Below are 122707 nucleotides of genomic sequence, written 5' to 3' on the forward strand. Positions count from 1 at the left end.
AAGCAAGTTCTATTAAATGTTCACATTTGTATAGGTGGAGGCTCCCCTCACACAGTGCCCTTCCTCCTCTGATGAGGAACCAGGAAACCCTAAATGAGGGAGAGCTGTGGAAATGGCAGCTCCCCTGGGCTGAGGAAAGCTGGGAGTTTGGAGAAACTGTGAGGTTTGTGCTTTCATAAGGCTGAGGTCATGAGATGGCCTCACAAAGGCCACCAAAGACAGACCTGCAGTAGGTAATAGATGATGTTAAAATGGTTTGTACTGTGGTGCTGCTTGGAGGAATAATTCCCAACTTGGCTGACAAACACATGGATCTTTCTCATTGCCCACACCCTGCAGAGTGCCCAGCCAAGCCCGAGGGCAGGGCTGTGTCTCTTGGGCAGTCAGCTGGGCTGTGCAGATGCTGCTGCCTTTCTGCCTGATCAGTCCCACTGTGAAGATCTCACCAATTCTCTACAACAGCCTGAACATATTGTAATCAACTTCTTATTCCTTGCTTTTTGGGAGGTTTTCAATGTCACCATTATATACCTCAACATATGTCTCAATTTTCTCTAAATAAGGCAGGAGTAATGGGATTTTTTCTTTCCTTCCTTCATAATGAAGATCAACTTGTCAAAGTCTAAGTTTCTGGGGTCTACTACATTCATACAGATGCTAGAAAACAGAGACAGGTCCATTTTATGTGATGGGGTTAATGGGGGTTTTATTTTGCCTTTCAGCTGTCAATGATGCCATTGACTGTAGCTGCATTAAGAACCCTTTGAAAATCTCCCTGGTCTCCATGATTTCATGTTTTGTCCATTCTTTTGCCACCATCTCAGAAGCTGAGTGGTAGCTAAAGAAAGAAGATGAAGAGCTGTGTTTCATGAGAGATCCAAGCTTAGAACCTCAGGGAAGTTACAAAGACAGGGTAGAATTGCTAGAAAGCTTCACCTCACCTGCCCAACAGTAACTACTAACAAGCTTCTATACAAATGTCAGCAACTCCCTCAGCAGCAGCTGCTCAGTCTACTTTTTCAGGCCCTAGAACAGACACCAGCAGCAGCAAATTTGCTGCCAATAATGTTTCAAATATTTTTGTTGTTCATGTAGTTATAATATCACTCATTGTGGCAATATTGTTGCTAATGAAATAAAAAGCTGCATGACTCAGAAACCTCCTCTGCAAGGACGTGAAATAAGTGTAAAAATATGCAATTTCTGCATGTGACAGACAGTTTTCCTTTCCAACAAAAGTTGCAAACTGCACATCCTTTTAGTACATATAACAAGACTCCTGAGAGCCATCTTGCTAATGTGAAGGGAACAGCTCAGAGAATTACATTTGTTCATATTTTATTTGCTCTATTTCACAATGTTCAGGAGTTGTTATTGTCTAGTTCTGTAGAATTACACATTTTAAGATGAAGCTATAGCACAGCCTTTAGCTGTGCAAGTCCTAATTTAATCTGCTTTTTTATACTTTTGCTGGGTATTTGCTTGAAGTCCAGCTGGTGGGGGATTCAAAAACAACTCATAAGGTGCTGCTCACCAGACCCACTGGCAGGGGCACAGTCTCACCCCCTTGTCCCAGCACCTGCCTCTTCCTATAGAGATCAATTTGTAGCAGCTCCTAAAGTCCACCCTGGACAGTGATTGCTGACAAAATGTAACCATCACATAGAAATTTGAACATCTGCAGAACTGGGCTATTAGACATCCCACTGATAAATAATGCTGCTGGCTGTCAGGGTACAGATAGCCTTAAAATAAAGGTTACCCACAACAGAATGATTGGAGTCTGAACACAGAAGCATGTGTTCATTTGTTTTGAGATGTATTTGAAAATACAATTCAGTATGGGCTAAATTAATGATCACAGGCAGAAATCAGATGGTTGGTAGAGGAAAAAGAATCCACATGCCATGTGCCTATTTCTGCTGTGATGTGATGGGAATTAGTTTAAATATATCTCTTACATCTGTTGATTTTTTGTTCTACTTTTGAGTAATAATCCAATCTGCATCAGTATTTAAAAAATAATTTAGCTCCATACTGCAGCAAAATTTATTATAAAACCATAAATAAACCAAAATGTAGATTGCCCAAGTCCCAGGACTGCAACAACATAAATGAATAGGGATGGATAACTCATTTTAACACACACATGAAATATTATTTAAGCTGGCAACCTGCTGGGTTTCTTCATTATATCCTAAGGAACCTTTAAGGTTATGTAACAGCTGTAAATATAGCACTGAATCAATTAATGGTTAAAAGAGGCTTGACAGAAGCACTGTCTTTCTTAATTATTCAGCTATCAGACTCAGAGAGGCTTTGTTGATCCAGCAGCAGCAGACTTCTGCCCTCCAGTGTAATTCTGACTTGTGCTGAGCATCCAGGGAAACCGAAGCACTGCTCAGAAAAAGAGGGAACTTATCTCCTTTTCCATGATAAACATAATTTGATACTTTCTGTCATACCTGACTGCCTTTTTTTAAATAAACACTGAGCTAAGTGCTGTGTCAGAGCCCAGTTGCCCAAAGAGACCTTGGGTCTGCAGCTTTGTCCCTATTTAGGGTCACTCTGAAGCACCTGGTACTGTGTGATCACACACACAGGTGCTTTCCTGAGCTGGCAGTAGCTAATTATGTCCATACACAAGTGATCTTCTGGCCTTTCTGGCCAGATCAGCTTTGGAAATGTTCCCTTTCATTCTATTCTAGTAGAACTGTGTTTCTGCAGTGCTAAAACACCTCACAGGCTCAGGCTAATTTCAGAGTGGTTTTAGTTAAACTCTTTGTGCCCTAATGCAGGACAGGGGGTTCCACTCTCTTCCTCTGTGCATCTCACATATTATTAGAGCTACACCAAAAATTAAAAGCTTGGCAAAGAGTCTGCATGACAAATACAGGACCTTACCAAGCCATGGTTCTGTGACCTGACTGTCAGGGATTTGCAGTTTGTGAGATGAAGTGTTGGATTTGATGTTTATCCCCCCAAAATACTGAAAGACACTATCCAAGAGGACTGCCTTCCCCTGCATGTCCTCCTGCCTGAGGTACTCAAGGTGCAGATCCTTCCTCCTATGGAAGCAGTCAGAGGACACTGCTGTCCCTTGAGGACTGGTTGGCATCAGAATCCTCTCTCCAGGTGTGTCCCCAACAGTCCAAACATTTTGCCTTTAAACAGCAAATTATGCTCTCTTTTGTACAGATAGTCAAAATTGGTGGAGTAATCATAACAAGGATCATTTAAGTGGAATGAGGTTGGAGCACAAAAGAAGCACCTTAAAGGGAACTGGACCACAGACTATATCATTGGGTTTCTGAGCTGTAGTACATATTTTAAAACTAATGTAAAATTCTGGCTGCTCTCAGTAGTTTGGGACTTAATTTGTAAAATCAAAATGGATGCAAAATGTTTTTTTTCAAAAATCGAAGTGCTGTATCAGTTCAGGTCATAATAAAGCCAAGATTTGTACGAGGAAGAAAGGAAGGGAGAAACAAGAGAAACATTCAGAACACAGGGCAGTAGTGAGAATCAGGAATGCTTAAGAACAATGTTTAGGTTGTCATGTCCCTGAGGACTGCTAGGGAATGGGTCTCATGCAATTGAGTGGAAATGCCATCTTACCTGAAATAGTCTTATCAAAATATTTGTTCTAAAAAAAAATCCATTTTTTGGGAAAGAAGTAGAGCAGAAAAAGATTTTTAATGTAAATCTTTATAAACAGCTGTACTGTAATAGCTGGCTGAGTCCAAATATAAAAGTACAGTTGCAGATTGTATGAACATGGGTGAATATCTTTTTACCTTCCCAATAATAGACTAGACTTTCCAATAAATAGGCCCATAAGTTTTACTTCTAAAACTACTGAAAATTTTATATGAGTTTAATACTAGAGGGATTTCTGTTTATATTAACATTTCAGGAATCCAATTTATTTTCCCAATAGATATTTGATATTCTTGTCTTGGCTATTTTAAAGGAAATATTTTCCTCCAATGTTTAAGAGTGTACATCAGGGGAAGAGCTGCTTCTTTTGAGGCTAGAAAGGAGCTTTTATCTGGTTTATATAAATTTAGGACAAAACCAGGAAGCAATCCAACTTACTGCAATCTCAACTGCATACTGTTTAAATTGTCAGATTCAAAGAAAAATAAATGACATTCTGACTGATGGATTTATCTTCTCTATAGATGTGAATAATTTAAACAGAATTATCAAAATGCAGTTACATTTTATGGATTTCACGCAATAGTCAAAATTTCATACTGTGGAAGTACCTTATTTGATGGGAGATGGATGTCTAGCTCATTAGTTAGGAACAGGGCTGGAATACTTGGACCGTTGGCAAAATTGCATTGTCACTTCTCTGTGTATCAAAAATGGTTTTAACCATGTTATTCTCTCAGTGATGGCATCTCTGCTTCCCACTGCTTGCTGAAAGCAGAAACAATCTGCCTAAAATATTCTCCTCTGTCAAAGTTTTAATTTTGTTTTTATGTAAATAATGCATATGTGGAGGCACTAGTGCTGCTGTCATTAACTGGGAATAAACCTGGAGCTTTCAGCTCTGCAAGCACAGACCCACACAATGTGAGCAGAAGGAGCAGTTCTGTCACATTCTATTAAATAACAGGCGGCTGCAGCCACTGTACTCACCACGGGGAGGGCCAATCTGCATGCATTAAACACTGGTTATAGGATTAAATGTGGAGGTGCCAGCAGAGGCTGTGGGCCCCTCATTTGATCACTTTTAAAGGGTAGGAATCAGGCATGGCATGAAGAGAGGATGCTCGTGGCTCTGCCTGCAAGCACGTCTGCCTCACTGTGGCTGTGCTACAGTCATTAACTACCACGGCTCTGTAATTCCAAACAAACCACACTGGAAGCAGCAACTGCAAATGAAATAATTAAAGTCTGCTTTGCTTTGCTGAATGTTAATAGGCTAATTGTCCCACAGACACTTAATGGAAGCCTGTACCTTTTCTGTGTGTGAAGTAGTGAAAGCGTACTTAAATGCTGCAAATGTGCCTCAAATGATCCAGCCAGAGACACTACGTGCTGCAGAGGTAAAAAAGAAAAAAAGTTCCTTTTTCTCAAGTCTCAAAGTGATGAAATCTCGATTGCAGGGGAAGGCTGTCTTGAAATGCCTGAGAAATAACCCATTGCATTGATATTCTGTCAGAGTCTTTCACTGCTGAAGACAGAGAAGTAAAACAAATAAATCCTGTCACTAAGGAGAGAGCTGAACTCAATACAGTGCACAATGTTTGCAAGGTCAACTCCCTGCTCTCTACAGGCAGGCCTGTTTATAACTTCTGTGCTCAAAACCAAAGCCAACTGCTGATCCCCACGTGCTGACAGCAGTTACTCTCACACTGAAGCCAAAATAATAAATCTCACCAAGCATTCTTCAAAAGGAGACCTGCATCCTTCAGGGTTAACTGCATAGAGGAGGAAGGCAATGTCAGAATGGAGTCAAACTTTAAAACACACTCTAGAAAAACTTTGAAGATTGCTTGGGCTCTGGGAGGGGAAGAGTCCAGAAGTCACACTGATTTTTCCATCACTCTTCTCTTTCCACACAATATTTATTTGTCTGGTTGCAATTCACATTTTCTGTAAGTTTCACCTCTATTATTCTGTGCCTGAACTTGAGGAATCTCTTTTCTGTAATTTTTTAACATCTCTCTTCCTCTTTCAAGCTACATTAAGGAAGCACAATTGAAGTGATGTGCTGCTGAGGATGAGTGGATTCCCTATCATCTTCTACACAGCTGTCAGACCCACAGAGCATGTTCACTCAGTGAACACACAGATTAAAACAAGTGTGCAGCTCTTTTTAGCTGATCATACACACACTCATTGCCTTCCTCATAATCATGAAAGAGGCTGAATGAAGTTCCTCCCTCCTCATATGTGTTCATTCCATGGGAAGAGGGCACAACAATGAATTTTAGGGCCCCCAATGACTCAAAAAGGCAGCCAGTCCTTCTGCTAGGACACCAATAAGCAGGTTCTAGCTATCAACCTCAAGTCCTGAACACTCCTATGAACATTTTCAAATCAAGGAGAGAATAAATGATTGAGGCAGAGAGCAGATGTTTAAAACATGGCTGCTCATAGCATGGAAGAGAGAAAGGAATTTTCCTCTGTTGATATCAATAAGCAAACCTTTCACAGGCACAGAAGGCTCACAATATCAATAAGGCTGAGCTGCTTCATTCTCTTATTTGAGGGAAAGTAAAAGCTGTTTTGAAATGCTACCCCTGCCTTGAGGTGGTACCCACGGGTCTGCTGAGGAGCAGTCACAACCAGGCAACTGCAACACCTTCACTGGGAAGGACAAAATGGGTGAAACCATCCACCTGTGCTGCACAGGAGAACTCAGTGTATGCCTCACCACTCTTCCTGTCTCATTAAATTAAATCAAATCAAATCAAATCACCTCTGAGGTTTAGATGGTAGAATTGTGCAAAACAGGATCTGTCTGGGCTTTCAATTCTGCATGATGTGTGGGTAAGAGGAATGTGCCTTTGCAGCTCAGTTTCATTGATGTGTGAGCTAGTATTCATGTCAGGTTTTCTTTAAAGGATACTTGAATGGCTCTATTTTTAGATTTTACTGTGATGTTATTTCATCAGCTACTGCATGCATAATGCATTATCAGCAACAAAAATTTTAATCATAGCATAAATCAGCCAAAAGATGCTACAAGAAATCAAAGTCCAAATTGCTTTGCTTGGGGACTTGAGTAAATGGATTTTGATTTTTAATTTCTAAATTCAGAGAGGCTCTGGGGGACATGCTCCCCAGATGTGCAGCTAAATGGTGAATATCTGTTGCAAGGCTATTCAGGTGCAGTCCCAAAACCTGAAACATCATATTTCAATCTGAAAAAACTTTTACTGATTTTCCTTAAGAGAAATTGAGACCATGATTTGGGTCTCTCATCTAAATAATTCAGTTAAATTTCTGACTGATGTCTGAAACCACCTGCTGATCATTCACAAATTCCAAACAGAGGAAGAAGAATCTGCAAAGTAATTTCAGTGTAGTCCCCCAAGACCCAGCAAGTAAACCTTTCACAGGCACAGAAGGCTCACAATGTTCCAGTTTAATTTCTAACAGAAAAGAAAGAGTAATTATCTGGGGCTGTGGCCTGTTATTAATGTGTTAAGGAAATAGAATTCAAATCAGACACCTCACAGAAGAGCAGAGAGACCTGTTTTTCAGCTGGGAAAGCTTTTTACTCATTGCTGCTGGTTATGTTGTGGACAATCAATTTAATCTGCCTCAACAGCTTTAAAAAGTGGGTTAAATATGTTATTTGTGGGGTCAGATTTGCAGGGCAGGGCATATTCCTTTTCCTTGCAGATAACATGGATGTGAGAGCCCCAGCCATTTCACCTGGGAGAGATCCAGCTGTTTGTCCAAGCAGGTGTCTGCTCCTGTTTGACACGCTCAGGGAAGCAGAGGCAGGACCAGCTCAGGGTGTGCTCTGTACAGGGACAGCCTGGGCTTGAAAGGATTCAAGGATTAGGGCACCTCTTGCTTCCCAAATAGCTGTCCTGGGTGAGATGGCTGAGCCAGACCTAGGGAGCAGGGCAGCAGCTGGATGTCTGCATCCCAATGGGACAAACCTCAAAGTATCATTTAATTAGAGGGCCATACCTGTGACAGCAGGAATATTTTGTCCTGACCTCTGTGACTCTTCTTCACAGTGTTTTATCTTTTGCAGGGAAAATCTTTCTCCTCCACACCTCTGCAATCTGGAAGAGCCTTTTGTAATTCTCTGTTTCATGGTTCCATCACATTTATCTTCAAGTTATCTCTTTCCTTTGATTAGGCCTTTTATTTCTCTTTCCCCTGGGTTATCCACCTCTGTTTCCATAGTACATAATTGAACTGCTGAATATTCATTATTAGTCCCTGGAGTCACATAAAGATCTCTAGAGGAGGATAAAACCCTCCTTGGTTGTGTTTTGGTTAGATGAGATACAAAATACTAAATGTAACTTAGTATGCAATATCTCCCCTTAGTTTAGAAGGAATTGGAGAGGGAATATTTATCCTTTCATAAGGGAAAGGAGGGAAGGGAAAGGGGTTGGGCACTGAGAGGGAAGGAGGGAGGAGGAAGAAAGCAGCCAGGCAGTCAGCAAGGGGAAAGATTACAGTCCAGCCACTGTGATGTGATTCCCCTCTGTCCTGAACAATTCCTCTGTCTCTGTCACAATTCCCCCCTGTCCTGAAATCATTGTGTTTACTGAGGGTATTTTATCACTTCTTGGTAACAGCGGCAGAACAAACAGACTTTGAAAGCAGCAGGAATAAAAAATTCAAGCAGCTAACTTTTTATTCAGTCAAGCAAACCTGCCAGATAGAAGCTCCCTTTGCAAGCAGAGGTCCAACAGTGCCAGCAGGGCTTCAGATGTCCCAGCTATTAATGGGAGAGAAGATCATAGGAGAGCTTTGATACATTGCTTCACCAGGTACAGGCATGGCTTCATTCCCTGGGGATCCCAGCCCCACTGGAGCATGGAATGCAGCCAGGGAAGGCTGTGTGCAGCCTGCCACCCTGCCTGCTTTGCCTGCTCCAGCAGCCTGATTTCCCCTGCTGATTTCCCCTGCCTAGGGAGGGACAGTGGCATCCCCAGGGGGCAGTTCAGGGCATCTGGAGGTGCCATCCTCAGCACAGACTGGTTGGTTCAGCCTTGATGAATGACCCATCTGATATTGCAGCTTATAAACTGAACAAACAGATCAGGGAAACATGGCAGTTTGGAAAAACAAATCAATAACTTTTTCTTCTTAATAAAATGATTTGCATGACAGAAGTATTTGAACAGTTTTGGATTTTTTAGGCAAATGCTATGTTTGGCTGTAACTAAGTACACCTAATATCCTCATTTAGCACAATTTCAGTTTGACCTTTTTATACTTTGCAGCAAGAGAAACATTCTCCAATGACTGTGGTCAGGACACTAATCTAGATCTATGTCCAGGGATACAATGAGTATTTAAAAGCATGAGCAGGAGAGATGAAAGGCTCTAGCCTTTCTAGGAAGGTAGAAGGACATACTCCTGCACGGGATACAGCTGGACCAAGGTCTCCTCAAGCACCAGGTGAAAATTAACCTGATGTTCCTCTCCACTCTGCCCTGCTGTTGCAGTTACACCACTGCAACCTTCTGATATCTTTGTCCAGGCTATCTGCCTCAGCACAGGCATTTATCCATGGAGGACCTGTGCAGCCAAGCAGTGTATTCCACATGCTACATTCTGTTAAATTCACCAAGAGGGTTTGCTAGCAGCTTCTTACATTTGTACACACGAGTTCCCTTGGTGAGCCTTTGTGCTGACAAGGGCAGACATGCAGCATTTACATCCTGAGAGGTAATGATGGGATGTATCCCCATGATCATTCCTTTCCACATACCCAAAGCAACCCCCAGCACTTCAAAGCTGCCTGTAATGTTGCAAAAAAATAGAAGTCCAGGACACATTGTCAGTTTAAAAACAAAAACCAGATTTGTGTTATAGAAGGCATATAAATTGCAAAGCAGTATACCTTAGGGGTGATGATCTGTCTAAATGACACTTCCTTTGCTGCTTCAGGGAGTTTTCAAAAACAATGTATTCTAATGAGTCACTGTAATGACTTGAAACCAAGTCAGAAAGAGAAACTTTCTGTAAAAGACTACTTTTAATTTGGAACATGAGGTATTATACAGAAAGTATCAAATATCTGTTACTCATGTAATGATTCTTTACAAGCCTAGTACAGAGCTTTTCCTTGGTAACTGCTGTGTTATGGAAAATCTAAACCCTGGCACATGATAATCTTATCTTATATTTTGAATTGAAAAGGGAAATAACTTTCACTCAGATTCTTTACTGTGTATGTTTATAATCCTTCTTTCAAAACCAAATTAAATCTAATAAATATCCAAAACAAATTTCCTAGAGGTTGACAGTTCCCATGGGCTGCTGCTTTTTGGTTTAAACACTTTTCCTTCATTTTGTCATTGATTTTGCTTTGGCTGGTCTCAATATGAAGCTCACATGTTAAGGAGGCAAACAGTAAAAGGAAAAAAACCCACAAGTCCTGAAACTTAGAAAATGGAATTACTCACAGCCATCAAATCTCTGCATGAGTTATAATTAGCTGCATTTTTCACCCACATGAAAATTAGTAAAGTCTATGTTTGACTACTACCCATAAGCAGTTATACCAGAATGTATTGAGGCAATGTAATGTATAGTAAGTGCTGACAAATTGCTAAAAATTTTTTAGAAATTAATCAGGAAAGACACAAGTTCCTCCAAATACTTTGGACAGAAAAGGAGGGTTCTGTCACATTGTCTGCTCACACAGATGGACCAGATAAGTATTTATTTGTTCATGATAAACACTCAAACACGCAGTGCTCAGTGCTGGTGTTTCCAAAGGCAGCACTGTGGAACTGGATCAGACCTTCTGGAGGGAAGGAAAGAGGAAAAAGAGCAACCTGCAACCCTGACAGAATATACAAACTTTCTGAACCATAAAATATGGTTCTTTGATTCTGCCATGGAGAAGGTAAGGAGGATATGGAAAATTTTAGCAAAGGCAAAGCTTTTGCAAAGAAACTCAAGCTCCAGTGAGTTCTCATCATTAAAAGCAATAATTAATTTATTAGTTAAATGTAAAAGTTCAAGTCACAACATGCCAGTCATTTTCCAGTTTGAATAATTCCAGCCTGCACAGTCGAAACCCCTTGCCTGCTTAAGTGGACATCATCTGTGGGCCACCCATTCCTTGGCCCTCTTTAGCACACTTGCTTTCCAGGTTTCCTCTCATTTCCATCTCTTTGTTTTGAATTTCTTTGCCCATGCATAGGTTAGCTTGAGTATTTTTCCATACTGAGTTTCATTTTGTTCTTTTCAGCTTGGCTCTGAACGAGTTAGATGATGCTCATGCTGCAAAGCATTGCCAATCATGTCGTACCATCTGTTTCAAAAATTAGAGAAGAAGCTGAATCCCTTAATGGGATGAAATAACTGTACTTTGCTCTGGGAGTTTTCTTCATGGGTTCTGTTTTTTGTTCACTTGTTGATAGTTCTGTCCTTTATGGCCCTGTAATTTAAATACCATTATGTTTTCTGCCATTAAGCCTCCCTGAAAGCTTAATTTTGCCTAAGACTGCTGATGCTCTATAAAATCCAATTTATTTTGCACTTTGAAGCAGAAAAGTCTTCACAGATATTTCTAAAATCTCAAGCAGTAATGAAGAACAGCATGTTTTATGAGACAATAACTAGATGCTTCTTCTACTGATTTTTAAGGCCTTATCTGCATAGATTTCTATATCATCACCTAAAACAGTAAAAGGCAATAATTTTATAATTTCTCTTTAGAAATGGTTGTGATTTTTGCTTGAACTGAACCTTACTTGTTTCCTTTGTTGAATCCTATTACTTCTGCCTTAGATGTGGAGGATTTCAGAAGGGCCAGTGAGAATGTGCTCCTCTACCCCTATGGCAAACAAAGGAAAACCAGCCTGGAAAAGCTCCAAGAGAAAGGTACAGCTACAGGAGTGAGGAAGCATTGTTTCTCCTCTGTGCACATCTGAGCATGAGCTTGTTACACCCCAGTCACACTCCATCCTCCTGCTCCTCTCAGCAAACTGGCACTGAAGGTTGTCTGCAACAAGTGGACATGATGAGGATTTTTTTTTTTTTGCTAGGTCAGTGAGCATGTAAAATCCAATTAAAAGCTATACTTTCTCCTAATACAGTCCTATGTATGTATGAAAGCATTGGGTTTTTTTTTTCCAAAATTATTTCCTTAATTTCAGTGTTTTCTACTGACTGATCAGACCTGGTTCCTCCAGAGGGTGGCATTTTCCTCATTTGAGGAACAAGGAACAGAGCAGAGCTGGCAGAATCTCATTACATGAGCATTTCAGCAAGAGGGCCACCAGGAAATTTTCAGGTCCATAAATAAGCAGGAGAATGACTGAGGAAGATTCCAGCAGTGGCAGGGGATTCAAGAGGAGCTGAACACTTCAACACTTGTTTGAAGCTCACATAGCAGCTGTTGACAGATTTCTCTGTTTCTACTGCAAGCTGCTACTGATGGGCAGAATCACAGGTCTTGTTGTCCTTTTTCTCTGCTAACCAGATTTATCTTCAGAACTTCAAGCTTTCTTCCTTCAATTGAAATTTTTCTCCTGCTGGACTTGCTAGAGCTGTTCCAGAAAAAGGCAGTTGTAAGTGTTGAAGGCATGAACCACAGCACAAATCATAAGTAGAAATAAGTGAGTAGTAAGGGTCTCTGCTCTGTCTCAAGTACATAAATCACCTGCAGTTACCAGCCCTGCACAACACCCAAGTGAGTAGTGCCTCAGCCCATCACCTTTGGACAGATGTGAATTTCTCTCTTTCCTGGAGCTGGGCAGTGGAGGAAAAGTCACTAAACAGTTCATATTTCCCTCCTATCTCTTTGCTTCATATAAACAAAACACAGATTATAAAGTCATGGGAATTAATCTATTTTACAGGAGTCAAACAAATTTAGAGGAGTTAGAATGGCAAGCTTTTGTGACATCATATTCCTTTGTAAAGCACTGTTAGTGTTTCAAATAATAAGGTGCAATAAACAGGATTAGAAAATAATAAGTGTCTATTAGGAAGGATTAGACAACAGCTTCAGCTTGAGAAATGGTTTTTAAGATTGGATTATTTTTAATAAAATGCACATCCTTCCTCCATCTGATTTCACCTCCTAAGCCCTGAAGTCTTCCCTCTCATAGGCAAACTTCTTGTTTCTATGGGATTTTTGATTGCATAAGGACTGCACATATTCACAAGATTTGAGTTATTTTTAATTTTTTATAATCTCTGAGATTAATTATTTATAAACACTTTTTAGAAACTTTCAAGTTTGGTGCTACTAATTTAATGCATCTTTTCTTCCCAAATCCTTTTGATAGTGCATTATTATGCAGCTCAGCTCAATCAATGATGAAGCTTCATTTTTTCATTCTAATTAGTCATCATATTTTTAATAGCCTACAAAATAAAAATGGCAAGTGATTTATTTTTCTGAGCCCACAACCAAAGGCTTGGTAGATAAACTCTAAACCACTCTTTTCCTCTAAAGTGTAAATCAGTCTGTGGCACTTTAGTTTGTTACCTGCACAAGACTGGATTGTGATGGATAACATGCAATCAATTTTGAATTCCTACAGTGTCATGTTTTGTTAGCAGAATAAAATTATTATTATATCATTATAGAGCACCATTCATGCCACCTAAAAGCACCTATTTACCTCTTCCCACAGCAGGCTCTGTACTAAGAGAAAATATTCTTTTATTCTGTTCAATAAGTGAAAGTCAGCATGGAGTTCAGTGCTCTAAAACCTCTTTGTCACTAAGACTTTCTCAGAAAAGTAATGTTATTATGAGGATCTACTCAGCTAGGAGGTTGAGTAGTTAAGCATCCAATCATCAAAGTTCTGAGCTCATGTTTCTTTGTGAAAGAAATGAGCAATGTAGACAATCAATTTTCTTCTGAGTCTGAATATTTCAGATTATTTCTAGATACTGCCTCATCTTTGAGGGTTTGTTTTTTGGTTTTGTTTTTTAAATTTTGTTAAAGACCACTAACTAATTTGAAAGTGAGAGAATAAATTCCCTAAAATACTGATTTATACCAGTCAGTCTGCAATGATATCTGTTAACCTTTGTTATTAAAACAGAACCAGTTCTTGACAATATTACACAAAAATAGACAAAAGTTTAAAGAGATTCTCACATAGTCTCTAAAAAATTCTAAATTTTTCTAGGCTTTTTTGATTGTTTATATCTGTAGTTTGAATTCCATGGATCCATGTTGATTTTTTTTACTGTTTATATGCTAACAGGCTTTAAGTGTTTTCTAAGAACAACTCCTCTTTATTGAGAAAGTTTTTTTCCTTTAATGTTTGTTAAATAAAAGTCCAGCCCAAAACATTGATCTATCTTTATACTAAAATAGTGACTTTCAAGGAAGAAAATAATTTAAAATTACTGTGAGTTAACATCAGGATGGCTGAGTTATATGAAAAATACAGTTCCACACAAGCCTGCTACCCATATCACTTTTTTGATGTTAAGAGATCCAATTTAAGATGTTCCTTTCCCTGCTACTCTACCCCCTTGACAAAGCAGCTAAATGTGCATTCTTACCTCTCAATAGAGAAAATGGCTCAGTTTCCCAGTCCTAGTTTCATTTAAGGTATGGTACTGTTTTGGCTGGATAAAGGATACAGCTGGTACAGGGTTGAGCTTTGGATTTGTGCTGGAAATGGCATTGATAACACAGGGATGTTTTAGTTACTGCTGAGCAGGGCTTACACAGAGCCAAGGCCATTTCTCCTCCTCACAGAAACAAGCCCAGAAGGAGCTGTGAGGGGACACAGCCAGGACAGGTGACCCCAGCTGGCCACAGGTATACCCAGGCCATTTGCTGCTGTTCTCAGCATATAAAGATGGGGAAGAAGGAAAGGGAGACATTCAGAGTGATGGTGTTTGTCTTCTCAAGTCACTGTTATGCACAAGGGACCCCTACTTTCCCAGGGATAGCTGACCCCTGCCTGCCCATGGGAAGCAGTGAATTAATTCCTTGGTTCACTTTGCTTGCGTACTCAGCTTTTGCTTTACCTATTAAACTTGTCTTTATCTCATGAGTCTTCTCACTTCCACCTTTCCCATTCTGTCCACCATCCAGCTGGGGGAGAGAGCAGGTGGCTGTGTGGGGCTTAGTTGCTGGCCAGGGTTAAACCATGGCAGAGGTTTTTTGGCATACACCTTGGCATATCTGGAGTACTCTTGGGATGCCAACATGCAAAGGTTTCTGGCAGGCACTTTGACCAAGTGGACAGTTCTATCTAATCTGAGGGATGTAAGTGATAACACTCTACAGGAGATGTGTGAGCACATTGATCCTGTAGCCTTCAAGGAAGGCAGAATAATTTTACTTTTACAGATTCATAAAAGCAAAATACTGTGCTACTTGTCTCAGTCTGTTGTTACATTTTTCAAGGGGGTGGGAAGGAGGAAGGAGGGAGATTGCAAGGATCACATTGCAGAAAGCAATCCCAACGAGAGGTGGTGCTGCATGTTCATTTTAGAGTGAAGTTCTGTCTTCTGCTAAGTGTTGGTTAGAAGAGAGGGTAGGAGGCAAATGCTATCTCCCTACAACGTGGTGGTTACAATCAAACCACTTCTTTGCAAGAGCAGTACAGTATTTATTTTCCCTATTGTGGCCAACAGAATTTATTCCCACTCTCACTGAGATCTGTGCAGCATGAAGTGTGCATCAGCTGATTTTCTCTTGCACTTCACATCAGTTACAAATTCAAAATGACCTCTGAACCCTTCTTTTCAACTGAGCTGTTCCACAGCTTTAGCAGCATGTTTTTGCTGTCAGAGATGCAAATTTGAACCTTTTTTAATGAAATTATGCTCCTTAAGCAAAGTGGCATATTTAATTATTATAGGCAGCTCTTCAACTACAAAACTTGAAGATAGAAGGTTAGATTTTAGGCATTTAAGTCTCTTTATTACACAAGAAAAATGGAGGTTATATGTAGAAGATAGCAGATCCCATAAGGAATTGTGGGCTGCTCCCTCACACTAACAACCAGGGAAGCCTTGCTGGAGACATGAAGGTTGTGGGCAGCCTTGGCTGAAGTGACTATGAGATCATGGAGTTCAGTTCCAGGTGAGGAAAAAGCAGGGCAGCAAATAAGATTGCAACCATGGGCTTCGGGAGAGCTAACCTGCTGCTCAGGGTGGATCCAAGGGGAAGCTCAAGGTGGGTTCCTTCAGAGAGTGGATCATGAGTGAGGCTGAAGACCTCATAGCAAACCAAAAAAGCTGCTAGAACTTGATGAATTCCTTAAGGAACCTATCCTGAATAGCCATGATCTCAGATCCATTTGGACATGAACCTCCCAGTGACTGACCCAATGCTTCTCACAGCTCTGATGGCCTAGATACAGGCCAAATATGAAAAGGTAAAAACTGGAAAACTGTGAAAAGATGTTTTAGGATACTAAAGTGTTTGTGATGCCCAATGGGATGCTGAAGAGCAACCAGCAGCTGGTGGATATCACTGAGAAAGTGAAACCAGAAATAAATCCAGAGGGAATTGGCTAATGTGGTTGCCAAGTCACTCTTCATGATATTTGAAAATTCATGGCAGTCAGGTGAAGTCCTGGGTTACTGGAGAAAGGGAAATATTGTCCTCATCTTTAAAAATACAAAGGAGGTCCTTGGGAACTACTGACCAGTCAGCCTCACCTCTCTGCCTGAACAGATCCTCCTGGAGACCATGCTAATTTCTATGGAAAACAAGGAGGTGGTTTGGGACAGCCAGCACATTTTCAAGGCCATGTCCTGCCTGACCAACCCAGTAGCCTTCTATGATGGAGTGACTACATCAGTGGAAAGGAAAGACAGATGTCATTTATCTGGATTTCTGTAAAGGCTTTGACACAACAGACCCCAACAACTTCCCCCTCTTTAAATTGGAGAGAGATAGATTTGATGAGTGGACAGATTGAGCAGCCCTGCCAAGAAGGACTTGGGGCTGCTGGTGCATGAGAGACTGGACATGACCCAGCCATGTGCACTGGGAGTCCAGGAATCCAAATGTGTCCTGGGCTACATCCAGAGCACCATGGGCAGCAGGTGAGGGAGGGGGTTCAGCCCTTCTGCTCTGCTGTGCTCTGGTGAGACCCCACCTGCAACCCCAGCACAGGGAGGACTTCAGCCTGTTGGAGGAGTCCAGAGATCATCAGAGAGCTGGAGCATCTCTCTAATGAGGAAAGGCTGAGAGAATTGGGGTTTTTCAGTCTGGAAAAGAGAAGGCTTAGGGATGATCTAATTGTGGCCTTCCAATACCCAAAGGGCGCCTACCAGAAAGATGTAGAGAGACTGTCTACAAGAGCATGTAGAGAAAGGACAAGGGAGAACGGGTTCAAACTGAAAGAAAGGAGGTTTAGATTCGATATTAGGAAGAAATTCTTTACTGTAAGGATGGTGAGACACCAGAACAGGTTGCCCAGAGAAGTTGCCCAGAGAAGTTTGATCCCTGGAAGAATTCATAGCCAGGCTGGACACTGGATTGAGCAACCTGGTCTAGTGCAAGGTGTCCCTTGCCCATGGCAGTGGAGCTGGAAGCAGATGATCTTCAAGGTTCTCTTCCAACCCAAACCATTCTGTGATTCTATAATTTTACTTATGTGGCAAAGCCCTGACTACAGGATTTTAAAATAAAGTTCCACATAACAAGCTGTCTCTGATTGCCATGAATAAATCTTGAAATAAGACATAGGTGTAAAAATAAGTCTCAGATATCTGAGGGAAATAAGAATAATCTAATTCTTGCTGTTATTGCTTAAATCTGATGATAGTTAAGCCAGCCTCATGTTTAGCAGAAGCAGGAAGATAAGCACAGCAGATGAATACATTTTCAGTGCTTGGATCACTGACAATATGTGTACCATAACAGCCAAGATGGCAGGTAGGAGGATGGCCAGTTTGCAATATTATCAGAATATCTTGCTGTGGTACAAGTTCTTTGTATGGTGGAAGAGAATACTCCTTATACATGATGTTGCAATTACTGGTCCTGCCCCAAATATGGGGAACCTAAGAACTGATGCCCCTAAGAATATAGAAGGGAAGGGGCAGAGTCCTGAGTCCCTCTTCATGGAGAACATGTTTATTTATAACAAGAGTACTTTATGGAAACTATATTTTTCAGCTAGCCAACAAATTTAAGGGAAGAGTAAATTTGGAGCAAAATGTTCTGATATAAAGTTTATTTCCTGCAAATACACTTATTAATCTGTTGCAGTGTGTTTTGTTAAGTTATTAGGTTGGTTTATTCCAATCCCCTTCTGTCTGAAAATGGTTCTGCCCCAGTTCTCCCTTCCCGCCTTTGGAGCTGTCTGTCTTCCTGGCTCCACCCCAGCCAACAATGTATCCCCTAAACTCCGCCCTGGTTTCCCTGGAAACCCCTGTATTTTTCTTCTGATCCCTCCCTGGTACCCCGCCAATCACTCTCACTCCCCACCCTTACTGCTAGAATGTTCCAGCAGGGGAGTTCAATGGTTGGCTGAGGAACCGGGGCCCCTCCCCAGAATGTTTCCCGTTGGAGTTACCCACGTGTCAATCCCTTGGACCCCACTCCCCACTGCACCCCCATTGGCCCAATGCCTTACCCCTTAAAACCTGTTGTCAGCCACCCCCCCCCCCCCCCCCCCCCGTCTTCTCCTGTCGGTCCCTCCGGATTCATTAAAGCCTGGATTAAGCCACAGTTGGAGTCCGCCGTCTTCTTTCCGCTGGTTGCAGCCTTTACTAGACTCCGTCCTGCACAAGGTGTGCCTACAGCCGCAAGCTGGGCACTGCCTTAGGCGCTATCCCGAAGCCAGCTCTCGGGAGAAGTGCCCCCTCGTGCTGCTAGCAGTGCTGGAGCTAGCCGGACGCTGACAATTCAGAGTCACTGCTGCATTAATCTAAACTAAAGAATGTATAAAAATGTTTCTGCAATCTGAGTGTGTAAAATACATCATAGAGTAATGCAGGAACTAGGCATCAGCGTCTCAGCATGTCCCTGGAGATCCTGAAATTAATAGCTATATTTATAAGTAAATTATATTCTGAATCTTAGCAATGGCAAGGGACGTTGTGTACGAACTGAAGCATGTTGCTATTCTAGAGAGATACTGACTCACTAAAGGAGGAACAGAACTGGGTCAGCCCTAGCAAGGGCTGGATCTATGCCTGGAAGAGGAGTACTATTATCCCTTAAATATTTCTGAAATTTCAGTTCTTCCTTGTGGGCAAAAAACTGGGGATTTATTCTGTAAAATGCAAATATTCGAAGCCTGGCAACTCTTTCCTGCTTTTGATCTCCCAGTTCTGAATGTACCTCACAGCTTGTGGGCACAGTGTCCTGTTGCCTGTCTGTCCCCTTCCCTTACTCCCATCAAACAGCAGTCCCTGAAGGGTGCCAGAAATAGTGTGGAGAATGGTCTTAAGCCTCCCTGGTGTCTGAGATCTGCTGATGGGGCCAAAACCAGGCTTTTGCAGAATGGCACCGATGTTCCCTTCATCCTTTATGAAGGATGGAGTTCCCTTCATCCTTAAACATTTATGTTTCTCTCACCCCAGCTTCATCTTTCTTGGATTCTCTCCAGAGACAGAAGTTATCAGAATAATCTGAAGTGCTCTAACGCTCAGAGTAACACTGAAGGGTGAGTCAGTGTTTTAAAATTGAGGAATTGTGTACCTTTTATCATCTATATGCTCCATTCACTTCTGCAGGTGTAACAATGCATCCATAACTATTTATTTTATAAACATAGAAGTATATAATACAGGATTTGTTAGCATGTCCCATAGTATGTTGAATTAGCCTGAAATTTAAGGAGACTTCACACATTAGGGGAAAAGCTGTAATGGGTAGCCTTTTTGAGCTACTTCTCATTTTGAATTCAAAGTCACAGTAGAGCAGCTTGGTGACATCAGTTACTGCCCTCAATTATTTTCCTCACCATACTCATCACCACAGGAAATCTACCACCCCATCATCTAAACAGCATGAGTGTTCAGCTAAGATTTTCCTGTCTTGTAGCAGTTTCCTAATCTGTTGGGTGTTGTTCCTCAGCAAGGCATGAGATGGGAATGTAAGTAGGTCACCTTTCCAGACAGTCATCACAGCTGGAGACAGAGCTGGGAGGAAATGCTGGGCCTGAGATAACATTCAGGGAGCATCACAGAGAAATTATTCCTATTCCTCAAGTTCTCCAACCAAACTTTGGCTCACCTCCTGTCCCCTATCTTGCCCCTGCCATAGCTTCACCCAGCTACAGTTTAGTTAATGATATCATGGAAATCTATCCTCAGAATTAAAGAAAGGACCTGCTGATCAAGCTCTGCTGATCAAAATTGTTATCTGTCAAGAATTTCAAATACATAGAGACTTGTGGGAAAATACTCTTCAGGTTGGACAGGTAATCACATAAATAAATTTTTAATGAATGCTGTGGGAGAATAAAAGCAACCTCAAATGACAGCCCCAACCATTCCCATCTGCTTTGAACAGCCATTATAAACCTCCCTAACACAAGCCTAAGAGACTGAAGATGAAGAGTTGCTGGAGTTCTTAAACTTCTTAGTCTTTTTTGAGAAGAAAAGAGAAGGTTGATATCAAGGATAAATGCCAAAGCACTGTTGGGTTTTTTTCAATTTCAGTTTGCTTCAAATTCAGGATACTGCCTCCAATGGCAGGGTGCAAGAACAAGATGAACTTTAAGGTCCAATCTAACCCAAACCATTCTGTGATTCTATGATTCTTTTGACTTTTAAGTAAAGTTGCTTCTTGTCAATACAGAGCTCCTGGAAAAAAATAAAACAACTGCTCCTTCATTTATTTTTATTCCTCCTTTCACTTTATGAAGTTTTGCTCCATGAGACAGAGCAAAGTGATAGTGTGCTGTCAGCCCAGTGGAAAGGTGTAATTTTATGGACCACTTCTCTGGGGAATGGGACTGATGAGGTAGGAAATACTACGTGTCTTACAGAACATATCTTCTATAGCACTATAGCTGGGAGGGAAGAGGGGTTTATGCAAAACTGTTCCTTTAAAAAAGGTCAAATAGGGAGATAAAGCCTTCCCATCAAAAAGGCTTTGATTATGTGACAGCAACGCTTCCCATCTACCCTTTGAAAGAGTACAAGAGTACAGGGAATATTGAATACCTTCTCAGCCAATAATAAGTAGAGGCAAGATTAAAGTGACTGAGTAATTGCATCAGAAGTTTGCAATTAAAGACCAATATCTGTCTAAAAATAGTAGGGTAAGATGTTAATCTTTTGCGTTTTATACAATACCGGGGAAAAAAAAGGTACAGTTTGCTTTTAATATTGACATTAACATTTTTGTTGTTGATATGAAAAAAAATGTTTCACTCAGCTTTCACTTAAGAATCAAGTGCACTAATTGTAAATTAAAGCCTCTTCTCTTTTTAAAATACAAAAAGAGCAACACTGCAGCTGTAGGATGATGCCTGAGAGCACAGCCCATTTGTGTGGGACCAGAACATGTTTAGAATCTCTGACAGAAGTCAGATCAAACATTCAAATGAATTCTTTGGACACTATCCAAAATGAGCTCCTGCATTTGGAGATAATAGAATTGCCAGTATAAATCATATTGAAGATGGATTTGACTGCAAATGCTGTTAATGCATCTGATGGGTGACACACATCAACTATGAGCAACTATGACAAGCAAACACTTTATCCTATGCCTGTAGAGGCTAAACCTGGTTAGATTTATTTGCAAGTGTATTTGTAGTTGCAAGAAATTGGAAGGTGGTCAGGAAATTACTGCAGTGGCTCAGAATCACACCAGGGCACAGTATTTTTTGGTTGTTACTGGGTTACTCTTCAATATACATGTTGATAGTGGTGGTTTATTTTAAATAACTGACTTCTAATAATTATTTCCATGTTACAAGCAAAGCAGATTTTAAGTTAGTTCTAAGTGAGAAACACTTCCTATAAGCAATGTTCTTCTTTTACACTGCAATATAGATAACAAGATCTACTAAACATAACATGAAAGACCAGATGAGTGTAAGGCAGAACTTCCATTTTATCAAGCTTTATTCCTTGTGACATCAAATTTTCTGTTTTCAAAAACCATAAGGATATAGTACTGTCACCTAAGATTAGTCGTACTACTGCAACACATGATGGAATTATTTTCCAACTGCAGAGTGAATGGCATCACAGAAAAGGGAAGGAGGGAAGGAATGAGGGAGGGAAAGAGGCAAATCTGACAGATCTGTCTTCAGAACTATTTTGTAGTCCTGAAGATTTGATTAATGTCAGTAGAAGGCTAACAAGTGAAAAATCAGATGCATCTCACTTGATTGTATTGTGCACAATCACCAAGCAAGTGATTGTGTGGTAAATTAGAATCCCACTCCTGTGTCTTGGACACAGAAGCATTTGAAACATTTTTTGTAACATTACAAAAAATTTTAACAAGGTCCTGAAAAGGAACCTTTAGCTCCAGATGACCTACACTTGTCTTCACAAATATTTGCCACATAATACTCCTGGTGTTAAAGTATATTTTGTCTTTGAACCACACATTTTAGTGATGCATACAAACCACTGTATGCCAGAGTAAAAATACAACATGCAGTGAAAGTTACACACCATTTTTGTCAGCTGATTCCATGCACTCATCTGAACAACAAAACAATGTTAGTGGGAGGAAAGAGATGACTGCTATTAGAGTAACCAATTATACTTCCATAAATTAAAAGAAGTCTACTGGATATTGCTATAGTTACAACAGAATATACTGCTTCTAGGAGTCCTTTAAGATAAAAGTAGATATTTCTTTGCTTCATTTTGTTCTTCTGAAGATTCAAAACATTACCTAGGAATTAAAGTCTATATTAAAAAAAATAAATTCATGTGACAGAAAAGGAATGGTGCTTCCAATGGTCACACCTATTTTCTTTCCTCTCCATATATCAGCAGGTTGTGAACAATACCCTGTAAAGGAAGCAAAGAGCTATTCACCTTTTTCTGGTCTCCATACAGAAACACAAGTAGAACTTCTAGACAAAAAATTCAGATAAAGAGCATGATGCGACTGCCTTTTAGTCCTTGACCCATTTACAGTTTAAATGACTATTATACTGCCCAAGGCACCTGACAAATATTTAGAAGACAAAGTAGTAGGGAAGAGATTCTTGCAGAGTCTATATTTGTAAAATCTGGCCAGCTTCTTTGGATAAAAGGCATTATCATAGAATCATAGACTGGATTGGGTTGGAAGGGACCTTGAAGGTCATCCTGTTCCAACCCTTGCCATGGGAAGGGACACCTTCCACCAGACCAGATTCCTTGAAGCACTCTCCATCCTGGCCTGGGACACTTCCAGGGATGGGCCATTTCCCTGGACTACCAGTTCCAGTGCCTCTTCACTCTGACAGTGAAAAACTTTTTCCTCATATCTAGTCTAAACCTATTCTCTTTCAATTCGAACCCATTTCCCCTCTTCCTGTCATTACATGCTCTTGTAAACAGTCTTCCTTCATCCTTTGTTTATGTTCCATTCATGCACAGGTGTATTAAATTTATATATTCAGGTATATTAAATATACTACTCAAAATTTAGGCGCAAGTACTGCAAATACTGTGCAGCATTTTTCATGGTTTTTTGTGGTTCACGAATGAAACAAAGAAAGAAAATTTTCACAAAGTTCACAGACAAAATGAACAGTTTCTTCTTGGCAAATTCAGTAATTAGAATTCAGTAAAATTCAGAAACAGAAATAAGCAGACCTAAGGTTTGTGCTTAGTCCTGTTTACATCTGGGCTGCAGAGACTTGTGAATGTAACCACTGCTCTGCTAAAGTCAAAGGAATATCTGTCACCAGGATCATGGTTTATTCATATTTACAGTCTTAGGTTAAGGACAGAATATCTCCAACAGTACAATCTAAAGGACTAAAAAAATTAACTCTTATTGTTACTGCAAGTGTTGAGAACTAGGACTGAGGATCAGGCACAGCAATTTCTTTCATTAATGGCACTTTTCTTGGAGAAAGGAGTCACATTATTATTTTGACTGAACTAGAATTTATTTTGCTGCTTTTATTTTCTTCAATACTATGAGATCTTCAACTTAGAAGGTTAAAAATACATACAAGCTCTCTTGCTTCAGAAACTTTGAAGTGAAAACCAGTTCAAGATCGCAAAATAAAGTTTTTATTCCTCAGAAACAACAAATTGTTGCTATTCCTGAAATGAAAGTCATATCTTCTGCAAGCTATTTCAAAAGCAAAAGAAATATCTCTTTCATGCTTTCTTTAGAAGGCAAATCATAAAGCCAGCAGAAAATAGAAGCAATTGGAATAGATAAGCAATTTAGAGACACTTGTTTAATCTCAGTAATTACCTATTCACAGAGGCAGGATTGGTTGGAAAGGGCTATAGATATTTTTCTATTTAAAACTTTACAGAATTTCCTGAGACATGTTAAATACAGGATAAATGCCATCTCTCTTCTGTCAAAATCATCCCAAGATAAAGAACAGAATATGGTCAGATAATATTTTCTACTGCAGTCACAGCACATGAACAACTCAGAGCTAAATTTTGTCTGTTCACATGTATACAAATCTTGCTTATTTCACTGAATTTCCTTCTGTCAGGCAAAGCAATGTCAGAACTCTGTCAGTGATTTCTGAACAGCATTTCTTGAGATAGTTTTAGAGTTCAGGAACATCAAGAAGCTGCATTTTAAAACTATGTCCTCTTTATAATTTTTGTGTGGTTTGGGTTTTTCAATCAGATTGAATAGTATTTAAATACAGACTCAATCCTTCACTCTTCCATTGGGCATCTCAGTCAGCTTGGGAAAATCAGATTAATTTGTTCCCAGAGAGCAGGAATAAGCTTCAGGGGACTAAGATATACATGGCATGATATAGCACTTGGCTGGGCAAGTTCTAGATCACTCTGGACAAAATTAATGAATTACAGTGCTTAAAGAAAAAGAATGTGAATGATAGCATCAGGCCACTTCACAGACAGCAGTAACCCAGCTGTGGCAATGCTGCCCTTTCTGGCTGCCAACTTTTTGATCAGTTTTGGCCCTAATGAATTTTGTCTTCAGGGTGGCCCTTAATGTGAACCCTTAATGAAAGACATATGGCTCACAGAATCAGGTTGTGAGTGTGCAGGACCAGCTGGCACACCTGAGAGCAAAGCTGAAACCAGTCCCAGATTTGGCAGGCACAGATGTCACATCAGGGCATGACCTCCTCCCAGGCTGCTGCATCCAACACAAACTAGATAAAACAACACCTTTGCCACAGTTTTGTATTTATGAACTTGGCATATTCATGTAACTAAATACATGAAAAAGGGGAGAGGAGAGGGGAGGAGAGGGGAGGGGAGGGGAGGGGAGGAGAGGAGAGGAGAGGATTGGGAAATACTTTTTATGTCTTTGGTGGGGGCAGCTTTCAATCAGAATTTCAGCTCTGTAGGTAAAATTCAGCTTGATGGCAGTGACAATGTGGGCAGGAAGGGGGTAAAAGGAAAGGAGGAGACGCCTGAAGAAAACCATGCAAAATTAATGAAGGGACTGAGAAGACCCAGGGGCTGGGAGACATGCAGGGGAATTCCCCTGCTTTTTGGGGTTTTTGGGGTTTTTTTTTGGTAGGCTTTGGTGAGGAATGCTGAGTGATGCCAGTATGACTCTGGAAGACTTTGAGATACAGTAGGTTGCAGGGTCTCTGCCTCCACCTAGTCTCCTCTTCCTTAGTCACCCTGAACTATAGGGTCTGTCCACCTCTCCCATAACACAAAAACCCTATCTTGTCCTTGGCAAGTACTTATAGTTTTGCAAATTTTTCAAGGAAAGAAGCAACAACACCTACTTCTCTCCACTCAGTGGTGCAGAGGGATTAAAAAATAAGATGAACCTCAGATCTAGGAGACAAGACTAGAGGGGAAGCCTCTGGAGGCACAGGAAATCAGTGGGTAGGTGCCGCTGTGACTGTCCCAGGAGGAAGCCCGGCTGAGGATAAGAGAAGGGACCAGCCACAGCCTCAGCTGAGACGGCACTCCTCCGACACGGAGCCGGAGGCGTGTGCCGGCCGTGGGTCGGGTGGAGGGAAGCCACGGATAGAGAAGCGCAGCCACACCGCAGGATTGAGGCAAGAGACGACTCTCTCTTCCGCTAGGGTGGGGTAACCAGGATTTATTGAAGGGAAAGGAGGAACGGGAGAGTCGCCCGAAAGGACGAGCAGAGGAGAGAGCCCCGAGCCCCTCAGGGGACCGGGTTATAAAGGGAAGGGGAGGGTACATAGAGGACCAATCCGGGAGAGGGAAAATTGATACATTAAAAACTGATGGGTAGAACAAACCAGTAGGAACAAGTTGAGGGTGGGGCCCAAGCCTTCCAGCCAATCACTCGACACCCAAGCTAGAAGGTTCTAGAACTTAAGGTGGGGTGCCGGTGACTGACAGAAGACCTGGGGAGGGGTTACAGAGACAAATATGGGAAAGCGGGGAGGGGAAACAGTGATTGGCATAAACTGGGGGTTTGAGCCAGACCAACTCATTAACAGAGGAAGGGGAGAACGGAACAAACCAAAACGCGAACCACAACATCTCCCCCTTTTTTGTTTAAAAGAAAAAGAAACAGGGGGGGGGAACTACATGAGTCTTTCAACTAAACAGCGGTCATCTCCTGTGCAGTCTCTGAGTCTATGCTTTCATTGCTTGCGCTCTCGGATCCCGAAACCGAAGCAGGGTCCTCTTTGATCTCCGGGAGCTCTAGATGATTCACCCTGGAAGCTAGGGCATTTAACAATAGTCTCTGGACAAGCCCCCACAGCAGGGAGCAGGCGGCAGCGACGATGACCAAAACTATATACATAACAGACCGGAGCACGGACCCAGCCCATCCCGACAACCCCCAGTTCTTGAACAAGTTCCCCAGCCAGTCCGACGTCTCATTCTTGATTTCATGAACTAGCTCTTTCATCTTGCGTATAGAGACCCTCGCATCTTCTGCCTTAGATGATAGATTTAGGCAGCACAGGCCCTCGAATTCCTCACAGCTATGATGGTGGAGCAGCAGGAGGAAATCGATGGCCGCCCGATTTTGTAGGGTCGTCTTCCTAGTTATCTCCTCATCTGTGAGGAGGTCAGTCAAGGCAGCTGATGTAAAATTCGCTTGCTTCGACACCCAACACTCTAGGCGGCCCAATTCACCTAGAGATTTAGCGATTGACACCCAGGGTAAGAAAATGGTGAGCGCAATCGATTTTGGTCTTGCCCAATGTTCAATTTTAGAGTCGCAGTCCGGGTCAAAGTCCCGAAGGTCCCTTTTGGAGATAGCCAATTCGGGCTGCGACTTCTTATACTTCCAATCTCTGATTTGTGTGACGTTGGGGGTGAGCAGCGTCAGCTTGCCGAAAGTACAGACGCCTCCGGCTAGACGAGGGGGGATGCCTGCCCACGCCCGATCTCCGCAAATAAAAAAGGTTCCTCTGGGCAGCGCTAATGGTTTTACGCCAAGGGTGGAGGCGAACGGCAACCGGATGGTAAAATTACACCACCGCACTGCCTGGTACTCTGGACTAGATGGTTTGGCGTCCGAGTACCGCGAGGAACCAGCAATGGGGAGGTATTGAAACCAAACACAGGCGGAAGACTTAGCGGAGCCAACCAAATGGAGCTCTGGAGGGTCGGACTGCAGGGGGGTCAATTTCCTGAGCCCGTCCCTCCAGGCGTTCTGGGCGTCTACAATTAGGGGCGGATTACGGTGAAGCAAAGATCCCAAAGTAACATTAAAAGGATAGGGAAACTCAAAAAGAGGCAAAGGGATCCCCACTAGGCATGACGACATCGGGTCTTCTGCCGAGCCAAGGTCCAGGCAGATGTGCTCCTGGCCCATGGCTTGTGCGAGGGTTCTCCATACGTTTGCCCTTGGCTGGGGAACGATCCAGGGACTCGTAGGTGGCATCAGAGTCCCAACGAGGAGGGTCGTCAGGAGGGCGATGGTAGTCAATGGGTCCATGCCGGCGGGAGATCCAACTAAAAGTGAACAGAAACTTAAATTAGGGAGGTCTGGCTCAATAAGGAGAAAAGGGGGCATTAGGACTGTGACTAGTGATGTTTCTCCCACCAGTCTCTCCGTTTCCGCCGCCAACACGCCTCTGCGACTTGTGCGACCGGTTCTGGTTTCACACCCCGCTTAGGGCGGAAGGGCTTGACCCACTTGGATGGTATCCACCTCGGACCTGAGGGAGTGGACACGCAAGCATATCCCCTACCCCAGGTCACGAGATCAAATGGCCCCTCCGTTTTCCAGGTCTCCGGATCCTTAATGAGGACCGGGGGCCTGGCCCTAGGTTGCAGCTCCTCGTGCTTCCCGAAGTGTCGCACGATGGGTGGGTTCAGGTTCTCAAAGGAGCAGTTTAAAAAATTGATGGTATAAATTGCTCGTGCGAGACGGATGTGAGGGGACTCCACCTTCACGGCCGATTGTTGTTGCTCCAGAACCCTTTTAAGGCTCTGGTGGGTCCTCTCCACCACGGCTTGGCCTGTCGGGGAATAGGGGATGCCAGTTTTATGTTCTATTCCCCATTGCTGCAGGAAGCTCCGCAGTTCCTTGGACTTGTAAGCTGGGCCATTATCCGTTTTGATCACCTTAGGGATGCCCAGGACTGCGAATGCCTGAAGCATGTGCTTCCTGCAGTCCGCAGCCCTCTCACCTGTATGGGCCGAGGCAAAAACTGCACCAGAGAAAGTATCAACAGAGACGTGCACAAATTTAAAGCGGCCGAACGCTGGGATATGGGTGACATCCATCTGCCACACCTCACAGCTAGACAAACCCCGGGGGTTCGCTCCGAGAGGGATGGAGGGGAGCTGGTGGGATTGGCAATGCGGACATGTAGCCACGATGGCCTTGGCCTGCTCGTGCGTCAGGTGGAACTGCCGAACCAGGCCAGGCGCATTCTGGTGGAACAACTGGTGGCTGATCTTAGCTTGGCCGAAGAGATCAGGGAGTGGGGCCGCTTGAACAGGAGCGGCAAGGGCATCGGCATGCCGATTGCCCTCCGCAATAAACCCTGGCAAATCGGTGTGCGATCTCACGTGCATCACAAAAAAGGGTTGCTCTCGGTGGGAGACCAATTGAACTAATTTGGAGAGCAAGTTATATAGTGTGGGGTTTGACACCTCCTGCAACACTGCATTTTCGGCTCTAGACACTACTCCTACAACATAAGCGGAATCGGTAACCAAATTGAAAGGTCCAGGGAATCTCTCAAAGGCTCTGACGACTGCGTCCAACTCGGCAACCTGAGGTGACCCTTCAACCTCAGTGATGTCGGACTCCCACTCCCGAGTTTGGGGATTCCTCCAAGTCATGACTGACTTGTGGGATCTCCCGGACGCGTCAGTAAAAACGGTCATTGCCTTTAGAGGAGTTCTACTCTGGACCGATTTTGTGGACAATATGAATTCCTGATTGAATAATTTATGGGCCGGCCGATCAACATTAATTTGGCCGGAGTAGCTGTCTAGAGCGAACTGTAAAGCTGTATTCGTTTGGAGGAGGCTGTCAATTATCCTCTGTTTTAAATGGCCCGAATCTAATTTGAGTGGAATGTGAATGCATGAGAGATCTACATCTGCCAACTCTCTGATCCTCAGCCTAGCCTTTCGGATCAATTCTGCCACCAGTTCGGCGGGCTGTGTCATTCTTTTGGACCGATGATGGCTGAGGAACACCCACTCTATGATCAAGAGGGGGTCACTCGAGCCTTGGTCCCTGCCTTTGATGGAATCATCCCACTGGAAAATCACCCCATGGAGGTGTGGCAGTTTGCCGCAAATTATGAACTTGAATGGCAGGCCCGGATGACAGCGGTGGGCCTGCCTAGCCGAAATCAGTCCCTGGATTTTCTCTAGTGCGGCCCTTGCCTCTGGGGTAAGGGTCCTAGGAGAACTTAGCTCCTCTCCCCCTTTCAATAAATTGAAAAGGGGGGCCAGGTCTTCAGTTGGTATGCCCAGCCAAGGCCTTACCCAGTTCAAAGACCCACACAGCTGATGAACATCCGCTAAGGTTTTAATAGTTGTTACTATAGCCAATTTTTGAGGCACAATGGTCCTCTTAGTTATTTCCAGGCCCAGATACTTCCAAGGTGGCACCCGTTGAATCTTTTCCTGCTGGAGCTCGAACCCTGCAGCAACCAGCGCATCGACTGTCAGGTCAAGCGCGTGGCCAAGTATGTCGGCGGTCGGGGCACACACCAGGATGTCATCCATGTAATGATAGATGATGGCATCCTTTATCACTGCACGGATTGGGGACAGCAAGGAAGCGACGTACCATTGGCAGATCACCGGGCTGTTCTTCATGCCTTGCGGAAGAACCCGCCAATGGTAGCGCTTGCTTGGGGATTCACAGTTGGTGGAAGGAACCGTGAACGCAAAACGCGGGGCATCGTCCGGGTGGAGGGGAATTTGAAAGAAACAATCCTTTATATCAACAACTGCCAATTCCCAATTTTGTGGGAGCATCGTTGGGGACGGCATCCCTGGTTGGAGAGGCCCCATGTCTTCAATGATGTTGTTAATTTGGCGGAGGTCGTGGAGGAGCCGCCACTTATCCTTATTGGGCTTTTTGATGACAAAAACGGGAGAATTCCACGGTGACGTGGTCTCCACGATGTTACCCTTAAGTAGCTGCTCCTCAACGAGCTCCTTGAGCGCCGCCAGTTTTTGCTTATTGAGCGGCCACTGCACTACCTGGACTGGCTTATCTGATTTCCAATTGAGCTTCCAGGTAGGGCGCTCATCAGTGGCCGCCGCCCGAAAAACCTGGGGAGCCGCTGGGAGGTCAATTCGGGCTCCCCACTGGGCTAAGAGGTCTCTCCCCCACAGGGGCTCCGTGTAGTCTAAAACGAATGGGCGTATAGAAGCCAATTGCCCATCCGGCCCCGTAATTTGGACGATGCTCTTGGATTGTCTGGCCAATTGAAGTCCCCCAACACCACGGACGTGTCCAGGCGCGGTTTGCAACTCCCAATGCGACGGCCACTCCCGAGAGGGAATGACCGTGACATCCGCCCCCGTGTCCAATAAGCCTTTCAGTTGTTTGCCTTCCCCCCCTTTTGTAATATAGCAATTGAGGCGTGGTCTTTCATGCCCCACAACCTGGGTCCACGCGATAGTCGGGGTGGTGTGCTGTGATACTTGAGGTAGCTCCCAGGTTAATTCAGGCACGGGAATTGCCTGAGCTACGATTTGTCCTTTTGGCAAAAAGATGGGGGGCTGGACACAGTGCAGGCCGACGGCGAACACTCTCGGGTCCGATGGTAAAAGACCCGGGATGATGTTTACCGTCGGTGGTGTGTGTTTGGTGTCACCGACCACAACATACTTGCAACGGATCCGTCCCCAGTTACCTGGGCACTCCGGGTCGACGGCAACGAGTTGAAGGTCGGAGGTCCTCAAATGAAGGGCCTCCGAGAGCCGCAACCTGTAGGGTGTGAAAGCAGAAGCGGTCGTTAATACAGGTCTGGTCTGAATGGGTAATGCAGAGGTCAATTCTGGTAGGAAAAAGTCATATCCGGTTGGCGGCGGCCCCTGATCTCCTTCCCCCTGGCGCTTGGATGTTATGTGGCCCGCCTGATTTTTATCGGCGCGCAGGGGGGCACTGCGCTCACGCTTTAGTTTTTTGGGGGATTAGCCCCCAAATGTCCCTGCTCCCTTTTGAATCTATAAAACTCCGCCCGTAAGGGGCAGTCCGGCATCCAGTGCCCCGTCTTTCCACAGAGGTGGCAAGGCGCGGAGGACTTTGGGGAGACGACCGCTGCAGCACCCTGGTCGATGAGGGGTTCTTCTGCCGCGGCGACCCGAGGAGGTGGAATCTTCTTCCTGTCGCAGTCCCTGGTGGTCAGTAGCGGGACCTTTCTCGCGCATACTTCCAACATCTCGGCCAATTGAGGTGCCGGGTGGAGGGGCAAGCTGAGGATGGCGTCCCTACACGCCTGGTTGGCGTTTGAGGACGCCACCTCCCTCAAGATGGTACTCCTCGCTCCCTCATCCGACACCTGGTGGTCGATGGCCCTCCTTAACTTTTCTACGAAGTCTAGGAAGGCTTCGTCCGGGCCCTGGAAAATCTTAGAAAACGCGGTTGGGGGTGCGACTCCCGGCAAAGCCAAAAAGGCCTTCTCCGCAGCGACCGCTGATGCTTTCAAAGCCTCCCGGGGAAGGGTACTCGCTTGGGAGTACCCATCCTCCCAGTCTCCGGTCCCTAGGAGCTGGTCGATTGCCAATGGGCGACCTGCGAAGTCAACGCCCAAATGGGGTTGGCTCCACAGGTTCGGGAGAGCCTCAGTCACCCCCCTCTTCCAAGCGGCTTCCCACATTGCCCGCTCAGACGGATTTAGCAGGCAATTGAAAAGCCGCCGGATGTCGAAGGGGGTGATATCTGCCTCGGAGAGTGTTGCTTCCAACACTCCCCGGAAGTACTCGCTCTCCCGGCCATACTCTTTTTGAGCTTTGACCAGCTCCTTAATTTGGGAGTGACTCAAGGGGACCCATTGGCGACGCACTCCCCCTCCCGCTTCTGGTTGGTAAACAACCGGAGCTGCCGATGGTACTGTGGCTGGCTCTGGCTCCCGGCCCTTGACCCCCCCCCCCTCCGGACCCCGAATCGTGGGAGCCGGAAGGAGAGGCGTGAGAACCGGAAGAAGGGGCTGAGGAGGCGTGGCAAGAGACTGGGCGGCCCGATGACGAGGGGCCCTCCCCGGAGGCGGGAACAGGAGGCGGGGCGCAGTAACAGGCAGTAGGCGGGGAAAGGGGTGGAACTGTGGGAGGAGCGGTAGGAGGAACCATCATGGGAAAAGAGGGAGGGGAAACGAAATGGGAGGGATCAACTGAAGGGTGGAGCTGAGGGGAGGTCGGGAAGGGTGGGGCGGGGAAAGGGGAGTGGCCGAGAGGCAGGAAGGGGTTGGAACTTGGAAGAAAAGGGTTATGGGAAGAAGACGGGGGTTTTCCCGCCATCTCGACCATGCGGTCGCCTCCATTTTGGGCTGCACGGCAGCCATCTTGTGACATCGGAGGCGACCAGGGACCAATTGTGGCTTGAGCGAACTGGGGCTCGAACTGGGGTTCAACAAACTGGGGTTTATAACTCTTGGATTTGGGGGTAGGAGCCGGGGAGGTAGGGAAGGCTGAGGAGCCCCTGAGAGTTTGGCCGGAACTCTCGGGGCGGGGGGACCAGGTATTCCGAAGAGGGCCAGGGGATGGTGGAACACCCTGCGCCTGGCTGGACTGGCGGGTTGTCCCCTTCAGAATCCCGGCTTTAGTCTTGGGTGTGCGGGAAGGGGTATTAGGGACGGAGGGCAAAGGGACCGAACTGGGGCGCGAAACAGAACTGGGGCAACGTTCAACTCCAACCAGGGTCTGTTCTGAGCTCCCCTGTTCCTTTAATATTCTTCTAATTTGGGCAACTAGCCTGGCCAATCGGGTAAGGGAAGCGTCGCCTGGCCTGATCAACTCCGAGAGTCGGGTTTTAACTCTCCGCCAAAAGGCAGGATCCTTGATCAGGTCAGGTGAGACTTCCGGGAACTCAGAAGAGACCCATCTTATCAACTTATTAACAATACGCTTTTCGTAAACAACCCCCCCCCCAACAAGGATTCCCTCAACTTGGACCCGAAGTCTCTTTTGGGCTGTGGACAACCTGGCACCCATGGTTCAAAACTCTCTACGGAGTAAAATGTCCACAGCCACAAACCTCGCGCCCACACCACCGCGCAAAAGGAAAAACAAAACTAAAAGGTGACCACCCACCGGCCCCTGCCTGGATACTAAAGGGAGGGCGACGAAACACCCTGGGGACTGGGGAGGGCGACAGGGAGAGTGGCAGAACACTCACGAGTCCGGTGGATGATCGACGAAAGACGAGGCGGCGTGGGTCCTGCGGTCGGACGGCTCTGGGTGCTTGAGTTCCCGTCCGTCCCCGGGGAGCGCTGCCACAGAGGGCCTGCTCACCTCGGGGTGCTGCCGCGTCCAAAGGACGGAGTCCAAATTTCGCGGGGTCCTCACGACGATTGTAATCCAAGCTCTACTGGCCCCGAACTCGGCCGGCCAGGAGCTGACGGTGATCGCAGAGGAGCCCCACGTTGGGCGCCAGCAACTGCCGCTGTGACTGTCCCAGGAGGAAGCCCGGCTGAGGATAAGAGAAGGGACCAGCCACAGCCTCAGCTGAGACGGCACTCCTCCGACACGGAGCCGGAGGCGTGTGCCGGCCGTGGGTCGGGTGGAGGGAAGCCACGGATAGAGAAGCGCAGCCACACCGCAGGATTGAGGCAAGAGACGACTCTCTCTTCCGCTAGGGTGGGGTAACCAGGATTTATTGAAGGGAAAGGAGGAACGGGAGAGTCGCCCGAAAGGACGAGCAGAGGAGAGAGCCCCGAGCCCCTCAGGGGACCGGGTTATAAAGGGAAGGGGAGGGTACATAGAGGACCAATCCGGGAGAGGGAAAATTGATACATTAAAAACTGATGGGTAGAACAAACCAGTAGGAACAAGTTGAGGGTGGGGCCCAAGCCTTCCAGCCAATCACTCGACACCCAAGCTAGAAGGTTCTAGAACTTAAGGTGGGGTGCCGGTGACCGACAGAAGACCTGGGGAGGGGTTACAGAGACAAATATGGGAAAGCGGGGAGGGGAAACAGTGATTGGCATAAACTGGGGGTTTGAGCCAGACCAACTCATTAACAGAGGAAGGGGAGAACGGAACAAACCAAAACGCGAACCACAACAGGTAGGTATTGAAAATTGCTTTTCTGCAAGGGGCCACTTGGTAGAGCAGCCACAACAGCCTTCCTCAACAAAATTCCAGAAAGAAAAACCCAAGTTTTCTCCATTGCACACTCTATGTCCCAAAATTTAATCTGCCTGTGCCTCAATTCAAATGAAGTAAAAGTGTCTTATCTACTCATCTCAAAATGGGGCTGTAAAAAGCAAATTAGAATGTACATTTAGTGAGGAAATAAGTATTGATGAGCACTAAGGCAAAAGTCCACCAGGAAATTAAGTTACAAAAGCAAAATCTGAAGGGGTAACAAATGCTCCACTGGGGCATACACTGAACAGGAATGAGCAAACAAATTAGAGAAGAGCTTCTCATTTGGTAAACACTAATTGCTATGTACCTAGAATGTGGCAGAAGTACAAGTGGAAGCAAATGTGTATATATATATATATATATATATATACATATACATATACATATATATATATGATCAGGTACATGCAGTGCAAAACTCTGTGCTTGAGTCTGAGGGAGGAAATTAGGTAGGCACACGCCACCTCCTGGCATTTCCGAAACAGAGCTTGTGACTTATTTATCCATTTCCCACATTGTAACTTTGCAGGAAAATGCAAATCTGACATGTGCCAAATAATAATGACTAAAAAAAAAAAAAAAATTACATCTACACTGTTATTTTCAAAACAAAATCTCTTGCAAATTTTACTCCATGTAGCATTATTTCAAAATTTATGTAAAAAGACAGAGTGGATTAAAGATGATAAAACAGCTGAAAAAATCTTTTGGACTTATCAGCAGTTGGAACAGGGGGGAATTTATTTTTTTAGATATATTAAATTATGTGAGTTGACCCAAGACACTCATTACCTACCCTTAACCCTGGTATTTCAAGCTAGCAGCATTTCCTATGAAGATGAGGGATCAGCAGAGGGGCAGCGGGATTCCTGTGCCTTGGTGTCTGCTCCTAGCACAGCAGGAGGATGCTGTAGTGAGCACAGATTGTGCATTTCAACCTGTGCATTTAAACCAAGAGGGGTTCCCAGGTCCTGCTCTCCCAGTGCCACTCTGTGTGTCTTGGTACCACCGACCCCTCTGCACAGCCCCGTCTCCTCCTTATATCCACGCTTTTGGCATTTCCCCCAGCCCAGGTCTGCTCTCCAAACAGACACTCTTTCCTTACACAGGGTAAAGAAACCTCAGAAATGTTTTGGGATAGAAAGGGGTGAATATCCTACTTAGTCTTGATACTCTTAAAATAGTCAATATTTTACTTCCCTAGCATAGTTTTATGTCCATTTTCCCAAGACTTATTCCTGCCCATTTTTTTTTATTTTATGTATTTCCTAGGAAGTATTTTTAACATTCTAAACCAGAGGGCAAATTGGCATTAGGTCAGCACAACTCAATTAATTTCATATTAATCCTGCCAGTTCACACAGGCTGAGAATCTGGCCCACTGTGATAGGAAATTAGGTCTTTTTTTAGTCAGTGGAGGCTGTCACCCACAGGCCATTTAGAAATGTATTTGGTTATTTTTATGGATGTGACATGTCCTTATCCAAAAAGTATCAACAGGAAAAACATTTTTTTTTCTGTGAACAGTGGAACCAGTAAATCTTCATTTTGCATGGGTTTGCATACCTGTACCTGTGATAATTCAAATTCTTTTCTTATTTTCATAATGATCTCATTCCATGATATTTTAGTAGCCCCCACATTCCCTCACTGCCATCTGGGAAGAAAGAAGCACAGTCAGGCCTGGCTTGGTGTTGTATCTGTGCTGTCTGCAGTTGGTTGTGTCTGTAGCTCTTAGGCACACCATGGCCAAGCCAAAACCCACCACCACCATGGCCAAGCCAAAAAAAAAAATACTGAGTACATGTTTTTGGTTTTTTTTTCTCAGTGAGGTCATTAATTCAGTTCACTTTTGCCTACCATTTTACAGATTTTCACAAAACCTCCAGAACCATTTTACCTGTGAGACTTCTATCATTGTCTAATGGGGCTAATATTGACCTGTTGGTTCCCAACTTATTAGAGACTGGTCAGTGTGATTGTAAAAGCCTTAAAAACCAAGGGGAAAAAAAAAATTATGGAACATAATGTGCATTATTTGTTGCCAGTACTTTAAATGACACAGAATAAATAGTTTTGCAGAAAAAGCAAAGATTCTCGGGGCACATTCATTCTTTTCTAGTGGGTTTTAATTGGTTCCCAAAAAAAATATAATCTAGCCAACACTGAAAATGGAAGAGAATAATTAGATTCTATTTTTGAATGTCATGGAAATCAAAAATTTTGACACTATTTTCTTATTTCACAGCAAAGGGAAGAGAATACTTCAAGTGAAGATCCACAGAATATGCCAAGGTACATCAGCAGCTCAGTAGAATGGAGTGGGAACTTGATTAAAACATAAAGTCACTGATTTGAAGTATAAAATACTTGAGTGTAACCACCTGTCCACGTGGCTAGCTCTCCTTACAGACAGCATTTCAGGAAATCAGAGTTTCACATGGAATGTTTGAGGCATGACATTGTCATCCACTCTTTGGTGAAAGCTCTGTACTTCATCCTCCTTCTGCCCTCAGCTGGAGAAGTTAATCACACAGACCTCACTTGGATATGGTACTATAACCCATTAACTTCATAGAAACACTGCCTATTCTAAAAATAAAATCTATCAAGATTCTTCATTCTGCCAGAAAAAAAATCATAATTATAAATATTCCTGTTGACAGAAAGGATGTAAAATATGTAATCCAATGAAATAAGAATGTTTCCCCTGAATAATTTTGTTGCAAAGCATATTTTAGGCAATTAGTGACTTAAGAATAAAACTTCTGAATCATAAATTATTATTTGTTACCAAATACATATGTGTGTAGATATATGTCATATGAGAACCTTGCTCACTCCCTTGAGGATTCTGTAATACTGACATGATGTGGAATTGACTCTCCAAGTATATATGGCCACGGTTTTGAAAAGTATGTGGGGATTTGGGCTGCAATTTTTAGATTTTTGCTCTAAGACATCTGTGAGACTTTTCTGTCAGTGGCAGCTCAGCTCTTCCTGGGAATTTAAAAAAAAATGTAGTCATTCCAATCCATTTTTGCTGTCCCTCTGACAGATGTCATCCCAGTGAGCAGAGCTGTCACTGAGAACTCTCACTTGAGATGAAACTGGGGAAAAAACCTGATATCAAGCAGGAGCTGCTGGATGGTCTGGGGTGTGGAATTGTCAGGAACTCTCTGCTTTGCTTTTCACGGCTGGTTAATATCGTCACTTTGTATCCACCATGGCTCCTGACAAAATTAACAATGGCAGAGTGAAAGTGCTAACACAGGCCCTGGGGATTTTATCTCTGCAGTTTAACAACGCTGTAATGGGTTGACCTTGGCTGGATGCCAGGTGCTCACCAAGCTGCTCTATCACTTCCCAGTAGGGCAGGGGAGAGAAAAATAAGGAAAACAACTGCTAGGCTGAGATATAGCAGTTTAGGGTCTGTGAGTGCATAAGCAAAGGAAAACAAAAATTGATCTCTACTTCCCACTGGTGATCAATGTTCAGCCACTTCCCAAGAATCAGGGCTTCAACACGTGGAGCAGTTGCTCTGGAAGGCAGAGTTTGTTAAATAACAAAGTCCTCCATTCCTCCTCCCTGCCTTAGCTTTTATATCTGAGGTGATGCCATGGAATATCCATTTGGATAATTTGAGTCAGCTGGCCTGCTTGTGTCCCCTCCCAGGATCTTGCCCACTCCCAGCCCCTGACAGGGGAGCAGGGGAGGAATGTTACAGAGACAGCACAGCTGCTGTTCCAGCAGTGCTCAGCAGTAGCCAAAACACTCATGTGTAATCAACACCCCTCCAGCTACCAATGCAAAGCACAGCACTGAGAGGGCTGCTAAGGAAAAGTGACCTCTCCCTCAGTCAGGCTCAATACAGTCTCCATCCCTTATTCCATACCATGAGTCATACTCAAATCCCACATAATTTATATATCTTCCAGTGTTCCATTCTATTTATTTGTCATTACTGGAATCCATTCTTTCCCACACACATAACTTGAACTATGTCCCTAAACCATCTTCATACCTGACACAGATTTTCATTAACCTTTATCCGTCATCCTTTCACAGATAAATATTATTTTGCCATTTCATGGGCTTCCTTCACCCTTCCAGATCCATGACTTGGAGTACAGTGGCCTTCTGATCCTTGATAACTCTGGCTTCTTGGAGTGACCTTGGGTTTCCCCTGAGGTCCCTTGTGTCTTAGGTTACAATGTAAGATGTAACCAAAAGTATGTATTCTATCACCATCTGTTAAAACCAGGTGGAGCAGTGTTCTTTATTTCTTCCATGACCCATCCCTCATAACTACCTCTGGGTGGGATATCTTCTGTTTAATGGGCCATCAAGTCTCACTGCATGACTGATAACATCACAGCATCCCATTGTGAGATGCTCTGCCCAGGGGGAGAACCCAAGCATTCCTACCTGGATATAATCTGGGCTTTGGAACACCACAGGCAGCCTTATCCACTGGATTCCCAGAGGAAGACCAGGCCCATCTACACCACCACTGGACGTTCAGAGGAAGACCATACCGTTCTACAGGATCACTGCTGCAACAGGACCACTTCTATTACTCCAAGAGCACTGCAGCCACCATTAGATTGGACTGCTACCAACACTCTTATCAACAGGGTTGTCAGGTTGTGTTCTGACTCTGTCAGTGTTTTGTACAATTGCATTTATTTTAATTTTCCTATCAAATTGTAGTTCTGACTTGGGCTCTCCCACTGGTTTGCTTTCAAACCAGTACACTTTACCAGAGGCTCCAGGTGACACTCTGCTCCCTGCAGCAGTGTAGAGCGTATTCTGCATGGCTGGTCCTGCTAATACAGGACCAAGAGTTGTTTCCTCTTTGATCTGCTCAAAGGCCTCCTGTTGCTCAAGGCCACACTCAAAATATTTCTTCTTCTGGATCACTTGATAAAGGGGCCAACAAGCTGACTATAACCTGGAATGTGCATTCTCCCAAACCCCACTAGGACTAGGAAAGCTTGTGTTACCTTCCTGTTAGCCAGTGAGGACAGCTATTTTCTTAACCACCTTCATGGATTGCATCTATCCTGCCATTTTATTTCCCAAGAACTTGATCTCCCGTTGTTACAAAGGGAGTGAAAGCTTAGACAAGTCCTGCCTTTGACTCAGATTTCTGGCAGTAGCTCTGTTCGATGCAGCCTGCAAACCAAATTGCTCTCGCTTGCAAGTTCTTAAGAATGGCTGATTAAGTCTATTATAAAATGAATTATTTATTGAACAGATACAAGATTAACAGATACAAGATTTTAAACAGAATACTTACTAAAGTAACAAAAAGAACTGTGAGTAGATAAAAAATACAGTGCACGATAAAAATGTTACCACCGAATTGATGATGGAGTACACATAGAATCCTTTCACTCAACTTCCAGGGAAGTGACCACAAAGTTTGCATCCAAACTTTGGGGAAAAGCCCTACACATTTCCAGGATGTGTGTAGGAGACTTATGATTTGGTGAAAGTTTTGTGTAGTATTTATAGTTTGTAAAGTGACGTGTCTGTCAGTCAGAAATTCCAGCTTATGTCCCTACAGCATGTTCTCAAGGCCAGATGTTTATTGTCAGCTGGGAATTCCACCTCTGGCACCAGAGACAACTCCCTACCAGACAAATGTCCAGTCTGGGTGATCTCACCAATTTATGTGAGGGGGAGAATGCCCAGAGCTGTCACACCAGCTGATAGAACAGATAAGCTCTTCTGTGGTAGGGGGGAGAGTCCTACTTCACCTGTGCAGGTTCCTTTATCTTACTTTGTTTTATGGCAAGAGCAGCTTTCAGATGAATTTGGATTTTTTTTTCTTTCTCAAAAATTTGTTCTGCTGTATTGCCCCACACAATGATATCATCAATGTATTGCAGGTGTTCTGAAGCTCCACCTTTTCCTGTGCAGTCTGGGTCAGTCCATGGCAGATGGTTGGGCTGTGTTTCCACCCATGGGGCAGTCAATTCCAGGTATACTGGACACTCCTACAAGCAAAAGCAATCTTTGGTCTGCACTCTGCTGCCAGTGGGACTGAGAAAAATGCATCAGTGATATCAATTGTGGCACCACTTGGCTGCCTTTGACTCCTGCTAATATTGGAATTCCAACACATCCAGCACGGCGGCACTCGGAGGCAGCATGACTTCATTCAGGCCACGACAATCCACTATCAGCCTCCGCTCCCCATTAGACTTTTGCACTGGCTACATGGGGCTGGTAGAAACATATCAACTACATTTGGATGGTAATAAAATGTTGTAGTTGCCACCCATTTATAGAATCAACCATAAAAATGCAAGGTTGGAAAAATATGACAAAAACACATATTAACAAAATTATCATTTGGTGTCTCATTATATAGTTATAACATTTCATTTTAATTTCATGACATGCCTCTGATTGGCTTTCATTAATGGTGGCTGAGCAAGCAATGGAGTCATTGCTATGAAAACTCCTGTTTTTTCACTGTTGAAAGCTGAAATTAATGTTATAATGGATTATAACTGTTCAGCAACTGGATTATTAATGTTCACTAATGCACCCATTACTCATTTCTGTGAATGAGTACTGAATATTCCCTTATCTCTTTATCTGCAACATTTTACAATTAACATTATCCTTCTTACACAGGTATGAAACCATTATCAGCTTTCTATTATTCCTGCATTATATTGTTATTGGGGTACGTTAATTTTTTTGGATTTTTTACTTTATTTTTTTCTTTAAAAGTCCTTGAAGAGCTCATTCTCTTAGACCATTTAAGGCTAACTAATTCTTGATACCTTTTGAACCTCCATGAGCACTTCAAACTGAAGTACTTTTTGCTGCTTGCTGTAAATACTGAACATTTCATTGCAGTCTTAGGTGACTTAGTAATCCAATCAGAAAATTAAGAACTGCTGCTGCTAAATTACTCATGCAATTCACATTTCATTATTGGCTGCTGAACAAGATGTTTCAGTCTCACACTTTAGCTATTACTCAAGTGAAAGCTCTAAAAGTTCTGCTAATATAATAATCACAGAATCACAGAATGGATAAGGCTGGAAGGGACTACAGTGGGTCATCTGCTCTAACTTCCCTGCTGAGGCAGGGTCATCCCATAGCACATGGCACAGGATTGTATTCAGACAGTTCTTAAATATCTCCAGTAAGGGAGACTCCACCAACTCTCTGGACAATCTGTGCCAGTGCTGAGTCATCCACACAGTAAAGTTCTTCCTCATATTCAGATGGAACTCTCTGGGCATCAGTTTCTGCCCATTGCCTCTTGTCCTGTTGCTGGGCACCACTGAGCAGAGCCTGTTTGTCCTCTGACCCCTCCCTACAGACACTGACAGCCATTGATGAGGTCCCTTCTCAGCTGTCTCTTCCAAGGCTGAACAGGCCCAGCTCCCTCCAATTACCTCTCTTGCTATCCAATGGACTGCTCCAAAATGATGACCATCACTTTTTAAAGAACTGTAAAAGGAGGTCACTTGGGCCATGGAGTTTTGGGCATATGTGGACCAGCATGTGTACAAACTGTTGCTCCACGAGATTTAGGAGATATTCAAGCAAAACTGGCCAGTCCACTTTGACGGGCTTGGGATGAGGGGGTGTAAAACCAGATAGTTTGGCTGCAAATTACCCATGCAGCAATGTTTTATGTATGCAATTCAACTTTTTCTTAACCTTACTGGGTAGTTTGATTGTCAGCCTAGATGTGGTCAAAGGATCAGGTCCATCTTTCATTGACAGTAAATGAAAAACTGGCATTGGACAAAAAGGTGTCCAGATACTCTTCTGCTGTCCTAACTAAAATTAAAAATTCTTGTAATTCACAACTAAATTTGCTACCCATTACATAACATATAAGGAAGCTCAAAGAGATCAACACATATATTCATAGACTACAGCTGTTTCCTCTGTTTTGAAACTGAATTAGGAAAACAGTTGTTTTAAACAACAGCACTACAATTATGCTAAGAGCTTTATTGAATTTTATTAAGTATTACATACAACATGGTTTATGTAATAATGTAATAAAAGAAACATATCAGCTGTCTTCAAACAAACCTCAATCCCAAAACTGTATTTATTCTGTTATCTGAGCTCTGTAAGGCTACTCCACACAGATGTGCTTAAAACAATAAAAATGGGGCAAAACATTTTGAAAACCCTCAGAGAATAAAAAGTATTCATCACAGAAACAGGATCTATGATGTAGGGCAACTTAAACTGGTTTCAAACTGTTTTAGAGAAATCAGGATGCTCCTCACAGTGTTACATTTAATATCTGTGAGCAGTGGCTCCAACCTGGCTTGCTCTTGTTTTGTTTAGACAACTAGTAAGATCTAGCAATTGCACTGGTTGCCAGCATTCTGCTGAAACCATATGGTATGATAAGAATGTTGGAGCCTGCATGCCCTTATGGACAGAGAAAAGAAAAATGAGACAAATAGCTGGAATAAAACACTTCAGTGAAGAGAGCAGATTGTAGCTGATGGTTAGAAAGATGATCTTTGAACTAAAGCTGCATCTGAAATGAGTTAAAACCATAATAATACATTTGAATTTTTGGCTGATTGAAAAAAATTAAAACTTTCCTCTAGGTTTTAGAAAATGAGGAGGATTATTATCACCAGCTGTACTTAAAGGACAAAGGGCAAATGTAGATCTATGTAGTTCTGACTGTTGTTGGCAGAAACCTTAAGAAATTGGCTGCTAATGCCAACATGTTCTGCTTTGCAGGCAGTAACTCAATACACATATTTATGGAAGGCTGAATGTTCACTGTGTCTCATCACTTTCATTATGTTTGGCCCCAAGAGTTCAAAGCTATAAGCTGTATTTCAGAAATTATATAAATGAATAAGAAAGACTACAGTTTATTCATTTAACTTGCTCAGTTGCACCCACATGTGAGAGCCTGTCCAATTTTTGCAAATTAACATGTTTTGGATACTGCTGAAAACTGTGAGACATGTAGACATCTCACTTCCTCAGTTTCACATTTTTAGGGATTGTTTTCAAGGAACACTGATCCTGTTTCTACTATTGGTGAAAGAAAAGTTTCAAGTAGTTTCAAAAGCATAAGAAAATGAAATGCTAGTTTTTAACAGATACAACATAAGCAGAACTGAAGTCAACAACATAAGCAGAACTGAAGTCACTGAAAGATATAAACTCAAATGGATTGACATGTTCTCCTTTAGAAGGAACTACAACAGAAAATGGGCTTTTAGGGCTATAGGCTAGATCCATGGGCCAAGACCAATGTATGAGGTTCAACAAGGCAAAGTGCCAGGTGCTGCACTTGGGTCACAACAGCTGCATGCAGCACTGCAGGCTCAGGGAATAGTGGCTGGAAAGATGCTGGTGGAAAAGGCCCTGGGGGTGCTGGTCAACAGTGGCTGAACAGGAGGCAATGTTTGCTCAGGTGGCCAGGAAAGTCAATGGTATCTGGCCTGTATCAGCAACAGTGTGAGAGCATTGAGTGTCCGCTCTGTACTCAGCACTGGTGAGGCCACACCTCAACTCCCGTGTTCAATTTTCAGCTCCTCCTGACAAAAATCACATTGAGGTGCTGCAGCATGTCCAGAAAAGGACAACAGGGCTGGGGAAGGGGCTGGAGCAGAAGTCTAATAAGGAGCAGCTTATCAGAGGGAGCTCGGGGTTTTTAGCCTGGGGAAAGGGAGGCTCAGGAGGACCTTCTTGTTCTCAACAGCTGCCTGGAAGTAGGTTGTGTCCAGGTGGGGGTCAGTCACTTTTTCCAGGCAAAAAGCAACAGGACAAGAGGAAATGGCCTCAAGTTGCAGCAGGGGAGGTTCAAGTTGGACATCAGGAGAACGTTCTTCACTGAAAGGGTGGTTTAGCGTTGGAAAAAGGTGCCCAGGGAGGTGCTGGTGTTAAACCACTGGACCTGGCACTCAGTGCCCTGGTCTGCTTGACAAGGTGATAGGTTGGGTTCAATGATCTTGGAGGTCTTTTCCAACCTTAACGATTCTGTGAAAGCCTTCCACTTTCCTCTTGCTTGTCTGGAAAATCTGGTATTAAAGGCATCAGATCTGAAAGCTGGAAGTATTATTTCAAAGAAAATAGACTAAGAGGTTTTGCTGCCTTGGGCTTCACTGATTTTCACGGGGGTTTGGCATCACGGTCTGTGTAGGTGAATTTGAACTCCGGTTTCAGAGGAGCGTCCAGCACCGCTCACCCTCTCCCACCCTTTCCTTCAGTGCATGGCTCAGAGGAGCCCAGCGCAGCGCCCGAGCCGGACCCACCGGACCCGGCACCAACTCCCGCCCGCGGCACCGAGCCGCCCTCACGGCGCGGGGCCGGGCACGGGACACGGCCAGCGCCGCCCCCAGCAGCCGGCGAGCCCACGCCGCAAGTGCCTCTGGGAGTTGTGGTCCGCTTCGGCGGCCTCTGCCCGCCCGGCCCGCGCCTGGCGGGGCTCCATGCCCTGGGCCTGTCCCTCCGTGCCATGTCGGGGCACTTCTTCGTCCCTCGCGACCCCTCGGCGTCCTCTCTGTCTGGGAGGGATGGAGGGAAAAGTAAAAGGAATTACTCCAGATAGAACTACAGCTCCCGGCGTGCACTGCGCTACTGACCAGTCAACGGGGCGGGAGGAGCCAGTGAAGATGGCGGCTGCTAAACGGAGCCGGATGGGAGGCTGAGGTGAGTTTGGGGCAGTCGGGCAGTGCTTCTGCCACTCGCGTCCACCCTCGCAGTCTCCTCCTCGTTGCGATCTCTCTCTTCTTTCCCTTCTCCACGCTTGGGAACGAGGAGGACGCGCCAGAGGGGTGGGCGCTAAGGGAATGGAGGGAGTCTCGGGCCGCCAGGCTGGCGCGGGGGAAGAAGCCTCCGGGCATGGCCTCAGCCTGGACCCGCCGGGGCAGCGGCTCGGGCGGTCCCTGTGAGCGCTGCTCCCGGTGGAAGGGCTGGCAGGCTGGCTCCCGGTGGAAGGGCTGGCAGGCTGGCTCCCGGTGGAAGGGCTGGCAGGCTGGCTCTCCGGCTCTCCGGCTCTCCGCCTCCGGACGAGCTCCGGGGACAGCGAGCGGATCCCCCCGCTTTCACCGGGCGGGGCTGTGGCTTTGAGAGTTCCCTCAGAAGGTTTTCCTCAAATGGACCTTAAGACAGCGAGATAATAACTGAAACAATGTAAATTGGCAGGAGGGCGACACTGTGAGCTTTCTTGGCTTCTTCTTTGAAGTTAATTGTGTAGCCATGCTTTAGGTAATTGAGGTGTGGGTTCACAAATCCTATGACCGAAAACCATAGTACAACGTCTCTTTTTGGATACATCTAGAAAGGTATCCCGTGGTCCTTTGAGCTGAGATACAAGGAAGAAAAGATTGTGGTGTACATTGTGTCTATGCTGCTGTAGGACTTGGGGGAAAGCCTATAACTAACTTTAAACCGGAGTTTGAGTTGCTGTATCAAAACCCAGTTTGCTAGCCCAGGTGTTTCACTTTGCAGAGCTACATCAATGTTTGCTGTGCAAACTGAGTAGGTAAACTAAACGCAGTTAACAGCCAAAGCTTTGGGATTTTATAGGTAGTTACTTCCTAAAGCATTTGTGATTAATTCTAAATAATATGAAATATTTCTCAAGTATGTTCGGGGCATCTTGCTTGAAGACTTGGTGTTAATGCTCTTAAGCGTATGGTAAAATTTTTTTGAGAAATTGGTGGCTTGGAGAGGAAATCTTGATTGTAGTGCTCTGATAGGCCTAAAGGCTTATCCATAGGTTTAATTTAAACCTTTTGACAACAATTTTAATATTTGTCTAAAAAAGGCTGCTAGAATGAGATTGAGTTCTGATTCAGGGAAAAAACTTACGAAAATGTAATTAAAATACACTTTGTGATTAAGCATCTGTTTTAGATGTTGCCAATGTTTGCAGTCCATGATGGACAGTAACTTCTTTCTACTTCTGATCCAAACTCGTGCAGTAGAAAAGAATGAAAAAATTTTATGTTGCATGTAAGTTGAAGGGGGTGTGAAAATACTCACCAGAGTTGGCATTATAATTCAATTATAATGATAAAATCTAAATTATAAAAAGTACGGATTAGAAACAGCTTTATTTGGTGTCAGTGACTTTTAACTGCCCAGCTTAGCTCCATAAGGAAGTAATCCTTGTAAAGTTACCACAGGATTTTTAAACAATTTGAAGATATGTGATTTTTTTGAAGTAAAAGCAAATAATGTTTTCTGTAGTTGCATTCTGTCTTGGGTAAGAGAGCAGGGTAGTCTCATTAACTGAGCCAGCTTCATACATGGCATTTCCTCTCCAGTTGAGAAAGGTAATTCAGATTAAAGTCAGGCATTTCCCAGAATTACTGCGGTATGTAAATCCATTTTATATTGCATTTTTTGGGTTCTGGGAATCACAGTTGGAGCTTAACTGTCTATACTTAGGAATGAACATGTGATTTATTAATCTTGCATTGCACTGGCCATTTGCCTACTTTCAAAGCTAAAGGCATTGATTAATTTTTCAAAGAGGAAATATGAGTGGGGAGCTAAGTGATTTATAAAGTAAATGTGCAGTGGATTTTTAATTTTTCAGTTCATGTCTGTGTGGCTGTGAGAGGTGCTTAAGCCTCTGCCTTTATTTGGCTTAAGTTGGAGGAAGGAAAAGGAGCCCAGATGGCAATTTCATTTTGTAGACTCAAAATCAATTTAAATATTTATGGTGTTACATAATAACATAACAGAGGGTTTATTGGAAGAAAATAGAAAATCTCAGGTATGCTGACTTCTCTTGCTTTACCTGTAGCACAAGGTTATATAATTTTTTCCATTTTAGGTCTTTTAGAGAGGTCCATTGTATTAGGGCGTACAGGAAAACAATCTCTGCTTTTCTGTTTGGCTTTCAATGCCATTTCTGGAATAAGAAATATTTGTGCTTATAAACTATCCTTCAGTTTCAGATCCTGGGTTAGTTAATAAAAAAAAAAAAAAGGAACAAGCTGTATTTTTATCCTTGTTCTGATGAACAATAAATTTGCCTTGGGTTTCCTAGCCAAATGATGTAAAATCATCTCAAAAGAAAACTGAGGGGTTTTCTGTAGAAGAACAATTTTGTGTGTCATGCAAGTGTTCCTCTGTCTTTTAAGGTACATTAACTAGCTTTGCACCTTGATTATCATTACATTTAGAACTATTGTTATATCCTTAGAAAAAACACAATGACCTTAGTCCTCCCCAGAAAAGTAGGTAAGATTTTGTTTACCTTCTTAATATCCAGGAGTCAGTTGCTTTGGTGAAGAAAACAGTGTGTAGTATTTGATATCCAGAAGTTGCATCTGGTGATCTGTCACATGTCACAAATTGACATGGAATGTGTTAAACAGCAAGTGTTAGGCTTGGAAACTAAATGATATCACATGATTGTCCATAGTTCCCTTTTGATTAGCTAAGTTCTGCTTCATCAGATTGGGGGGGGGGGCAGTTTCCCTCTTTTGTTAGGTAAAATTTTAGCTCAGTGACAAATAGCTGAGCAAACTCAAGAGTGGAAAGTTTCTTGGTTTGGTTTGGTTTAGTTCAGTTCTGCTGTAACAGGTGACAGCATGTGTGGATGAAACGTGGTCCTAGGCCAAGTGAGACAGTGATTGAAGACTTTAAGGAAATTGTGTGCTCTGTTCTGCATGTAGCAGCCAGGCCACCTCCATGTGGAATTTTTGGTCCTGTTACAGATCATAAAATGATTAAAACCCCAGTGAATTACTTTAAAACAGATATTTTCTATATGTCTTAGTTGATACAACTTTTCTAGTAATCTATGCAGAAGACTCTTCTAAAGAAAAGTCTTGTAAAAGTGAGTTTACTTTGCTGACAGCAGTAGTTGTGTTTTAGGAAAATGTATTGAATTCCTGATTGCTGGAGATGGTCAGTAAAATGCTCTTGAGTCTCTGGCACTTGACTCCCTGAAACTCTCACCAGGTTCTCTGCTTTTATATTTTCTTTTATGTCAGTAAATCTGTTTTCTGTAGTGTTTCAGCTAGGTCCATAACTACATTCTGAACCAGAGATTTTGCTTCTCCATGTGTCTGTTGGACATGACAATCTGCAGCACGTTTCCTTTAATAAAATTGCACTGTTTCTCATGCTGCCCTTGGAGAGGGACATACAGCTTTCTAATAGATGGGATATTTTAAATAACTTACTTTGAAGTACTATTTTTAATCCCAGTTGCTGTCAGCAAATTGGAAACTTTGATTGAAATGCATATACAAGAATAAAGTTTATTTTTAGCAGCTATGAGCATTGCTTTAATATGTGGTCATTAAAACATATGTTGACCACATGAAATGTTTATTCTCATATTATCCATCCATGGAATTACAATTTTTTTGGTGTATGTATACATACAGTTATTAGCTGAATATCTTTTATTTTAAAATTTATTTGATTTTTGAAGAAAGCAACACCCAGTATCATTAACTGAGATTTTGTTCTTATTTGTGGAAAAGTACATTTGTGGAGAGTTTGCATTTGGCAATTAGTAAATACAGAAAAATCTTCAAATAATTTGCATTTTAGTGCTAATTAGAAGAACAGTAGATTTGGCTACTTTTATATCCGAAATAGATTGTTGTAACTTCAGATGAATTCATTTTATGAATATATTTAATTGCATCAAAAATCCTTTGAGCTGCTATTGTGTATAGGAGGTTGCACTCTGATCTAAAATCTGCCTTTTTTGATACTGGGAGAAAAATGCCCTAGAAAGGGTCACACAGATTTTTCAGTTGTTTTCTGTGATGAGCAGAAGCCTCTCTCAGGCATTTTAACAGGGGAGAGCTGTGGTTTAGAGTTGAAGTGGAAATATCCTGTGAGATGTGCAGGATTTATCATCCTAAACAGTGGCACTTGGGAAGGTCACTGTACACAGCAGAAAAATGTTTACTCCAGCATCAAAGGCAAGAACAGAATGACTGCATTTCAGGAACAGGCAAAATCTCCATCTAGTCTGGTCAGCTAAGAGGATATCTGGATTTCTGTGGTAACAGCCTCTCTGGTATTGGAGCTGAAGAATGCTCATTCTGCATGAGTTACTGAGCATATTTGGATGTAAATTGTCTTAAGCTATGGTCTTGACTTTGCTTTTTTGTTTGTTTTCTTCATAGTTTCTTATGTTTTTACAAAATTGAAGACAGATCCCCGACTAACAATGCCTGGCAGTAAGTATTCTTACCTTAAGTACATTGAGACAAAATTTAGGAGTGTTTACTGTTATTTTCTTTGGGGTTTAAAAATTAAAAAAAAATGCAAGAAGAAGCATTATACTTGCTGTAATTTATAAGAATTTTAAGATGTTAATGTTATCTAGTCTCTCCATATATTTTACAAATAATAATGTGAGCTTTACATTTGCTTTTTTGATTACAGCTCCACAGTATAACACTGAATTTTGTGATTTAGACTGTGTTCTGAAATAGTTGGATTCAAAAATTAAAAAAGATATTTTTGATATTAAAAAGCTATATTTTGATATAGCTATAATCCTATCTTTGGAAAATGACAACTAGTGTTTATAGAAGATAGAATTGCTATTTAGGATAAAAAGTGATGAGACTTAAAATTTTTGACATTCAAAGTTAAGTGAGATTTTTGAGGCAAATGTTTCTAAGAATCAAATTATTTACCTTCAAGAGTAGCAAATTTCTCTAACTCAAAGGATCAAGTTATAAAATGTGTTAGAAAAGCATAAATTTAACTAACCCTTTAATCATTTTTTCTGTTTAGAAAAAATTCTATGTGATCTGTAGTAACATTGCTAACACCAGTCTTTGGATAAAGCAATCTGCTTTATCAAAAAAGTTACAGTACCAGTCATACTGAGTGCATTCTGATTCATGGATGCTTGATTTCATGAGGAAGTCTTTGAGCATTTGTTCATTGCTGTGATTTGTAATAAGCTGTGACTGTGGGCACTAGAAATGCCTTGCAGTAGTTCTGTGTTGTGTCAAATACCTTACTCTAAGATGTGTCACACCTGTCATGTGAAGCAGTGAGTGGAATTTTTTTAACCAATTAAACTGGAAAAGTAAAGTGGTTTTTTTGTTTGTTTGCTTGGTTTTTTGTTTGTTTGTTTTGGTTTTTGGTTGTTTTTTTTTTTTCTTGTTTAAACCAGATGTGCTTATGTTTAGAGTCATTAATATCAATGCAAGTAGAGTTTGCATTACTGCAGTCAGATGGGAGTTAAAGAAGACCAAAACAACTGATTGCAATGTTTATCTGTGCAAGACACTCAGAACTACACAGCCATTTATTTATCTTTGCCTGTATTAATGAGTGTAACTGTATGGGTGAAGAAAAGGAAAGCTAACAGATGTGTGCATTGCAATTCTTGGGAAATAACAGTATTTTCATAATATTTTACTTCCAAAAGTTATGGCAGAGAAGAAGTACAATGGGATTTTAAGGCAAGCAAGCATCCTTTTGTGGCTGGTTGTACTTCTAATCAGTAGAGATAGAGCCTTCAGGAATTCAACTCTGTTGCATGTGGAAAGGAAATCTTCTGCCTGCTAATTTAGGCTTCTCTAAAGGTTCCATAGGATTCTTTTCAGCGCATGTTGATGAAGCAGGCTGCTGCTCCAGTGTTACTTTGAATTCTTAAAGTATCTGTCCTTGAAATCTGAAAAACTCAGTTGTTTCTAAAGGCTGGGGGATTTTGTGTGTTGTTTTTATTTTCTTTTATTTTCACATGAAGTTCTCTCATCCCACACATCAAGAAGTGCATATAAAACTTATTCCTAAACAAAAGGCTGTTGCAGTGAGCTATTTTCCAAAAATATTTTCTGTCATGTTACAATGAAGTAGAAAAATAGTGTCCAGTTAACAGGAAATTTTGATAGAGTTCTTGGGTCATACTGATTAACTCCCATAGCCACTACTGTCCTGCTTTGTTTCCTGGGTCTGTGTAGCAGTTCCTGGTGGTAATTTTATCCCTCCTCCCCTTCCTACAGTAGTTGAATGAATGTATAGGTCTGAAGGCAGTGTTCTGGAATATTATGAGAAATCCAGATGACTGGTATTACAGAAAGACTGAGTAAAAGCTTAATTAGTCTTTCTGGGGAATTCAGCTGTACCTGGTGATATTTCAGAGGTCAGTATTGAAGTTACTGTGTGTGAAACACTGACAGAACAATATGCTTTTTAAGTCCTTCAATGTTAACTGTGGAAAAACAGGCATTAGTCAGAACTGGGCTGTGGTACTGAGAGGGGAGAGATGAACAAAGGTCATTAGCCAGAGGTGATGGATGCTCTTCTCTTTGAACCTCAGCTCAGCCATGGCTACTGGGCTCTGCACAAGTTGCTCATTGCATATTTGGATTATCCCATTTTCTATTGATGTTTCTGCTTAGCAGTCTCTCTTAGGAATGTGGGGATTTAGTGCTGCATTAAGTCCTAAAAAACGTTAAGATTTTAGTCTCAATGCAGTTGCAATAGCCCAAATAGAAAATTTTCAGTCTGCTCTCTTTACCTTGAGAAGTAAAAGTGCTTGGCTTTGACCAGCCATGACATGGCATTTGTGTTGACATCTGCAGTGGAGGTGTGGTGCTCTGTCATTGCTGCAGCACTTGGATCAACCTTGCCAAGGTGTAGCTTTTCCTGTACTTTTTATGTTTAACTTTGTTACAAGTTTTTCTTGTGCAAATAGGATGGGTATTGATGCATATGGTTACAGACATGCATGGTGTCTTCAGCTGAAGCTGAAACGCAAATTCTGAAATGTTGAGAAAGCAAATGTGTTTTCTCATTTCTGATTGAGTACAGTAGGAGTAGGTTTGAACCAGAGGTGTAAGGTGTGCTTTATCACAAAGAAACTGGAGTAAAAGATTAAATAGTGCTTTTATTTAAAAGTGAAGCCAAAGAATATATAACTAGATAGCTTCTGCAGTAGAGGCTGTATGTGTTTCTCACTTGCCTTGTGTTCTCTCAGTTTCCCTGCTGAATAATTTGTGCAGATAATTTCATTAACATACTTCTGTTATGGAACATGGGTGGTTTTGGTAGGGTTTTTTATTGGCTGCATTTGGATTGAAAATGCTTCTGCTAAGGAGAAAAAGCATTAACTAAGTCATATCAAAATATTTGTTGAAGACTCTTTTTGAACATTATGTTCTGGATATTCACACTTAATCAGATGTTTGAAACACAGCTTGGTAGATAGTGAGGTTTTTCTTTTCTAGAAACAGCTGACCTACTTACTGGATGTATTCCCTGACTTTAGTGAAATGTTTAACTTAAAAGGCAGCTTTTATACTAAAATGAAATTGCTTGAACTAGGAGAATTATATGTGACACAGGTGAGAACACCTGTTGGCTATAAAAATATTTTACTTGTGGGAGCTCTGTGTTTGAATTTTTTAAACTTTTTCTTAGCTTATTCTTTTCTCCTTTGGCTTATGCCATTAGCATAACTATATCTTTGGTCTTCAAGATTTTGTTAATAATAATTGTTTTTAACTGATTAGCAGGTGCTTATGATTGACTCTAGCATATAAATTAAGAGACGAAATAAATAAAAATAAAGATTTTGCCAAATGTAATGTTCCCACATTCTTCCTTTGATTTATGGCTGTGAAATGTAGTAATATGAACACCTCCCACATCTTCTGTCAGATATTTGTCAGTTGGAAAGGGACCATTCTGATTTAAGAGGTACATATATTAGTTATGTGGAAAATATTCCATGATTTGGCCTGTTCTTGGTTGCAGTGAAGAGGCAGTTTGATGACTTCAGAATGGCTCCAAGCATGCTCATTAAAGTACATAATATTTTATTTTCTTGGCCTCCCAAACACCATGTGGCTTTTTGGCCCTTGTCAGTGTAGGGCAGCTCCTCTGACAGCAGGTGAGTGTGCTGGTGGCTTCCCTGCTTCACCTGTGCAAGGTGAAAAACAGAAGATAGAACAATTGAGTAGTGCCTGTCAGTTTCTGTATTCATGTATGCTGCTTCTTTCCTTGTGTTTCTTCATGGTCTTCAAACAAATAAATGACCCAGTCCTCCCTCAAACCCAAAAATACCCATCAAACTTTAAAAATTATAATTTTCTATGTGCACAGAGTTTTCTTGCCAAGTGTAGGAGGGAAAACAGCACTTGAAATGGAATTTGAAATGAGTGAATTCTTAACTGGCATTTAACATTTTTAACACATTTTAAGAGGCAGATAACTTCCTCATTTTGGTTTCTCCCCTTCCAACAATTTTGGGAATATCATTTATTTGTGTTTTGTGATTCTAGTTTTTATTGTGTATGTATAATAAGTAAGTATTAACAAGGTTGGTAATGGGCAGAGAAGATTTATTGCCTTGTGAAATAAAATTCTGAAATACCAGTGACTGGAGATGTGTTCCTAAATGTGTCAGTATAAATATTTCAGGGACTAAGCTTTCTAATGTTTTTAGTGAAAATCAAGCCATAGTTCTCATTGATTACTGTCTCCACTCTTTCCATCCATCATACTTTTTTCCTCATCTGGAATATGTTTCTCATGTAGCCTTCACACTTTACAATGGGACCTGCTACTTAATAAAGCACTTTTTGTAATTTCTTAGTTTATTTTTTAGGCAGGAGAAACCCTCTTAATTTTATGACAGCATTATTGCCTATTTAAAACAGTGTTAAATAGGTTATCATTCTGTAACATTTTCATACTTCAGCTATTACAGAAGAGTTACATCAGGAGGTGTCTGAGATTTTTGTTTGCTGCTTGATTCTGGTATTTTAGGATGAGACACATCAGGGGCCCTGTATCATGTCCTTTTCAACTACTAACCTAAAGGACCACAGGAACTTGGAAAACAGCTGCCAGGGCAAGGCCATGGTTTTGGGCTTCCTTTGGCAGTTTGCCACTTCCTAGGACTAGGCCAAAAAAGGGAAATAATTATTTCAGGATGTCTGTAACTATTACAATGCTATGGTTGCAGAATATATAATAGATTCTTTGCATCATAATATGCAAGAATTGCTTTCAATACGAAAACAGCTACAGGGTTTTTTTCAGGTGACTGCGTTGAAAAGAAAAATTAGTAACTTCTCCAAATGTATCCTTGATTTAGCTAAGAAAAGAAACAAAACAGGAACTTGCAGCTGGAAAACTGTAGCTCTTTGTGCATCTGTTTATTTAACTCATGGTACCTTAAACAACTTTGTGTGCTACCAAATTGGTGCTTCCTTATTTAATGAATACACGTGGATTTCTTTAAGAGTTGTTGATTCGGAGCAAATTTTCCTTTTGTTGTTTTCTGTTAGCTGTCATTTCTATGTACAGATCATCCTAGCCCCGTTTGGGAAAGTTAATGTTGAGGAGCAGTTCCATAGAGAGTCAAAACCATTCATATTAAGATAAGACATGATGAGTGATATCATCATCATCATTCATCCTTCCATTTCTTCCATTTGGAACACTCTTTAATAAAGCCAAGAAATGAACAATGGTGTTTCATCCATTCCTTTTTAAAACATGAAGAAATATTTTTCTTCAGTTGTTGTTACTTCTGTATGCTCAATCTGGGCATCTAAAATAAAAAATTAAATTCTTTAGAGATGAGCTTCATTCAGTGCTCATCACAGCCTTTGTGTGTTTTCAAACTGTATGTGGACATTTCCCCAAATATTAAAATGTAGCTTAGTAATTTTTGGGGGCATTATTAAAATATGGCTGTCGTTGTTATTTACAGAAATGGCTTTGCAGCTATCAGTCGATTAATCTTCATGTGCAGCCTTGTTTGCTATTGATTTCTGAATCATGGGACAAAAGGGTAAGAAGGCTCATGCTGATTGTGCATGCAAGTGTCCTATTTTTTTTTGTGCATGACAACAAAGCAAAATTGATTTTGGGGAGCGGGGGTAAGATTTCCATTATGTGATTAAATGCATGTCTCTGGAAAAGCCACGTTGAACTCCTTTTAAAAGTGTTTTGGCTTTCCCTATATGGACTTTCCTTCCCACTGCTGGCCCTTATGAACCTCAGTAGCTCTCTAGGGAATCATGTTCCTTGTGGATTGCTGAAGATCAAAATTAGCTGTGTACAGCACTCTTGGCTTTCAAAGAATGCTATTTTATTTCTAGGAAGTTACATTATTCAAGATTAATTCATGCAGGAATTAGATAGAAATTAATAAGAGGTGGTTAGGTAGATGAATGAAACTCTTCCGAGTCTTCTAAGAGTTCAGGAAGCATTTGGACAATGCTCTCAGGTACACAGTGGGATTCTTGGGGCGGTCCTGTGCAGGGCCTGGAGTTGGATTTGATCTTTGTTGCAACCCTTCGTAGTCAGAATATTCTACAATTCTGTGATTCCTAGTCTAACAACTTGTTGATCCCAAGACTTCAAAAATAGCTGGTGCTTGTGTAACTCGTGTCCTGCTTGAGGTCTGTTGAAGGTCTCAGTCCTTTCATTTTTCAAGAAGAGCACAGTTGTGATTCTAAATTGTACTTGGACCTGTTATGGTGTTTTGTTGATAACAGTCTGTACTTTGGCTGGAAATGGGCACCCTGAGTCTGTAATTGTGCTTTGAGCATGCTTACTCATTCCTTAGCAAGAGAATGAGAAAGGAATTCCAATCTAACAGTAGGCTATATAATTATGCTAAATCAGTGCTCCTTCCTGATACTTTTGTAAAGCTGCTAATGCGTAAGGAAATCGGTGAAGATAAAGCTTCATGGATATTTTGTTAGAAGTGCACTAACAAATACCCAATAATTTATGCTATTAAAAAAAAATTCCTGTGTTTGTTAAACTAGGGTGTAACTGTGTAATGATTAGGAAAGGACTTTAGGATGATGATACCCTATTTGTGAACTTTATATGTAATAAAATATGAATAGTTATAATTGATCTGTGTCTGACATGATTGAGCTGGCAGAGTTCTCTTGTCTCATAATAAATGCAGTGCAGACTGTTTTCAAGACTTTTTATGTGTTTGTGGTTGTTCTATTAAATGAGTTTTTGATCCATTACTAACATTGGTTTAGGCATGAGCTTGAAGTTCCTCAGAACTGACAAAATATAATTTGTGCAAATTGAGTCTGATGTTGGAATTGCAGTGTGGTTAGAAGTGCTGGTTGTGGGCAAGAACTGCTGGATCGCTGCAGAAACCAGTGAGCTTGTGTGCCCACAGATGTCCTGTCTGGTTTCTACAGAAAGCTGAGGCACTCAAGATTCACTGCTTAACAAGATGTATTTATTAGATGTAAGATGTGTTATTAAAATGACTTCTTTGTGTCTAGATGCAAAGCTGTCTGTCTCTTCTATTAAATATTAAGCCCTGAATGTTTCGAGGTCTGTCCTGCCTGGCTTCGTCTGGCCTCGCTGCTGGACCAAAGGCGGCAGCTGTGGCGGTTCTCACCCCAGAGATGCCTTTGGCTGGCTAGGTGCTGCAGCTGGGCGCTCAGAACAAGTCCAGGCAAAATAGGAACTCAGTTTACCTTTGGTAGAAAAGGTTCAGACAAGATGAAGGTGAAGAGAAAAGGAGCGGGTTCTGCCGTGTAGCTTAGATCCAGAGTTTATTGTAGCATGGTAGATTTCTGAATCTGGCAACAGCTCCAGACAGACAGAACCACGGCAGAGACAGAACCACGGCAGAGACAGAACCACGGCAGAGACCCCGACCGCATGGTCTCGTGTCCTTTTTAAGCCCCGGGGACAGGGGGAGGGGAGGGACAGGTGAGGGCCAAGCAGGTGTGAGCAGGGGAAGGGTCAGGGGATGTGGACGCTGGGACAAACCAATGAGCCCAGGCCTGGGGGGCATCTGCCAATCACACGACGCCTTGCTGGAAGGTGCCAGGCAGGAGGGCACAGGAGGAGGGGGAAAGATTGGCATACCTAAGGGGGATGGGATAGGTGAGAGGAAATGGGACACACTGCAACACTCTTCCACTGACCATCTTCTAGACTGGCCAGTTCAGTCTGGTGGGAAACAAGTTGTGGTGGAAAAGGGACTTGCACAGTCTTTAGGTACTGAGGGTTGCCAGAAGAGCAAATCACTGTGTCTGTTCCTCTCTAACTGATTAGACATTACAGGAAGGGAGAAATTGCTTTTTAATCAGCTGGGATATGTGGTTCTAGATAGGGATATGTTCTAAAATATATCCCACTGCTTGGGAGAAGAGCTGCATTTCAGTTCTTGGGGGAAACCTAAATTCAAGATGAAGTACTCTTTAGAGCTAATAGGAAAGATAACAACCATGACAACATTTTATAATTCGTATTGACCTCTAAGGAGGGTTTTCTTCAGTGAAATTGAATGTCTTTCATGTCTGTGTTTAAAACTGTGTTGTACATACTTCTGTTTGCTGGATTGTTCAAAAGCTGCTCTTCTGTGCGGGCAGGATGAACAAGGCAAAACTGTTTGCAGGGAAAGGAAGACATGAAAAATTGAGTGTATTGGCAGCTCCAAGGGCCTGTTCTTGATAATATGTAAAGAGGTTTTTTTTTTCAAATTTTTGATTCCATATTCTTTTAATGTTCTTTTAATGGAAACATGTGCATTTCCAAGTCCAAATGGCAATATCTCATTTTGTAAATGCTTTCTGGGAAAGTCAAACAGCTAGGAATAGACACAAGCAGAGCACTTAATTGAAGATTGGTGATATTTAAACAAGAATTTTAATTCTGAAGCCTAAGTATCCTCTGTGACTGTTTTTCAAAGTAACATTACAACATTTTTGTTTAGTGTTTTATTTTTCATTAATGTCAATACAGTTTAAAGACTTTTGTTACTGAACAGGAACAGATGCTTTGTCATGTTTTGAGCTCTGTGTATGTGCCTCAGCAGAATTGCTCCACTGTTTTCTCAGCATAAATATCACAGTATGGTTCTAGATTCACAGAAACACATTCATCCACTCTTATGTTACTTTCTGTGTACATTGTGTGTGTATGCAGGAAATAAAATGTATGTAATGTGGTTTTGAACTACTTGTGAACAGAACATTTTTCTTTTAATTAGGAAATGTTTTTCAAAATCTGTGCAAATTTATTGAAGCCTGTAGCTGGGTTTGCTTAAATGAAGGTAAAACTTGTTTTTGAAGCTCTGATCATGCTTATATTGGTATTTGGGATGTTTTAATAGAAGAAAGCATCTATAGAACAGCACTCTCTTACATATTCTATAAACAGGTCAGTGCTTTACGTTGAACTAGTTAAAATCTAGTTTCCTGAGCTAAGCTTGTCTTCTCCATTAGCTTTGAGGGTTCCAGAGAGAAGGCCTGGGAACCTTTGTTTCCTCATCATCAGGACTTTTAATCATGACATACATGCATGTTTCTCTCAGAAAAACCTCTCGTGCCTTGTTTTTCACGTGGCAGTGTGGTACCTACTCCCCTGGTCTGTTTCAGCCCTGGGGGTTTGGCCAGGTGAGCTGCAAGGCACCCTTGGGCAGGAGTGGAGAATTAAATCCTCCCAGCCCACCTACTGCAGTGAGGAGGTGATGCAACAGTTCTGAGCATCCATTTTTCTAAGGAAAAAGATGGGCAGCAGCATAAGATTCTCGGAGTTCTTACAACTACAGCTGTTATTCCTTCCCTGTGGATTGGATTAAGAAAGCAAACTGCATCATCTTAAGGAAATAGAAAAAGTAGGAGTCATCAGAAAAATTCTTCATGTGGCTTTACATTCAGGTTTTTCAATGCACAGAGCTTCAGGTGCTTTCCTTCAAAGAAGACTTGAAACCCTGGTGGGCACTTGCTGACCAGTCTCTCACTGGTTTGAGGTAGGCTTGTTGTCTGTAGGCCAGGTGATAGTTTATCAGTGCCATCCTTATAGCTCTCTTCAAATAATAAAGATGTGTAGTATTGACAAAATTTTCATGAAATTCTGTAACTAGAGAGTGTTTGACGCTTTTCTATCAGTTTCTTGATGTAGGGAAGCAACAACTTCCAAAGCAGAATACACTACCCTGTAATGCAGATTTCAGTTGACCAAGAAGATAAAACTTTTGACATCTTGGCAACTTTCCTATGTGTCAGGAGCTATTCCAGTTACTCTTAGGATGCTGACCCTGGAATTAAAACAGCTGCTGAAAAGCAGAACCGTTCATGGTGTTTGTGTTTTGAGATGCCAAGTAATCTCTATGTGCTGCTTCCCTAAGCTTGAGAACTTAAAGGTTCCATTAATTATAATTTCTAGAGTTGTACCTAGATCTGTGCTTTTGTCCAGCTTCCCATTGATTCCCCTCTCATCCTCATGTATAAAGGGAGGTGTTCCTCTAATGGCAGTAGCTTAATCCACATGAGTCCCTGTGGCAAAACAGAAGCAAGCAGCAAGTGTTAAAATAACTCTTTTCCTTGCTGTGTCCAGTAGTATGAGGAAATGCAGTGGAAGGGGAATTGTGGAACATCTAGACTAGAAATTTTATGAGTAACTGGGTCTGGGCAGCAAGGCATAAAGAAAGTCCCTGCCAGCAGTCTGCTGTGCTGCCTGGGGCTGGAACTGAGAAGAAAAGGTCTGACCAGCACAAGCATCTGGGAGGCATTCTGCAGCCTGGACTTAGTCACCAAAGTACTGAGCCTTTTAGACAAGTGTATGTATTTTTACCAGTAGTTGGCCAACCTGCTGACCAGAATTATGGTTTGAAGGCTCCTGAGGCAGAGAGTGACCCTTTTGGAATAATTTTCCTCTGGCAAACCTCTAGAACTGCTTCTTACCTCTGGCCACCCTGGAGATAGGCTAAGTGTTGCTGCTTGGCCTGTTGCCTTTCAACCATGCCTTGTGTAGCGTCTTTCCTCTCCTTCAGTGTCTGTCTCAATTCAGAGGTGCACCAGCCTCTTCTGGTCTTCTGTCTTTGATGTTTCTCCCTAACCTGCCACAGACAGGGAACAAAGTGGTAGAAGTGCAGGTGTTGCAGCCCCTCTTCTCAGTGGAGTGTTAAGCAAGTTAGGTGACTTGGCCTTTGAGCACACATGACATTTACAGTATTCTTCTCCATCATCTGCAACTCTCTTCTGCACCTGGCAAGTGTTCAAGGATGCAGCATTCTGAAAATGACTCATCTGGGTAAAAGAATAGCTGAGGGTCACAGTGAAAGCAGGCTTTGAGCAGAATTGTCTGGAGCTCAGAGGCTGCTTCTATGCCAGAATTGTCACTGTGCTGGGAATTTTCCATTCTCTGGTACCCATGGATGCTGGGAGGAGCCAGGCATTTGGACAAGCAGATAGGTGGGTTAAGTAGCAGGAGTAGAACAAGGACACTGTGATAATGCCTATCCTTCTTTACTTCTTTTATTCAGAATTTAATAGCAGATAAGAATGTCCTGCTGGCTCAGTGTGTTACTGGATGTGCGCAGTGGATGTTTTGTCAGTGTCAGGAGTCTGCTCCATGCTCTGCTCTTTGCCTGGATGGAGGGACAAAAGCAGTTCATGTTCTTCAGAGAGCACACAAAGCACTGTGAACCTCTCTTTCACACTCTGTCTCCTTTAGTCCTGTAGTTTATTTACATCACATTTTTTACTGATTTATGAAACACCTTGTTAATGAAATCAGTATTTGTTTAGAAATAAAGGTACAATGAAACAAAAACTTTGTTTTTTTCTGTCCACTGGATTTATCACCTAGAACTCATTTCCCAACTGCAAACTAAATACTGAAGGCAGGAATGGAAGTTGGACTTTGCCTGTTCATTTTGTCCCCTGAACAGATTAGCAGTGCTGGCTGTGAGGAAGAGTGGTCAAGGAGATTTATGTAAATGTGTCTTTCTTGTCTCCTAAAGTCTCATTTTTGTATTGCTTCAGTGATAGAAGTCAGAGAAGTAAATGACATTGGCTAGCTTAGTGAGAATATAAGTAAGGACAGGAATTAAGAAGCAAAACTCATATCATAGAGCTTCTTCCACTGGAACCAGATTAGTTTTAGGTAATTTTAATGCTGTATTAAAAATAGAGAGTGACAGTACGATCTCAAAGCAGGAAAGAAAGAGGCTGTGTTGAGGAGAACAGAAATGAGCTAGTAAAGCAAAGTTACTTTGTGAAACCAGCAAAGGTGGGGGAAAGGAGAGATGGTATGGAAACACTGCCAGTGGTAGAACTTTAGGAATGCAGCTGGAGAACCTGGTGTAATGGAAAACTTTATTTTAATGCATTAGAGGTCTGCAAAATACACTATCCCAAAAAGAATATCTTCCTGGGGATTTGTTCTAATTGCTACTGGCTCTGAAAAGAATACTTCAATGAAGAAGCTTGGCAGTGAGCATTATTTGACTAGCTTGGGCTTTTCCCTACTTCTTATTAGTAACTTCACGTGCATTGTCATTTCTTGCTTTCATAAAAAGTTTACATTCAAATTATTTTTACATGCTTTTCACCATAGCAAAATGTGCATCTCTCCATGCTGATTCCAGCACACGGTGCTATGGGTTTGGAGAAGAGTGGCTGGAAAGCTGTCAGAGAAAGACCTGGGGGTGTGGGTCAGTAGTGGCAGAACATGAGCCAGTGTGAGCCCAGGGTGCCAAGAAGGTCAGTGGCACCTGGTCTGCATCAGCAACAGCGTCCCCAGCAGGGCCAGGACACTGAATCTCCCCCTGTATTCAGCACTGGTGAGGCCACACCTCAAATCCTGCGCTCAGTTCTGGGCCCCTCCCTGCAGGAAAGACACTGAGGGGCTGGAGTGTGTTCAGAGAACAACAGAGCTGGGGAAGGGTCTGGAGCACAAGGCTGAGGAGCAGCTGAGGGAGCTGGGGGTGTTCAGCCCGGAGAAAAGGAGGCTCAGGAGGAACCTTACCACTCTCTACAGCTGCCTGGAAGGAGGCTGTACTCAGGTGGGGGTTGGTCTCTGCTCCCATGTAGCAAGAGATAGGACAAGAGGAAATACCCTCAAGTTGCACCAGGGGAGATTTAGATTGGATATTAAGAAAGTAATCTTCACAGAAAAGGTGAAAAGCTGCCCAGGGGTGTGATAGGGTCACCATCCCTGGAAATGTTCAAAAAACAGGGATATGGCACTGCAGGACATGATTTAATGATGAACGTGGTGTTGGTGCTGGGTTGATGGTTGACTTTCATAATCTTAAAAGTCTTTTTCCAACCTTTATGATTATATGATTCCAGTTTAGAAGAACTCTTGAAGTCATATCACAGCAGAATTAACTTGAACTTTTTTGCTTACTGTGGGAAATTTTAAACAGAAAGCTGGTTTTTTGGCTGTTGTTTTCATTTGTTTAAAATAAACTGAGCACCAAGATATTTTAAAAAATAAATGCAAAATTGTCAAACCTAGGTATGGATGGAATTTTCCCCATTAGGTGTTACTGCAGCTTTGCTGTCATGGGAGCCAAAAGTTCACATCACAGAGGAATATCCTGTTCTCAAGACAAAAATTTCATCTGCATGTTGGACGTTTTCTTGGGTGCATTTTGGTGGAGAGAGGCTGGAAACCAGGCACTTAGGAGTCAGCTGGCTTTGGGTGAGGGGAGGAGAGGCTCATCCTCTCTGAATGATGAGCCCACTGTGCCCTCTGGGAGTGCATTCCAGGGACACTGCAATGGCTGAGCACTGCGTCCTTACAGCACTTGCTCTTTTTATAGCAGGTTGAAGAATATTTTTAATTAACTCCCTTATATGGCTGGAATAATTTCCTTGTTATAAAATGTCTGATCTCTTTTTTTATAGTGGAATGAGAGTACCCTTGAAAGTCATTTTAGTTCTGAATTAAATGCATCAACTGATGTTAACAGTTCAGAAATAACCCAGTATAGTGAGTGGTTATGGTTAAAGTGTTATTTTATGCACTTTCATCAGGATATTTGAAAGAAATTTATTTTATTTATATTTCTCATCTCAGATGCAGAAAAATAACTAAAATGAAAGTTTAATGTATTACAGTCAAATAAATTTTTACATAGTTATATTTAAGTATACTGAGCAATCAAATATAATTTTAATATTGCTGTGTTGCTTGATATTAGCAAAACATGCATTTTCTGTAGATTGAAACTTCTATGTTAATTGCACCATTTTTGATAGAATATGATTTTTTAAAAAAAGCTTTGACAATTGCAAATAAAGTTGGGGATGACCACATCCAAGCTTGGGACATAATAAAAATATTCAGCGAGTGAACATGAAATCTTGCTTCAGGTTATTAATGCTCTGTTAAGAGTTGACAATAATATTAGACAACATGACAGAACTATGGAAGAAGTTTTGGAAAAAACTATGGAAGAAGTTTTTTCCAGCATTAGATAAAACAGATGATTTTTTTCCCTAGGTTTTGATAGAAGAAAATGTGGCAGTTTTAAACTCAACTGGCAAAACTTAGTCTTTTATGTTTTATGAAACTTTTGTTTTCCTGTAATTTTGTATGAGTAAAATACAGCAGAAATATTCAGACACACTATTTTGAAATACAGCTTTATTGTAATGCGATTTTTCTAATTTCAGCATAGGGTTTCCTGTAGTAAACTGTGTGTGGATACTTTCTGTGCAGCCCAGTGTTTTCCCTGATTTTATTGGCACTAATCTTTTAAGTGTTGAACAGAAATGGAATTTTTATGTAGTGGAAATTATTAGCTGTGTTTTTATTAAAAACAGTACTTATAATTTTCAGGGTTTATAAAAATGTCTATGCAAATCCTGTATTTGTGTATCCCAAGTGGATGTAATGTAGGAAGTAAAACAATAAAATGCTGAGAATTAATGGGAAGCTGGAAAGTAACTTCAGAATTGCTTAACTGAAAATTGATTTTCTACCAGCTGGATCATAATCATGTTAATGATTTAAATTCTGTAATCCTTGCTTCCTAAACTAGGAAGTATTATTAGAGATAATGTTAATTTCATTATTTTTAGATTGTTTCTTTGATCTTAGATGTAAACCTTTCTGTTTAAGAAAGTCTTTTTGGTCAGTACTAGTCTGCCTTAAATACACTACTCTGTATCCATTCTCCAGGAAGACCAAGCGAGTAGGTTTTGCTAAAATATTTATCACTTTACAGTGATATGTGCCAGCTGTCTGAGGATAGTTTTACCTGGAACTATATGGATTTTTTACTTCTAGTCAGAGAAATAATGAACTGTGTGTTCCAGGCAAGTTGAAGTAATGAAACTGTCTGTGCAGTTTCTTTGGAGGAATGTGTGTGAATCACACATTAACAATAAATCTTTTTTTCTTTGCTCTTTTCCTGTGCCTGGCCTTGTTAACAGAATTTGATACTGAGGTTTTTCACGTGTTTGGTGGCTTTATGCAGATGTCACTGAGCTGATCAGATAAGCTTACAGTGTTGCAGAGCCCTGGCAGGAAGGAACCGCAGCTGTGCGAGTGCGAGAGAGAACATTTCTGGGCAAGGAGACAGTTCCCCCAGAGTGGATTCACATCCAGGATGAGGCAGTATGTGCAAGTTCCAACTGTTGAGCAAGAAAAAGCCTATGATTATAATTCTGCTTTTGAGCCAAGGCCATGTATGTGTTTGGGTAGGTGAAATTACCATTTTCTGATGGCGGGGCTGTGTCTTACTGCTCTTGTGTAGAATAAATATGTGTAAAAAGAAGTACCTGTGCAGCTGGTAAATGTGTACAGTTCTAACATGAAAAATGCAGATTATTGGACTTCTTAAGCAGAAGAGAATGTGCATGTTTGAACTTGATAAAAATCTAACTACTGGAGAAGTAAACAATATTTTTTAAACCTTATACATTAACTATCATGTTACAGTGCAGGATTCTCTGTAGATATTGCTTTAACCTTTATATTTACTTGCATAAAATGATGTAAAGATGTGTGCAAGGGGGAGGCCATTAAAATGTAAATTTTGTCTGACATTATAAAGGAATTGCCATAGGATTTTTCCTCAGTAAACCTGCATAAAATGGAACAGGTTTTTTTCTGACCTGTGTTCTATAGACCTACAAAGCAGTCTGTTTATGTGAAATGAATGTGTTTATCCAAATGAATGCATTTATCCAAGTAAATTTTTATCTGTGTTAAATTGGTATCCAAGAAGCAGGGAATCCATTTTCAGTTGCCCAGCTTCTGTCCATCTTTGACAAGATTCATCCTTTTGGTCCATGTATGTTCCTAAATTTTATGGGTTACTTTTAATGTAGTTTGTTGACTTGATCTTGTGGGAATTTTGTTTTGTTGTCTTTTTTTTTTTTTGTTGTTGTTGTTGTTGTTTTTAAATATTCATGCATTCTTTAAGCCTATTCCTATGATTTTTTTTAACCTTTCATGCTTATATCAAAATGATATAACTGAGCAATGATTAGTAGTTTTCCCACAAAATCTGTGTCGTGACTGTTAACTATTCTGGTTTTTGATTTAGGTTGTCATTTATTTCTGTGTTGTTTGGAGTGCCTGTCAGTTTTATTTCTGACAGTGCTCTGCTTGGAGGCTGAGAACTTTGACAGATTAAATCTCACTTTCTGATACTTGAATGTTCTGTTTAATGTAGGAAGTTCTTTTGATGGTAATAACATCATAGATTTACATTTATACTTTGATGATAAAAATTTTTTGACAAGTTTATGGGGTTTTTTTCTACATAAACAGTTCCATAATTAAATACATAGCAATTTAAAGATGCTACCAAAACCCAAGATGAGGACGAAATTTCAAATCTTATGCATACTTACTCTTAGGCTTTTTTTGGTGTCAAAATTCACTATGTTCCATAAATTTGGAGAGCAGTATTTCAATAAAGCAATAATATGTTTCCATTAAGTGAAACCATCTGGTAAGGCTGTCAGAATGAGTTGGTACTGTTACCTGATCTTTTTTATCAATCTCAAAGAAGTAACTGGATCCAGATTTTATGTTAAATTTATGTAATTAACACAGGTTTGAAACACCATTTTAAGATTTAAATTGCAGTTCTTTGCAAAGATTTTCTTCTTCTGTCACTTAAAGAGGGAGAAAGTAATTCTAAAAAGTATTTTTAATTGCCTGTCTTGCAATATTTCAGATTGTTTTCCTGGTCTTGTTATGTTTTAGGTAGTTGTATGCTACAGTTATTTGTTAGAATATTTTGTTATATTTAGTACTAATCAAACATGCTGTTTACCATGGACCAAAGTTAATGGTCAACCATAAGGTAGAAAACCAAGTACAAAGAGTGCTGGACCAGAGTGCTGCAGAGTTGCATACTTACTTCAAGAAATGTTTAGCAATAATACATGAGGTTTGGTGGATGTTGATGCTCTTACTTGAACTTCCCAGTATGGAGTGGTATACAAGACACTAATACAGTACTCCTTTTTTATTATGATTTTTCTTACTTCTAAGAGGTTGCACAGCATTGCTCTCAATAGAATGTATTTGTAGCACTGTCTGAATTATTCTATTTTAAGTCAAGTAGGATTTTAACCTCTTTTCATACCTACATTTTCCAGCATATTGAAGAACTTTGATTTTATCTACTTCATACCTGCAGCTTTTATGTAAATGTTGATTTTTACATTTGTTAGACCTCCATGAGTAAGACATCAGCAGGAGTGGTATGAAGAACTTGACAGTATTACAAAGTACTGTTTAACAAAAAATTCTCAATATTTCAGTTGTTTATTCCTTGAGTGCTTTTTATTTTCATAATTATGTATTGAAGTAATAAGTGAGTGTTGATGTTCCTGGTGGTACAGGACTCTTAATTCATAATCTGGGCAGAATTCAAGTCCATTGGGGAGTACTTGGAGCTAAGGCACAGTTTTAAAATCATAGATCTATATTCAATAATTGGTTTGGATTGAATAAGTGGCAAGAATTGTCAAAGTATGAGCAGAATACATTTTTTTGTCCAAGAGACAATAGTATTAGAAAACAGTTGTAATTGAGGGAGAATGTCGACTCCCATAGAGTCTTGTAATTAAAACTAAGCACAGCAGGTGAAATCTTTGTTATGAACCTCCCATATGTTCTGATTAGTATGGTTAAAAACTACTTAGGTTACTGAGATATCTTAAGTAAAAAAGTGCAAGTGTTTATGCTTTTGCAGAGGAATTATAATCATCACAAGTTTCTGCCAAGATACCCTTTATTGTTTGCCTTTTTTTACTGTTTTTAGCAGTGTTAAAAGATTTTTTGAATATGTGAGTGGAAATCTTTAATAAGACATTTGTAAGGTATTTAGCTGCTCTGAATCCTTCAGGTGTTGCAACTTGAAAGAGAGAATCTGCATTAAAAACAAGGGAGTAACAACCCTGATAAACAGTTGGACAGATACCTAGAAACCTTTTTTTCTTTTATGCTGAGTTTTAACCTAACTCCAAACTTCTACTAGTTCTTAGTGCTAGAAAAAGGACCAAACAATGGTCTGCAGGTTTGTTACCTTTTAAAGCAGACAGTATGACTTTTAAAATTAATAAAATTGAAGTTACATGCATTGTTCTGATTATATGGATTAGTAGTAGAGTAATGAGATCAAAAAAACTCATTTCTCTGCTTCAAGTGATTGTCATTTCACTGATGCCCAGTAAAAGGAAGGATAAGGGATAAGGAAGGCAAAGCATGTTTTGTATATTTTGGTTTATATGGGTGCCTTTAAAACATATTTCATTTTTGGTTTTTTTTTAGAATAATGCACATAATGCACATTTGGGTGATTTGAAACAGTCTTTCAGAGTGAAGATAAACCTGCAAATGCAGTAGCTTTGGTTTTAATACGACTCAATTTTAAAATTCCTTGACTTCTCTGCATGTTTTGAAGTGTGGATGGCAGGTGCATTTCTGGTACCCGAGATCCTTGCATATTGTCTCATGTATTGCAGTGTGTCAGTCGTTTTGCTTATTGACTTACTTGAACTTTCAGTTCCCTTGGTTTTGCTTTCTTGCTGATAGCAAGCTGAATTCAGTGTTATCTTCTTCCTCCATGCTTGTCAGCTTGTCCCTTCCAATGAGTCCCTAGGAGTGCATCCTAATCCCGTTGGGTAAATCTCTCCGCAGGAGTTTGCTGCTGCTGTGCTGCGCTGCGACCTCGCTACAAGCGTCTGGTAGACAACATCTTTCCTGAAGATCCTAAAGTGAGTCATGACTTGAAAATTTCAAAGGATTGGTGTCTGAAAATCTGTGATTATACCTTGTGCTTTAGCAGTTTTTTTAAATTTTCTTTTTTCTTTTCACTTTTAGCATTTTACCATAAATTCTGCTTTAGCGCTTAATAGCTTTAAGAGAGGTTAGCAGAATAATTTATCTGGAGAGGGATCCATGGAGATCATCTGGTCTAATTCCATTTCCAAAGCGGGGATGCACACTGAAGAATAAAATTAATATGTTTTGCTCAGAGAAACAGAGATTTCATTAAACAAGGTATTCTGCTGCAGAGGTAGCACTTAACTTCATCACTTTTTAGAACCACAAACAATTGCTTTCTTGTGGTTGCAGGTGTGAACATTTTCTGATTTTCTACAGGATTTTAATTTTTTAACTCTTGACTTACTGACTATGAACATTTTTATAGTTCTGGTAGTCTGTTGTGACCCAGAAAGGTTTTTCTGGTGTGTTTTTTTTAATTTTTCCAGATACTCATCTACAGTTTTATTTTTTCATTTCACTGTAACAGTCTTGGAGCTATATTAAAGCCAAACTCTTACTCTCTGTGAAAATAAATAACTTCTGTTTACCATGGAGGAATGCATGTGTCTATGCATAATCACTTGACAGTTCAGACTGATTAAGAGCTTATGTTTCTGCTGCTCTTTTTTTTTAAGTGTGTTACCAAATTTTTATATCTTTTGTTATAGTAGAAGTAAGCAGCACAGTCAGTATTTGTGTAATATTTGGTTTATGTTTACAAAGTATGTTAGCTTTTTTTTCAATGATGATGTTACTCAGTGCCAGGTATTATGTAAGTGCATAATACTGGCTTTAAAGGAAATTTTTTCTGTGTATACAATATATTGAATGCATGGAACAGTATGGGTCTGTAGGTTTTTTTGTTCTAGTCTAGTTTTTGATACAGATGTAGAAACACCTGGAAATGCTACAGCTGTAGTGTTTTAGTTCAAATCTGACTCATTTGCTCTGAGTTGGTGCTTCTTAGTCTCTGCTTTGGTTAGTATTCATAGGGTCAGTGGAGGCCAGTTCATGATGTTTCCCTTCAGTTGCACACCTTCTCTATAGTATCAGAAGATTTGCTTGATAAAGTTCATTAATCAATAATGAATGTCTGAAAAGATTTTAAGTATTTTATTTGAAAAAGAAATGCTTTTATGAACTTCCAGGGGGGAAAAAAAAGACAAAAAGGCTTATTCTGTTTACCTGATAATTATGATTATAACCTCATCTGAGCAGTTCCATGTTATGGTTTATGTTGGAACTAATATCTTCATCTTTGATCTCGTTCTGACAATTAGCCCTCAGATGCCTGGGGGCCAGCCTTGTTCAAGATCTGACACAGAAGAAATAAAACAGTTAAACTACAATATTAAATGTTTAAACTACAATCTTGTTTGTGTATTTTATCAAAATTATACATTGAATATACTTGGTGCGGGGATGGGAAGAGAAAAAATGGCATTGTGCTGCTAGGAAAGAAGTGTGTCCTAGAATTGGTCACATATCTCACTACATACCTTCTCTTAAAATACTCATTCCCTCACAAAAAAAGGGTAGAGCAAGCTAGTTGCTTCATTTCCTTTAAAAATATTTTAGTTGTTTCATGTTGCTGATTTTTGAGCTAAGGTTATGGCAGTTTTGCTCAATAGTTTTGGAGTTTTTTCAGTAGCTTATTTCCATCTGTAAGGCTCTGATTGCTTTGACCTTTAAATATTAACTAGAAAAGAACGAAGAACACTTGGAAAGCTTTATATTTCCTATGAACTCATTAATTTTTTATTTTGTATTTCTGTATCTAGGATGGTCTTGTTAAAGCTGACATGGAGAAACTGACTTTCTATGCAGTTTCTGCCCCAGAGAAGCTGGATCGAATTGGGGCTTACCTGGCAGAGAGGCTGACCAGGGATGTGGCCAGACATCGCTATGGGTAAGGAGAGAAGTCATTAAAAATAGATGCAAACAAGTCATGGAATTTCATCACGTTTGTTCTGATCAAGTCTGGAAAGCAAGGCAGACACAGTCCCTTTGTGGTCAGTTACCCTTGTCTGACTGCCAGGTGCCCATCCAGCTGCTCTCACTCCTCCTGCTCAGCCAGATGGAAGAGAAAATAAAATGGAAAGCTCATGGGTTGAGATAAGGACAGGGACATCTCTTTTTCCCCATGATGGAACTGAGTGACTTAACTTGGGGAGGATTGATTTAGTTATTGACAATTAATGACAGAGTAGGATAATGAGAAATTAAAGCAGAGCTTAAAAACATCTTTCCTCCAGCCATCTTTCTTGCCAAGCTCAACTTCACTCCCAGGTCTATTGCCTCTACCCACCACCAAGCAGTGCAGATTAGGACAGGGGACTGTGGTCAGCTCATACCATCTTGTGTCTCCTGCTCCTTCTTCCTCACACTCTTACCCTGCTCTGGCCTTGGCTCTGTCCTTGTAGGCAGTCCTTTAAGAACTGCTCTGGCATGGCTTCTTTCCTCAGGGTGCAGTCCTTCAGGAGCAGGCTGCTGCAGCATGGGTCCCCCATGGTGTCACAGATCCTGCCAGAAGAGCTCCTGCAGGGGCTGCTCTCCATGGGGCCTGCCAGAAGCCTGTTCCTGTTCCAGCAGGGCCTTTCTGTGGGCAGCAGATTCCTTCAAGGCACAGCCACCTGCTCCAGCAGGGGGTCCTCCATGCTCTGCATTGTGGATCTGATTACCTGTGGGCACTTTGAGCGTCCTTGGGGGGCTCAGGTTTGGGAAATTGGGGGTCAGTCTTGGAGCTGGCTGTGTGTGTCATGGGGACAACTCCTGGTTTCTGACAGAAACCACCCCTGCAGCTCCTTGCTGACAAAACCTGGCTATGTAAGCCAAGTAAACCCTTGAATGTCAGTGAGGACATATGAAAACAGCATTATCTTTATTTTCAGCCCTTTTGGCTAAATCAAATATTTAAGTGAGAAATTTTAAGTCTAAGAAGTGGCAGGAATTGTTAAAGAAAAGCAACATCCATCACAGACCACCATTTTTTGGCCTTTATGACATCCAAAGCTGTTTTTATAACTTTATAGAAAGGGTAAATAGCCAGCACTGAATTCTATACTTCCCTCCTTCCTACACCACCCCATCTCCTCCCAAAAAAAGAAAAAAAGAGAGAAAATATGGATGTAGAAAATAGCTCCAAGTGTCATTTTTATGCAATGGGAAATATGCACCTTCCATTCTTTCTTTCTATTTTTTGTGGTAAGATCCTAAGGTGAACTAATTGAGTTAACGATAAGTGCAATACATTTTTATGTGTCTCTCTAATTAATTTTCAGTTATGTTTTAATTGCCATGGAGGCACTGGACCAACTTCTAATGGCTTGCCATTCTCAAAGCATAAAACCATTTGTGGAAAGTTTCCTTCATATGGTGGCCAAGCTTCTGGAATCAGGCGAACCAAAGCTGCAAGTCCTTGGGACTAATTCTGTGAGTAAGCTCAGATGCTAAATCAAATCAGAGTTAATCTTTGCTTGGGAAAGTAGTTTGAAAAGTCTTGAAGGGTCTGCCAGTTGACATCAATTGAAAGATGCTGTCTGTAACAGGGTGTATCCTTTGGGCCTAGACACAGAGCAGATACCAGCTGGAGGCAGATAAACTGTTTCCCTGCAGTATCCCAAATTCTTTTCATGTGTGGGCTCATTCCCTCCAAAAATAACTTCCGGAAGGAACAGGAAAGCTGTGCTGTGAGTTCATGTTTTGGGTCTTTAAGCAGCCCTCCTGGAGCCAGTATATAGGTAAGACAGTGTTTTGTTTTCTGGCAGTTTAAGCTACACAGAAAGATTCTCGTTAGCTGAAAAGTAGCTTTGAGTATTGCAATCTCACTGTTTTATCAGCTTAAATATTTCAGGATTCAGGTCCAGGCTTGAAGGGCATAACTAAAAGTGTCAAAATGAAGATTTAGAGATGTAGTTTTCCAATTAGAGTGATGGGTGCAATCAAGAGTATAGCTCTGTAATACTTGCCTTCTAAGTACTGTATTTTCCAGCTGGTAAAATGGGAATCTCATAAATTCCAGGATTGTGATGTGGTCTGTTTTCACTTAGAGTTATTGCTTTTATGTGAGTACAGAGTACTTGCTTTTCATGTAAATTATTGCCATTGCTAACAGTGGGGGATTTCTTTGTGGAATCAGTAAAGCTGTTGGGCTTTTGGGTTTGGTTCCCAGTTGATGAATTTAATGGTGTTGCAGTTCAGGAAGACAAGAGGGCATAATAAACTGATGTTACCCCAGAGCAGGATTTCTTGTTATGGTGAAATACAGAGACTTTTGCTGTAATGTAGGGTAGAAGTGTCCCTTGTTCCTCCACTAGCAGGGGAGCTTTACTGAGGATAACAAGATCTATATCTCATTATACATAAAGAATTTTGCTTATTTATTTAAATATCATTGAGCCAGGCTACCCTGCTTCTTTTGATTTGTTTGTATAATAATGTATGGGCAAGTCCTTTTAGGGAAATGACTTTGAAACTTGTTTCCTAGGCTGCCAAATGGCAAGGTGTGCAACACTTTCCAGTTGTTTAAAATCATTGGTTAGTGCCAACCTCCACTCTGATGTACAAGGCATGTGTCACTTCAAAATGCACATTACTGAGCAGGACTCCACTTAGGGTAATCTGTTTGATATTCCTGTTGGTTCCTAAGTCTTTTGTGAGTAAAGGAGATTAAGGGACTTCCTGAATTAGGAGATAAATTGTGTTTGTCTTCTATAAAACTCACAAAAAAAAGGTTTCCCTAAATGAGAGGAGAAACTCTGTGAGGAGGGAGAATTTTTACAGCTCTTCAGCAGCATTCCAAAACCTTATTTTAGCCTAACTCTGCTAATTTCCCTAGGTGCCTTCTAGAGTTAATGAAGACAAAGGATACAAGTCTATTTGTATTGACTTAGAAGGAACAAGGGTAACAACTTGTCTGTTACCAAGGACACTGCCTTACTGTGTTCTTAAATAGATTTTGTTACATTAACAAAGTTGACTGCTATAGTCAGCCTTTTTTCTCTCCTTCAGAAGGAAATAAGCAAACAAAAACCAAAAAGCAAGGGAGATGGTCTGGTGACTGAATAATGCTTCATGTGCTTTAGCTGATGAACCACTTTGGAGTGCAAACTGGTATTGTCTAGAAGAGAAGAATGGGTTGTATATGAAGTAAATGTTATTAACTGGTGAAAAGTCAGGCAACCTTTGGAAAATTTTACATAGTATTTTTAGGAAACTCACTTTAGGGCTCCTACAAATTTATAGTCTGCTTACATTTTAAATACATGGAGTATGATTGTGGCTCTAAGTAGATTTTGATTATTTTCTACCCAAAACTTCATTGATATAGAAAAGCAGTGATGTCTTTGAAGTAAAATTCAAACCTCTTTGCTTGAGCTGTAGGGTTTTTCAGCCTCACAGATTTTGCTTCAGCTGCAGGGACTCTTGTGATCGGTTAAAAGGTTTTCAAATGAAGCAAATCTCTGTACAGGACATCTTTGGGTACTTTAAAGGCTTGGAAAGATTTGGAAGCTCCCACTGCCTTCCACTGTGTTTTGCTGACTTCCAGGTATTTGGTTTCAGATGCAGAACTTATTCTACTTTGTGCCCTATATTTCAGGAAAAAAAACCCCAAAAGTTTTACTTAGATGTTTGTCATCTTAAATTAATATTGGAATTTAAATTTCATTTAATTTATAATAAAAAGTCAATTTGTTTTTGAAAAGCAAACCTGAAGATGGCTATTTTAGATAAATAATTGTTTGGGTTTTATTTATGCATTTTTAAGCCTGATCTTCAGGTTACATATAATTAATTAGTTGCATTTATGTATCGCATTTATAAATTATGTCAACTTATTTCCTACAGCAGCTGTTTTTTTTTTTTTTTTTTTTTCTTAATAACATAATTTTAAATCTATTTATATAAGGCAGATACTTAAAAACAGTAAAATTCAATAGTGGATATAATGAATAGGTGTTGAGTTGTTTTTTTTTTATATAGACCAAATTTCAAATTGCTAATGTCTGTGAGGTTCAAAATAGCTTTTTCTAGCATGGAAGATGTTTTTATAGACCATGTGCAAGGATACCATATGCTGGTCAGGAAACTGAAAAAATGTGGTGGGGAAAAGTGGTATCTCCTTGGCTTATGTGCTAAGGATCTGAAGGCTGATTGCAATAAGCTTTTAAGCTTTTCCTTAGAAAATTATGACAATACTGTATTTCTCTCTCTAATTTCTTGCAGAATTTCAGTAACTGAGTATCATGTAAAGCATCTCCATTGCTCAACTACAAAGAATTAAATTTATTGCTTAGGTCTTTAGTGTTTTTTACTATATAGAAGTGACAAGCTTTAAAATCTTTCACCTTGTGGTCAAAATTTTTTGGAATAAGAGATCCAATTTATATCTATTAATCTATATCCAGTTTATGTCTATTTCTAAAGTTTTTAAAGAAGGCTCAGAAAATTTCTTTAATGGGCGACTGGTCAAGAACAACTGGATACATAATTTTGTAAAACTTTCATCTTAATGTATATTTACAAGACTCAGTTAAATACAAATATTTTAAGCTAATTTGGAATGCTGATGAGGTGAATTCTTTGTATTTTTTCAGTAAGGTACTGGGGTTTCATGTGAAAAATAGCAGATAATATGTGGAACCCATTATTACCACATTTTAATTATGTACCACAAGTGCTTCTTTAGTTGATAGGGTACTTCCTTTTATAAAGGCAGTTTCTTTGTAGGAGCAGTGAAGCAATGATCCCATCAGTGACAGTGCTGAGCTTCCTGTGCCTGAGAAGGTGGCTGTTATTGCTGGTTGTCATCATCTGTAATTTAAAGGAAGATAGACATATTCCCAAGTGGAAAAGTGATCAAGCAGTGGCTGAGACAAGACTTTCATATTTGTTAGTGTTGGCTTTTAAAAGCAGTGGGTTTGGGCAGAATTAAGTGCATATGTATATAAAAATAGTATCAAATGTCAACACTTTGAAATTAAGCCATGTCAGAATTCATATTCCCAGCAGGGTATTTACTTGTTTGCCTTGTCTGCAGCTTGCTAATCTGGAAGTAGGCAATGAAAACTTACCCTTATTGCAAGATGCTTCTTTCATTCCATGTACCAGTACAGAATTTTATGCTTGTAGTGATTTAATACACAATGGAAAAATTCCTTTTCTAGGATGCCTCCTCTGTCTTTTTAATAGGATTTAAATCTCAGGGAGACAGATTAACACACAGCACTCTTTCTCATTTTGTGAGTTATTAAATTATCTTAGAAATTGTGTGTCTGCATCTGCTAGAATTTAAGTGCTTTAGGGTCACTCAAAGTTAAGTATTGCTTCCCCCACTCATATTTGTGCTCTCTGGTTTTGCAGTTCCACGGCCACACTACTGTGACCCTGTAAGCCAACATTCCATTGCTGATTTTGTTACACAACTGTACATGTGGTGGTCAGGAGAATTTTTATCCAAGGGGCACAAACTAAAATAGAATGTGAAATTTTCCATCCTATTCTGATAAAACTGAAAGTGTCAAGTGATCCCAGGTATTAATAAATAAACTAAATCACCAGTTTTCATTGCTGAGAACCTTGTGATCATTTTCATGCTGTCTTTGTAAAGTTAATGTATCCAGTGTGAAGTTAACGTATCCAGTGTTTGAAGCTTTTCTCTTCAGGAAAATTGAAGTGCTTGTCCTTCTGGCATTTATTTGTTGTAGTGCACACATAGCATTCACACTTCTCAGTAAGGCTGTGCTGTGTGGTTTTTAAGAGTCTTACATTTATAGGAGATCATGACTTCCCATGTGACAGTTTCATAATATTGAAACACAGTACTTTGGCCTGTGAAAGGTGATAACTGCCAGTATCAGCACTGTGTTTGAAACAAGAGAAAATTGCAGGCTGCAGAAGACAAACTGGGGAGCTCAGATATGTAATACATAATTCTCAGGTCGAGCTTAGTATTCTTACAGGGAGATACTTTAAGTAACATGACTCAAACTCAAATATGATGCATGGTGATTATTCTTGAATAAAACTGACCTTTTTTAAATATATCCAGGGCCCATTAAAAGTTATGATTTTTCTCCTCATGTATTTGCTATATAACAGTGATAAAACAGCATAAATGCATAGAAGGAATTTTGTCCTTGAGAAATTATAGGATTTACTTACAGGGCTTGCACAGTCTCTCTCTCTCTCTCTCCCTGGTAATATGATACAAATTTCTCTACTCAGTCTGGAACAAACATCCTCTGAATAAATGATATGTTTCTTATTTACTTTGTGGTAGATTTATATGTTTTTATACTGATTGAATTTTATTGGTTTCAAAATAAATAAATAAGGTACTACCAATGTAAGTTCCTTTCTGTACCTTCTGTATTATAAAATATAGAAGATGCTTGTACTGGTAAAACTTCCATAAGTTACCATGGGATACTTGAAAGCATTTACTGTGAATGACATATTTACATCTATAAAAGCTTTGTAAATAATCCCTAGGCAAGTGCTTGGACTTCCATAAGAGTTTTATCCTTTTTAAGGTTGAATAAGTGCTATATTTGAAGTTTGTTTGAAAACATGTACTTTGCAATTATTCTGTAACAACAATAACAACACCACCACTGCAAAGTACAGAGTGATGTCTACTGTAAAAACTTAAAATTTCTATGATGGAATGGAATTTTACACTTTACTGAATGACAGTGCACAACTCAAAACTCTTACCATAGAGAGCTTTCCTGTGGCCTAAATGCTCAGTCATCTGAATGCTAGTCCTGGATTGTGCTTCAGAAATGCTGTATGTTCAGTGGGGAAATTGTTTTGTTATAGACATGAGGACATAAAAAACCTTTGCCCTTTTTGGATCTCTTATTGTGCATGCCATTTTGAAAGGTCTGACTTCCATGTGTTTGTGTCCCTGCTGCAAAGCTGCCCCCTGATGCAGGAGAGGTACTCAGAATGAGGGAGTCCCTGACACTTGCTTGGCCTAAAGTCATCATTTCTTCTTACAAAGCTGTTTCCTGGTACAATAAATCTTTCTGTTAGCAAAACAGTTATTAGAATATATTAAGCTTTCCTGTTGGGAGATCCTGTCAATCAAATAATTAGTACTTCAGATAATAATAATATTAAAGGCTGATACTAAATGCAACATGAATTAGCAACGTGAATTAATATTCTCATTCTCACAAACATTTAGTGCTTTGTCTTCTTCATACTTTGTTTCCATTCTTTTCCATGCTTTTATGGGGGTTTTCTGGGTGAATCATTTGTTGATTTGAGCACTTGAACGTCTGGAAAATATTAAGATAATATTGTGTGGGGTTTACTAAATCCTCGGTCTTGGTGCCTTATTGAGATGTAAGGACTCATAAAATTCTTGTCTGAAAAAAAAAATTTCTGTTTTGCTAGTAACAGTTTCATGAAACAAGCTAGGGAGCCACAGTACTTATGAAGCATTTGCCAGGGTCTCTTGGGAAGGAAATTATCATTTTTATAACTGACTCTATTGGAGAAAACATATGTGTGCTGTAGATCATCTTTCAGTTTATGGCAGTGGACCATACAGAATTAGATTTTGACTTCTGCCACTTTTTTACCACCTGAAATACAGGGTATTCCTAACAGAAGGACTTGTAAAATCGACTCATACTATACAATTTTCTCCGTTTTCAGTAACAGCTGAGAATGTAGTTTTATGAACTACATAATTTTCTGTTCCTGTAGCTTTTAGAGGGTGAACTGGTAGTGCAGCTAAAAGGGATAACTGTTCTAGATAAAACAGGAAAAAAGACTAAACAAAAGAGTAGAAAAAAATGGTAGTTTTTTTTTTTCTGAAATACACAGCTTAGAAAACCTCAAACCCTCCACAAATCAGTGTGCTGTGATTATGCTAAAGGGCTTTGGGCCTGTCTGTGGGTAACGTGCTGATGAAAGCAGGTTTTACATCATGAAAAATACAAAGGAAATGCCTCAGCCTGTGCTTAGGAATTGATAAAAATGGTGTGAGTAAAAGCAGAGGGATCTTAATGGAACATCACTCTGCTTCAGGGCAGAGCCGGCATGGTGTCTGACCTTTCCTGACAGTGTTTTGTTTTGCTTTTTATTTCCCTCTGTAGTCTGTTCTTAGAACTGTCTGTGATGGAGAATCCAAAAGGTCTTTAGGCAGTCTGCTCACTTTAGGAAGGAGGGGTTTTAATGGCTAACTTAGGCTTGCTTCAATATAAGCCTATTATTGATTTTCTTACTACTGTTGGACAAAGAAAACTATTTATTCTGTTTTTATTGCTGTCTTCTGTACCATTTAAGACTGATACCTTTCAGGCAGCTGTAGTTAAGGTAATTTGGTGTATTTCGTTTTCAGATGTTTATCTAAAGCTTTGTCTAGTTCTTGAATAATTTTAGAACTGTATCAGTTAGTCACCATTTTAGGCTGTGATGTTTCAGCTCCATGCACCACTTCATTTAAGGCCTTATTTGGCCCAGTTAGATAGCAAAAGTTTCTTCATGGGTGCCATGAGTAATGCAGATATATCTTAGTATATTGTTCTGTTTTCCATGCCATCGTATTGGCATTGACTAAGTTCCTTTTCTTCATTCAGCTGTTTCTGGCTAAAATGCTGTTTTGCAATAACCATTCCCAAATTGCTTCCTTGGTTTTTCAGGTCCTGTTTCCAATTGTTCAAAAACCAGGCATCAAGTGTGCCTCCAGCTCTGGCCATCTTAGTGTTCTTTGCAAATTTGATGAGCCCAGGCTGCTCATCTGAGTCTCTAGTGAAGCTCAAATCATATTTTTGTACTGTGATGATTTACAAGTGTGAACTTGTTTTTTTCCAAACCCTTGTACATTTCTCTTATGGAGAGTGTTCTTTTGACAGTGTTTTTCTAGCTTTCCTTTGAGAATTTTGTGTATTTTTTTGTCAACAGCATCACTGAAGTTTTGACAGATGTTGCTTCATCTGGATTCACAAAAGTTATTTACTTGTTGTAGGAATAAGATGCATTGATGTGATTTGTTCTTGACAAATCCATGTTGACTGTTCGTTACCCTTTTGAGACTTGGTAGATGTTGGCAAATTGGCATTTTTTCCAGTGTTTTTCTGTGTATGGACTAGAGTTGACTGGATTTTGGTTCCCTGACTCCTCCTTTTTCCCTTCTGTCATAGACATTGACAGAATGCCTCCAAGTTTATTTCCCTTGAATTTTGGTACATCAGAATGTTGCTAGGTAACCTGGTAGTGACAGGGTTGTGTTTGATTGCTTGGGCTGCTCTCTACAGCTGCCTGAGAGAGGGTGTGGCAGGGTGGGTGTCAGGTTCTCCTCCCAGGCTGAAAGAGATAGGACAAGAGGAAATGGCCTCAAGTTGTGTCAAGGGAGGTTTAGACTGGATATTAGGGAAAATTTCTTTGAGGGAGTTACCACCATTGAAACAGGCTGCCTGGGGAAGTGGCTGAGTCACCATCCCTGGAGTTATGTAAAAAAAGGTTTAGTGGTGGACTTGACAGTGTTAGGGAAATGGTTGGATCTGATGATCCTGAGGGTCTTTCCCAGCCAAAATGATTCTGCCAGTTGATGACTCATTGTTCAAGTGTTAGATGTTTCCATAGTGCATAGTATGTTGCATTTCATACAGTTTCATGCTTCCATAGTTATCTAAATGAAGTTCTTGTGGGAAGACTTTTAAAAGAAAACCCTCCTATTCAGATTTTTCTTCTCTGAAGTTCTAAAGTGTTGTCAAAATTGGGTTCTTAATGCAGTTACTTCATGTTACTTGTTAAATTAAGCTTCGATTAAGCTTATTATTCATTATTCTATTTTAGGAAATTGGTATTAAAAGCTTTTTTAATGTATTTCACTTTCCAGTTTGTCAAATTTGCCAACATTGAAGAAGACACACCTTCCTATCACAGACGCTACGACTTCTTTGTGTCCCGGTTCAGCGCCATGTGTCATTCCCGTGACCCTGATCCAGAAATACAAAATGAGTAAGTGTCATTCTGCAGGAATTACTGAAAACTGTTGACACATTAATACTGCCTGTAATACAGCTCTTATTAAGGTGTTTATTGGACTAGTTCATTCCATATGAAGAAAATGACAGTCTGACTTTTTGAGTAGCGCCGAATATTGCAAACCTTAGGTAGCTGGAACTCCTGGGATATTTAGGTGTAATTTTACCTTAATATATTGCATGTTAGATTATGTGGATTTTCTCCAGAAAGGCACCACTTATTATTGTAAATGCATGAGTTCATAACTTCCTTGAGATATTAATGAGGCTACTTAGATGAAAAGCAAAAGCATACATTTAGTCTGTTTTTTGAGAATTACTCATTAAAACTGTGATTTCTTAAATGTCTGAAGTATGCTCATGTGTGTCAAACTCAAGAGCCTCCATGAATGGAGATTCTATTTTTCCCATTCTTATGTAAGTGCCACAGTTTTTGTTCCTGCAGCTCCCCCCTGAAGGATGTGTCCCTCCCTGCAGCAGTTTTTCTCCTTGTTTGTACATCCCTCTTGTCTCCTCCTTTGTATGTAATCCTATTGAAACCATCTCAAAAAATCTAGAATGAAATTGGGTTCATCTTGAATGCACAAAATTTTGTTCAGGAATACCTAAGATACAAGCAACTACAGATTTATGTATTTACAAATTGAAATCCAAACAAAAATAATTACAGAACGTGGTTACCTCCATAGTTCATCTTAGAAATGTCTTAATTCGGGGAGTTTGACTGAGCAAGGGCTTGTAAAGTGTTGTCCATACCTGAATCAAGATTTAAAAAATGAGGGGTGGATTTTAAGAGAAATAATTCAAAATTTTAGTGAGGCTTGTATTTATTTAATTTGATAGCTGTAGTACCTTCTACTTGTTTTCAGGAAGCAAATTCTCTTCCTACCATTTATTACAATGGATAATTTGCTATTATCACTTAAAAAAATAGTATTTTGCTATTCATGTCATTGCACAAATTCTCCTGCAAGCTATTTTTGTTTAATAAAATGATGACAATAGCTAGCAGCTAGACCAAGTCTTTTTTTGAACTTATGTAATCTTTTTATTATTTCATTGTTTTTGATTACTTCTCAGTTGATTTCATTCAAATGGTTTTAGAATGAAAGTGGTGGTTCCTTTTGTCAATTAGGCTTAAATAGACAGAATTATCCTTTGCTACTAATCCATAGTCTTAATTACAACTTCTAATGGCACAATCACATGGCTGTGCTAGATATTACTTCAGCTGTGTTGTGGTAGCTTCCCATTTCTCTTCAGCTCTGGAATAGGCTGAGATTGTGTGAAGTTTCAACTGATGGGGGGTAGATTGGTGGGTTTTATCCAGGGGACTTTTGTCAGAGGTGATGCACAAAGTTTGAGTCTTCATTGAGTGGTGTCAGCTTTATCCTTACAGGCCATCTTCTGTTCAGTTGTTTGTTTTGTCAGCTTCCTTACTGGCTTTAAAGGTGTTCAAAGAAAGCACAGTCAATCTTAATGGTTGGCCAGTTTTCCCAGTTGCTGCTTTTGAGAACCTACTGGAATTCCACAGTTCATCATTACTGCTGCCAGAGCCCTGCTGGGGGGTGCTGTGTTGCTCAGCTTCATTAATTCCTCTTTTCCTTGCTCAGGATCCGAATTGCTGGAATCAGGGGCATCCAGGGAGTGGTTCGAAAAGCAGTTAATGACGAGCTTCGAGCAACCATATGGGAACCCCAGCACATGGACAAGATAGTGCCATCACTGCTGTTCAACATGCAGAAAATAGAAGATATTGACAGGTAAGTGTATTCCTTGTCACTGGTGTGGGTTTTTTAAGCAATCTCTAGGCTGGGTTTTTATGATGGATATCCTTTTTCTTTTCAGTGGAAGCAACAACTCACCTTTACTAGCTGAGGCTCCTTGAAATTGATAGTGTAGGTTTGCATACTGGTTCTTAATGTTTCTTGTCTTAAAATCTTTTCAACCCCATTTATTCACTTGTTCAAGATTCTCTTGGCCTAAAAGTTATTCTGGAAATTATATATCCATATTTTGACTTGATAAAAATTGTAAACTGTATTTTAGTGGATCAGATGCAGGGATGAGTAAGCAAAGGCTTTAGGTGACTCAAATGATTTTGCTACTTAGATTTGTTAGAAATTGAGGTTTTAATTCCTTTAGCCATCAGTAAGAACTGCTTGTCCTGGCTGAAACAATACTTAGAGTAAGGAATTAAAGTTTTATTTATGTGTAGATCACCTTCTCTTTTTTGCTTTCAGTGACTCCTAGGCATATTACTTGCCACATTTGCAAAAAGATATTCAAAAGGTCTTTGTGACAATTAAGGTTGAGGAGATGCCAGTCACCTTACAATTGAAAAGTCTCTTTTTTTTTGGTCCCTGTTTAAACACTATGTAGGTGTAAAAACTGTTTATTGGTAGCACTGGGAAATTTCCATAAAATGAACTTCAACAGTGCAAGCAAATGAAATATTAATTCCATGTCCAATTCTGGCTACTTCAAAACTTGCTTGCTAAGAGGCTCAGCAGCCTTCCTGTAACAACAAGCTTTTCATGCTTTCACTCAGTTTTCTAGATCTGTCAGTTTGTCTTTTTTGGCATTTATTTTTCAATTCCTCAGCTTTATTTTTGTTGTGTTATTTCTGACTGCCAGTGCCTGTTTCATCTCTAAAACAAATTTTCAGACCAAGTAGCTAAAATCAATAGTTGTCTGTCTGTCTATGCCTTATCTATTTACTGTATATAACTGAGGGCCCACACAGTATTTATAGAAATATCCACTTGAATGTTACATCTGAAGAGTGAACTGAGTAAGAGAGAAAGGTTTCTGAAGCTGCTGTTTGAACAAGGAGAGCCTGGTTTGCCTTTGCTTATTCTTACAGGGTTTCTAACTGCAGGTAGGCCCTTTCCTTTGGTACTCTTTACAGTGCCCTCAGGCATACACTTTCCTTTTTATAGCAGAAGTAAATTAACTACTGCTGGAAAAACTGACTGAAGTAGGATTTGGATTAACCACTTAAAGTGGATCAGTTTATATGTACTGCAGGAATGATTTTTATCATCTGTGGAGCAAGGCAATAGTAGTGGTAGAAAAACAAATCTATCAAAAGGCAACTTAAATTTCTGAACTCTTGTGCTTGAAACTTGTCCTATTGAACATGAAAAAAAGAGACTAATGATTTTCCTAGTGGTAAGTAGGGACATTTATGATGTGCATATGACAGTGTTTGTTAATTGTTACCTGCTGGTCTTATATGATGTTACAGACAAATTCTCATTTTATTTTATGTGTGACTTCATATTTGTGGAGCACAGAGACATCTTGAAGAGTAGGAGTAAGAAGCATATTGTTCTGGCAGATGGAGTCAAAGCATTATTTGAGAAAGAGCAGAAATTCCAGAAAATAACCCCAACTTAAATCCATAGAAGAAAAATCATTTTTGATTATAGCTGAAGTACATATAGGTACTTACCTTGGAAGTCAATGTAATTTTAGCTCGTGGAACTTCACAGCTTAATTCAAGATTCTTTTGAGTACATAGGAGATGAGACACTTCTTGGAGTTAAGAATTTACTATTTAAATAACATTTAAAAAATATGATTGTATTTGTGGATGCCATTATTTGTTCATATATCAGAGTGCACATTTTAGTTATGTGCCTATCAGATGTTATGTTATGTGTATATCTATTTATGTGCATCTCCAAAATAGGGAGGGGATGTATGAAATAAGTAATTCCCTTACTTTATGACATATTCTTCATAACTGTGGAGCTAAACCTGCCAGCCTGATTTCAGGCAGAGGGACACTAGCACTTAATGTAAACTTGACTTCAAATCCTTCTGATACATCTAATGTTCATACAAATTCTATTTTAGAGGAAAGTTAGAATTTATTTCTTTCTCAGGGTGTGTGAATCACAGTAAAACATTCCTGTACCTACTCTGCTCAGAAGTGGTGGTTCAGTCTTTCATGTCCTGTCATATCTTTGGCCAGTCCTGGCTTTTTGGCATTTAAGAAGTCTCATGCTTAAGTTGCTGAGTTACTGTGAGCTAGTTTAAGTTAATCACCTGTGATTAGGTGTTTGCTATGGAAACTGCTGTACTTCAACATATTCTCCTTCCAGTTCCTTGTTGCCACTTCTGATAGAGATATCCCACAAAAAAGCCAGTAGAGCAGCTACAAGGAGTTGTCCTTGCCCATTTCATTGTAAAGCACATTTTCAGCCCTCTTGTGGTTGGTACAAAAGGTTTAGTTGCAGAGGAATAATACTGTTTTATTCTTAGCTGTTGCAGTTGGATTTTTCAGAGGTTTTCTGATATTTCTGTAAAAACCAAGTCAGTGAAACAAAATGAGTGTGAGATACTCATTTGAATGTAGAAACTTAAGAGGCTGTACAAAGCTTTTCTATAAAACTAACAAGATTTTTCAATATTCATTGTCTATTGTCTGCAATGCCAAGGAATGCTTACTGAGAAATACCTTGAGGTAGGTGCTGTTAAAGTTCAAATAAAATGTTACTCCCACAGATGACACAGGATAATTGTAGACATTTTGATGCAAAGAGTAACATGTTATACTAGGAAAGTTCATCTGAAAAAAGACTTCCAAGCAGCGCTGAGAAGTCACCTTCTGTAGGTTTGCATATATAACCACTTAAAATGTAACTTATTTTACTTCATTTTAACTGGAATTCTTTCAGACAGGCTAAGCTCTGAGTGCTATGCTGCCTGCTTTCGTCTTTCCTCCCCACACACCCACCTTTGCAGTGCTGTTGTATTTTAGGGAATCTGTGTCAAAACAGCAATGGAAATGACAGTCCTACACTATCTTCTCTCCCATCTCCCTAGATCAGAGTCTAGGCAGTACAAGCGAAGGAAAAAAAGGGAGGATGGGTGGCACAGCAGTTGATAAAGCTGGAGTTTTGTGGTACTCATGGTGGATTATATACAAATTATCATACCTTTTAAAATTCTAATCATGCTGCACTTGTAAAACTCTTTCTCCTTATCTAACAGAGTTCCTGAGGCTCTTCTGTTATTAAAATCTGACAAGCTAGCATTGTTGTGGTAACTCCTGAAACACTGATGTTTCCAGAGGCAACAGGATTTTCATATGGCCAATTTTAGATTTCAGTAGTATTGAAACACTAGAAAATCTTTTGCCATCAAAAGATATGTTACAACTATGATGTTAACATGTTCATTTGACTACTGATATTTCAGTTTGCAATTTTCTATAATGGTCTAAAGATTTATGAAGTTTAAGTAAACTGAATGCTCTTGGTTGACACTTTCAAATGTATTTAACACACAAGCTTGCACTGCAGAATTGAAATTATGTTTAAAGGTTTAATGTACTGGTGTCTGCAGTCTAAAATTAAAGATGCATAATATTAATGTAAATGAATGAATCCTCACTTAAGTCCCTACAATGTATTTTTTGAGAGGAAAAAAAAGGTTGCCACTTGTAGGTCCAGTGAATCTTGGTAAGTAATGGAGGTACCTCAGGGAGAGCTGTTTGCTTCCTTTCTGAAACCTGTGTTTGCCACAGGGAGGGGCTCAGCAGTGCCCTCTCCATAGTAATGATGGAAGACACTTAGGTAGAGGGTGACCAACTTCTACAGTGTCTATTTAGAGGTAACTGTGTGGGTGATAATGTTCCAATCAGTTCACTCAGACATTTTTTTTTCAACTCACAAGCCATCTGTTTGTGCAGAAGTAATGGAGTTTCATTTAATGGTCACCCACACAGTATGGACTCAGTAGTGGGCAGGTGAATGAGATCATTAATCTGAGCTATATTACTAAGATTCTGTCTAAATTTTTTTAGTGGTTTCACAGCCTTTGTTCATTGTTAGCAATACATAGCGTGTTGTCAAAATGAGGTAGGTAACAAGTTAACTGAATATGAGCAGCTTTTGTGTTTGCCACATAAATATTTACTAATACAGTGGTAAGTACTGAGTGAACAAATGATGATCTATGGTCCTGCTATAAAAGAATAAAATATGTTATTCAGAATTGTGGTTTGGTGCATATTTGAAATGCAGTTCTTGCCTAGTTGAAGATTGTGACTCATGAATGTTTTTAATACCAAGGGTGGATACAGTAAAGAAAAGGTGAATATTAGTCAGTAATATAATCAATGCATTTTGTCTTATTTCAGCAGAATAGGCCCCCCATCCTCTCCTACAGTAGGAGTGAAAGAAGAAAATCCTTCTGTGCTGGCTGAGAATTGTTTCAGGGAACTACTGGGACGAGCAACCTATGGAAATATGAACAATGCTGTCAGACCAGTTTTTGCGTAAGTTGAAAATTTGTGGAAGATCTGAGAAATAAAGAGGTTTTCTTTATTTCATTCTCAATTCTGTTGCATTAAATTTTTTCCTACTTTTCAGCTCAAAGGTTTCCATTCACATTTCTTAAAAAAATTGCCCCTCTTTTAATCTCTCCTCTCTCATCTGTCTATAAACTTGAAGGCAGTTATGGAGGAATGTGTGTCCTGCTTTATTGATTTTTACATGCAAAATACAATAATTTACATGAGTTGTTGCTTCAGCTGGCTTTTTTTTTTAAATGTGAAACTATCCAGGCTATTCATGTCCTATAGATGAGTGTCACAATCAGTGGAGAGACAAACCAAGTAAAGTACAAGTAGCACAAAGGAATACTGTGCCCCATAAAGTTACAATTTATGTTTTCCTGCCATTTTCTTCCAGGACCAGTTTCGATATTCTTTGATGAATATCTTTAACAACTCATTTAGGAGTGAGTGGCAGATATGCGCACAGTATGCACGTTATGCGCAAAAACACACAGTACAAATTATACCTCTTGTATTAACACTCAGTGATACCACTTTCAAAGTCTGGCTTTTCCTGGTGATGAGGACACCTGCTTGCTTCTTGTAGATTTTTCAAGGTACATCCAAGGTACAGGAATATGTTCTCTTAGATGGCCTAGTTCTTCCCACAGAAATTAAGTATTTTATTTATACACTGAAAGACCTTCAAGCTATCAAAAGCCATTTTCAAGTTACTAGTGTTAAAAAAAAAAAAAGATAGGGTTGGTATTGAAGGGAGAAAACTTTTGTAACCCCTTGTTTATCCTGAAAAACATTAACTACAAAGAACTGTACCACTCCCTTACTTTCTATATGTATTTGTTATACCAACTCAGAGGAGTTTCTGTTACAAAGTTGAGTGTTTTATTAAAAAAACACTCATTCTTTAGTAGATTTAAAATTTGCATTCCTCCAAAATACCTGTGATCACAGTGAACACCTTGTTACTACACAGTCTGGATGGATTACTTGGTGCTGTATTGCAGCTGCTTTCTGACCACTTCTCAATTCTTTTAGTTAGTTTATCTCAAAACTTTATCATCATTTGCAGTGGTTTGAGTCTTTTGAATCATTTTGGGAGCAGGGAAGTTTCCTATGAATAATTCCTGATTCCGCAGACTAGAGGTAGTGCTTGTTTTGGGATTTGAGAAGGTGTCATAGCTGCTTTTCCTGTGGCTAATCTAAAGCCTATGTCTCTAAAGTTTATTTCCAGCCTATTTTCAGTTCTCACATGCCGTGACTGTAAGGGGCCAGTTGGTTCTGTGTGCACAGCAGCGTTCCACATGCTGCATTTATGCACTGAAATGAGTAGATAATGACCAGTTGCTCAGAATGTTATCTCCTCTATGAATAGAGAGTCTTTGTAGTCACCATTTTTGTTTTCCATTTTGAGGACAAATTGCCAAGTGTGTCTTTTTAGAAATGACTGCTGTAAAAGGTGTAGTATTTTTGAAGAACAAGAGATGCAGAAAATGCAATTTCAAGCTGTTTGTCCTAAACAAAAAGGGAGTGCTCTATCTCATTAGATAGAGCACTTTGTGAATGACAGAACAGTTAGAGTGAAAGTTTGAGATAGAGAGTCTATTGCATTTTATTGGATTGAAAAACCTGGCTTAGCTTCTGATTAGAAAACAGTTTCTTCTAACAATGTTCAGCTCTTTCACAGGTTTTAAGGAAACTCTGGAAATATAGATAGGGCCTCTTATTACAGTGCTAACATGAAGGTGCAGGTTCAGTTCCCCACCTGAAGGCTTGCTTCATGTGACACTGTAATATCAGGCAACATGCTGCCACTTCTTTGCAAAACTGAGAGAGCAGTGCTGCTTGCATCATGAGGCAGGGTTTATTAAGTGATTGAGGGGTTTAAATATAATGAAGGTACAGGAATATGTTCTCTTAGATGGCCTAGTTCTTCCCACAGAAATTAAGTATTTTATTTATACACTGAAAGACCTTCAAGCTATCAAAAGCCAATTTCAAGTTACTAGTGTTAATAAAAAAAAGATAGGGAAATTTCAGATTGCAGTGGAAATCTGAAGTCAGTCTCCTCGTATAGGTTTGGATTGACATTAGTTCTCCTTGCCGTAGGCAGAAAATCTCCATGGTTATGTCTGCGTACAGTAGCTAGAAACTCTCAAATAATAATTTGCAATAAAATCTTACAGATTAATCTCACTAATTGCTTAATGAAAGTCAAAATATGTTACAATAATATTACCTGAAAAAAAAATTTAAGTTGTGTCTACAGTCAGAAGCTATTGAGACATACTTAGCATGGATTTGCAATGTTGAATAGATTAGACAGATTCAGAGAGATCCAGAAATCTGTTGAAACTTCCCAAGTGTAACAGCTGCATTTCCATTCTTGTCAGTTATCACATCAGGTGTGGAGGGGTTTGGAATATTAACAGACTGGTGTTCAGTATTCTTTCAGCAAACATGATGCATGAGCAGAATATTTTATACATTCCCATACATGCATGACTCAGTTATGCTTTCTGATCCTTGGTACCAATTTATCATTATTACTTTAAGGATTACTTGTATGTGTGGCACTGAGAAAGAATTCAGGGATCATTAGTGGCTCTCTCCCCAGAAACTTGCATTATTGGTTCTGCTGTTCCTTTGAAATCGAGAGACCTAATTGTGCGTTTTTGCTACATATGTGCAGCAGATCTCAATGGAAGGCATTTGTTTGGCATTTGTTAATCCAGCACTAGAATCTTTTGTAATCTTCAGTAGATATTCTTTATTGAAAGAAGTGTAATTTGAAAAAAAAAATATGTTAAGGTGTGACTTGATTTTAACTAAAGTAAATGCACCATACTAAAAATACCCTTTACTGTCTTTTGCAAAAACAAAGCTACATTGAATACACTTGTTATGGTCAGTAAAATACATCACTTACAGGAATCTAATCCAGCTGTCCTTAGGAGGAAGATTCCAGTATACAAAGTATGCTGCCCACTGAGCTGTTATACAAAGCTTTAGCCAAGTCTGTCATCTTCTCCCTGCTGTGTTCCCAGCAGTTCATCTACCAGAAGTAGCTGATACTTGGCCTTTCTGGCAATATAAATCTGTATGTCTTGTTCAGAGAGGAATTTTTTGTTTGTTTGTTAATGTGATATGGGATGCAGTTGACCATAATCTGCCTGAATGGATTTTTGGGGCAGATGAATAGGAACTGTCAAGGATAACAAAAAACACAATGCCCTGAAAGATTAAAGGATGAGTTCCAATCAGGAGAAGATAGTGGAGAGTAAGATTTTCCATTCGATGACACCTGTGCACAAGAAAAGCAGCTACTCCCAATAGGTACTCAAGTTGATTTAGTGATGTAAATCTGCTGTTATCTTGGCAGGCAAATACTTTTAAAATCCTGACATTCTTTCCTGTAGGGATTTCTGTTAAAGGTATGTGATGTGTAAAGATGGCAGAACTTTTTTTTAATCTCTGCAATAGAATGCAAGATAATTTAGGGCATAGGAGATGCTTTGTGTCATCTGGTTTAATCAGCCTTGAAGGAGACCTGTGTGTGCAGGTGACTGGGCTGGGAGCAGCTGCCCAGTGAGGGAATTGAGATCTCCAGATTGTAGACAGAGTAAGTTGTAGCATCCAGCCAATCCTTCTTGTTCACAGTGCTGACTTCTTTCACCTCCAGAGCTTTTTGGTTTGTTGCTTCAAACAACTTCATGTTTCCTAAGTTCTTTGAGAAAAGGGAGAGCAGTAATGGTTCTGTAGCTGAGATACCTTTTTAGGAACAGAAACTCATCTTCTTTTACAAAGTTTTTTTGTTGATTTGGCTGCCATATTTGCTGTTCACTGGTGAATTTGTTTGTGGATTTGTTTTGATTTTTTTAAAACCTAAATCATACCAATTAAAATGCATCCAAAGTTACCTTTTCTTCAATCTTCTAGAATGAAAAAACACAGTTATTTTTTTAATGCTTTTTCAGGGACACAGATCTCTTTTTTGCAAAAATCTGTGTGTCCTATTCATAGCTCTCAACATTTCTGCTTAAGCAGAATTTTTTGTATTTGCTTGAAACACTGATAAATTTTTTCTCATTTGTGGTTCCTATTCCATTTAAAGAGAAACTGATGCATTTTTATTGGGATTTTGTTTTCATCTTTCTTGCAGTAAGTGTCAAAATGCTTCCGAGTGTAAAGGCATATAGACACAAAGAGCAGCTCTTTTTTGTTTTCCATGTATTTTATTTATGAAACCACCATGAAAACAAAAATATTTCTCAGAGTTTCTATTCTGGATGGAGCATTCAGCCCTAATTATTTTGCAGCTTGTAATTCAAAACAACTTATTTATCTTGTAAAGTACAAATTTTCAAGGTGTTACAACCTTCAGCAGATTCCTTTAATGTAAAAAAGCATCTAATGTCCCAGCACTCTGTATGGAAAGAGTGTATTCTTAACTATATATGTTTGGTGTATCTAGGTTCCTTAAATTTCCAGAACAGGAATTTCTTTTCAGCCAAATGTTTTGTGATCATATCCTAAACCTAGAAAACCAGTACTTTTCTGAAGTTCTAAATTTCTCATAAGTTATTGTATAGAAGTTTTATGTTAGTAAATAATCCCTTTGAGGTGAATTTTGAGAAAATTCATAAGATACCATTTATTATATCTGTATGATATAATTTCTTCATTATGTCTTAATTTTTGCTTACAGGCATTTAGACCATCATAAACTATGGGATCCTAATGAATTTGCTGTTTCCTGCTTTAAAATCATCATGTATTCTATACAGGTAGGATTTTCTCCTGTTTTTTTTTCTTGCATGCATGTTTCAAGCACTTGAGAGAGGTTTTGATGCTCATCTCACCATGCTAATCATAGACAGTAGATAAGTCAAAGAATCCAAAAGATTCACGGGAAGGTAGTGGGATGATCCTTCTCCAGAACAAGGAGCAGGGTGCTGGTGTGACATGATGCTTGACAAAGAAATCTCTCAGGTTGGTTTTCTGTGCCAATACAGCTGTGCTGATTTTCCAACCCCAGAGACCAACTTCACATACAACTGTTGTGCTGAGGATTTTTAATAGTGGACAACCTGTATTGTGGCCTTAAGCTGAAGGATGGAAGGTAGAGATTGGATATTAGGAAGAAATTCTTTACCTGAAGAGTAGTGAGATACTGCAACAGCTTGTACAGGGAAGCTGTGGCTGCCCCATCCCTGGAAGTGTTCAGGGCAAGGTTGGATGGGGCTTTGAGCAACCCGGTCTAGTGGAAGCTGTCCCTGCCCATGGCAGGGGACTTGGAACAAGATGGTCTTGAAGGTCTCTCACAACTCAAACCATTCTATGGCTCTCATTGCCTGCTGTAAACCTCAAGGTATTATTCTTTGATTGCATCAAACACAGATGCCCAGAAGATAAAAGTGTAAAATTCCAGGTTTGTGGGAGAAAGCTGAGTTTTCTCACCATTTACATCAATGGTGCTGTATTCTTTGAACTGCAGTTAGCTGAGTGAGGGACAATGTCATGCTTCCTCTGTGCTTGTAGATGTTCCTGGATATTTTAAAGGACTCTTTTGTACATGGGGCTGGCTGAGTGAACCTGTATTTCTTCATCTGTCATGGCACTTTTTTGAATCCATATTTAGTCATGAATTGATTGTAATTTTGATAAATTTCTGAATGAAAATGTTGCAGAATGGGAACATGGTCATGACCATAGCTGAGTGATGTATGAGCTTATTCTTGTTAAAGTCACAGATGAAGATTTTCTGTCTGTTTTCTTAATAGGCACAATATTCCCATCATGTCATACAAGAAATCCTTGGGCACCTTGATGTCCGCAAAAGGGATTCACCACGAGTTCGTGCTGGCATTATTCAGGTTCTTCTGGAAGCAGTTGCAATAGCAGCTAAAGGATCAATAGGTAAGTAGTATTAAATTAAAGGCATCAAGTCAAAGGATAAATTTGCAGGGTAGTGCTCATTTTCACTTTGATTTCAGACTGATTGGAAACATTTTGAAAAGGTTTTGTGTATAATTTTTTTCCCCTTTCTGCTGAAAAATGCTTGAAATCTTACTTGGTTTGCAGTTACTCCAAGCATATACATTTGGTTATTTGACTGTTAGATAATCCTTTGCATTGAAAAAATTGTGAAAGGCAGGTATTCCTGTTTGGAAAGAAATCATAAAGTCTGAGAGAACCATGTGTCACTACAAAATGTCAAGAGCACTGTTGCTTTGTGATACAGCTGTGACCTGAATATTGCAGGAGTAGAATGATCTTTGAGAAATGTTTCCTTATTGACTGTGAAGAAGCTGAAATAAGGTGAAATAATGTCATTTAAAATTAGGATAGTTCCTTGAAATAAGAGTAGTTATGAAAAGATGCACCCTCTAGTGCTCTTTCCCTGATGTTCTTTGGTGTCCTGCTGAAATATTGTTTTGCTTCATTAGCTTGAGCCTGAATGTGTCCTTCCTCTTTATATGAGACCCACTTGCATTCACAGACTTGTGAAATCTTTTACCATATGATGAAAAGAGTTCATGATTTGCTCCAATGTATAGAACTGGATTTTAGTAGCAGATTTTGAAATAACTGAAGTTCACAGGCAAGTACCTGCAGTTAAATCCATTACTGATGCTTAATTTCAGCAACCACTTCTGTTTTGTATCTGAAACTTGCATGGTGAGTTGACTCTGGGCTGTTTGCACTCCCCTTTCCCACAGAACAGGGACAATGTAGAAAGAAAGTGAGAAGTTTCATGGATCAAGATAAAGACAGTTTGATGGGTGGAGCAAAAGCTGCATGCAGAAGGAAAATCAGATTACCTCCATCCTGACCAGACCCAGTAGTGGATCATAATAGATTGTGCATACATACCTAACTGTGTTTCCTGATTCCAAGTTAATTTCTAAAGTATCAAAGTGTAGGCACACCTCAAAAGTTTTTCTCTAGTCATGATGCCTCAAACACTGTAATTCACTTTGTTCTCTTCATCATCCTACTCTCATTACGTGTGAAAATGGATTGAAAAGCCCAGTTTTAATTTTCTTCAGACATCTCCCCCTTGACAAGTGCAATCACTGTTATTTGTTGTTTCCAGGCCCAACAGTTCTAGAGGTTTTTAATACCTTGTTGAAGCACCTGCGCATCAGCGTTGACTTTGAGCTGGGTGACCGGCGCAGTTCCTGTGAAAGCACCACTTTAAGCATCAGCTCCAAGGAGAGTGATGAGAGGATTGTCCAGAATGCAATTATTCAAACAATTGGTGAGTAATACAATTGGCACAGGCTCACTTAAAATTTCTCCCCTTTTCCCTCTTCCCCATCGAGATGATATTGGACCAGTTTGAATCATGAAGGAATACTACCAAGTATGGTTTCTCTGATTGTGTTTGCCTCTCATTCTCAGGCTTGCTTTATGTGTTTGATTTCTGAAAGGTTTTTCTTTTAAATGTTAACTGAACACATAGCCAAGAAGGTTATGAAAATTAAAAATGCTGGTGGACTTAAAATTAATTTTAATTATATTATTATGTGGCCCTTGAAATGTAGAAATCTCTACCTTTGGTACAGAACTACTATTAGTCCTTCTATGAAAATCATTGCAAACAGTTGTATGCAGTAATACATATTTTCGTAGGTAGTGCTTTAAAATTGATAGAAATGAATGTTAAACATAGTAGCAACAATGACACCTAATGGCCAGTTGTGCTACCATAACTAAACTGAAGTACTTTAATGCACAGCACTTGAAATTATTTTCTCATCAGTGTCCCCCCCTTTCTTAGATTTTCCCATTATGACAGTGATATTATATATTGGGGTGTATTTATGATATGTATTCCTATTCTTAAAGAACAAGGGAGATGTAGCTTAAATGTTGTTCACTGATCTGCACCTCTGCTTGCCTTGAAGAGCAGTAACAAGTATATAGTAGATTATTTCTCACCATTTCATAAAGTTCCCAAGTTAAAATGTTCTCCCATCAAAAAAAAAACAAACCACAAACCAACCTCGAAGTTAATGTTACACTATTTCATAGTAATAAAATAGAATATCTGGAGTTGGAAGAGACACATAAGGATCATTGAACCCATCTCTCTGCTCCTCCCAGGACTGCTTCAGCTAAACCATGTGCCTGAGGGCATTGCTCAGATACTGCTTGACCTCTGTTAGGCTTGGTGCTGTGACCACTTCCTGGGGAGCCTGATCTAGTGGCCAACCTTCCTTTTAGTGAAGTATCTTTTCCTAATGTCCCATCTGAACTTCCCCTGATACAATTCCATCCCATTTCCTCATGTCCTGTCACTGGTCACCAGAGAGAAATCATCATCTCCTGTTTCCCTGCCCCCCTTGAAGGTGTTTGGTGTTCTTAGACTGAGGCACCAAAGCATGGACTTGAGGAGGGGCTGCAGCAGTGCAGTGGGATGGGACAGTCACTCCTCAGCCAGCTGGTGATGCTGTGCCTGGTGCCCCACAGGGCACAGTTGGCTCTTTTGGCTGCCAGGGCACACTTGATGCACACTGGACTTGCCATTAACCCAACCCCCCGATCTCTTTCCTTGGGGAATGTTGGGAATAACAGTGTTAGCTCAGTTCTCTGCATGTGCTGGCACAGCTGTGCCCACTGCTGTGGCTGTGCTGCCCTAAGAGGAGGGCCCAGCCTGCAGCTGGCACTGGGATGGCAGCTGTTCCCACTGGAGCTGTGTCTGGGCAGCTGCTTCACTTGTGGTGGGTGCAGAGCTGGGAGAGACCAGGGTCTTCTGCGAGTGGGAACCATTCCTCACTGGTGGAGCTGGCAGAGCTGCAGTGCCCTTCCTGCCAGCTGATGCCAGCACTCCCAGAGATACTTTTAAAGAGGTGTGTGTGTGTGTGCCTGACATTTCTCCTGGCCCTGCCCAGGTTCCCTCAGCCATTGTGGCTCTTTCTACTGCTGTGAGGTTCCCCTGGTCCAGGAGCCCTCCCTGTACCCCATGCTGGAGTGCTCCTCTTCCCATGGTGCTGGCATGGAAGCTGCTCATCTCATCACTCCCCAAGAACAGCAACAGTCCCAAAATACTTGTATGTCTCTGGGATTTCTGTCCCCTCACTTTTAATATTTATTGGAGACTCAACAGACAATACTATGTGCCATGAGAAACACTTCCAATTCCTCACTAGGTACAAGTTAATAGAATCCAGATATTTAATTTTTAAATTGTATATTTAGAGGAGGATAAAATTAGGTTTTGGTATTCAAAGATGAAAGTATCATGAAAAAGACTCACTAAAATCATTCAGCAAAAATAAATATGAGTTTAGGCCCTAAAACAAGTCATATGTTTATTCTTCATCTATTTTGACCTGTTAATATATTCTTTGTATTTTAAAGGCTTTTCTTATAAAGAGAAGGGCCCTATATCTCTTCTATGATTTCATTCTGTTTTTATTTAGGATTTTTTGGAAGCAATCTTCCAGATTACCAGAGATCAGAGATTATGATGTTCATTATGAGCAAAGTACCTGTTTTGGGAACAACTTCACAATCGCTGGATCCCAGTAACCTTGGGTTTGTATATGCTACATTTTTAAATTTCAAATTAAAAATCTAGATTTTAGAATCCTGATAAATTAAGAAATGGAAAACATTAAGAAAAGCAAAATGCAAATTCTCACTCCTTAGAGACTGTATTAAATACTATGCAGAACCAAGACAAGCTCAGTGTCAGCAATATTAAATCAACCTACATACATTTTACTGATAAGAATTACCTGATTGGAAGGCCATTTATTTTTCATTAAAACATTCTTTCTCTCTGCATTTGTACATTTTTTTTTTAAATTATGAACTTTATGGTTGTTAAATCCATAATTTTTATATATTGGTTTTGAGAATGAGAAGAATTCAATTATAAATTGCATAATTTGCAAACTATTTTTAAGGTTTGTTCTTTTTTTTTTTAAATTCTGTACAAGTTGACTTCAGATTAAGAAATAACTGCAGAAATTCCAGTGAATTTTGGATTTTTCCTATGTATTTCGAAATAGAAAAAAGCTATAAGTAGGCAGACTTAATAAACCCACAATTTAAAAGTCACCCTACACTGGATACTTTTCCCTGTAGCAGCAATAATTTTGTTTAAAAGACTGCATTTCCTCAGTATGAGGAATTACTGAAAAGGCTGCAGCTGTTCTTTCCAGATGTGCACAGATACTTTGCACCACATAAGTGATCCCCTAATACTTTTAAGTAGGAAGTCATTGTCATTCTCCAGCTTCTTATAGCTTTTCATACAGTATCCCTGCAGCATGGGATGCTATTCCATGGAAGATAGAAGTCTGTGCCAGGCAGTTGTCACTCATTGTGCAGGTATTTCAAGAACCAATCCATATGAAATTCTCTACTTGGATTAACAGTTGAGGGTGGTGGTTGTTTTTTTTATAACTGTGTAATTTTCCATTTATGAGATTCTGTGTAAACATGTGCCTGAGCAGTGTGTTAGTATGATGTGTGCATGTGTCACTCTGAGCAGAGAAGGCTTTCTGATTGCTGATCAAGTTTGGCATTACTTAGAATTTTGATTCCAGCTGCCCAAGACATTTGAATGATACAGACAAGCCAGGATTGTAGCCCATTAAGGTAGAAGTTTCCACTGTTACATAGAGGCCAACTTTTGTGAAGAGGGTTGATCTTCCTTTACACTATTTAATAGAGAAAATGGCTTGTACCTTTTTTACTTTCCTGAAAGAATCCCTGTGAACAAAGCAATTTATTCCAAGTGCACTTTTATCTCCTAAGACCTTGCAAGAATAGTGACTATGTACTTTCAGCTATTTGGCTACTTTTAGTACCTACAGGATGGAAATGAAAACAGATGAAGAACAGGTCAAGTAATGTTTCATGTACCTTCCTGTGATATGAAAATTGAGGAATCTTTTAGTTTTTCTTACTGATTTTGCCAATAACTTTTTTCCAGTCTCAAAGTTTTTGGGGTCTGGCTTAAAGAAGAAATGTCTCTGTTTCTTAAAAGACTCAATTGCATTTTAGTCCAGAAGAAATTTTCAGTTCTGATGCTTGTGAAAATAACATCAAGCTCATAGTAGTCAAACTTTTTATAGGTTTCCAAGTAAAACATAAAGATTTATACCTGCTTTGCATATACAATTTAATTCTTTCTTCAACTGAATGTGCTCCATTTTTAAGCCTTCCTATAAATGTGTCTTTCAAAAACATTTAATTATTGCAACTCAGTTGGAAGTACCTTCCTTTATCTATGATCATCCAGCATTTCTTCCAAGACTGCTGTATTCACTTGTCAAAAATGAGAATAGTGTCTAGAGTAGAATAATATTTCAAAAATATGCAAGAAAACCTAATTTGCAATCTTTTTTCCAATTGCAGAGATTTGGGAACCAGGAGGATTCAAATCATGTTATTGAGATCTTTACTTATGGTAAGGCTTTTGTGATGAGTATAATATGTTATAATCACACAGTTCCACTTTATGCATATAAGTACAGTATAACAACACTGGGCTGTGAAAATAAACTTATATTCATATTGCATAGACCTGTAATTCTATTGTGTAATATTGTGAAAGCGTTTTTCCAACTTAAATTGCAAACAGCACGAGAAATACACCTCCACCTCTTAGAGCACTTCAGTGAATGTCAGTTATAATTGGATCTGCAGATCCAAAAGAACATCCTAGGGTGGGTTGAGTTCTGCCAGCAATACTGGCTACGTCAAAGTGAAATCACTTTCATCTCTGAGCCTGGAAAAGTGGTAATTAGTAGAATGGCCAATGTTTTAAAACCATAGGAATGGATACCTCAGACACAGTTGTTCTTTCCTTCCTAATGTTTCCCAAATTTCTTGTAAGGTGTGATTGAATTTTTTATCACAGATACATTTTTCAGCTGTAAATCTTCAGAGTATTTCTGGAAATAGACCCAGATGGTAAAAATCAGGAAGTGGGTAGTAAAGGAGGCTCTTGCCAGTAGAATCCTGGCCTGTTTTTTTTGCAGAAGCTGAGAACTGTTTAGTGACTCAAATAGGGGAATGATTTCACAAATTAAAGCAGAAGAATGTCCTGCAAAATGAGTTTCTATCCCTGCTTTGACATGAAACTCGTATATGGTGTTAGGCAAATAGGTTAAAGCATTCTTGGCTTGTCCAAATCTGAAATCTTAGACTCTGGTTTGCAGAAGAACTGGGCATTCAGAGTTGCAGTTTAAGGATAGAAAACTTGTTAGGAAGGACCTCAGGTGGTCATTTTGCACATTGTCTTCATTAAACATAGACTCAGGTATGTCTAAACTGTTCCTGACAATATACATCTCACCAGTATTAAAATTCCATTAAAACAGGTAAGAATTGTTCTAATGATTTGGGGTGCTACATAGCCTGTAAGTATGCTTTAAGGGAGTCAGAGTGTGGAAGGGATTTAACATTTTGGACACTGAATTTTGGTTTGCATCTCTTTTAGAATATGGAAATAAAATCCATAAATTTTGGTTTGCATCTTCTAGAATATGGAAATAAAATCATGGCACAAAGGTGTGAAAGTCATTGTTCTCATGCTTAATAAATCAGTCATTGATAAATATTGTGAAAAAAATCCAGCATTGTACACCATGTATTCTTTACAAAAGAAAAATATTTCATAGCATAATTAGTCTGTTGTCATGCATATACAGGTAGCCAAGTGAATGCTGTACAGGCAGTTGAAATCTGGCACTTCATTAAAAGTGTGCACTTTGTTTTGCAGCCTTGCTGCTTGTGATATCAGTCATTTTCCATGTTCAGAATGATTGATCAGATAGCTTCTTGGCCCCTGGTGCTCCTGTCAGCCACGTCCCTGGGAAGCCCTCAGCTAAGCTGGGAGCACTGTGCTCACTCAGGTTTAACCCAGAGCACCAGGCACCACCCAGGCACTCACTTACCCTGCCCCAGGGGCATGGGGAGAGAACCAGGACAGTACCAGTGAGAGAAGTGGGTTGAGATGAAGACCTTTTAGTAAGTAAAAAAAGGAAACCAAGAAAAACAAAACCAAGAAACAAGAAAAAGAAGTAATAATAAAATAAAACAAAATCCCAGCTACTCACCACAGGCCAACTGATAGCCAGCCCAGTCCCCGAGCAGTGGCAGCCCTCACAAATTGCCTCCTGTTCTGCTGCTGAACATGGCACATTTTAATATGGAATATTCTTCTGGAGGTGTGTAAGCCCTGCTCAGCAGTAGCCAAATCACCTCTGTGTTACCAGCACTGCTTTGGTCACAAATCCAGAACACAGTATCACATGTGCTGCTATCAAGAAAATGACCTATCCCAGCCAAAACCAGTAAAACACAGCTCACATGTAAAAACTGTAAGGGTATGGAATATATATAAAGAAGATAGAATTATTATGTAAGTCTTGGATGAAAATATTATTGCATTTATTATAATTAAATTTGGAATAGTTTTGCTTCCCTCATGCTCAACAGGTTATATGTACTTTGTAATATATTTTGAAATTGTAATATTGTGGTAAAGCTCCATTTTAAGGGATGGTAAATTTTAAATATTTCTGGCTACTGTAGATGTTTAGCTAATTAAAATTTGAATTACTAGTTAGGTAGATGTTTATTTTTCTTCTTGTACCTGCAGAATTTGCTTTAGTTAAAAGTAACTGAATGAGACATGTCAGGGTAGTATTAATTTTCAAAATAACACTATGGCACCAGTTTTCTAAGAAAGTGATATTTGCTTACTTCATATTTTGCAATAAAATAGTATCCATAAATCTTTGAGGTGTACATATAGGCCCTGATTTCTCATTTTTTATTTCACCTGAGCTTACTCTGCCATATGTGAACAGCTCATAACCTGAAATGGAAAAATCTCTATTGTAATTATTGACTGGAATTCCCATCATCTTCAATTCATGCCCTGCAAATTTTCATAGGCCATATAAAAAAAACAAATCATAAATCATACATTATTTTTTGATTCAGAGTGTGTTTTTAAAGAAAGGATCCTGAAAAATCCTTTTAGCGTGAGTGGCTTAATTTGAAAATGTATGCTGACATCCTTCCAAATTCATACTGAGGTCAGGAATTTTCAAAATTAATACAATACTTCAATTTGAATCTATGTTGTGGATGCCAAAGCAATCCCACTAAAAAGTGACAGCTGTGATTAATTCTTAAAATGCAGTAATGCCACATGAATTTTATTTCAAACAATGAACAGGTGACTTCAGGATACAAAGCCACAACAATAAGTAATGCACTTCCTGCCCCCTTTCTGGACCCATTGCTGTCACCTTCGCTCATGGAGGACTCGGAGCTGAGGCAGCTGGTGCTGGAAATCCTGCACAACCTCATCGATCGGCACGACAACAGAGCCAAGCTCAGAGGGATCAGGTACTGCTCTTCTTTATTGCCTGCTTGAAACTCCAGTGCATTACCTGAATGACAGCTACTGTTGATTCTTAAATGTTTTTACTAATACGAATTATTAATATACTGTTTTGGTAAATGCATGGTGTTCAGTGTCATTTATTCATGGCAAGAGTTTTACAGGTAAGCCTCAGAGCACAGTAACTTAAAGAATCATTACAAATATCATAGTTTAGCCATGTAGAAGACAGAATTTTTTTTTTATTTTTATTTTATGTAGATAAAAAAATACATGATTATCATAATTCTCTTTCTGGTTCTCCATCTTCAACTGAAATTTGAATATTCTTGTTAAGCATAGATATAATTAAAATGGGAATTGGGTCAAGATATCTTTGAATAGTTCCTGTATTCCACATTCTCTTAATTTCCAACTTGTTTTTTTCTGAAACAACGCATCTCTTTCATTTCTAGAATAATACCAGATGTTTCTGATCTAAAGATAAAACGAGACAAGATTTCAAGGCAAGACGTGAGCTTCATGAAAAAGGTGAATGAGCATCACTTTTCTGTCTAGAAATCAGTAACAGAACCAGTGCTTTTGCTTTTCTTCTACAGCTGTGGTTTTGCAACAAGTCACAAAGATCAGTACCAAATTATTGTAAGCAAGTTACAGTGATTTTAGTGTTGAGGTTCTCTAGATACTTGAAAGATGATTCCATGCAATAAAACTTTAATTTATGTCTTCAGTTAAAACCTTCATGTGCATGAAATTAAACCAGCATATGTCAAAACCATGATTCTGAAAAGATCTCCCTGTTGTTAGATCCCTGCACAGCATTTAATTTTTGCTCAGTAGCAGTTTTTCACTAGTTTGGCTTTTAATTTTTGCTGTATTTTTAGAAATTTTGTATTTAGAAATCTTTTTATAGCTGTGGTACAGGGACTTATGTTTTAGGTAAAGATGTCAAAGAAAGTTAACTTTGCACAAAAACAGCTATCTTCTTAAAATATTGTTTTCACAGGACTTTGTACCAGGTGACTTCTCAATATATTTGGTTCTAAAGAAAAATGGGCTTTTTTTAGATGATACTTAAGTGGAGTGAAATGGCTTACAGTAGACACCTTGGGTTTTATGTGGGAAAAATGCATAAAGCTGTTACTGTGCTCTGTCATTCCTGACTGGTTTATCTGTGTAGGTATGTTAACAAAAAACAGAAAATACTGAAGTAGGCCAAAATACTGCATGTAATAGTATGCAAACTAGAGTTGTACAGCATTCAAGTAACTTTGCAAGATAAATGTTCTTGCTCTAATTTAGTCCAGTTAACATTCTTCCAGTATGCGTTCAACTGGAATAATACAAATATAAAAATACTCCAACATTGGCAATTATTAATAATGTATCTTTTAAAAAGTGAATTAAATCTTAATTCAATAATTTGGTATCTATGATTTAAAGCAATTTGGATAAGATGCATTTTGCTAGATGAAAGTTGTAGCTGTCAAACTAAATATTTGAATTGTTAATATTGATCTGAAAAAAAGGGCAGAAGAGGAAAAGAGATTCTTCACAGGTCAAGAAAAGAGCATACAGACTTCTAAAAAATATATTAACCCAGGGAAATGAAGTCAGTCAATGATTATCTGTGTGATACTGTTACTCACCTGGTGTAGGTGTGCATGTTAGCAGCCTGCTCCTCCCAGACGCTCTGCATAATCAAAGGACAGGGATGAGGTATCTCCAGAAGTTCATAAATATCTGGACGACCATTTGGGCTTGTTTGATGCTAATGGGGATCCTGAGACAATTTGGTATCACACCCAGGTGGAATGGAACCAAACATAGGCACAAAACTCTTGGTCTCAGACCAGTTGCTCAGTTTATAGCTATCCTTTCTTTGAAGGGAAATATTTAACTTCTTGCATTTTCCAGTCATCTAGAAAGATACATATTGATGAAGTCCACATAATCATTTATTTTCCTATTTAAGTGCCATTCTTCATCAGTAGGATAAAAAAATTCATTACTTTTATTTTCCAAATATACTGGGTCTTTAAACAGCTAACCTTTATTTTGTAGTAGCTTCTGTGCTTTGCTGGTAGCTGTGTTTCCCTCTTTTCTAAATACAGTGTGTATTTGAGCAGCTCTTTGATTTTAGAAGTAATGAAAAGACCAACAATGTCATCATTATTTCTCAAGTAAATATGTCCTGTTTGAAAAAGAGAGCTTGAAAATCACTTTTCTGCTTCCTTCTAGAGCTGAATTAATACATCTAGAGTTGGTCTTCAGAACTTGAAAATTATTTGTGTCAGCTGATAGAGACTTGTACCCCCCTCCAGATGAGGAATGCTGGAGTGGTACTGAGCTCTGTTCCATACAGCACCTGCTGCTTATCTTGTGTTTCTTGTGTTTGCATTTTTCTTTTGTGTTGAGATAATAGTTTATTTACTGATATTTGGTTAGGCACAGTGCAATGAGAAGAAGGTCACTTTTGAAGTGGAGAGTCTTTCATTAGATGACCACTGTTCTTCACTAGAGCTGCAGCCTCCCTACACACGTTGGTAAATGAGCCTTGCTCACCTTGTGAAACACCTTCTAGCAGAATTTTTTCTTGGTTTGCTGTTTGAGGGGAGGTGCTCAATGAACAAATTGATGTCTTGACAAGGATAACACTTGGAGCTCATCAGTTCTTGAAAATGAGTTCTTGAAATGTCTCAAATGTTCTTGAAAAGTATTTCAAGATTACTTTTTGGTTTCTCCTTTTCATAAATGGGCAAATATTATTTTTCTAATATTTCAACAGGAAATAAATTCCAACATCTGATACTGTGCAGTAATCATGCAATTCTCTGTATCATCTCCTCTATCTGTACATTCGTGCATAAAATAGAACAGTATAGTGTTTATAAAGTAGCTGTTACTAGAAACTTGAGGTCTACTTGATTAATCATGTACTTGTTTCTCTATGTATATGTACACCATGTATTTTATCCTTTTTTTGTTTTTTAATTCTCAATCTAACATCAAAGTTGGCTCTGTTTGGAGTAGAGAATTGGACCAGAAGACCTTTAAATATCCTTTCTTACCTAAATTTTTCTATTATTTAATAGCCATTTTCCATTTTATGTGTTTCATAGCATGGTCAGCAGTTGTACAGACACATCTACCTAGGCTGCAAAGAAGAAGACAATGTCCAGAAGAACTTTGAACTCCTGTTTACATCTCTAGCTCTTACCACAATAGAACTGGCCAATGAAGAAGTGGTTATTGACCTCATTCGATTAGCGATTGCCTTGCAGGTATGGGTCTGTGTTGTATCTTATTTACTGACAATTCAAATGTGTAATTGGAGATGTGAAGAACTGGGGGGTTTTGTGTATTGATCCTCAAATTGGCAATCCCATAATTTGGTCTGGACTTGATTGGTCACTAAGGAAGTGCAATTTGTATGTGCTGATGGGGAAACTTCATCTAATCGGTTTTGTAACAAACTTCCACAGCATGTGCTGTTCAGGAAAAACAGATGTGGAAAAATTTGAAACATTTATTAGAATCACTCATACTCATTAGCAGATTGACAAGGTGTTCTCTCAACCTATGATCTTGTGTTCTGTATAAAATGTATGGGCTGTCTGCACCCAGGATGAAAACTTCTGTATAATTAATTGATTGGTTGGGAATAGTTACTAAACCACTCTATTTAGTCTAATAGACTAAATAGACTAATACTTAGACCTTAGACTAATATTCTGTCAGTGTCTTAGGCTTTATTCCTTAACATTTCCTTAATAGGTTCAAATATTAACTCATACTTGCATACAGTCCTCAGGGAAGCTGGATAACTTATTAATTTTATCTGTGTTGAAATCAAAAATAAAGTACTCCTAACATGTGCCCTGGAAATTAGATGAAATTGGGCCCTGTATTCCCAGTATATTCTGTCATTAACCTTATTCCTAAATGTGCAGCTGTATTATAAAATATCTGAAATGCAGTTTACATCCTTAATTTTAAAATATGTAATTGAACCAAATCCTTACTTGGTAGGAATGACATTAGGAGTTTTATTAGAGCAAAAATAATACAATCTGAATAAACATAAAAGTGCCAATATGGATTAAATAATTCCCTTTTTTGTGCTGTATCTGTGATTCACACTGGTGATCTTTATTATCAAACTGCTTTTTCTAGTTTTCCTGAGAAAATGTTAAGATCAACAGGTGGTAAGGACAAGAGACTACCAGTCATTAACCTGTACTTCCTGTCTGAGAAGCAGAATTTTGACTCGAGTAAATTTATTTTTCTTCATAATGGTTGAATCTTTTAAGCTCTCTAACTTCAGATCAATATATTCCTACTTCAGGAGTGAGCTGAAAGACTAGAATTTTAAGATGAGAGATATCAAATATTAAGTAATAGCAGATAAACATCATATGTCATACAGTGTAACCAATGATAAGTTTGATTTCCATGTATTCAGGACAGCCTGCTAACTTGGGAAAGCATCATGCTACCCCTTCTATTTCAGGACATTGCCATCATCAATGAGGATAATCTGCCAATGTTTAATCGTTGTGGTGTCATGGCATTGGTTGCAGCATATCTAAACTTCCTGAGTCAGATGATTGCAGTGCCTGCCTTCTGTCAGCATGTCAGCAAGGTAAGACATGGTTAAATATTTCAGGTCATTTAGAGCAATATACAGTCTACTGTAAAATCAGTAAATAACTTGTGTCAGGTGCTTGCTTGTTGTGCTCCCCTGTTTGTGTCCACTGACATTGTTCTTGATCTTCAGTCTCTCATGGCATTACTTGCTGACTCTTAAGATTATAAAGAAAATAATCTTCTCTCAAGATACAACATTTTATTTTGCTTACGGTGCCATATATAAAGAGCCAAATCTGGTATAAGACTTTATGGCCCCATTGTCTTTGCTAAAATAGTATTGACATGCACAAGACCATAAGAACCAGATTTTTAGTCTAAAGGGTGAGAGCCACAGTCTCTTTCCCTGGTTAAAAGAAATCCCAAACATCTCATTTGTGCTGAGGTTGATGTTTGTGAAGGTTAGGTGTTGAAGAAAACAACTATGGAGCTATTCCAATTTTTACTATTTGACATGGGGGTTTTTTTCAGGTCATTGAAACCAGAAGTGTGGAAGCAGCTTATTTTCTACCAGAAACAATTTTCAAAGACAAATCCAAGTAAGTAGATACAAAATGGGAATTAGTGGACAGTGAAGCCCCTATTTTGCTATTAAAAATCATACATCTTTGAGAAATATTCCATATGTGAAAAAAATCAGAGGTTTTATGGTGTTCTGAACAGGCAGAAGAATCCCAAGCATTAAAAGCATGTACACTTATAGGGAAAAAAAACGTGGGCTTCAGACTTTTTTATAGTAGTCAGAGGCATTTATACACAATAGGATGCTCAGTGTGCTAAGACAGCAAAATAAATTTTCACTGAATCACAGAATAGGTGAAGCTGGAAGGGATCTCGAGGTCATCTGGTCCAAGTCCCCTGCTTAAGCAGGGTCACCTAGAGCAGACTGTGCAGGACCACATCCAGGTGCTTTGGAATATCTCCAGGGATGGGGACGCCACAGCCTGTCTGGGTAACGTGTGCCAGTGCTTGGTCACCTTCACTTTGCACAAAAAAGTGTTTCCTGATGTTGAGGCAGAACCTTCTGTGTATCAGTTTGTGCCCATTGCCTCTGGTTCTGTCACAGAGCAGCACTGAGAGGTGCTTAGTTCTGAGGCCTTTCCACCCTCCCTCCCTTAAGGGAGCTGTACACTTTATGAGATTCACCTTATCCTCTCCATGCTGACCTGGCCCAGCTCTCTCAGTCTTCACTGGAGAGATGCTCCAGCCCCATAATCCACCTCAGTGACCCTGTGGAGCCCAGTGGTGGGCTCCCTACTTGTCCTGGCTAGCCCAGCTCCGGACTCAGCATTCCAGGTGTGGCCTCACCACACCTGAATAAAGGGCAAGAATCTCCTCCCTCCACCTCCTGATGCAGCCCAGGATGCCCTCAGTCTTTTTTGCCACAAGGGCACACTGCTGGCAAATGACAAATATTACAATTAATTAATTACTATTAGTATTACTGTTGCTGTGCAGATTTTTTTATTTAACAGAGACCATATTCTCTCAAGATGTAGCAGAATAGGTGAAGAACATATTTCAGATAACAAGAAGTGTTAATTAAAGTAATCTAAAATACTGCAGAGGTTCTCAGTAGCAGAATAGGTGAAGAACATATTTCAGATAAACAGGAAATGTTAAAGTAATCTAAAATACTGCAGAGGTTTTCAGTGGACTAATTTTAGGTGTGTATTCATTCCTAAAAAACTGACCAAGCTTTATTTCCATCAAATCATTACCATTGACCCTTCTTGGTTGCTCACAGACATTAGAAAAATATTTTATTTAACTAACAAATACCTATTGGTAGACAATAACTTCAAATATATGTTTTGACAGTCTTCCAAAATCCTTAGAGAAGGATGAAACAGATCTGTTTTTCCTGACAAACAAGATTGCAGAATCATTAGGAGGCAGTGGATACAATGTGGAAAGACTGTCAGTTCCATATGTGCCCCAGGTGACAGGTAAGTGGTGATTAATAGCAACACCACTTAGTACCAGTTATTAAGAATGTTTTCCTAATGTGTTGTGTGCCAATGAAATGTAATGTGACTGCTTGGCAACAAAACCTAATCAGATCATTTTGTCTTCTCAAGGTGGTTTTTTTCTTCTCATGAGCTACTGTATTATTGCTAAGAAGTTTCAAAGATTTTTTTTTTCCTTAAGGGATGGAAGTGAGGCAGAAGGTCATAGAACACATATTGACTCTTTTTAATGAAGTCTTTGCTTCAAAAGAATACCTGTACTAACTTATCTAGAAAATGAGGAAAGAATATACAAGTCAGCTTTTCATGTAAACATTAGATGAAAGATACTCCCATCTTTTTGCCACATGGACTTGTGCTGATTTATTTGCCTTAAACTGTCAATGAGCAGATGTTAATTTAAGCAAGAATGAGATATTTTCCTCCACCAGATACCTATGCAAGCTTAGTGTCTGGTAACAGTGGAAATAAAGTGTTGCCTGAGGAAGGTTTGTGGGAGTTGGTGCTGCACAGGCTGAGTGAATAATGTCAGAAGGACTAGCTAGTATGTGACATTTGTGTGGTTTTCACTTTTAATATCTTTTCAACAGCCAATTGAGCAAATTACTGAAAAAAAAATTGATTGAAGAATTTGTTCTTAACCATGTGTGTTTTGTGACTATGTATATAAATGGATTGCTATTGTAATAGACTAGGGGATACCCCAGCCCAAAGCAGGGCCTTTTTAAAGTACCTAGCAGTAAAATGTGATTTCTGTATTCTCTTGCTCACACATAGAAAGAACCAAAGTACATACAGCTAGTGAGTGCCAGATGTGTTCTCTTGCAGTCTGATTCAGAGACATTGCTGCCTGCTCTTGAATCTCTCTTCTGGATAGTTATTGTGGGAGGAATTGAGCTCTCCACACAGCAGATGTGGTTTTGTCCCAAAAATGCAAGCAGGCCCATTAGTGATATGTTCCAGCACAGCCACAGTGTCTGTTTTCTGTTGCTGGTTGTCTTCTTCTGAAAAGGATAATGTTCATATGCTTATTTCTTCTAGCACCTAAAACCAGTTAACGTTATATTTTAGTATTGGCAGAAGAGGTGGGCAGCAAGTGAGGAAATGTTACAGGCTTTGAGTGAATGAGAATGGAGTGAAGAAGATAGCCTGGTTTGAAATTTATGTTAAGCCTCTTCTAGAAGCTCAGATATATTTGTACCCAAATGACCTCAGTAAGATTTTCTTGTACACTTTGCTAAAAATGCGTTCCCACACAGGAAGAGACGCAAGTTCTGACATCAACATTAATTGAGTTTAGCTGCAAGTGTGATTAACTGCCTCTGCAGGTGATGAGAAATTGCCATATTTAATCCTTAGTAAATGTGAATCAGATGGGTTCAGGGATTTTGTAATTTTTTATAAAGAGCAGCAACCAAAACTTGTTTCTTGACTGTTGCCATAGCCAGTTAAGTTCATGAATCTTTGATCCTGTGGAGTATTGAGCTTCCCAAGCTTTTCATTTAACTGAATCAGGACCAAGTGAATATTTTGGAATTCCTAAGTTTTTCTTTTTTTACTGCAATGAAGCATTACATTTCTGCTATTAAGATTATAATGCTAAAATGTAGTGTTTCAAAAGAGATCATTAACCTTAATAAAGAAACAATCCCTTTTATTGTATATTCCTGTGAAACCTAGAGTTGAACCCAAAATGCCAGTAAATATTTCATCCTAATTATTTCTGCTTTTTCCAAATATCAGTGTTACAATGCTTAACAATGACTTATAGAACATAATTTTGTCATCCTGATTTTGTTTCATCTCTTGATACTTCTTAACAACTTAGAAAGACATTCATATTTGCAAATTTTTATACCTGTTTCTCTTTCTTACTTGAGGGAGAAAACTAATTTAAAAGACTTTCAGTCATTTTTTGTCTACATATACTTATATATATATAAATATATTTAATTTGCCTCTATTTCCATCAGGCAAAAAACCTCATAAATGCAAACACAAGTCAAAAGGTAAAAATGAGCTGTAGGTCAGCCTGCTCTCCTGCCCTGTGGTGTGTCCCTATAGGATGTGCAGTCAAAAATGCTTTTAGAAGGCCTAAAGACCTTTAGGCCAGAAATTGTGTTGTACTTAGTGGATTTAGTGTTTCCTTATGCTTTTTTTGTTTCTCCCCTTGACATGCCTGTAGCAATGTTAGCTGCTGTGGAGTTTGCTGTTGTGTTTGCTCATGATTTTTTACTCTGCCAAAAAGTAGTTTCCTGTTTTGTTTTCCTGAGCAGGTAGTAGAGCCATAGGTATCATTTTTGTGATGGTACTAATTACCTCTTTGAGTGACATTACAAAAATCTGTAGAAAGCTGGAAAAAGCTCTCAGTTGTTTAAAGAATGATTATTCATCTTAATTACTGGCCATTCAAGATAATGACTGTACAAAGAACAGAGTCCCTCACCCAGGAAAAGAAGTGCCTTAAAGGTCATCTTGTTCCAAGCCCCCTGCCATGGGCAGGGACACCTTCACTATCCCATCAAAGCCTCATCAAACCTGGCCTTGAACACTGCCAGGGATGGGGCAGCCACAGCTTCTTTGGGCAACCTGTGCCAGTGCCTCATTGGAAAGAATTTCTCCCTAATATCTAATCTAAATCTACCCTCTTTCCATTTAAAGCCATTGTCCCTTGTCAAAAGTGATGGAGCCCACCTTGGTCAGTGAAGTGACACACACAGCTGCTCCCATTGCCCAAGCAATGGGGCCAAGGCTTTTGGGACAGCCTTGGTAGGGGCTGGGCCAGTGGGTTTTGGGCTCCATCACTGTCCTTGAGCCCCTGGGCTCCTTCATGTGTGTGGGTGAACACTGTACTTTATAAGAGAAAAAAATTGTAATTGTCACAAATATTTGCCCACTTAATATGTTGAAATTAGAGATAAATGGGCATATTCCATATGTAAGTTTAGTGAGGCATCCATTACAAAAATGAATTCTGTCCAAAGTAGTCCCTAAAATGTATCTCCTGGTGTTTGTGTGTCAGTTATAGAGAGAGCAGCAAGATGGCAGCAGAGGTGTGGTTTTGTTGGGTGTTTTCTCTTGCAGGCTGAGTGCTTTCCTCAGATTTGGAATGTATTGGGTCATGTACCAGTGAGCCATCAGGGATTAAAAATTCAGTTAATCCTTCAGAATGCCATTTCAAATGCTCAGGGTGTCTGAGAACCTGGCAAATATTAGTAGAAATTCAGGTGTTTTTCACTAATCTGTTCTTTCACTGCCTCTTGATCTTAAAATGACATTTCATATATGTGACTTCTGAAAGTTATTTCTTGGTTTTTAAAAGCTGAGCATGTTCAGCTCTGCTGGAATGAATTCTGTTTGTTCATGCTCAATATTTGCACTGCAAAAGCACTTTGCTTGGCTAGAAGTGGTTTAAACAAAGGTTGCAGAAGAACCAGTATAAATTGCCTTCTCATGGGGGTGTTTTGCAGTTCTTCTTTTTCTTTTAGTATCAAGTGCCTGTAGCTGCTTTTAACTGTGCAGTGCAAGTCATCAGATAATAATAGCAAGGTCCAAATGGCTTGATCTTGCCTAAAATCTAAAATGTGACATTGCAGTTCATGGTTTTGTAAATGACACATGCAGAGGCCAGGCCACTCAAGTGTCTGTTTGTCAGAGGATCTTTGTGACAAGTCTTAAAATGTATTTTTACTGTTCATTAAAATCTTTTGTTAATATATTAAATGTCAAAAATGACAAAACACTAGTGGTGCAAGGTCCTACGACTGCAGTCACAGAAGGAGATTCCATCAACTGATGGATCATTTGATCATAATCTCTTTATGCAGTAATTAAATTGTTGTGCTTCTTTTAGGATCAGCACAGTTGGTCTTATTCTGACAACTTTTTAGGCCAGCTGGACCTGCTAAAATAAGGAAGTGAGAAATGGAGAGAATTTTCTTCACCCAGTAGATTTTTAGACTTGCTGAATATGGTACTTGTAGCAACAAGAATAAGGAGGGATTGTTGTTCATCTCCATTCAGAAATCTTTGTTTCTGCTGTCAATGAATCGTGTTCCAATAAGCCCTCTTCTGTTTCAGAATACCTTAAAATTAAGACATTAATACTTCAATTTCACAAAAAAACAAAAAAAAAAGAAAGGCTTTTGTAAAGGATTTTACAGCTGTGTATCATCATGTGCTCTGTTATTATTATGCATTTGAATAAGACATCAGTTTTTTTAAATTCTGGACTTTGAAGGGAAAGTTGAAAAGATCTGTAATTTTGAGGAGGGAGGGACTATGAAAAGGTTATTTTTCTTCATGATTAGTAATTTAGAGCAGTAACTCTAAATGTATCATTTTTCACAGTTCAACTGATAAAATAGATGATCTTGGGTTAAACAGGCATATGGAAAAAAACTGCATCTGATGGGTAAAAATTTGAGAGCGTTTCAAGAGCGTTGTGCAAAAAGTAAAATTATTTCTTCTTATGATAGATGAGGACAGACTCTCCAGGAGGAAGAGTATTGTGGACACAGTGTCTCTTCAGGTGGATATTCTGTCTGGCTGCAGCATAGAGGATAAGGTACGAAAATCACAGATTATTTTAAAGCAGCATCTTGAGTGGAGGGAGGGGGGAATGTAATTGAAATATTTCCAGGAAATCAAATATCTGATTATTATAGCAATGTTAAATATTTTGGGGGATTTGTTTTTTAAGTTGTGTATTTGCAGAAATGTGTTGTCAAAGACACTCCTATTGTATAAATAAATATAAAATATAAATAAATAAAAATAAAATATAAAGATCTTATTGTTTAAAAGGGTGAACTATTTGGCACTACATAAAGATCTTATTGTTTAAAAGGGTGAACTATTTGGCACTACAGTTTTTACAGATAGTACTACAGATTATGGTGTAGCAATACATTCGTTTACTTGTTGAACAACTGGTGCTTTATGAGTAGATACTCTAAAATGTTTTCTTTGCCTTTTGAGGGATACAATAAATTTCAGTATCTGTATCCCTGTATCATTTGAAGTATTTGAGAGACTTGTTCAACAGCCTGGGGCTGTGAGATACAATCCTAGAGAAACAGAAGCCTGGTGGGAGACCTGCAGTCTCTGAGTGGGACAGGTGAAGATTGTGTGCACCTGTGTCACTGGTTCCTCTCCAGAGGGGTTTGACATGTAGCAAAGGAAGTATAAAGTAGCAACAAAAAGTTCATATGTAGGGTACAGGAGCTGATGTTAATTATCCCTTAGGAAGACCACATTATAACTAAACTTTTCCCACATAATTTGACACTTCATTTGAAGTATTAAATTTCTACTTCTACTGGATATTTTTCAAGGTCCTGCTGATTTTTATTAAGTAGATTTCTACTGGCTGCGATGGAGATGAGCTGTTGAAATGGAGGTGTTTGTTAGTAAAAAATTCAGTATTAAGTTATAGCAAAGGAGCAAGCTTTACTTTCGACAGAAGTGATATGTTTTGCAGCATTATTATCATCATTATTATTATTATTATTATTATTATTATTATTATTATTATTATTATTATTACTACTATTATTATTACTATTACTATTATTATTACTATTATTATTCCTTTCTGCTTTTTGCTCATTATACCTCAGATGATCTTTTGTGTTCACTTCTTGCTTTTGTGCTTTAGCAAGGATACAGATAAAAGTGGAAAGAATAAAAAGGTGTTTGAAAAATAAATGAGGCAATCAGATCTCTAGCTTTCTGAAGCAAGTAAATGCTCCTCACAGGACTGTTTGACATAAGTATTCTTTTTTAAAATCACTCATTATATGTAGTTACGTGTAATTGACCAACTCCCTTGAAAGTAGAATTAAATGAAAGAAGTTTCCATTTCAGATTTCAAGTTATGCTGATGTTATGTCAAGCACTGATACATAGACTATTTTGAAGTGGATGTAGTGGTTGTAGATAAAATCTTTTTATGGATTCTCAGCTTAATGTGGTCTTAATGTAGTCCAGTGTCTTAGATAATGAATTCCTTTTTATCTCTTAAAAATGTGAATTTTATTAATCAGGAACAGAGGAAGCAAAGTATTCCTCCTCTACTTGCTTTATGAGATTTGTTTACAAGGCAAAGGATAAAACAGTATTTTCCAGTTAGCTGACTGGACCTTCATACCTATATATGAAATCTGGTTTTCTTGCTGTGTAGGTTAGTCAGTATAGCAATCCATAACCATCAGCAGAACTCAATTACAAAAAAAAACCAAGCATAAATCTTTATGATTGAGAGGATTACCTACTTAATTAATGGAAGTTTTAGGACATAATGATGTATGATATCATTTCTGCCCTGAGATAGAAGACTGTTTATCCATTAAATAGCTGTTATTTTTTACAATACAATTGCAGTTCTTCTGTCAGGAGACTCAAAGTTTTTTTTGTGGTGCCACGTCTTTTAGTGAATATTGTTCAGGAAGTGAGTTATTCCATAGTTATCTCCATTCATAAGGTGAAGCAGGTACACTACCTGTAAATGCAGGTAGTGCTTCTGGAGTATTAATTAATCAAGTATAATGCTGGGTAATACCAGCAACTAATGTGGAGATTAACTAACACTATGAAAGGCAGCCATAAACAACTAACATTTACCAAATGTGAGCTGTATAAAAGATTATTTCAGAACCTGAATACTCTGGATCTGTAGCCATATCCACAAATATTTTACAAAAAAATTATTTATTTTTATTTATTTAGAGGTAGAGGATACATGCTTATTAATAAAAACCTGTTAGAAAAATATAATTTACAGCTGCAGCTCATGAAATAACTCTCATGTAAAAAGGAAACAGCTACTTCCTTTTCCCTTAGCAGTAGTTCAAGCCAATAAATTAAAAAATTGGAAGAACTCATAATCTTCTGAATGGAATAAAGGAACTTTTTGTTAGCTTACCCCTTACCTTAAATCATACTAGACCATTCTTAAGAGTTGGTGTTTATCAGGAAGCCTGTTCACATGTTGGAAGGATTGAAGTGGGGAAATTCAAGTCAAGAAACCATGTTATGTTCAGATGAAGACTGTTCTGCCATCTAAACATTCTCCCCTAATGCCAAGAGGGTGGCTTCACTATAAATATATTTACTGGTATAGAAACTAGATCTATAACTAATTGAAACACTTCAGTAATTTTGCATCCTCAAGCAATTCTGGTGAAGTGCATCAGTAAATGGATATTCCTATCAGTAGATGAACAGATTTTCTCAGTGCATCAGACATAGCTTGTTATGAAGAGCCCTTTCACTCCAGTGTTTATGATGTAAGCACCAAATGATGTGGATCCATCATGGTACAAAGTTAGCCTAAAGCAGTAACCATTCTCCACTCAGCACTCCACTGTCAGCTCCCATTTTAGCATCATATTGCTGGTAACTGAGTTGGGCCAGTTGAATCTGCTTTTCTAGAGGAATCCCTTTGGGGGTTCTCTCCCAAATTTGCCCTGAACCAAGACACTCAGCGAGCCTCAGGAAGCAGTTGATGTTATTGGCAACAGCTGCCTAAGAACCAGTACTGAGATTTTACAGTACAGAGACACTATAGCTTATTCCTGACCTAAAGGACTCCTCTGCCTAAATCCAAATCCATTTATAAAGGATGTTACCTTAGAGCATCTTGAGTACAATCTGGAAAGTTTTCATTTGGTAAAAATTTCCTCACTAACTGCAGTGGCTTCAAAATGTGAATTAGTGATCTGTTGGCTGTCACAGAAAGTCCAAATGAAGTTATTGGAGACTTGTAAGGCTCTCTTGGCCTTCTGTGTTTTATCATAGTCCTTATTTTTTAGAAGCTTATATTTTATATATGATGATTAAGGAGTTTTTTTTTTTTCTATGTGCTTAGGTTGATAATACTGAAGAAATCACCTTTGAAGCTTTGAAGAAAGCCATTGGTAAGATTTGTTACAGTTGTGTTTGTGCAGCATAATTCATGATTACTATGGAATTGCTGAAGAAAAGAGAGAGGAATAGCATACAATATTACTTTTTTTTTTTCTTTTCAGCTAGTAAATTTATTAAGAACTCCAGTTACTTATTTCTAAATCTCTGAAATGATATCTTGATAATGTTAGTGAATTCATTTTCTGAAGTTAATGGGGCTGAATGAAAAGCATCTGGAAATGCCTGTCATCTATTACATTTGCAGTACAGACAAAGCTATAAATGTGAGATACTCTAGTAACATTGAGTGATTACTTATGAGGTAACTTGAGTATTTTTTTGTATTAAGATTTTTGAGTCTTCAGTACATTCAAAAATAGGTTGTAAATTACACATTGTGGATTTTAAAGTACTGAGGTTTTTTTAAAAGAATGTTGTTTTGACAAGTGACCTCGCTGTGAGAACACAGAATTATCCAGATTCCTTATTTCATATTACTATAAGTAATTGCTAATTAATGCTTTTCAGTCTACCAAAATCCTCTTTAAAATCTGAATTAAACATTGATGTTAAGAACAGTAGCATGATACTGGGAGATTCTTGTTTCCTCTTAAATCTGAACCTGTGTGCAGTAAGTGAGAAGTGCAGGCAATAAAGCAAAAGGGAGTCTGGATGTTAATTTTAATTAAAGACTTAGTAAGAAAGGGGAAAAATTTGGTCCTCAAACCATCTCCCTGGAATTTTATCTACATTTGGCTTTAGAAGCAGTGCCAGATGACAGATCACTTGAGAATGCTTGCATCACTTCAGGCACAATCCTTGTTCACTTCTGCAGTGCACATTTGATATTTCTTGTACTTCATAGGTAAAGATTGCATTTGTCTTTAATTTTGTTTTTCATTATTCTTTCAAGATAACAATGGACTTGAAGAACAGGAAAAGGAAAAGAGGCGTCTCGTGATTGAAAGGTTCCAAAAGGCTCCATTTGAAGAAATTGCAGCTCAATGTGAAACCAAAGTGAGTTTCTGCAAAATGTTAGCACTGAGGATATCAGTGTAGGCACTAGTGGGCATGTGCTGACTGAAGGTGATTTAAGTTGTTGTGTCACTGCTGCTGTTACTTGTTTAGAAATTCAGTTCCTTGTTTTGTCTTCAGTGCTATCAATGGTGGGAGATTCCAGTAATTTGAATGTGTTTGTGTTTGTTCCTGGACCATTTGGAAGGTAATGGGTAACTTGTACATTCTTCACCTTAATTCTTCTTCTTGCTCTCTTTGAAATCCAGGTTCACAGTCCATACCTGTTTCATTCTGGGATAACTGGAGCAGCATTTAACCCACTATGTATTTTAAATAACTAAATTTATTTCAGGTTTGTTAAACTCCTGTCTGCAGCAGCAGAATTTGGTCCATAATTCTTGACACTCCAGGACACACTCACCCAATCTCAAATACATCTTTAAGGCTCAGAGTCCTTGCAGCAGTGAAAAAGGAAATTAAGAAATGTGGCCTAGATTTACATGTGGCAGTGTGGAACACACTCACCCGAGTGTGGCCTGGCACACCCATTGTAGCTCAGTTCAATATCTAGGAGTTAATAATTCAATTTTAATTTTTTGTCCCTAGGCAAACTTGCTTCACGATAGACTGGCACAGATACTGGAACTCACCATCCGGTAAGGCTTTATGCAAGAACAATATCATACCTGAAAAATGATATTAAGCAATGGTGGCTGTTTTCAGATGGTTATGTCATAGTGTTCTCAAACACATGTAATAAGGAGAAAATACTTGCTTTAACTGAATGCTGTGGTTTAGCCCTGATAGGTCCATGTAGCCCTGTGTAGCCACTGGCTTCACTCTCCTCAGCAGGATGAGGAAGAGAATTGGAAGGGTAAAAGTGAGAAAAACCATGTGTTGAGATAAGAGCAATTTAATAGGTAAAGCAAAAGTCACACATGCTAGCAAAGCAAAATAAGAAATTCTTTCACTTCCCATGGGCAGGCAGATGTTCAGCCATCTCCAGCTAATCTCTTTGGGAAGGCAAATGCCATCACTCTGAATGTCTCTTTTTTCTTACTGCTTTCCTTAAAGCTGTTACTGCTGAGAATGACACCATGTGATAAGGGGTATCCCATGGGTCATTTGGGGTCAGCTGTCCCATTAGTGTCCCCTCCCAACTTCCTGCAGCCCACACCCTGGCCCAGCAGTGTGAGGAGCAGAAAAGACCTTGACTCTGTGTAAGCTCTGCTCAGCAGTAACAAAAACATCCCTGTCTTATCAACACTGTTGCCAGCACAAATCCAAAACACAGCCCTATACCAACTACTGTAAAAAAAAAATTATCCAAGCCAAACCAGCACACGGAAAAAGAGTGCTTTTCTATTTTCTTACTTCTTTGAATCTTCCTGATAGTGGAGAATATTCAGAAACCATGTCACTGTGTCTTACAGTATCTCTGTGTCTATCAGTAGTATTGCAGGATGCTGTTGTTTTCCCAATACTGCATCTGGTTGAGAAAATAATTAGATATTGAGCCCCCCAAGTAGTTCATGGTGTTATTATAGAGAGTTGTGCACATCATTATGCAGGAAAAATAGTATTTATTAGCAGTAAGATGCATTTTGATAGTTCTGTAACATCAGTGAAATTGATGATGCAGACAAGAATATAAAAATCCTCAGGGCATGATAATTTAATTAGAATTTCAGGACTAGGATAAAATATTATTGGTATTTTATTATTTTATTATATACTGTTGGTATATATATGGGGGATAATTTAATCTTGTTTCTCTCCTGTAAGTGTGTAAATTTATATAAAAGCAATCCATGTAAGTGTAAATTCTGTATATTGGTTGTGCTTCTCACACAGTCCTCCACCCAGCCCCTCGGGAGCGATGACCATGACTGCTGGACATCCTCATTACCATTCTGTTCCAGTCTATGAGATGAAGTTTCCAGATCTTTGTGTGTATTAAGTGTCTTCTGAAGTCTGCTGGACATTATTTAGAATAGAGTACAATAGAAAGAACAAGATGAGTTTTCAAATTTTATTGTTTATTGTATCTAACTTTAATATAATGATGGACATGAGCCAAATACAGATTATTTTAGCCAAATTCATGAAACTGTCTTGAATTGTTTTATTCTGTAATCTATTTTGAGTTAGGTTTTTCACAGACCACGTTTCTTCATTTTCATATTTGAGTACATGTGAAAGATTTAAAACTTGTCTTGCCATATAGGTAAATATTTCAGTTACTCTAGGAATTTGTATTGCTTCAAATTCCTTTAATTTGAGATATTGTAACTGAAAAACCTATTAAAGCCTTTGTTTGGTTTGGGTTTTTTTTGGTTGGGTTTTTTTTTGGTTGGTTGTTTTGTTGTTTGTTTGTTTGTTTTTTTACTCCTCTCCACCTCAATTCTATGTCAAACTAGAATGCTTTTGGCTTGCTTCATCTCATTCAATGTAACCACGGGAGCCCTACCTGAGCTCCCTCTTGTTCCTGCTGTCACAGCTGCTCAACTTGTTTGGTTTGGAATAGATGGAAAAACCAATACCTTACATGTGTTCAAATACAGTGAATGAATTAATGGGCACTTATTAAGTATATTCTGATGCATCCCATAACATGCTTTTTAGATAGCTACATCCAGTATATGTACTGTGTTTCTTGCTAAAAGTTAAATCTTAAGCTTTGCATAAGAGAGGAGAAAATCTCCTCTTGAAGCACGGACTTGTGCAATATATTTCATGTCTTAAGATGTATGGTTTACAGACTGTACTTTTGAAAACACTGTAGTATTTTGTCTGCTTTAGTATAAATACAGGAGAGATATATTTAGTATAGCAGAAAATAAACTGAGGGCATTTTAAATCATAAATACTAAAACTATATTCTGTGAGACATTTCTCTGTAGTTTATAACAGCTTTTTAGTGATATTTTAGAAATTGAAAGTAAACTCAATTAAACCATTTAAAGATGAAGAATTTATTACATATATTTTCAAGCAAAAGCATTTTTAGAGACGCATCTCTGTGTTTGTTTTTATTTCATTTCTCAAACCTTTAAGGTAAATTTCATAGGTTTATGTATCTGAGCATATACTATTCAAATGTAAATAAAGTAAAACTGATAAAGTAAATCTTGGACATTTGATGATAATTATCAAGGTTCTCTTTATGACTCACTAAATCCTGCCAGCAAAAAAAGGAAAACAGCATTCATTGATGCCATGAATAGTAAATCTGAAGTCCCTTAATTTATCTGAATCTGACTGGGGCAGTGTAAACATGAATGAATGCTCTCAAATATCTATAATAAATGTAGACATTTAATTGAGTGTTTTGGATGAACAGTGAACATGAAGAAAGTAACTGAACTTCAGTTAGGCCTGCTTTGAGCAGGAGCTTGGTTTAGATGACTTTCAGAAGTCCCAACCTAAATTAATCTTTGATTGCATAACTCATGACCTGAAGGATTATTAGCCCTGCTGATTTGCTGACTGGAGCCTTTGCAAGCCCATTGTAAAAAGGATTTTAAGTTTTTTGAACAGTAGTCCAGTATTTAAAGGCCTGATGTGGCATGACATAGAGAAATATCAGCTACTTAAACCTATGAGATGACATGCTGAGTTTCAGAAAGCATTCACAAAGCTCAAAAGGTAATTGAGACCTTCTTTTCAGTTTAACAGTGCAATCACAGCTGTTAGTGGATGACGAAACAACCCCTTATCTACAGCATTCCGTTGTGATTTTTACTGCTGCAGCGTGTCAGCCTGATCAGACCACAGTCTACACATAAATAGGACTCTAGCTTTTAGTTTTCACTTTTTTTTTTCCTTTTTTTTAAGGTAAGACTAAGACTTTTTGGCCTGTATAAAGACTGTAATTTTTTAAAAAGTAAATCCAACATAGGGATACAATGTAAAAAACCTACCCACTCTGTCATTTTTTTAAGAATAACACTTGGCACTTTTGTACAAAAAGGAGGAGTCTAAGTAATACAGAATGTACTTCTGTTTGCACTTGTGCAGTATGGAGACAGTGCTGTAAATACAGGATTGTTTCTGTGATTGAATTCTGTTGCATGAATGCTGCATGTGAAAAAACTAGATTCAGCATTTCATTTTCTGTTCTGTTAATGAAATATTTTTCCTTTATGGTAATGGTAGGTTTCTGTGTTTCCAATGTTCAGTTTGGGAAATGGAGGTGTTGTGCAGGTGTAGTGCAGGGAGTGAAGAGTTTGTAACACTCTGTATGTTCACATGATATTTCATTTCTTCCTTTATGGAAATTCAGGGAGTCTGTAAGTTGATAATTGGTTCACTGAGGAGTCTGTAAGTTGATAACTGGTTTACTCTGAGGAGTCTGTAAGTTGATAATTGGTTCACTCTGGCCTTTCTAGACACATGGGAGATGGGAGTGACTGTAAAATGTATTGGTTTCGTAGTTATTGTCATATGAGCCAATGAATGAAACCAAAAGAATTAAGAATGCTGTTTGTTGTACAGTACAAAGCTGCTTTGTTTCACTTCTCTTCATGTTCTTCAGACAAGCTGCAGAACTTAAAAGCTCCTTATGCAAACTGGCCCTGTGTTATCTGCAACACACTGAGCACTGTCTTAATGGTTATAATTGGTACCCAGTTTCAATGTATTCCAGCTGTTGCTTGGGGTTCTCTTTCCTATTATGTCATCTTGAAAAAAATATAGCTTTTGGTAGTGAGTCATTTTAAGATAAATTAAATTCATGGTCATACTAAAAGGTAGAAATAGCCTGTTGTCCAAAACCAGAGTAGGGCTAATTTGTCTGTTGTTCCAATGGTAATATATTCTGTACTGTATGTAATGAACCAGTTTCAATAAATGTAAGAACACACTGTGCAATCTATATTTAAGCAATAAAATAAACCAAAATTTAAAAATTAATCTTTTCTAAGGTGTCAGTTAATTTTTATTGCTCACAATTTATATATCAATTACTAATTTTTTAGCATTTAAAATAGCCCTCAGTTTGCACACCCTTTTTTTTTTTACTATTAAACCTGGGCAGGCTTCAGAGGTGGGGCTATGAGAATCTCATGAGGTTCAGCAAGGCCAAGTACAAGGTCCTGCACCTGGGGTCAGGGCAATCCCAAGTACAAACACAGGCTGGGAGGAAAATTGATTGAGAGCAGCCCTGGGGAGGACTTGGGGGTGTTGGTGGGTGAGAAGCTCAGCATGTCCCAGCAATGTGCTCTGGATGCAGCCCAGAAACCAAACAACATGTCCTGGGCTGTACCCAGTGCCCCATGGGCAGCAGGGCAAGGGAGGGGATTGTCCCTCTCTACTCTGCCCTTGGGAGACCCCACCTGAGGTCTGCATCCCTCTCTGCAGTCCCCAAAACAAGGAGGTGACTTGTCCAGAGGAGGCCACAAAGTTGATCAAGGGGCTGGAGCATCTCTGCTGTGGGGACAGAGAGAGTTGGGGCTGTTCATCCTGGAGGAACATGATTTCCTCTGGATCTGGGGAGACCTTATAGCACTTTGTAGTTCCTAAAGGGGATTCAGGAGAGCTGAGAAGGGACTTTGGGCAAGAGCATGCAGTGATAAGGCAAGAAAGAATGGCTCCAGATTGAAAGAGAAGGTTTAGATTAGATGTTAGGAAGAAGTTCTTTCCTGTGTGTGTAGTGAGGCACTGGAACAGGCTGCCCACAGAAGCTCTGGGTGCCCCATCCCTGGAAGTGTTCATGGCCAGGTTAGAAGGGGCCTTGAGCAACCTGGTCTAATGAAAGGTGTTGGTGCCCATGGGACAGGCAAAGAATTCAATTTTTAAAAAGTTAAAATATTGAAGTAGGAAATATTTGTAGATTACTAGTTAATAAATTAGTTGTTCACTTTTGGGAAACAGCTATGTTTTGGCCAGCTATGCCCCAAATCAATGAAAAATATGGTGTAAAGTGACTGTGAGA

General features: G+C 39.7%; 1 protein-coding gene across 4 annotated transcripts; it reads left to right on the forward strand.

Moving 5' to 3' along the window:
* The first annotated feature begins 45136 nt into the window (after positions 1–45136).
* Positions 45137–120556, forward strand: EFR3A (EFR3 homolog A). 4 transcript variants are annotated; one of them, XM_066566537.1, is made up of 26 exons: positions 45137–45189; positions 49650–49703; positions 55214–55294; positions 68401–68477; positions 70311–70438; positions 71811–71961; positions 80387–80508; positions 82148–82297; positions 86689–86826; positions 91553–91631; positions 92628–92763; positions 93944–94108; positions 96276–96390; positions 98224–98275; positions 101060–101232; positions 101683–101758; positions 104350–104511; positions 105741–105872; positions 106349–106416; positions 107699–107826; positions 112326–112414; positions 115718–115766; positions 116669–116772; positions 117379–117428; positions 118627–118721; positions 120443–120556. In XM_066566537.1, the coding sequence occupies exons 3-26, from the start codon at positions 55282–55284 to the stop codon at positions 120445–120447; spliced, it is 2457 nt and encodes an 818-aa protein (XP_066422634.1). In that variant the 5' UTR covers positions 45137–45189; positions 49650–49703; positions 55214–55281; the 3' UTR covers positions 120448–120556. The 4 variants fall into 4 exon arrangements, with proteins under 4 accessions (XP_066422634.1, XP_066422609.1, XP_066422625.1 ...); XM_066566512.1 differs by lacking the exon at positions 120443–120556 and having other exon boundaries at positions 118627–118732; XM_066566528.1 differs by lacking the exon at positions 120443–120556 and having other exon boundaries at positions 86692–86826; positions 118627–118732.
* Positions 120557–122707: the final 2151 nt, after the last annotated feature.

This window comes from Molothrus aeneus, chromosome 1 (assembly GCF_037042795.1).
Source record: "Molothrus aeneus isolate 106 chromosome 1, BPBGC_Maene_1.0, whole genome shotgun sequence".
Lineage (NCBI taxonomy): Eukaryota > Metazoa > Chordata > Aves > Passeriformes > Icteridae > Molothrus > Molothrus aeneus.

Excerpts from the sequence above, each read along its gene's own strand:
- EFR3A (XM_066566512.1), top strand. Across the intron at positions 82,298-86,688 it reads AAAATAGAAGATATTGACAG|CAGAATAGGCCCCCCATCCT; the intron begins GTAAGTGTATTC and ends GTCTTATTTCAG. Across the intron at positions 115,767-116,668 it reads AGCTTTGAAGAAAGCCATTG|ATAACAATGGACTTGAAGAA; the intron begins GTAAGATTTGTT and ends TATTCTTTCAAG.